Raw genomic sequence first — 144,179 nt, forward strand, 5'->3', positions numbered from 1 at the left:
TTTATATTTTAATTTTTATTTATTGTTAATTTAATTTTATTTATTGTTTTTTATACTAATATTTTATTTTTTTATTCTTATGTTCTTAGTTTATTTTTATTATTAATATCATTTTATCATTTCTTATAATTTTACATGTTATCATTTTTACTTTTACTATTATCTTTTTATTTCTTTTATATTTTAGAAATTCTTTACTTTTTATGTGTCAATTTGTTTTTATGGTCTTTTAGAATTTTCTATTTTACATATATATATATATATATATATATATATATATATATATATATATATATATATATATATATATATATATTTGTTATTCATATATATTAAATGTTGATTTAAAATTAGTAATTATTTTATTTATAATTTTTTACTATTTTATTCCTTATTATTTTATTATTTCTAATTTATTATTAAAGGTCACCTTCCGCGAAAATCCGATTTTTCTTGTTTTTTGTGGAATACAGTAGGTCTCTCCGAGTTGAATGTGTACACCTGCACATTAAACTGTTTTGCAGCCCCCATTGTCTGCAGGAGCTAAGCAAAGAAATCCCCCCTCCCCCCCCTCCGAAAAACGGGTGAATTTTGAATTATCTTTCTGCCTACATAGGCAGAAACTCACAGACCAGCCCACCTTGGCTCGAGAAACTCCCAGAGGCGGAGCTGAAGCGACGCAACATCACCGCTCATCAGTTAGGAGGTGGGAGGCAGTGAGCGGCAGAGCGGTGGAGGGGCGTCGCAGTGCTCCTAGCCAATCAGAGGAGAGATATTTGCATGCTGTTTGCATGTATGAATATTCATGAGCAAAGCTGGAATCCGGTCATTTTGGACACCCCCCTAAAACAGTCCATTAAAAAAGAGCTATACAGAGACACCTGAGCACTTTTTTTTTACAAAAACGGCTCACATGTCATTCATTCATACTAGAGACCACAACTAGACATTTTAAAATGAAAGAAAAAACGACGGAAGGTGACCTTTAAATGTTTTCAATCCCTTTGATGCTGTAAATGCTTGGCAACATTGTAAATGAGGGTCACCCTCAATGTTTTCCTGAGTAAAAATAATAGTTAATTGATTGATTGATTGATTGACTGGTTGATTGATTGAATGATTGTTGGAGATTGGAGACAAATTGGTGATCACTCAGCACTGCCTCAGTCATGCATTGTAAACTGTGATCGCTGCTAAGTCATAGAAACCTTGTAAACATCTAGCAGGTTTAACATCTAGACCAGTCAACAACTGTGAGTCAAGAGCAGGGGCGGCTACGGACAGCCAATAGAGTCACATAGGGAGAAAACCACATGTCCAACCAACATGAAAAACATGTTTTTTGAGAGCAGACAGATGAGTTGCCGATTTCTTATAGCGAAAATGTATGTAATCGGTGATCTGTGTTGCCGATCAGTCTTGTAATGTGAAAACCACAACAACTAAAAAATTTGCTATTACAGCACAACCAGTCATGTAATGTGAACCAGGCATTAGATAGCTGCACCACCCAGAAGCCCTATAATTAAGATAAAAATGGCTCAAATAGAAACACTAGAAAATTGAAAATTAAATTTAAATTTAATTTAATTTGAGATTTATGTTACAAAATCAGACATTGACTGTGGTCAAAGAAGATACACTACACAGCATTTCATCTTAATCTGAATAATAAACATGAAGTTTTAGAAAAGCATTAGATATAAGACAGTACAGATTCTGCATCAAGCACAAAGCAATAGTAAGCAAACTATTTCACACAGCGATACTAATTAATACTATTTATTACTTGTTAATATACTGATTAATGTAATAATCCTGATAAAAGTATTAAAAGATGAAAGCTGAGTACACTGGAACTTACCAGGATGAATAATTAAAGTCTGATTTGGTGAAAAACAGCTCAATCCTCAAAAAAAAATCAACACTGATTAACAGCTAATATAGAAAAGAAAACAGCTGAGACTCTCATCAACCTGTTGTTGAGGTTGTATCTGGTGTATTGTGTCAGAATCCTCATTATTTCCTTTTAACATCTGAATACACATCTGCATTACGAGTTCCCGGAGTCAATTCCTGCAAAACAACGGATTCCAAAAGAAATTACATATAAAATTACACACTGGCCACTTTATTAGAAACTACTACTACTATTATCTTGTGCTTCCACTCACTGGCCACTGAACCTCTATGAACCTGTACTGAATTTAAACAGTTTACCTGGTAAGTGGTGTCAGATGTTTGAGCAGTGCCTGGTGTGAGCTGGCGTCTCTGTGCTGTAAAGACAGACAATATATATTTTTATATACAGTAAATGATTTTTTGAGTTTTTTTTTTACAATATACTTTCAGAATATACAGGTGCATTAAAAAAAAAAAAAAAAAATATATATATATATATATATATATATATATATATATATCATTGAAAAGTTACTTTTTTTGCAGTAATTCAGTTGAAAATGTGAAACTCATATATTATATAGGTGTATTAAACACAGAGAGATCTATTTTTAGTGTCTATTTTTTATGTTGTTGATTATGGCTTACAGACAATGAAAACCCAAAAATCAGTGTCTCAGAAAATTTGAATATTATATAAGACCAATTGGTACTTTTGGCAGTGTGGGCCGTGTAACAAGTCCTGCTGGAAAATGAAATACTAAACTTACTTTTTTTAGTTTTTAGTTCATTTGTTTTCCTTAAAGGCCCTGGCAGTTTACTGCACAATTTTGTTATAATATATACAATTTCCGGTTATAAAAGTAAAAAAATAAGGGCAAGTTCTTAAACTTTTGACAGGTAGTGTATGTATAAAAAAAAGTTTTTTTTAATTCATCAAAATATTCTGAACAATTCAAGAATGTCTAAATATTCTAATTACTTTTATTATAAAAAACTTTTCCTTGTTTTTAATTAAAAAAATTGCCTATTCCTGAAAAATAAAGTATTTCTAAATATTTTTGAATCTTAAAAAATACATTTTGACAAACTATACACATAAAATGTAATAAAAATAAAAATAAAATCTATATATATGGAAGCTGGTGATTGGTCAGATGGTGGATGATTGATGGAGAACTGTGTAGCAGATTCCCTGAAACGAGCTGCATCAGTTCAGCTGCAGTTTTAGAACTGAATTATACAAAGCCAACCACAAAGTCCTACGTACCCCCCATAACCTCTTAATTTCCTTCCCTACAGTACTGCAGCAAGTGTAGTGTGTGTGTGTGTGTGTGTGTGTTTTACCTCTCTGAGGAGGTGCACTGGTGTTCTTGCTGGCACAGAGATAGACAATGAGGATGACCCCGAGCGTCACCATGACGTCCCCAAGCACGATACCCCACGCCACAACGGTTTTCATCTCCATACAGCCTTCACACACTGATTGAGAGAGAGAGTAACAATAATAAAACGATTAAAATAACACAGTATTTTACACAGTACCATCATAAATCTAGATACACCTTAAATTCTGTTTTCCATTATATTGCAGATTAATACTAAACTCATCCCAACTATGAATGAAAACGTATGGAATTATTTAGTATTTTAAAAAAATGTTAAACAAACCAGAATATGTTTTATATTTTACTTTATTCAAATGTAGCTCCTCTTGCTAAGATACAGACAGTTTTGCACATCTTGGCTGGATTTTCTCAGTCAGCTTTATGAGGTAGAGTCACCTGGAATTCAGGCTTTCAGTTAACAGCTGTGCTGAACCCGTCAAGAGTTGGTAACTAGCATTTCTTGCTCCTCTTAATGTGTTTGAGAGCATCAGTTGTAAAGTAGTGAAGAGGTAGAGTTACAGGTATACAGTGAATAGTGAATATTTGAGTAATGTTCTAATCCAGATTATGGAAAGCAAAAACTACTCAACTAAGTAAAGAAAATAAATTATATAGAAATAAAGGTCAGTCCGTCTGAAACATTTCAAGAAGTTTGAAAATATCCTCGAGTGCAGTCCCTGCAAAGACCATCAAAAATGTAATGGTGAAACTGGCACTCATCGGGGCCGCCCCAGGAAAGGAAGAGCAAGAGTTGTACAGGATAAGTTCATCAGAGTTACCAGCTTCAGAAACCACAAGTTAACAGCTCCCCAGATAAAAGCACCTAAATACTCCTTCACAGAGTATTTTGGTTTTAAGTTACTACATGATTCCTTATGTGTTCCTTCATCATACTGTACATTGCATTTTTTGTATTGTTTTGTAGTTTTTCAGTTAGCATTCTATTACTTTTTATTATTACTATTGTTAGTATTAATATTTTTGATGATTATTTCTCTTAGTACTTTTGTCATTGAGAAAGAGAGAGAGAGAAAGAGAGAGTAATTAGTAGTAATTAGTAATTCATTACTAATTAGTAATTAGTTAGTAATTAGAGAGTAGTAATTAGTGGTAATGTAAATTTTACTTACCGTACAGTCTGGTGTAAAAGTAGTAGGATCGATTGCCTTCTTTGCATTCATACAGACCGTTGTCGCCTTCCGTGTAATTATTTATGGTATAAGTAAATTCATTACCCAATTCTTCGTTGCCTTTATACCAGGTCCCTTTTTCTGGACTCGTCAGTGTAACTTTAGTCCCAGAAATCTCTATATTCCCTGTATGTGAACAACAAACAATGTTTCCATTAGTTTACAGCAGTTTTATTAACAACACTTTTTAGAAAATATGTTTTACTCACTAGTAAAAACAGATCACCCTTCCAAAGTCTTAAGTTCTTTCAGCCTAAACAAAATTCATTTTTATTAAAATGTCTAAAATCCATCTCCCAAAAGTCTCAAAAATGCATCTCTCAAAAGTCTCAAAAATGCAAAATGTTTTTTAAACTTTCCAAAATTAAATATATAATGAAAACATATTTGTTCTGAAGAAATGAAGAATGGCAACTATTAGAACTATTGGTTTATATTATTGCTAAAGTGGTCTTAATTCTGTCTCTGATTGATATCAAAAAGGGCTCTATTTTAATAATCTTTAGGCACTATGTCTTTGCTATTGTAATGACAGGAAAAGGACACCTTGTGCAATTTGAAATCTGCGAAAGACGTTTATTAATTCTCTTAATTAATCATCGGTGTGTTTGGGGCGTAACATGAAATAAACCAATCAGAGTGTCACTTGCCATTCCCTTTAAGAGCCAGGGGTGCTCTGACTTTAGCGGATTGCTATTTTAACAGTGCAGCTACCTGCACATGTCCAACATTCTAAGCAGAGGAAACGGACCTGCTCGTTTAAGCTGTGAAGGTGCGTCAGAAGGTCATTTACAGAAATATCAATGTTATGGTATTTTGTATTCTGTTTATAATTGATGTACAAGTTGGATTTGTCCATGTATGTGTAATAAACTGGGGTGTATGTGCGGCACGACTGTGTTGCCAAGATAGTAATGAACATCTGACTGTTAATGTCTATCTTGTTTTCAGCCTAGACAGAGGTCAATCAGAGTAGATATATTCACAAGCACTGTTGCTATTTAAACGAAAAAGGAGGAAGGTGTCAAAATAGACTTTTGGTGGGGTGTTGGATAGGGCCCCTAGATTTAAATTCCAAAAACTCTTAGACCTTAAAAAAAATACTAAGACTTTAACGAACAAATGATGACATCAGTGATACGGAATTACACTTTTTTTTTTTAAAATGCAAGAAATGTCTAAACCCTTTCCAAATCTCAATGAAATTCTGAATGTTTGCAAGTTTAAATCTGAATTAGTTATTGAACCACTAACTGTTTCTGCTATAATTAATGTTTGCACTCTAACCACCATGCCTCCTCACCTTCTGCACCCTCTGCACCCCCACACCCACACACCCTCCTCACCACTGAACTACACTGAGCTGAATTAGTTTTCCGTGCTTTGTCTCGTTTCTGCTCTGATCTCTTTGTTTAAATGTGTGTGTGTGTTTGTCTGTGTGTGTGTTTGTGTGTGTAAACATCTGTGTGTAAATGTATTCTTTTGATGCTGCAGTGTCTGGAAAATCAACAAAGTTGATCTATTATCCATCTACAGAAGACCATATATATCTATTTATATACAGCTCTGGAAAAAAATTAAGAGAGCACTTCAGTTTCTGAATCAGTTTCTCTGATTTTGCTATTTATAGGTTTATGTTTAAGTAAAATGAACAATAGTGTTTTATTCTATAAACTACAGACAACATTTCTCCTAAATTCCAAATAAAAATATTCTCATTTAGAGCATTTATTTGCAGAAAATGAGAAATGGCTGAAATAACAAAGAAGTTGCAGAGCTTTCAGACCTCAAATAATGGAAAGAAAATAAGTTCATATGCATAAAGTTTTAAGAGTTCAGAAATCAATATTTGGTGGAATAACCCTGTTTTTTAATCACAGTTTTCATGCATCTTGGCATCATGTTCTCCTCCACCAGTCTTACACACTGCTTTTGGATAACTTTATGCTGCTTTACTCTTGGTGCAAAAATTCAAGCAGTTCAGTTTGGTTTGATGGCTTGTGGTCATCCATCTTCCTCTTGATTATATTGCAGAGGTTTCAATTTGATCAAATCAAAGAAACGCATAATTTCTAAGTGGTCTCTTAAAATCTTTTTAAGGTTTTTCACATTGTAATTGTAATATTGAAAAAAAAAAATAAAACTACATTAAAGCTATACAGGAACACATGCTGAAATATTTAGTAAAAAAAAAAGAGAATATGTTTTATACTCATCCCAAATGACAATTTTAGTTGATCAGGTTTAGATCAGGGGATTAATGTGGAGGACTAACACTTTTTTACTGGTTACTACATAATTCCATATGTGTCCCATAATTGTTTTTATGTTTTTAATATTAATCTATAATGTAGAAAATCAATTAAATAAAGACAAAGAAAACCACTGAATGAGAAAGTGTGTCCCCAACTATATATATATATATATATATATATATATATATATATATATATATATATATATATATATATACAGCAAACAAGTGTTTAAAAAAATAAAAAAAAGGAATTTCATCAAGTGGTTGAGCAACAATACATCTACAACAATACAAGTTTATTCCGGAAGAGAACAATTACTGAGACGTAGTAACAAGTTTTTTGTTATGGAAGCTAAATACTTTATAGATGTTTTATGTGATTTCTATAAATTTACAATATTTACAAAATATAACACATTTAAAATACATTAGCAAATCAATTGAATGTACACTTTCTCTGTGTAATTGTAAACATTTAATTACATGCTGAAAGCATAAAAACACACAGAACAGAGGATATTTATTATATTACTAAATGTAAGTTGTTTTTTTATTTCTTCTGCCAAATTACAGGATTACATATAAAAGATTTGGTTCTGACTGCAACATTCCTCTGAAAAAAAAAAAAAAAAACTTTTTTTGTTGTGTAAAATAGTGAGCTAAAAAAATACTAACAATAAAAAATAACAATTATGAAAGGCAAAATTGTATAATAATTATTTTAATAATCTTTTTTTTACTAAGTTCTATTAAAATATTCAATTTTACACAATAAAGGCTTTTTACACCAAAATGACAGAATATGAGCAACAATAAGGAATAAAAAAAACTGAGGCTTTATAGATTTTCAAAAATCGTTTTTTACCCGGGTTTGCGACGGCCAGAGGAAATGCGATGAGCACAAAGAGACAGGTCAGCTCGCATCCATTCATCTTTTCTTTTTCTCTTCTTCTTCTTCTTCTTGATTTTATCTTTTATTTTCTTACGAAATAAATTCTTCTCTGTAAAGTTCAGCGTTCTTCACAAACGTGGAGCGTCCGGACCATTCGGTGGAGTTTGGATTGCAGAGATTTTGTGTTCCTCTGTTTGTCCTCCTGAGTACCTCTCTCTCTCTCTCTCTCTCTCTCTCTCTCTCTCTCTCTCTCTCTCTCTATCTATCTATCTTCTTCTCTTCCTGCTTCACACCATTCAGGGGTCTTACTCATAGCTTAACCCCAGCCCATTCCTGGTGGTGATGTTGGCCTAGTTTTGCCGTTGCAGTGAAGTCGGCTGTCTTGCAGTCGTGGTCTTGCAACATTTTAAAGGACATAAAGTCTTAAAGTGTTTCATCATGCTGCAGGTTGAGCTACCGACACAGAGGAACAAAGGAGCACAGCGGCTAAATCTGCTCTGTTGACATTTCAGCTCTTTCTCTTTTGGAAAGTCTTCTGGAAAGTTTTTTAAGCAAATCACACAAAGCATTGGGTCATATTTTAATGTCATTGTAACTGAAGTGAACATGTCCTGAACACACTGTAAGCCCGGATAAGTTGAATTTATTCAAAAAAATTGAGGAAACCAGTTGCCTTAAAAAAAGTTAAGTAATGGGTAATGAAAACTTAAGTTATCATAACTTAGAACATCAAGTTGATTTAACTTTTTTATTTTTGTTATACTGTAAGACCAGATAAGTTGAGTTTACTTAACTTTTTAAGGCAGCTGGTTTGCTCAATGTTGTTAAGTAATGGGGAATGAAAAACATCAAGTTATAACAACTAAAGGGGAACTTGATTTATTTCTAAGGTAGCCCAGGAGGAATCACTACACACTGATGGTGAATGTTAATCAGAAACTGTCGGACACACCCAGTATGCAAATAGATTGTTACAGAAGCCAATGGAAAAGAAGCTGCTAATGGCAACAGACTAAACTCAGTTATTATTATTAAGTTGGTTCAACTCAAAGATCTCAGGTTGAATGTATATATGTGCTCACAATTGTTCAATTAACTCAAAATAGTTGAATATTGTTTAGAAATATCCAATTTTATTTAAAACAGACTTGGAGTAATGGAGTACAAATACATAATTTCCTCACTGAAGCAGTAGAAGAAGTAGAAATGTTGGTTACCTACAGTATTGTGCAATTTTTTTAGGCAGATGTGGAAATTTTAAGTAAAGACAAAAAATCTTATCTGTGCAGTAGGTGTTTATTATCTCAGTAAAACACATTACAGCTTTACAATAAATACAAACAGCAATTTTACAAAAAGCTGATCTTTAACAGCCCTGAGTTATTTCTAGTTCTAATCAGATTAATCAACACCTGGTTTGGTAAATTAGTGGTAAATATGTTAAATCAGGTGAGCTGCTGACGGAACTGAACATAATATACACATGCTGGCTGAGGAGCATCCAGGAGAAATCTGAAATCTCTACACTTTGTTCTTCAGCTCGGCTCACAGGATATAACTTACTTACCTAAAATGAGAATTCCTTGTTACTTTTTACTGTATTTATTTTTAGTTTATTTGCATCTGTTTAAATCATATGTGGTGCTTTTTTCAAGTAAAAACACTCATATTACCGAGATAAATGGATTAGTGTAATTTGCTTTGTTGCCTAAAACTTTTGCACAGTACTGTACATCTCCCTACTGAAGCTGTAGAAATGTTAGTTATCTATACTTTACTGGAGTAATTATTTACATTCTACTAAAATACATTTATTTTTAATGGGCATATATGCAGCTGAAATTTGTACCATAAGCGCCTGTGGCGTAGTCTAAGCTTTTGTTCCTAACTATATTTTCCCCCTTACATTACTTTTACTTTTATACTATAAGTAGTTTTGAAACCAGTACATTTACACTTTTACCTAAAGAGTACTTTAACTTCTACAGAAGTATTTTAAACCGAAGTATCTATACTTCTACCTACAGGTAAAATGAATGGGAAAACTTTTCACACCTTTGGTTCTGGACTGATTGGTGGACTGGACTGATCTTAAGGTGAGCTGTCAACCGTGTAGCTTGATTTAGAGCATTTCAGTGTGTCTTGGGAAAAGTACACCTCGCACAGCTCGAAACTTGGAAAAGGCATGTACTAATTACCTTAATTTATCACATTTTTAAGTTATAACTGATTACTCTAAGCCACACTGTAATAAAACAAATAATGAAATATATCACTTTAAATAATACTTTTTTTTCCTGATTATTTCATTTTCACACCATTTTACTTGACTTACTATCTTTATCTTTGACAATGTTGTGTCAACTAAGATTTTTCAAATTGATGTTTAATTTCATGATGTCTCTTAATATAAAACTCCTTAATTACGGCAACTTTTAGACTCTTTGGCCCGTTTTTCTGTGCTAGAACTGTGCACCCTCTCCGCTTTTAGACTCTTTCTATAAAAACCTGCTTAACAGTGGGCCAACTTTCATTCTATTTCTAAAATACCTCGCGGGCCACTCCAAAAAAGGAAACGGGCCGCAAAGGGCCCGCGGGCCGTAGTTTGGTCACCCCTGGTCTAAGGCAAGGTAGCCCTGGTTCACAGGACTGCACTGACGAATACACTGACTAGACTGATGGTGAGTTAGCAGCAGGGGAAAATGCCCATTATGCAAACAAATGAATGATGCCAGGAGCTAATAGGAACATGCTGGAAATCAACATAGGGTAAAATACTGTTAAGGTGAGTTACAGTAGATACACCGTAACAGTAAAATGTATTTATGTTATCTTATTATTGTAATTTTTACAGGATTTATTTCCAACAATCAAATCTGGGCTCATAGAGGTTGTTTCGATGAACTCTGGGGGCTGGAGATGTTTTCCTTAATTGCCCACCGGCTATGGAAAGGAATTACTACCAAATTGAAAAGCAATCCAAAAGATGCATTGCTTTTCCTCACTAACATGCAGAATATGTGCCGAAATGAACTGCAAAACCACTATTACATCCCATTTCACTGCACTTGATCTCTTTATTGAAAAACAAAATTATACATTTTCAAAACCAAACGCTAAATTAATGTCAGAATTAAATACAATACACCTCGAAAATGTAATCAAGGCACATCTGTATTACTTTTCATCATGAACTACTTTAAACATAAACTCCTCCTCCTTTGAAACACTGATGTGAGGAAAACATGCCACATATTTTGCTGTAATGTATTTTGCTATAATGGAGATAGTTCTCAAGCCCCCCCCCCCACCCCTGTAGCTAAGGTGAGTGATAAAGATAAGAGTGGTGATGGGATGGTTGTGGGTGCAGGGGCGATAGGCACAAAAGTGAGGAGTGACTGGGAGGTGTATATAGGAGCTCAGGTAAGGAGGTACGGTCTATATATCAACATTTTAGGTACCACTCTAAAATAAGACTACCTATATAAAGGGTTAATAAATGGTTTACAATTAGTTTATTAATGGTTACTAATTAGGTTGTAAATGCCTTAAAAATCAGTTATATGCGTTAATAATCAGTTATAGCACATACGTAGAAAAGTACGTAGACCTGTTGTTTGCCAAATAGTGAACCCACAGCCATCTTTATTGTTGCCCTTTCTACGTATATGTTATAACTGATTATTAATCATTGTCAAGGCATTTACAACCTACTTAGTAGCCATTAATAAACTAATTGTTAACCATTTATAAACTCTTTAGTAGTCTTATTTTAAAGTAGTACCAGTTTTTTTTTAATCTTAACAACACTTAAAATAAGAAAAGCAGAAAACAGAATTGCACACAAACCTCATTAAAATGCAATCAGCTTAAAGACATTGTTTTCCACTGTGTGTCCCGAAATACTATTTCTATTGTTTAACGTACATCAATCCTGCTTTTGACAATTTTCTGCCACTCTTGTTGTCGTGACCAGGAACTTTCTCAGTTTAGTAATCTCTAGCAAAGCTTTATTTGACCTGTTTGAACTGGATGCATGAAAATAAGCCCTCTGCTGCCATCAGGTGGAAATTCATGGTGGCTTTTAAAACAACTATATACAGCTCTGGAAAAAAAATTAGGGACTACTTAAAAATGAAGAGTTTCTTTGATTTTATCAAATTGAAAACCTTTAAAATATAATCAAGATGGATGATCACAAGCCAATAAGACAAGCTGAACTGGTTGAATTTTTGCACCAGGAGTAAGGCATAAAGTTATCCAAAAGCAGTGTGTAAGACTGGTGGAGGAGGACATGCCAAGATGCATGAAAACTTTAAAAACTTGATTAAAAACAGGGTTATTCTATCAAATATTGATTTCTGAACTATTAAAACTTTATAAATATGAACTTGTTTTCTTTGCTTGTTTATATGTTTGAGTAAAATGAACATTGCTGTTTTAATCTATGAACTACAGACAACATTTATCCCAAATTCCAAATAAAAATATAGTCATTTAGAGCGTTTATTTGCAAAAAATGAGAAATGGCTGAAATAACATAAAAGATGCAGAGCTTTCAGACCTTAAATAATACCAAGAAAACAAGTTCATATTCATAAAGTTCAGAAATTACAATTTGGTGGAATAACCCTGGTTTTTAATCACAGTTTTCATACATCTTGGCATCATGTTCTCCTCCACCAGTCTTACACACTGCTTTTGGATAACGTTATGCCTTTACTCCTTGTGCAAAAAAAGTCAAGCAGTTCAGTTTGGTGGTTTGATGGTTTGTGATCATCCATCTTCCTCTTAATTATAATTCAGAGGTTTTCTATTTGATAAAATCAAAGAAACTCATTTAATTTTAAGTGGTCTCTTATTTTTTTCAAAAGATGTATAATATTATAATAATTATATCCTGTAACAATAATAATATCAATAGTTTATACTGTGCCTGCACTAGGAAGCAGTAGCCATTCATAGAATTGGATTGTGTGCCCATGGGCAGCTGATCCCAGATCAGGAGGCGGGGCTTAAGTCCAGCTCAGGTGGGGGCGGTCCCGGAGGAGGGGCGTGTGTCCAGTTCCCCAGTCTGGAGTTTTGCTTACAGAAAGCCTGGCCATAACCAGCGGGATGTGTGTGACCCCGGCTCTCCTGCATCTCCTGCAGCTCCTGCTCAGCCTGCACATGTCAGGTGAGATAAAACAGAGAATTACACCACCTTTACACACTTTTACACCACCTTTACACCACCACCTTCAGCTCAGATCAGACTGCAGAACTGTGTTTACACTGGGTGCTGTTTTACCTGACTGTTACCAGTGATATAAATACTGTAGTAATAAATGCTTATTTATATCAGTGCTGAAATAATAATTAAATAAGAATTCACCATTATCATGTCAAACATGAAGAAAGTATTGAGTGTGTTGTCAGAACTGCTGTGGTAATAATTAAATAATTATGCTTTATTATCTATAGCGTAGTAATAATTGAGCATTATTATCTATAGTGTATTACTTAATGTATTAATAATTTATGTATTAATAATACAGTATAATTAGGCGTTATTATCTAAAGTGTAGTAATAGTTTGATGTTATTGTTTATACTGTAGTAATAATTGAGCTTTATTATTTATACTCTAGTAATAATTGAGTTTTATTATCTATAGTGTAGTAATAATTGAATGTTATTATGTATACTGTAGTAATAATGGAGTGTTGTTATTTATACTGTAGAAATAATTAAGCTTTATTATCTATAGTGAAGTAATAATGGAATGTTATTATCTATACTGTAGTAATCATTGGGATTTATTATCTATACTGTAGTAAGAATGTAATAATTGGGATTTATTATCTATACTATAGTAATAATTGGATTATATTATGTCTAGTATATACATATATTATGTGTTGTAATAATGGACTGTTTTTGCTTTTAGTATAGAAATAGTACTTGTTAGTTGGCGCAGTTAGTTATGCAGTAATAATTGAGTGTATTGTGGTGTATCAGTAATAATTGAGCAGTAAATGTAAGCAATATTATCAATGGATTATAAATTGAGGGCCATTATCAATGTATTGTAACTGAGCTATGTTTTTAATAGTTTGTATAAATGAAATAGTAATTGAGTGTTATCAATGAATTAGCAATTAAGTATTTTAATCAGTGGTGTAGTAATTGATAAGTGTTGTTATGAATGGATTGGTAATTCAGTGTTGTTATAGATGGATTAGAGTTTGATGGTTGTTATCAGTAGATTAGTAATTGAGCATTGCTATCAATGGATTACAAACTAAATTTTGTTATCAATGAATTAGTAATTAATTTTTGTTATCAATGAATATTTTTAAATCACTCAGATTTAAATTCGGAAAACCACATATAATTTCTATTCCAAATCATGATTATGTGCTACTTTATGTTGGTTGTATCGCACGGATCACTGCAGCCAATAGGGCCAACGCTCACAGGTGCTGCCAATCAGGTGCCAATCAGGTGCTGCACCTGGGGGAACCAGAAGCTCCAAACGAGTATCAATAGCAGCAGCAGAAACACCTGTTTGGTGGTGGCAGAGAATATTTGGCCAAATTTTCATATGTGCAACCCTCATACTCAGCTCTACTGCTCATCCCACAAATGCATGTACCTTTACAACAATAGCGATATAGGATTTACTGCCAAAAAGCATTATTACAACAAAGAGTTATTCTACCAAAATCAATTTTATCACTTTTTGTGCTATGTTTACACAGTAAAAAAGGAAATCTACAAACAGTTTCATTACCTAAAAAAATGTATTATTTTCCAATTTGTTTTAGTTTACAATAAAAAAATCTGTACATTTTTTCTGTAAATTTACTTCTAAATACTGTGTAAATTCAGAATACCTCATAGGTTGAAAAGTCTGTAAAAAACATTATTTTCCAATAAATGTTCTGTTATTTCACAATCAGGATTTTTTTTTTTAAATATTAAATGTATTTGCAGATATATGGAAAAATATACCTCTTTAAAAAAGAGCATCACAAAATGAGGAAATTATGTTAAAAAGACAACATTTTGTATTATGCCACTGGGCAAAGGAATAAACATATAAAATTCTGTCTAAAAACAAAACAACACTTTTTTTTAAATAAATTGAAAATAGTTCCATTTTAGTACACTTAGCACAATTTAAGTAGGACTTGTGTGCTATTTTTATACTATAATTAAAGTATAATAAGTACAAAAAAAAAGGTTGTTCCATTTTATCACTCTTTAAATATACTGATTAATAATAATGTGGCTATAAGAAGACTTTAGTGTACTATAGCATAATAATGCTTAGTATACTTTAATCTACTTTTTTCACTAGGTTTGGTCAGTGATGATTTATAAATGTGTTGTAAATATATGTATTGATAGGAATCACAGCTTATGGATTATAGTTCCAGTTCTTCACTGCAGTTCATATGAATTATGTTAAATTGTTCGTACAGGGAGTTCTGAGCCTCTGTGGACTCTGACGGCACAGCTCAGGGAATTTTAATGACTTTCCAGTGTTTGTGGTTGTTGAGCCAACAGTGCATTGTCTTCAGCTTCCAGTCGTCTAATGCTTTTCCTGCATGCGTGCCATCTGTGCTCTTTTCTTTCACCACCCTTTTCCCAAAGTTGGTTGCTGGCTGACCTGCAGCAGCAGCAGGTCAGTTTATTTAAAGCTATACTTGAACAAAACCTCCACAGTATCAACACTTAAACAGCTTCCAGTGGTTGTTGGTTTTACATACAGAAAATGTGCTGGTAGGATCAATTACGCTTTGTTTTCTCAACCCAAACAAAACTAATTATTATGTGTGGGTGGGGCAAATTCTCTACTACTTCCTCCCACAAACACAATATGAATAAAATATATATGTAAAAAATCTATAGAAATTTTTAAAAGACCATAAAAAATTGACAACTAAAAAATAAAGAATTTATAAAATATAAAATTAAGAAAAATAAAATAATAATAGTAAAAGTAAGGTAAAATGATAAGAATGATTAATAATACCTATCTAAGAACACGGGAATCAAAATAAAATTTTAATAAATAAATAAATAAAAATAAACAAAAACAAATAAAAAATTAAAATAATAAAAAAGAAACATATATAAAAAAATCACAGGCTTTTTGATGGTGGCCAGAATAACTTTTCAGTTTCAGTTTCAAATCATTGAAACAGCTCACCAAAATCTCAGCCTGTCCTTTATATTTGACAATATTTGATCTTTGAACTTTACAGGAACTGAGTTTTATATTATTTACAGCCTGGCTCTGAATTCAGCTTCGTGCTGCAACAGAGAGAGTAAGAGAGAGAGAGAGAAAGAGAGAGCGAGAGAGAGAGAGGAAGAGAGAGAGAGAGAGAGAGAGAGAGAGAGAGAGAAAGGGGCGCAGCGCATTTTGCCTGATTTCTCTCGGTTAAATAACAGTAAAGATGGTGGTTATAGTGAGTTTTATACCATTGCTTTGCTGTTTAAACTACACTTGATTCAACCTTATTTATTAAACCTATTTTTTCATAACAAAACATACACGGGGCATTTTAGAGGGCTGGACAAGATTTTAATGAATTAATTATTTATATATTAATTCGAAACGAACGCTAACATATAGCCTTATAGATCTGTGTAATTCACATTTTTTACATTTTAAAATGTTGACGGGTAGCACGAGACACAAAAGCACGGTGGCATTGTGCTATGATGTTTCGCAAATATAAATAAATAAATAAATAAAATATATGGTATTTTGTTTAGGGTGCACATGGTGATTCAGACACGATAGTGTGGCTGACTGTTGACTGTTGTTGTGGTTTAACTTGGTCAGTCACGCAGCTCTATTTTCCGCCGCCAAGATAGAAGCACACCAGACATTTACTTGAACGCACGTCACTTCCAGACCACCACACCCATCGGCGTTAATATGTTTCTATGGTCAAACGCTATTTTAATGATGTGTGCGCAATGCGTGAAAATAGACTGTTGACGGGGTGCAAGATAGCAAAAAGCATCACGATGCATCTTGCGCAGGGTGTACGATAGGGCCCAATATTTTATCCCTTCTTCACTCAGGAAAGCTTCTGCTTTTAAGTTTAGAAACAAGATAATACAGACTGCAACTTTAAGTAAATTCAACATACCAAAGATTACAGAGCACATGTCTTAGGCTGATTGAATACACTACACAAGCTCATTATTTTAAACTGTGTAAAGTTGATTTTTGGCCCAATGATTCATTTAATCATGGCGTTTCCAGCTCCGAGCGATCCCCCTCCAAACCAGCATCCTGACAGTGGTGGGCGGTGACCTTGGCTCAGAGTGGAAAATTGGATTAGTGATGATAGTGCTAGCAGAGCAGATCACGTTGGGAGTAATCGCGGTAGGAGTGGCTTACGCTCTACACTGACTGGCCACTTTATCAGAAACCCCTCTGCTGTAGAGTTAGAGACAGTAGCTCGTCTGTAGGTGAATGTGTTGGGTTAAGGAGGGCCTGTTTTCATGCCTGTGAGGCAGCATGCCCTCACACTGCAGGTGAGGAATGTGAACAGGTTCTGGCCTGTTTCTCTGTGTGGGATCTGAAGCTTTGTTTAGAGAGTTGTGTATTCATGCATTTATGTGTATGTTATTTAAGTATTAAAATATACTTATGTTTATTATATAAGTATACTAAGCATCATTATGCTATAGTGCACTAAAGTGTTCTTGTAGACACTTTATTAATCAGTATATTTAAAGAGTGCTAAAATTGAACAACTTTTTTTTGTGCTTATTATACTTTAATTGTATAAAATAGTACAAAAGTCTTACTTAAATTGTGTTAAGTGTACGAAATTGTAGTAAGTCACAGTGCTTTTAAATACGATCACAGGTTGAAAAAAAGTGCTGGGTCATTTCTGGACACACTGCAGGTCCAGATGTGGTGTTAATCTGCAGATTAATCCTTGATCTGTTCACAGAATTCGGTTAGTTACACCACCGGGTTCCTGGGCTAAAGAGGGAATATATTGGCCCTATTTTAGCCATCTACAGCTGAGCCTATAGCTGTGCACTGTCTAGCTATATTTAGGGTGTGTCAGTGTGACTTTGTTATCGTAACGGCAGGAAAAGTACACCTTATGCTGCTCAAAACATGCAAAAGGCATGTAAGAATTCTCTTAACCCCTTTACAGGCCAGGATTTTTGTCAATTGTCTGCCTGACAATACACACAAAATCTTGAGGATTTCTATTCAAGCATTACATAAAAAGCTTTCATGTTTGATAAGAAACTAAAAGAAAGCATGATTGTAATTTTAAGAGAAAATATAAAAAAAATATTTAATTAAACTAATGACAAAATGATAATGAATAATGAAAAAAAATAAAAATAATTTGGCTTTTTCCTGAACTTCATTTTAAAATTAATGTTTTCCTGAATACAAATCAAACAGTTCATGTCCTCCAAACCTTTAGTTTCGTTATATTTGTCTAGTTTTTACGTCTATTTTCGAACATGCTGAATTTGGGTTGATTCCTGTTACTGATCTGGAATTATCAATTGGAGTAGAGAGAAAATAGGCAGCTTCTCCAAGTGTCCTGTAGTAGATTTCAATGTAAATAACTTATTTTACTGCGATTTTTTTTTTTCACCCACACCTGTAGCCTGTACACAGGACAAGGCATTTTTTTAATGGGTCAATTAATCATGTTTGTGTTTTGTGCGTAACATGAAATAACTATGGTGCTACTGTGTTGCCAATATAGCAATGAACTTCTGACTGTTCACATTTGTATAGGTTGTATTCAGTCAGTGGTGCACCTGTGTTTTTCTTTGCTAAGATAGCAATACACCAATACAAAATTTACTTGATGACACCTCATTTCCAGACATCCATGTCCATCAGCATAGCTATATTCACAAGCACTGTTGCTATTTAAATGACACAGATGGAAGGTGTGAAAATAGACTGTTGTTGGGGTTTAAGATAGCAATGAGCATTACAACATGCCTTGTGCAGGGTGTAAGATAGGGCCTTTTTTTAATAGTTTGTTTTACTAACCATTCATACACATCATGGAAACATAGTAGGCTACATAATATTTGTAACACTACTGTCTAGAATGAAAATACAATAAAAAAATACTAGAATGAAGAAGGAAGTTAATAATAACATTAATATCCAGAATTTTATGTTTAGATAACATTAATATCTGGAATAAAGTGCCCCCAGTGACCTAAGCTGAATGAATTTTGGGTAAAGGTTATGTGAGGTGTGTCAGGATGAAGCGTGTGTTAGAACGTTCTGGTAGAACAATAGAAAAGCTATTAGACCTTCATTCTCTCTTACCGAAAACTATTTTAGACCATCTACAGGAAACACTTACTGTACTCTACAAACCACTACTACACTCTCAACTCACTGGCCACTTTATTAGAAACACCTACTACTATCTTGTACTTTCACTCACTGGCCACTTTATTAGAAACATCTACTACTACTATCTTGTACGTTCACTCACTGGCCACTTTATTGGAAACACCTATTACTATCTTGTACTTTCACTCTCTGGCCACTTTATTGGAAACACCTACTAATACTATCTTGTACTTTCACTCACTGGCCACTTTATTGGAAACACCTACCACTACTATATTGTACTTTTACTCACTGGCCATTTTATTAGAAACCCCTATTACTATCTTTGTGCTTCCACTCACTGGCCACTTTATTAGAAACACCTACTACTATCTTTGTGCTTCCACGTACTGGCCACTTTATTAGAAACACCTACTACTACTATCTTGTACTTTCACTTACTGGCCACTTTATTAGAAACACCTACTACTACTATCTTGTACTTTCACTTACTGGCCACTTTATTAGAAACACCTACTACTATCTTGTACTTTCACTCTATGGCCACTTTATTAGAAACACCTACTACTACTATCTCGTACTTTCAATCACTGGCCACTTTATTAGAAACACCTACTACTATCTTGTACTTTCACTCACTGGCCACTTTATTAGAAACACCTACTACTACTATCTTGTTCTTTCACTCACTGGCCACTTTATTGGAAACACCTACTACTATCTTGTACTTTCACTCACTGGCCACTTTATTGGAAACACCTACTACTATCTTTGTGCTTCTACTTACTGGCCACTTTATTGGAAACCTAATATTATGGGATTATTTTCAGGGTTGTTTGAGTCTCTCCCCAGGGAATTATTAGGAGGATCTGGACTCTTGCCTAAAAACAAATGTTCATATTTCATTCTTGAGATAATACACACACACACACACACACACACACACACACACACACACACACACACACACACACACACACACACACACACACACAAACTGTGTAAGTGGGAGTGTTCGCTGGTGAGTGTGTAGGGTGTGTGATGGATGAGGTGGTGTTTTTCTCCTGCTCTCAGCGAAACACTGTGTCAGTGCTCTGTGTGTTGGTATATATATGTATAAAGAAAACATATAGAGTTATATAGTACACAAAAATGTGTTTAACAAACCAGAATATGTTTTATATTTTAGATATTTCAACCTTTTGCTTAGAGGACAGATTTGCACATCTTGCCATTTTCTGAAATCATTCCAGACTATGAAGGAACACATAAGGAATCATGTAGTGACTTAAAAGTGTTAAACAAAACAAAATACTGATTTTATCTGGGGAGCTGTTAACTTGTGGTTTCTAAGTCTGGTAACTCTGATGAACTTAACCTGTGCAACAGAGGAAGCTCTTGCTCTTCCTTTTCTGGGGAGGTCCTGATGAGTGCCAGTTCCGTCATAACATTTTTGATGGTCTTTGCGACTGAACTTGAAGATTCTTTCAAATTTCTTGAAATGTTTCGGATTGACTGACCTTAAGTAAATCTTAAAGTCATTTTTTTTAGTAGTAGTAATTTAGTAGTTCTTGTCACAATATGAATTTGAACATTACTCAAATAGAGCTATTCACTGTAAACCTGTAACTCTACCTCTTCACTACTTTCCAACTGATGCTCTCAAACACATTAAGAGGAGCAAGAAATGCAAGTAATTAACTCTTGATGAGTTCAGCACAGCTGTTAACTAAAGCCTGAATTCCAGGTGACTCTACCTCATAAAGCTGACTGAGGAAATCCAGCCAAGATGTGCGAAACTGTCTAATCTAAGCAAGAGGAGCTACTTTGAAGAAAGTAAAATATAAAACATATTGTGGTTAGTTTAACACTTTTTTTGTTTACTAAATAATTCTGCATGTTTTTCTTTATAGTTTATAGTTAAGCATTAATCTAGAATGCAAAACATTTTTTATAATTTAAAAACTCTTAATAATATTGCATAAACGTTGACAGCACTAATGTATATATTTGAGACATTTTACACTTCTGTATATTGAGACTGCTTAGTGACTTCTTAACTCCACTGATCCCCATGTTCTTTCCTCTGAAGTGTGCTGAGATATGAACGTCATTATCACTCACGTTGGCTTTTTATCATAGATTTGATTCATCAGCAGCTCAACTCCCCCAGTCATATCCCATAATCCTCTTTAACATGGGAGATTATCTGCGGTCAGTCCAGCTACTTTACAAACACGTCCTTCACACGCCACCACCAACACTACTGTCATCAGCAGGGTTTCCAATAAAGTGGCCAGTGGGTGGAAGCACCAGGTAGTAAGTAATAGGTCTTTCAAATAAAGTGGCCAGTGAGTGGAAGCACAATATAGAGGTAGTGTTTATAATAAAGTGGCCAGTGAGTGGAGGCACAATGTAGAAAGTAGTAGGTGTTTCTAATAAAGTGTCCAGTAATTGGAGGCACAAGATATTAGTTGGTGTTTCTAATAAAGTGGCCAGTGAGTGAAAGTACAAGTTATTAACAGGTGTTTCTAATAAAGTGGCCAGTGAGTGAAAGGACAAGGTATCGGTAGGTGTTTCTAAAAAGTGGCCAGTGAGTGGAAGCACAACATATTAGTATGTGTTTCTAATAAAGTGGCCATTGAGTGGAGGCACAATGTAGTAAGTAGTAGGTGTTTCTAATAAAGTGGCCATTGAGTGGAGGCACAAGGTAGTAAGTAGTAGGTGTTTCTAATAAAGTGGCCAGTGAGTGGAAGCACAATATATTAGTATGTGTTTCTAATAAAGTGGCCAGTGAGTGGATAAAGCACAAGATGTTAGTAGGTGTTTCTAATAAAGTGGCCAGTGAGTGGATAAAGCACAAGATGTTAGTAGGTGTTTCTAATAAAGTGGCCAATGAGTGGATAAAGCCCAATATATTAGTATGTGTTTCTAATAAAGTGGCCAGTGAGTGGAAGCACAAGGTAGTGAGTAGTAGGTGCTTCTAATAAAGTGGCCAGGGAATGGAAGCACAGGGTAGGACTGGTTCTCATCACTCGTTAAACTCTTTCATATCTTACACAAATTTCCATATTTTCTATAAATTTCTATCTATCTCTCACACACACACAGACACACACTTCAGTTACACACACACACCCTGTATAGAGAAGAATGATTTAGTGTGTGCTGATGTTCAGAAGTTAAAGTGAGTGCTGTCATTATTTAGACTCTAAAAAAGGATCATGATATATGATATATATTAACATTGCTGTTTTGTATTTTCTGCTGCTGCAGTTTCTCTGACTACCGTTGCCACTATTGAAGCTCCACAGTTGACATGGCGAAACACTAACCACAATTATTTCCTATAACCCTCCTCTTGCGATGATACCAGCAGGCTAATTGGCTCTATGTTAAAGGGCAGGTCCCCTAACTAGTAAATTGTGCTAATTTTATCATCTCTTTTTTAATCGGAATAGTGGAATGATGTTAGTCTGGAGCCTCGGACAATACTTCATAAAGTGACAAACAGGAATGTAGGAACTGTCTCTGATTGGCTGGGGGAGAACATGTGACAGAATTTTAATTGGAAGGTGGATTGAGGGAAATTAAGTGAAACAGGAAGGATACAGAAGTATTCAGGAACCATCAACCTTTAACAATTTAATTTTCTGAAGTAATTTATTTCATGATCAGGATGAATCATTAGATATTTAGGAAACTTGCGCTTGTTTAGTACTGATTGTAAATAAAAACAAAAACATACCCTTTAGTGCTCTATAGGACCCAGAGTGTGACTGAATGCAGTTTATGTACAGTACCAGTCAAAAGTTTGAACACACCTTCTCATTAAGTGTTTTTCTTTATTTATTTAATATATTTTCAACATTGCAGATTAATATTAAGACATAAAAACAAATAAGGGACACATATGGAGTTACATAGTAAACAGTAAAATTGTGGTTTGTCCTCCACGTTAATCCCCTGATCTAAACCTGATGAACTGAGATGGTGATTTGAGGTGATTTAATTGGGATGAGCTGGAGCTTCACAAAGTGAAGAAAAAGCAGCAACTATTTGTTCAGCACCTCCAGGAACTCCTTCAAAACCTCCTTCAAAACGCTGAGAAAACTATTCCAGGTGACTCTCCCTCATGAAGACACTGAGATTAAAATCTCACCAAGAGTCTGCAGATCTGTCCTCAAAAATCAATGTGATACTTGATAATTTAGCATGTGTTCCTGAATAGCTTTTATATAGTCTTCAATATTAAATTTACAATGTAGAAAATCATAATAATAAAAAAAAAAACACACTGATTGAGGAGAGGTGTTTCCAAACTTTTGACTGGTACTCTATGTGTGTGTCTGTGTGTGTGTTACACTGGATTTTAAGGAATGTAAAATGTTTCCTGATAAGAATAAAAAAACTAAAAAAACAGGCGCTTCTGTTTAAAGTCTGTCAATGGAAGGAGAGAGGAGATAGCCACACACACACACACACACACACACACACACAAACACACAGAGTCATAACATACTTAATGAGAACTTGGCTGAAGAACCAATTCAGAATAATAATATCAGTACAGCTCCACCCACAGTGTAAATAGTATGGATTAAAGGGGTCATATCCTGCATTTCCCTGTGTTTTATTTCTCTCATTAGCTTTACTTCTAACACCTCAAAAATGAGCACATCATATTACATCAATTGATACAGTCATGTATTAAATTTGCTTGGTTATGATTTACATTTACAGTTACAGTTACAGTACTTTCTCAGAACATTCGAACTGTAACAGTTTCTGGATGTTCTTAAGGCATATTTATTCATTTCTGATAATGTTGTTGCAACCTCATTTGTCTAGAAGAGAGCAGAACTCTCCTATATACACAAATTTCATCCAGTCTCTTTCCTATTATTGAAAAATTAAAGCTGACCTTAACTGAGGTGGATATGGCCTGCAATTCTTCAGATGTTTCAATGGATTTTTTTGGATAATTGCTTTGTTTTCTCATCTATTTTTGAATTTCTTTAGATCGCAGCGTAATGTGTTGGCTCTTTTAATCAGGCCTGGTTGTGGCTAGTAGTGAAATTGAACTCAGCTTTTCAGCAAATGTGATTAATAACAGGTAATTCTTAGGGGGGTGGGGAGTGGGGTTGGCTTGAGTCCCTTTTTTTAACCTTTATAAATAAAATCACCTGCTTTTTGTTTTTACACAGGTTATCTTTGTCTAATATAAAAGAATGTTTGTTAATCTGAAAAATGAAAGTGTGACAAAAAAGCAAGAACAATAAGTCTCTAAGTAATTTTTCACACCATTGTATATATATATATATATATAGATACATATCTTGATTTTGTGACATCACGGCAATAATGATCTTAAAACAGGTTTTGAAGAAAAGCCTGTTTTAAATAAGCTCTCTTTATTATGTCACTTACTGTACACACATCTATCAAACTACTTACAAGCCATTTAGCCCCGCCCACCCATGCTGGAGTTTTAAGGAGTGTTTCAGATGACAATGTTTTAAGGATGAGGCAGCCAATCAAAGCAAATCTTGTTTAAATATGTATCTCCCCCTCTCCCTCTCTGTCTCTTTGTTTCTCTCTCTCTCTCTCTCTCTCTCTCTCTCTGCAGGCTGGCTGGGTGTAGATGCTATTCGAGTGTATACTTCAGGATATGCAGAGGCGGTGAATGGGACGGACGTTCGACTTAAGTGCTCCTTCTCAAGCTCCGCCCCCATAAGACGCTCCGCCCTTACCATTTCCTGGAGCTTCAGGCCCCTGGGCCCCGGAAACGAGGAGACAGTAGGTTCTAACAAAATATACAAAGGAATGTTTTGGATGTTGACTGGTCTATATATTAAACCTGCTAGATATTTACAGGTTGTCTGTGATTGGTTGGCGATCTAAGTGACTGCTGGATATAAGATCTTTCAGCCCAGGGCTCCAGACTAACTTTTTGCACAACCAACCCAGATGCGTCCCAAAGCTTTCTATCAGTCGTCTCAAATTGAAAATCGTCTGTCCAAATTAAATCATTTGTGTTGCAAAATGTACAAATTGTAGTTGACTCTAGTTGAGGCCAAGCCAACAACTCTGCTCTACTGCACATGCTCAGATTGACCTTTTAGTTGAACTGAATGTTGGTCATTCTATTTACATGTTGGGCGTGTCCTCCCACCTCTCACTTACCATCAGTGTGTAGTCATTCCCCACAGACTGCCTTCTCATGGAATTTGCAAATGTATTCAACACTATTAAAGGCCTGGCCTCAGTGTTAAAGTCTATATGCCAACTGGTAACATTTCCATTATTTATCTTATATGATTGACCATAAGGCAGGTATGAAATAGACCAAATAAATTCCAAGTCCCCAGTTAAATTAACCAAAATATAGTGTTGTACCCAGATGATTAAATTAATGTACACCTTTTTATTGGCAAAACTTATTTTTTTTAGTTGATCCTAAAGGATAGTCCGCAAAACTTATACAAAGCACATTTCGTAAACCTTAAATCAGGCCAACTAAAACACAAATTAAATGTTTAAGTTGGTGAGAGTTAATATTTGAAGTTTCAATACATATAAAAAATAATTATCTGGGCTAAGGATTTCTAGTTGGCCTCAAAAATCGAAAAATCTAGTGCAGTAAGTTGCCTTGAAATTTTTAGTTTTCTCAACTTTTTTATTTTTTACAGTGTACTGTAAGCGTTCTGATGTTCTTCTACAGGTGTTCTACTACCATGAGAAGCCCTTCCCCCCGTCGGAGGGCCGTTTCATGAAGAAGATAATATGGTCGGGGGATATTTCTTCGCGGGACGCCTCCATTGTGGTGCGAAACGTGAAGTTCAGTTACAATGGAACCTTCAGCTGTCATGTGAAGAACCCACCGGACGTTCACGGAAACGTGGGAGAGGTGCGGCTACGAGTCGTCACTTCAGGTGAGTTATGAGGTTAAATAGTAGGTGTTTCCAGTGAAGAACAAGATGGTACTGTTGGTGTTTCCAATAAAGTGGCCAGTAAGAGTGAGAATTAAGCCATTTGTGTTCTTCTTTCCCTTTTTTCAGCCTCTTTCTCAGAGATCGTAATTCTTGCGGTGGCCATTGGAGGCGCTGTCCTTCTGATTATAATCATCCTCATTGGGATAGTGTCTATAAGGAGATGTCGGAAGAAGGAGAGAATGGAGAGGGAAGAGGTTGTTCCCAGGAGATACAAAGATCCTGACCTGTGGTAAAAGAGAGAGAGAGAGAGAGAGAGAGAGAGAGAGAGAGGGATGAAATATTACTCAGCCAACTGAAAAACAGGTTTCATATTTCATGAAATGCCCTCTTGATCTTTCCCATATAAACACACATAAAGCCTTCCAGCACTCACTGTGAATGTAATTCTCATCAATCTCCTGAAAATACCAGCAAACTGCTGCCAAACTGGCCACTTTAATGGAAACATACTTTCTACTACATTGTACAGACCCAAATCATCATTTTCTTTGGCTTTTGTTTGATTGCAGACAGTATGAACCAAATGTACCAGTCAAATACCAGTCAAAAATATATAGAAAAACATATGGAATATTTAGTGAGCAAAAAAGTGTTAAACAAACCAGAATATGCTTTATATTTTACTTTCTTCAAAGTAGCACTTCTTGATTAAATTAGAGAGTTTTGCACATCTTGGCTGCATTTTCTCAGTCAGCTTTATGAGGTAGAGTCACTTGGAATTCAGGCTTCCAGTTAACAGCTGTGCTGAACTCGTCAAGAGTTAATAACTTGAATTTCTTGCCTCTTAATTTGTTTGAGAGCATCAGTTGTAAAGTTGTGAAGAGGTAGAGTTACAGGTATACAGTGAATAGCTCTATTTGAGTAATGCTCTAATACATATTATGAGAAGAAAAAACTACTTAACTAAGTAAAGAATTACTGTAAGAAATGAAGGTCAGTTAATTTGAAACATTTCAAGAGCTTTGAAAGTATCCTCAAGTGCAGTCACGTATAAGACCATCAAAAATGTTATGATGGAACTGGCACTCATCAGGACCACCCCAGGAAAGGAAGAGCAAGAGTTCCAGCCTCAGAAACCACAAGTTAACAGCTCCCCAGATAAGAGCACCTAAATGCTTCTTTACAGAGTATTTTGGTTTGTTTAACACTTTTAACTTACTACATGATTCCTTATGTGTTCCTTCATAGTCTGGATCACTTTAATATTCATTTACAATCAATGTAAAACTTAAATATTACTAAAATATTTTAAATGAGAAGGTGTTTCCTGCAACACAAAAGACACGTTATAACTGGTAGTGAAACAGCTACTACCTTGTAAATCAACTCACTGGCCACTTTATTAGAAACACTGGTAACTCTTTCTATGAATCAGGTATCTACAAAGCATTATAAATGCATTCATAAAGCTTCATTAAATATTCATAAGGCTTTATAACACTTGACATAAGACTTTCTAAATATACATACATGTTTATAATCTCAAACATAAAATGTTATAACACCACAGTATAAAGCTTTATATCACATATTTGCATTTGCTGTTCTTTATTGGTTAGAATTAGTCAGGCTTATGTCAAGTGCTATAAAGTATTAAGAATGGTTTATGAAGCTTTATGAATGCCTTTATAATGCTTTATAGATACCCGATTCATAGCAAGTGTTACCGAAACACTTACTATCTTCACCTTCCCCTTATTGGCCACTTTATTAAAAACACAAACTTTGCACATAACACCAGCAAAAGGTAATTATATGTAAGATGTTTCTGATAAAGTGGCCAGGACATTTTTAAACAGTGTTGTTTATCAGTGCCTTAACAGTACATGCTGTACATAATCTAATGTATTATAACTTTGTAAACAGATGCTTTTTAGATGTGTTAGGAATATTATGGTAATATGTAATGTTTTAATTTTTATAGCTGTTGTGTAGAGACAATGTGTATTGATTATATGATGCTTTAAATGTTTTAAACAAGTATATATAATATATTAAATTGTGTTTATGTAATAAATTGAGCTCTCTTTTTCATTGTGTAAACATTTCTTTATGAATGGGCCAATAGAAATGAGCCATGATTTATGGTCAGTAAAAAAGTGTTACATTAACCTGTATTAATGTAATGTAGTAATCTGTAAAATTACCATTTTGGTGACTTGACTTTTTTAAATTTTAAGTTTTTCTTTTATGTATTTATTGATTTATTTTGCCTCCCACACCTCCCCTCTTTGGAGGACCATTTCAACCTTTTTTAAAGTTCTAAAGTTCTTGTAACTGTGATCATTGAACACAGGTACATATACAGTCTCCACTGTGTACTGCACGCCTTCCAGCAACAACCTACGCCAGGCATTTCCTGTAGCTGTGGATCAGATCTGCACATCATTCACAAGAAATTTTAGCTCATTCTTCTTGCAGAACTGCATTAGCTATGTTGTATTCCCTGGACTTCTTAAGTGTGCATTCTCTTAAAGTCAGTCAATATCCTCTGAAATCTGGGCTCTAATTGGCCACTTCAAAACCCGGATTTTGATTTGGGTCATTGTCCTGTTGCACGACCCAACTTCTACAGAGTTTTAGCTGATGTAATGTGAGAGACATTATCTTATAGAAAAGCTTGAGACATTTGGGATTTTTTTCTTTCCCATTACAAATGTAAGCTAGCCAGGCCCTGGTGCAGCAAAGCAGGCCCAAATCATTATGTTGCCTCCACCATACTTTACAGTTGGGATGATAATTTTATGGTGTTTATTACAGATGTAGGGCAGCAATAAATCAGTCTTAGTATAATCTCTCCACAAAGCATTGTGTCAGTACCATTGTGTTTTTATAATAATTATAGTACTAATGATGAAAGGAAAAAAGATCAGTGAGAGTATATATATTTATATATATATATATATATGATTTTTATTTACTTATTTTCTACACTGATCTGATGCTGGTTGATTATAAGTATGTATTTGGGAAGAAATTATGATATGTGAACTGAACTGAAAAATCAGGGGGATAAAAGGCCAAAAATTAATCTAACTGTTGGTTAACACTGCCCCCCTGTGGGGAGAGTTCAGGCACTACAAGAAATCTGGTATCAACCCCAGCTTGAGGATCAAAATCTTTTAAAATACTTTAATTCTGGAATTTGAAGTAAATTATATATTATACAAATTATATAGATAGATAGATTTGTCCAACAATTTGTCCTCTTTTGAACTCTGGTATGTCACCCATAATGTTGTGTGCATTGCAATATTTTGAGCAGAACTGTGCTCTTACACTGCTAATTGAACCTTCACACTCTGCTCTTACTGGTGCAATGTGCAATTAATGAAGACCCCTGCATCTCACACTTACAATTCCAATGAGGCACAATTATTTTGTAAATTAATGAATGAATAACTATACATTATAATATATTTACTATAAATTATACTGTCAACTATAGATAAAATATCTCACTTAATACAAAGAGTGCAAGAATCTATACGTCTATAAGTTTTAAAAATGTGCTACAGGTGCAGGTATCAGCAGATAATGACAATGCTAAATCAACATGTACATATATTTGTATTTAATAAAGAGGCCAGGCATGTCAGTTGAATATACTTATAATTAAGCACTTCATACTAAAGGGCCATTAAGCATTATATTTTCTGTAGTAACTGTGTGGATCATATGAACATTATAGAGCATTATAGAGTGCCTTCCACGCTTCCTGTAGTGTATTACAGGCTGTCAGAATGAAAGTGTGGATCTCATGAACATTATAGTGCGAAAATATACATTTTTGCAATGTTTGAGTCACTCGGTTGTTGCTATTAATGTTTTTTTTTTTTTTAAAGTGGCTTTAATATTACCCAAATACTTTAAATTCTGTATTTATTATTTTATATATAATCTTATTTAAAATTTTTATCCCATTTTCTCCCAATTTATACAGCTTATTACCCACCCCACTTATTAGGACTCCCCCTATTACTAGTGATGTCCCAACACAAGGAGGGTGAAGACTAGCACATGCTTCCTCCGATACATGTGAAGTCAGACGTAGCATTGCAGAGTGGCTTCACAGGAGAAAAAGCGCTCGGAGGAAAGCGCAGCGACTCAATTCTTATATATCAGCTCACAGGTGCCTTGTGCTGATCAACATCACCCTAGGACAGCAAGGCCAATTGTGCTCTTTCGGGGCTCCGGCAGCTGTGGCAAGCTGCATGAACAGGATTTGAACCGCCAGTCTCCTGATCAAAGACGCAGCACCTTAGTCTGCTGGATGTATTTATTATTTTATGAATACATTTTTCTTTAAGAACTTTTTCGGAGCTCAGGTGTGCAACGTCCTGTGACAGGTGCTGAATTAGAACTGTGTTTAAGCTGAGCAGGGTGATGAATCTGGGGCTGAAATAGCTGAAAGTAGGCCTTCTGTTTCTGGACCGGCTCTATTTTGAACCACTCTCTGACCAGCCAGCAGAAATTCTGACCCCAGATTAGTGTGCTAGCTCTGAAACATGCTGCGTATAGAGACTGCGACTGTGACTGAGTGCTGAGTCTGCATGCTGGCCCTCACTGTGATTTGTTTCCTGCTCTGCGGTTTTCAAATGTATATTTTAATAAATCCATAAGGCTGTAAACGTCCACTCTGAGCAGAGGGGATCAATTTATTATGCAGAAAGGCAAAACAATCACTGAAATAGAATCAGAAGTTCAGTTCTTAATGTAAATGCAGATTAAGTTATTGCTAAAAAAACACCCTTAAAAAAAAACCATATCAATCAGCCTTTATTTCACAGTCATATACATTGAGGTTAACCCTCATGTTTAATTCAGCCAAACATTTACAAATTAAAGTGACTGAAAAAATTTAAATAAAATAATAAAAAAAAAATTTAAACATGTTAAGCTAAAATACGGATTTCATAAACAAAACAATAAAAATTAAATGACAAAGGCAACAAGCAAACAATTAATATTTAATTAAGAAGAAATAAAATAATTCAGAATAAAAAGATAAGTGGATAAAATTTAAAGCAGTCAAATAAAGAGATAAATAATTAGAATTGTAAAAAAATAACAAACACAAATAAAAATAACAGAAGACTATAAAATTAAGTAGCTAAAAAAACACTAAGATCATAGGTAAAGTAAATGATCGAGATAAAATCAAAAGGTAAAACGAGAATAAAATAAATGAAATGACGAAATAAATGAAATTAATAAAAAGTTGAAAGAAAAAAACACAACTAAAACAGTTACAGGCTTCTTGTGTCTTTGAAAGTACCCTATAGTTCACTATTATATATTTCTTATAATATATCTTATATATCCTATAATTCATATTCCCATTATGACAGACTGTAATACACTATAGGGAGTGCAGGGGGCACTCTATAATACTATATAACGTCCATATAATCCACACTCTAATTCTGACAGAGTGTAATACAGTACAGAAGGTGAAGGGGTGCTTTATAATGCTCTATAATGTTCATATGATCCACACTCTCATTCTGCTATATACTGTAATGTCCGTATAATCCACACTCTAATTCTAATTCTGACAGACTGTAATACAGTACAGAAGGTGAAGGGGTGCTTTATAATGCTCTATAATGTTCATATGATCCACACTCTCATTCTGCTATATACTGTAACGTCCATATGACGTGAAGGGGTGCTTTATAATGCTCTATAATGTTCATATGATCCACACTCTCATTCTGCTATATACTGTAACGTCCATATAATCCACACTCTAACTCTAATTCTGACAGACTGTAATACACTATAGGAAGTGTAGGGGGCACTCCACCTAATCCACCTAATGTGCACCTAATCCAACCTAATCCACAGGTTATATGAACATTATAAAGCTTTATGGATCGCCAGGGGGCTTATGCTTATGCTACTTATGCTTTCTGCAGCGTATTACAGTCTGTCAGATGTTGTGCTTTGTTTCTACAAGCCCAAAATTGGAATTTGTGATTCAATACCAGACCCTGCTGCTCATAAATTGAGTGGTTCTTGGTTTTGATGGAGGTAAGTGCAGAAAATGTTGCTTTATAGAACCAAAAATTGGCAAAAGTACATCAATTGCCAGGTTCACCTTGACTGACTGACAAAACTACCTTCAACAATTGGTCACTTGAAAGTTCCAAAAGAGCACTCTGCCAGCCTGACAACAGCTGGCTCCCTGCACTGGTGTTGATCCTGTCTTTCAAGATCAAGGAAAATAGCTTGGAGATGGAGAGATGTTTCATTTTGCATCTCAAAAAGATTCCCAATGTGTTGAAATGTAAAAAAGTTTGAAATGTGAAACTGACCATCAGTAAATTTTACATTTCGTTTAAAAATCAAGGGAGCAGAGTCTGGAGGAAGAGTGGAGACACACACAGTCCAAACTGCTTGAGGTCTAGTGTGAAGTTTCCACCAATCAGTGATGGTATGGAGAGACATGTCATCTGCTGGTGTTGATCCACTGTGTTTTATTATCAAGTCTAAAGTCAGTGCAGTTTTGTTTTCCCAGAAAATCTTCCCTCTGCTGACCATCTTAATGAAGATGCAGATTTCATTTTTCAGCAGGACTTGGCACATTGCCCACACTGCCAAAAGCATTGAAATATTTGGTCAAATGAGATCCTGGTTTATGTTATCTGGTGTGATACAACATAAGCAAAAATGACACCAAATCCATATATAGCTTTGCCAGTTCAGTTGAAGAATCTTCTTGACAAAACAGGGTTCTCAGGGCTCTGGCAGCTGATGGCAAGCTGCATGACCAGGATTTGAACCAACGATTGCACCCCATGACCAGACCATTGAACCACTCTGCACCCCACAACTGATTAATTATTTATTCAAAAATAATACAATATATTATAGGACAAATTCCTTGATATTCTTTCAGCACCAACTGGTCTTCTATATAATATTCTGACTTTTGTGTTTTCAATAGCTGTAAGCCATAATCCTCAACAGTTGAAATAGATCAGTCTTTGTGTAATACATCTACATAATATATGACTTTCACTTTTGGCACTGAATTACTGAAATGAATTCACTTTTCGTTAATGTTCTAATGTTTTTAGATGCACCTGTATGTAATGTATTTTGTGGTTTAAATGTTATTTCGCAAGTCCAACATTTAGTTATGGTTACCAACAGTCCTTCAACCAATGAATCGATGAATCCACTATTCTACTCAGCATGTTTTCTTCCATACCCGGCTACTTCAGTGTAGGCTACTTGGTTTAAGGCTTCAGAGCGGGATGTAAAGGAGTCGTTTGTGATCCAGCCCTCGACATCCCCCCGCGTTTGAAGTGGGAAACTGGACGTATTTGGTGAGTTTCCTTTTTTGGGTATTTCAAAGGCAGCTTTGTTCCGGAGAGCGGTGTTCATTTTCCTCCAGAACAAGGCCGTCCCCTCTTCCTCTCTTCTTCTTTCCCATCCCTCCCTTCTTTTTTTTCGGTGAGAACAGGCAATCACACAAAGTCATCGCTGTTGCCATGCCAACGGACCGCCACTTCAACGGATTCCAGTCACAGAGAGAGAGAGAGAGAGAGAGAGAGAGGGAAAGAGGGAATCACTTCAATCTTCAGTCCTTCTTCATTTCGAGCAGGGAGGTCTACTCAAAGTCCTCCTCCAAACCTCTGTGGGCCTGTAAAAATGCTGTGGCGAAAGTGTGAACTTATTTATTGCTATATATTTATATTTCAGTGACAGTCCACATTAATCAAGTCAAAGGTAAATATATCTCAGTGTTAGCCAGTTGAAGCTACAGGAAGATTGAGGCCTAAAGCTAGAAACACTGAAGGAACAAAAGAACAACTGACTAACAGCAGCCCCGTTGCAACAAGGCAAGCAAACCAATCAACTGCCAATCAAGGGCCCAGAGCTGACCTGGTGAATACAGACAACGAGTGGTTATGAATTGAATGCAACGAAAAACTGTATAAACGGCCCTTTAAATTCTTTGACGGTCGATACAGGAAAAAGTACAACAATACTGATATAAGATTCCACCCCCAAGGAACTCCTCTCACTAGTTACTGACTGCAGGCAGCCAGCCAGGTTCGTCATTCCTGCAGCCAGCAAAATATGAAACTTCAGAAATAATGAAGCCAGAAAAGAAAGAAGGGAACAGAAGAGGAGCAGTTGGATATATATTTTATATTCACTCGAGGGAATCCTCTAGCAATTTAGTATCTGAAAATTATGACCTAGTATCTCAAAATGACTTCTAATCTCAAAACAATGAGACAGCATCTCAAAACATTATGAAAATATTATAAAAAAAAAAATAGGGCAAAAGTCATTTTAAAAAGCTTTGATTGGTTAAAACTGCCGTCAGTCAGATAAGAGTCCTGTAGCAACTAAAAAAACACAGACTAATGCTTTGAATTAGTTGCTGTTTTTTTTTTTTTAGTTAATTTATAAAATAAATAAATAAATAAATTACACTTACAATAGCTTTGATATATATTTCCTGAATAAAAAATATGTAATTATTTACATGCATTTATTGTCACCCTTTCTCTGAAGAGTTAGAAGGGCCTCACTGCACACCACTGCAAAATAATGACCTGGTATCTCACAATAATAAGATAGCATCTCAAAATAGTGATTTAGTATCTCAAAATAAGGACTCAGTATCTCAAAATAATGACAGAGTATCTCAAAATAATTACTTATTATCTCAAAATAACAACCTATTATCACAGAAAAATGAGAAGGCATCTCAAAATAATGATTTACTATCTCAAAAATAACCACTTAGTACCTTAAAATAAAGAGATAGCATCTCAACATAGCCATTTAGTCTATCAAACTAAGAACTTAGTATCTCCATATAATGACTTAGTATCTCAGAATTATGTAAAAAAATATGTTATTATTTACATGCATTTATTGTCACCCCTTCTCTGAAGGGATAGAAGGGCCTCACTGCACACCACTGCAAAATAATGACCTGGTATCTCAAAATAATGAGATAACATCTCAAAATAGTGATTTAGTATCTCAAAACAATGACAGAGTATCTCAAAAGAATTATTTATTATCTCAAAATAACAACTTATTATCACTGAAAAATGAGAAAGCATCTCAAAATAATGATTTACTATAATAACCACTTAGTATCTTAAAATAATGACACGACTTAGTACCTCAAAATAACTGCTTAATATCACAAAATTACCACTTAGTATCACAAAATAAGGACTTTGTATTTCAAAATAATCTCTTAGTATATTAAAATATTGACTTAGTATCTCAAATTAATGGCTTAGTATGTCAAAACAATGACTTAGTGTCTCAAAGTTATCATTTATTATCTCAAAATAATATATTAGTATCTCAAGATGATCACTTTAGTATCTCAAAGTAATCACATCTTAAAATAACGACTTATTATGTCAAAATAATGATAGTTTATCAAAATAACATCGTGGTGTGAACGGGCTTCTATAGTGAATTAACGCTGCGGACTTTGACTCCGCCCACCTCCAGACCGAGACACCTGTGAGACAGGTGTGGGCAGTGCGCAGGCGCAGTTGCAGCGGAGCAGGAAGGCTGGAATGTGTGAGGCAGGAACTCTGTACACCTGAGCTCGTGACCGGGCTGTATTATGGGTTTAACCCGGCGCTGGAGAGCAGCTGAGGGGGCAGGAGTGTGTGTGGAGCTGCTGGTGGTCTGTGTGGGTGAGTATGGTCGGTGTGAGAGTTTGTGAGAGTTGGTGAAAGTTTGTGAGAGCTGTTTGTTTTGTAACTTTCCCAACCTGGACGACTGGAGTTCTTAAAATGGCGCCGCTGTGCTGTGTGGTAGTGTAGTATTGTGTTTTGTTGTGAAAGTGGGACTGAGATTTTGATTGTTTTATAAACACAGCTCGGTGTATATGACTGATTTTACACCTTCAGTGGCTGTAAAAGACTCTTATACACCCCTCTGAGAGGATCCTGAAGGGGAATATAGACCAAGCGACTCTGTTCCTCCTAAGACTAAAGTGAAACTACAGTTATGTAAGATACGAAACAATTTAATCTTACTCAAAACACCTGAAAACACATATAAAACTAGGTAAAACGGATTTAAAACGACTTTACAGCTGAACCATGTCAAAGACAAGTTGAAAAGAAATCTACAAAAAGCTAGAACAAGCCTAAACAGCTACACCATGCCTACAAAAAGTTGAAACTTTATCTAAAAAGAACTGAAACGGGTCAAAATTTAGCTGTGATTTATTTACAAGCCTGTAAAAGTTTAAACAGGTATAAAAACACCTGAAACTGTTATAAAACAGCTTAAACTAGCATAAACAGCTAGACCGTGTGTCTAAAACAAGTTGAAACCTTATCTAAAAAGAGATAAAACTAGGACAACAAAGTTTACAGCTGGAACATGTCAACAATACATTAAAACATTATCTAAAATGACTTAAAACAAGTCAAAAACTAGCTGTGATAGTTGTTAACTTAAAAAAAAAAACCTGGAACATGTCTGTGAAAGTTTTTAACAGATATAAAAGCATCTGAAACGGGTCTAAAACAACTAGCATAAACAACTATACCATGTCTGAAACAAGTTAAACATTATCTAAAAAGAGCTAAAATTGGTCTAGAAAAATGTAAAACTTGGAAAAATGTTTACAGCTGAAATATGTCAAAACTAAGGTGAAGCATTATCTATAAGAAGATAAAACCGGTCTAAAATGAGTACAGAGTAGCTTAAAACAGCTGGTGGACCATAAAACATAGAACAAGTTGAAACTTTATATAAAAAGAACTAAAACAGGTCACAAACCAGCTGTGATAGATGTAATCTTTAAAACTTAAGAAAAACAACTAGGACATGTCTGTAAAAGTTTTTAACAGGGGTAAAATTACCTGAAATGCTTTTAAAACGGCTTAAACTAGTATAAACAGCTGGGCTGTGTCTGAACCAAGTTTAAATGTTATCTAAATATAACAAAAACAGGTCAAAATCCATCTGTAATAGATGTAAGCTTTAAAAAAAGCTGGAACAAGTCAAAACCAAGTTGAATCATTATCTACAAGGAGCTGGAACAGGTCAACAATGAGTTCAAAGTAGCCTAAAACAGCTGGACCATGTCAACAATAAGTTGAAACATTATCTAAAAAGAGTTAAAACAGGTCTATAATCAGCTGGAATAAATGTAGAATCTGACATAAGAAATAAAAGTATAACCGGCTGGTCTTAAAGTGAAACTGAAACATGACTACAATGAGCTAGAACAGGTGGGCCCAAATTTATGCATCTGTCTAATTTTGTTTAAAGTATTACTGCAGGCTTTCTGTGAAACCTATAAACTTCATTTCACTTATCAAATATCCCTGTGTTCATCTGCTGTATTATATATTTAACCAAAATTGCTGATTTGGGAAATCAACGATTTATAAAGAAAAATCATGCTCAGTCTTTTTTCATACCTCTGTATGGGCATTAAAACAGCTGGAGAATGTGTAATGTGATCAGGACCAGTTCTAAAATAAACTAAAACAGGTTTTACAACAGTTGAAGCCTGTATAATATGTTTGAAGTTATTAGAAACAGATCTGGAAATTGGTGTAACAGATTTTAAAAGATCAGAAATGTGTGTAATACATTTAGGTTAGTTGGGTGTCCTTTGGGTCCATGTTGACACCGTGGGACTGTATATTGATCAGCTGCACTGGCAGAGCCTCACTTTAACCCTTTCCACAGCCGTATGAGTTATGTCTGGAATCGTCGTTATAGTTCCTGGCAATTTTTTTCACTGAAAAGCTTAAAAAAGCTGCCCTGATCTGCAGAGTTGCTTCTCTGTTTACATGAACAATTGTAACCATTATTGCCCCTTAGTGCACTACTGTCTACTGTGGGTGATTATGTTGTCTTTGGTGAATGGATGCATTAATATGCTTCGCATGGACTGTGATTAGCAGAAATAGTTGAGGTTGTGCTTATTGTATTGTGTGATAAGTTAGTAATTTGAAGAACAGTGAAGTAGTAGTTTTTCTGCACAATGCACAATCCCACACTTAATATAAATTAGGGTATAAATGAACATCCCACTCTTTAATGTAGTGAGTAAAGGGTAATAGTAATGAAATTGTGATATAAATGAGCTGTTTCTGTCACCTCTTTGTTTTAATGATGTAGATCAGGTTACCTCATTTTAAATAAGAAAACAGCGAGTAGAATTGTAACTGTAATTGAGTGTTTTGAACCAGTGTGTGGGATATAGGGGTGGGCGATATGGCCCTAAAATAATATCACAATATTTCATGGTATTTTCACGATAACATGATACACTGAATTATAAAAAAACATTTCGAGAATAAACTACTGCAACAAAATTAAAAATGTAATTTTATTGTTGCATAGAATATGATATGGCACACCCTTAACTGAATTATTAAAAATTAAAAGAATTTTATCAGATTTGTAACAGAAGTCAATGATCCAGAAAGTCATGATACTAATAATGCACTCCAGATATCTCCATATATCGAGGATTAAAGTAAAATAAATGATGCCGGACAGATATAACCTGTCTCTAGTAAATATATAATGGGAAATGCGAAAAGTGTGGATTTCCCTTTTGCTAAAAACAGCAAAAAAAAAAGTAGTACCCTCATTTGATATTTAGAGATGGGTGATATGGAACGATATTTTAGAGTATAATATCGTTCATGATATTCAAAATTGTTTGCGATATTATTGTGTACATTAATATTAACATGAGGTAATCGTATGGCCTCCATCCACATGGTTGGGCACGTGCTTGTAAAAGTGGGCACGTGTTGAAAGCTGTGCACCTCAGTCCAGCACAGTTTTGAAGTGCAGATATTTCCAGTTACAGCTGAATTCACACTTTTTATCCCAGAAAAACAAACACTCTTATTTACCTTTTAAAAAGCCATTTAAATTCCTGATTAAAGGGTTGATTACTGTTGTTTTGCTGTTTTCGAGTTTTGAGTTGAGCTCGACTCTGACTCAGCTGTTGATTGGTCTGGACTCGAGAGTGTGGGCGGGGGCGGGGCTGGTGATGTCATGGGCCCTGCATTGTTTAATATTGCTATATATATATATATATATATATATATAGTAAAAAAAAAAGAACATCTGCAATGAAATTTTTCAATATGATGCAGCCCTAGTATAATACAATACGGCACACCTCTAGTATCAATTAACGGTCCACTCAATTGTGAAACAAATTATCTGTTTCTGTCAGCTCTTTGTTTTAATGGTGTAGATCAGGTAACCTCATTTTGACTAAGTGTGAGTGTGAGTGGAATTGTAGCTCAGAGTGTTGTGAGCCAGTGTATAGGATAGAAGTGTAAGTGTGTAAAATAGTGAAAGCAGAGAGACGACCTCTAAAATAAGCTTCCCGAATAAACCCCTCCGTTCCCGGTGTTCGGATGCTGAGCAGAGCGGCGGAGTCGGTGTGATTGAGGGGTCTATTTTTAACACTTTTCAGTCGTTTGCTGGAGAGTTGTTGGTCTTTCCCTGTTGACGTGAATGTTTGACAGTAGCGAGTGAACAAACGCCGAGCTGGAGGACGAGCTGTCACTCTTCCGGCCTGGCCTACATTTCCCACAACGAGCCTCGCCTGATTTTCCAGCTATTATCCCTGTGTTTATTAAAGCAGCAGTATATACGAATATTTGTTTTGAATTAAAATGCTTGTGTTTCTGAGAAGGGAGTGCTATCATTCCTTCAAAGCCAAATTCAGCTGTGGACAAAAATGAACAAACCACTTCAAAATGATCAAATTCTCTGAATTTACTATTTCTAGGTATATGTTTAAGTAAAACTAACATGATTATTTTAGTCTATAAACTACTAAACTTTCTTCCAAATTCATAGTAATTTAATTGAGGGTAATTTTGTGAGAAATGGTCAAAATAATGAGAAAGCTGCAGAGTTTTTAGACCTCAAATAAAACAAGTTCACAATCCTTTAGAAGCACCACTAAACATTAGGTCTAAAGCTACTACAACCTTCATGCATCTTGACATGCTCTCCACCAGTCTTACACACTGCTTTTGTGGGACCTTGTGCCACAGCTTAGTTTGATGGCTTTTGACCATCCCTCTTTCTCTTGATTACATTCCAGATGTTTTCAAAGGGGTTCTCAAACCTCTGATGCTCTCAGACACAATAAGAGGGAGGGAATTCAAGTAATTAACTCTTGATGAGTTCAGCACAGCTGTTAACTGAAAGCCTGAATTCCAGCTGACTGAAAAATCGAGCCAAGATGTTCAAAATCTAAGTAAGAGCTGCTACTTTAAAGGAAGTAAAATATCAAACATATTCTGGTTTATTTAACACCCTTTTGCTCACTAAATAATTCCATATGTTTTTCTTCATAATAATGAAAAATAAAATCAAATCAAATTTAAGGTTCTTCAAATTTTTGGCGGGTACTGTGCATCACGATTCCATGCGATTCGATACAGTTCCAATATCGACATAAACAGTATAAAAGCCACCACCCTTGGCGTACTTAGCCACTCGTATATCACAATATTTTAAGAAATTTTCAAAATGTTGTACAATACATTACATTATATTAATTATCATATTTTGACATGCAGACAAAATGTATCAGTGCTGGCAGATTCTGCTTTTCTAATGCCCTTTCATGCAGAGTAGAGTGATTCTTATTTATTTTTTGCTGCATATTATTACTCTGAAATATGGTGCCATATCATCCACCCCAAATGATCACATCAGGGTACTACTTTTTTTGCAGTTTTAAGCTAAAATTCTAATTTCCCTTTATATATCTACTAGAGACAGATAATATCTGTCCAGTATCATTTATTTTAATTTAATCCTGGATATATGGAGATATTTTCATATCAAGACATTCTGGATCATTGACTTCTGTTACAAATCTGATACAATTCTTGTATTTTCTTTTCATAATTCAGTGATATGGCACACTCAGTGGTGTGCCATATCATATTGTATACAATAATACAATTTAATTTCTATTTTGTTGCAGTAGTGTATTATAGATTTTTTTTTTTCCCTCAATAATACCTATAGTGTTTTGTCATATCGCCAAGAGTATCGTTATCACAAAAATACCGTAAAAGATCGTGATATTATTTTAGGGCCATATCGCCCACCCCTAGTTGCGTCAGTGTTCTTTAAAGCAGCACTAGGTAGGATTTCCTTGATTATTGATCTTTTTAAAGAAGTAAAATTACAGCTTGAAACTCACTGCAGCGCTCCATTGAGGTGTAATAAGAAGAATAGCGGTGCTCTCGTGTCTGTGCCGGAGCTCCTCTGAGCTCAAACCAGACTCTGTAAGTTTTCCAAGGCGGCCGCGACCAACGCTCGCGAGAACTGCGACCTGCTTTCCGACCTTTAGTTCTAACAGTTCTACAGGGACTAGTGGTTCATTCTTTACAAACTAACATACAGACACTCTGACAGAAGCTGGAAAGAGACCGAATATGTCTGTGAAAGCCAGAAAACGAGAAAGAGAAACTAATCCGCCTGAAACATTTATTACACTCTACAACTGTAGGGGGAGCCCACGAGCACAAAATCTCAATCCTACCTAGTGGAGCTTTAAGAACTGATGAGATCCTTAATGTGCTTACTGTTGATACGATAAAATATTAATATATTATCCAGCTGTAGCTTGGTGTAATTACACAGTCTCACTGGAAACTTATGAACTGTCACTTTAAGGCATGGTAAGGTGATCCGGTTTCATGTGACGGGGTGATGTATATTCCGCAGCATTCCTGCGTACGTTTTCTGCCATCTGGCTGCCTTTGGGAAAACCATGAGGAATTCCCAGTACATTTTTGTGTTTTCTCTGGAGCTCGCTCATCCCTTAATTACTCCCACGAGCCTTTGCTGGTGGTGTGTAACTCGATCATGCTGTTAAAATCAGTTGTCTGGTCTATGGCTGGCGAGGAATTGACAAGGCCCAATCTCATTTCTCTTTTGTTCCCTTGTTTTCGAGTGTGACATCCTCGTTTTGGAACAGAGTTGCAACAAGGGAAAGGGGTGAAATTCTCCCTCTTGGGACAGTCCTTCAAGCACCCGATACAGATATAGATATATATCAGTGGAGCGCTAAAGTTCAGCAACCTAGCTGCTGCTGCTTAACTAGTTAACTTCAGGGCTTTATCATATGTCTTCAGAAAGGGGGCAGGGGAGCAACAATTAATGTTTATTAATATTTTTGTCCATTCCTTAATTCCTCTGTGATGTGGAGCAGTAATTAATGTATAGCTGTATGTCAACTAAGTTTTGAGAGATATTTATTCCATTTGATTTAAATTTTAAATAAAATTTAGGTCTGCTTGTGATGATAATTACATAAATGACAAATCATAGAATATATGGAGCAATGTTTGCTGACTTTTGCATGAATATCAGCTTTGTTTAAAAACATAGGAGTTTTATTTTATTTAATATTATTACTGTTAGGATGTTTTATAAATGTAGAACGCCTGAATATTCTTAAAAAAGTAAATGATCACTACTCTGTGCTTTGTTAAACTATGGAATTTTGATTATCGCAACACATTCTGGGACAATATATCGTACACTCAAAAATAGTTCTTTTGACAGGCCTAGCTTTTATTAACTTTTATTTTCTGTAATTTTTCCTTTCCACCTTAAATGCTGCAGTCTCTGCCGTCTGTTGCACCATTTAAGGTGGAATGTAATCAGTTTTATTCATTCTACCTGGCATCGATTTTAACGTTATCTCTAATTGTTTGCTGCAAGAGTAAGGTAGAGTACCAATCAAAAGTTTTGACATGACTTAAATTCTTATTATTATCTTTTTATTATCTTATCTTTTTATTATTAAAAATGTTTTGCATTGTAGATGATTGCTAAAGTTAAGAAACAAAGTGTTAAACAAACCACTACATGTTTTTATATTTTATATTGCTTAAATGACTTTTTACTTTTTATTACTTAAATGAGCTTTGCACATCTTGGCTGGATTTTCTCAGTCAGCTTTATGATGTAAAGTCACCTGGAATTCAGGCTTTCAGTTAACAGCTGTGCTGAACTTATCAAGAGTTAATCACTTGAATTTCTTGCCTTTTAATGTGTTTGAGAGCATTACCTTTCAACTTTCAAGAGCTTTAAAAGTATATTCAAGTGCAGTTGCCAAGACCATCAAAAAAAAATTATGATGAAACTGGCTCTCATCAGGACCGCTCCAGGAAAGGAAGAGCAAGAGTTTCCTCTGTTGTACAGGATAGTTTGATCAGAGTTACCAGCGATGATCAAAGTATTTTGTTTGTTTAACACTTTGAACACATAAGGAATCATGTAGTAACTTTATAGTCTGGATGGTATTCATTTACAATGTATTTATAGAACTATTATTTAACGGTTTATAAGCCGTTCCTCTGGGTCTCTATGATGACTGCAGTGAGGAAGCCTCGGCCTACACCCCGTCCTTCATCAGTGCTGATATTGGCTGTGTGTTTACACAGTGCTTTGTGGACTCAAGTGTTCGTATGAACTCATTTCTCTCCTGTGCTGAAGAATCCAGTGAGGATCCGTGTCCTCTCCAGCTCCTACCTCATCTACCGCCGCGGCGCCGCCTCTCTCTCAGTCTGCGTGTCATCAGAGTGTCTGATTAGTCTTTATCTTCCCTACAGACTTCTGAAGCCGTCTGAGTCTGACATGTTCGCTGGAGCGCTGCCGCCGTGAACTCACTTTTAAATTAGTCTTGAAGTGTGTGTGTGTGTGTGTGTTTGTTAGGGTTTGGTATTACCTAGGGCTTCACGATACCAGAAAGTAGAAACTAACATGGCGATATTTCGCTGTGGCATCATTTTCTCAAGCTTCTGTAATGTCACAACATTTATTTCTGTCAAAAGAAGATTTCTCCCCAAGATTTTCTTATGTTGATGATGGTAGAGTCTGACCACTGCACAAAGTCTTCTCCAGCACATCCCAAAGATTCTCAATGAGGTTAAGATCTGGACTCCGTGGTGAACTCTCTCAATCCATGTTTGCAAATGATGATCTCATGCTCCCTGAACTCTTTCACAATTCCAGCCCATTTTGGACCATATAGCCCACCCTTATTAATACGTAGGTCTGATGAAGCTGCTGAATCAGTGCTTGTTGTCATTGATGCTTGTGGAAAGGGCAGGACCTATGAGTGTGCACCATGTAGGGTGGGCGATATGACCCTAAAATAATATCACAATATGTTATGGTATTTTTGTGATAATGATACTCTTGGCAATATGACAAAACACTGCATTTTAAGAAATATTTTAAAAATACACTTTTGCAACAAAATTATATATTATATTATATTATTGCATTCACCATGATATGGCACACCCCTTACTGAGATATTAAAAAATACAATCATTTTATCAGATTTGTAACAGAAGTCAATGATCCAGAATGTCATGATACTAATAATAATGCACTCCAAATATCTACATATATGCAGGAATTAAGTAAAATAAATGATACTGGACAGGTATAATCTGTCTCTAGTAGATATATAAACACAAGGTAACCGCATGGCCTCCATCCACATGGTTGGGCACTTGTTGTTGAACGCACGTGTTGAAAGCTGTGCACCTCAGTCCAGCACAGTTTTGCAGCACAGATATTTCCAGTTCCAGCTAAATTTCATTCTTTTAATCACAGTAAAACGCTCTTATTTACCTTTTTTAAAAAGCCATTTAAATGCCTGATTAAAGGTACTGTTGTTTTGCTGTTTTCCTCGGGTGTTGATTGGTCCGGATGCGAGACAGCGCACGGGTGGGGGCGGGGCTGGTGACGTCATGGGCCCTGCAGTGTTTAATATCGCCAAAATGATGACGATACATATGGTATCCAATATCGTGCAGCATTAGTTTATATGAATCCATATGGGATCATTTAAATGAAGATAGATTTTTTTTTAATTTAACATTTTTAAACACACCCCTAGACTTACAGTACACTTGCATTGCAGGCGCAAAATTACCCAATCCTCTATGTTCTATGGGCGTGGTAAGGTGATTTTGGGTGTTTAGATAAAAGTGGTACTGTGAAGCGTTTTAATTGGGTTTAATTGAAGATTTAATGTGGGTTTAATATTCTTTTCCATGCTGTTGAACCTGTTTCCTGTGGTCTGTGTGATAATTATCTGAACTGATGTTCCTTGTGAGAACAGGGAAAACTAGAATAGCCTATCCTTGGAGAAGGATTACATGAAATCCCCAAGCTGAGAGAGGATCAGATACAATGTGGGGAAAAACATCGACACACTTGAAAAAGCTGTTTTATGCTGGTAGTGGTTTGATCTATGGCGAAAGAGAAGTAATAAGTAAAGGCATGACTCAAAGTCTTGAGGAAGAACTACTGATTAAGCTTTTCCTTATGTTCCTTTCACGCTTATAAGAACCTTAGTACCACTAAAACTGGTGGAACATGGGCTGGTTCTCAGAAAAGAGTACATGTCACAAAATTCGAAAAAATTCAACAGAGGGAGTTGACTGCTCTCAGTTCACACTGAAGAATAAACCTACTATTCTTTTGTTCCAACTGGAAAGCTGGAAAACATTGTCAGGTTTTAGACAATTTAAAATTAGCTGTTTGTACCAAAACATAGCCCATTCCACATTGGTTTAAAAAATGCTACATGAACAACCAATACTCAAAAGAAGAAACTCCCTAAAGTTTACAGGGAAATGGCCCCACAACTGGTCTAGCAGACTATGGTGATGCCACTATGGTCGAGAGATCGCTGGTTCGAATCCCGTTTATCTAGCTTGCCATCAGCTGCCAGAGCCCTGCCAGAGCACATTTGGCCTTGCTTTCTCTCTGGGTGGGTAGATGGAACTTTCTCCCCTCATCATTTCGAAGGGTGATGTAGATCAGCACAAGGCGTCGGTGAGCTGATGTATCAGAACCGAGTCGCTGCGCTGTCCTCCGAGTGTGCTGTGATGCTACTTGTTCGAAAAGAGGGGGAGTCTGGACCTCACATGTATCGGATGAGGCATGTGTTAGTCTTCACCCTCCCGGTGTTGGTGCATTACTAGTGATAGAGGGAGTCCTAATGAGTGAATTGGGTAGTTGACCTTGTAAATTGAGATGAAAATGGGATTAAAAATTAGAAATGAAATTACAGGTGGACTCTGGTCCAGGTCTAGACCCAGACATTCTCTATGCAGACCTAGACCTAAATATTTGGAAGTATATCATTTTGATGGAGGCTTAACTTTTCCAGCCTCTACAGTACAGGATTTGTGCTCCAGGCACCCTGATCATACAGATAATAAAGATCATGAAGATGAAAGATCTGGGAAATACACCAGTGAGTGATGGGAACATCTGTCAGATCTAGAAAGATCTAGCGGTTGTTAGTCCTGTAGAACATGGTGGAATGTATCAGTGTATCATCCTCCACATGTCCTGAAATCTGCTGAGTATTGTAGTTCATGGCAGCCCGTCAGATAATGCTCCTCTTTATACCAGTTTAAAATGTGCTGCAACATCACTGTGGAAATCACAGCGGTGGAATTGGCGGCCGTTCAATCTCTGCTCTGGGTTTTTTCAGCATAATGGGTTTTTAAAGCCACACAGACTAATAGCTTATCCTGACCCCACCTACTGAGTCAATATATTAAAATGGTAGTGACAGAGATTATTGTGAGAATTAATGGCTGCACATACGAGCTTCAGAAACAAGAGGAAGGAACGAGATGACTTCATTACTTTCACTGTTGGGGCCTGTTTTTGTCTGCTTACTGCCCTCTCCTTCAACAGGGCCTCTCAAGCCAAGCAAAAAAGCAACTACGCAAAACCAAGGTTAAGAATGCTGGATTGTTGCAGTTTTATTAAATACAATAAACAGTGAATCTGGAGCAGATCTGTGTTTTCTTTATACTTTTAATATAAATTTACAGTGTATAGCCATATTATCAGCTCATTGGGGACAATAGCGCTCATCCCTATTATAAAGTTGTTAAAGCTTAAAAAAATATTTTCTAGACTTTAGATTTTCTATATCAGATAAAACATAACTTATTTGTTCTACCTCTACCGTTTGCCTGTTTTATGAGGTAGAGTCACCTGGAATTCAGGCTTTCAGTTAACAGCTGTGCTGAACTCATAAAGAGTTAATTACTTGAATTTTTTGTCTCTTAATGTGTTTGAGAGCATCAGTTGTAAAGTTATGAAGAGGTAGAGTTACAGGTGTACAGTCAATAGCTCTATTTGAGTAATGTTATAATCCATATTAAGAGAAGCTAGGTACTCAACTAGGTAAAGAAAAAAAATAGAAATCAGGTCAGAACTAATTCTATAGAACGTAAAACATTGATTAAAGCATTTGAATTGTTAAAAGGTTGGAACAGATCTGATAAAACAAATAATACACATTTAAAAGAAGCTAGTTTAGTTTTATATCCAGAACTAACCCAACACATCTACATTTACACAGCTTTGAAGGGGCTCTTTTAAGATAAGAATATGGGAGGATGTGTTCCTCCTGGTGAGAGCTCTGGCAGCTGCATTGTGAATCAGCTGAAGCTGTTTAAAGACCTAATCTTGCTGTAAATAAAGGTGTTGGATGAGTTTTTTTCAGGTCTGATTATACAGAAAATATTCTTCAGGCTTTCACCTGACTGTGCATCAACAAACCAATGATCTCAGTTTTTTTATTTTTACATTTTGTGAATATGAAATTCAGATTGAAGCTTGTGCTGTTTATTATGCACAGTTTACTCTTGCTATCTAATTAAACTTCTGCAGATCAAATTGCAGCTGATTGCAGTTGTGGAAGCGTACTGACTGGGTTTGACATGGTCACTCTCGTACGCAGTGTGATGTAACTCTGTGAAACTGTTGGCAGCGTGTGCTGGAGTGCTGCTAGTTTGCATCGTTCCGTCGGCTGTATTGTGAGGTGATGACTGTGCTAGAGATATGAATACGCTGTAACAGTTGCTGTGGGGACAGCTGGCTCGTCAAAAGGGCTTCAAGGACGTTTTGGACGTAGGTGATTCTGCTGCTGTTCTTTCAGGCTGCTTAACTTTTCAAAAAGCCTTGAGTTCAACTTCTCTCTTCTCTTTAGCAGTGTTTTTTTATTTTTCTCAGATCTGAAATGTATCAGAAAGTGGATTTAATGAGAATTTTTCCTATATTTTAAAAAGTGTTAAACCAAAATACTCTGTGAAGAAGCATTTAGGTGCTCTTATCTGGGTTTTTGTTAATTTGCGGTTTCTGAGGCTGGTAATTCTGATGAACTTATTCTGTTCTTATTCAACAGAGGTAACTCTTGCTCTTCCTTTCCTGGAGCAGTCCTGATGGGTGCCAGTTTCATCATAACGTTTTCAGTGGTCTTCGCGGTGACTGAGCTTGAGGATAATTTCAAATTTCTTGATATGTTTCAGGATTGACTGACCTTAATTTTTTTTAAGTATTTTTTTTTCTCTTTACTTAGTTGAGTAGTGGAACATTACTCAAATAGAGCTATTCACTGCATACCAACTCTACCTCTTCACAACTTTACAACCGATGCCCTTAAACGGTTCCAATACATCAGCTCACGGATGCCCTGTTCTGCAGACATCAATCTAGGTTTGATGTGAGGAGAGAGCGCCATCTACCCACCCGGAGGGAGCAGGGTCAATTGTGCTCCCTCTGAGCGCCGGCAGCTTGATGGTAACGCTGCATGAGCTGGGGTTTGAACCCCCAGCGACCTCCTGCTCATAGTGGCAGCGCTTTAAACCGCTGGACCACTCGGCGCCCCCGTGTGTCTGTGTCTAAAGTTTTGACTGGTACTGTATGTATTTGTGTTCTGCTCTGAGTAAGACCACACCACAATGCACATTTTAAAAGTGCTTTTCTGCAGGCTTGGTGTAATTAGAAATTCTCTCCACAGAGACCTGCAGACTGTCAATTTAATAGTTTATATTAAAATACTGTGTTGTTATAAGTCCTCTGGTCTTTTTTGTCTCTCTACAGTGCTGAATTTGAGTCCAGTATGTTGTATAAAAGTGAGCGCTCCAGAGGAGATTCACGCGGTACGTGGAGAGACGGTCATCCTCTCCTGCTCCTTTTCCTCCACCACTCGGGTCACCAGCCTCCTGTCCATCGACTGGAACTTCAGACCCCAGAGTGGAGGCCTGGCCCACACTGTGAGTTCATTTATTATTATTTTTTTTATAGATACACTACACTGCCAAAAATATTCGCTCACCCATTTAAATAATTGAACTCAGGTTCCAATCACTTCCATGTCCACAGGTGTATGAATAAAAGTAGCAGCTAAGCATGCAAACTGCTTCTACAAACTTTAGTGAAAAATGGGTCTCAGGAGCTCAGTGAACTCCAGCACTGTAGAACAGTGATAGGATGCAGCACCTGTGCAGCAACAAGTCCAGTCGTGAAATGTCATGACTTACTACTAAATATTCCACAGCCAACTGTCAGTGACATTATTATAACAGAGTGGAAGAGACTGGATATATTTGGCTATATTGTGTGTGTGTATAAACTACCCTTAGTTTTAGAACACACCCTTTTTTTCCCCTTTATTTTTACAATTTAAGCTCTTCAGGTCTAATCACAAATGGTACACAAAATGTAGTTTCGCATTGTAGTTTGTAGCCTTTCTCTGTAGTAAATCAGTGCTGGAGTAGATGGGGGGGGGGGGGTTATTGCACTCTCTACTGCAGCATTTACACACACTTACACATTCACAGCACATTCACACTTTCATCATAATAACTAGAAAAAAGACCCAGAAACAAAGAGAACTCTGTATCTATTAAAAGTAGAAGTCTTTTCTTTAGATTACAAATTACAGATGAAGCCAGAGAGCAGTGAGTACCGTTTCCTACACCTTCAAAAGACTCTGAAGACGTCTGGCTGACCCATATGGCAACAGCTTTAGCCTTTAGCTCAGATTAACATGATTGGATTCTCAGGTTTAGCAGTGAGGAGAAGAATTAAAGCTCTGACAGGTGAAGAAGAACTGCAGTAATAATGGCATTAATAAGATAAAGAGTAAATAATAAAACGGTTTGTCTGGGGCATACAGTACTGCAGCTACTGGACTACTAAACAACAGAGGTGTTCTAAAAGAAATTGATCAAAGCTAGCACTGCTTATAAAAATAAGTACATGTGTCCGCTTGTGTTTGCTTTTACTTAAAAGATGGTTTTCCATCCATTTGGTCGTGCAGTTTGGCGATTCCCAGCTCAATGGTCAGCACCCTGGCATCCACTATACACATTAACTGCACTGACTGACATCAGAGTAGCTAATTTCTTTATGTCTCTGTTAAAACTTCAGAATTTCGTGCCCCGGGCCGGCTAGAGCACAGCTTATCAGCTTTTTATCTTTATTATAATTAAACTCACCATGAGTGCAGTGCAGTGTGCTGCAGGCCGAGGGTCTGTTGTGAAAGTGTGTGAAAGTGTGTAAATGTGTGTTTGTGTGCTGCGAGTTCTGTTGAAAGCGTGTTGAGAGCTCTCGGCCGAACGGAAGGGGCAGACCTGACCACATCCTGAGAGAGCCATCTCTTTCAGACCGCTTACCTCACGTGAATTATTCACTGTAGAGATATGACTCCATACAAAACCGTACGAGGAGCGATTCTCCACAGGATGACTCAGCTCTTCTCAGAAAAAAAAACTCAGTGCTGGAATCAAATGTTTAGGTAATCTCTAAATATGGGGTTTGCTGTCATCACTACAGTGATTATTAATGACGTTATTTGTTAGGGGGGGTTTAATTAAGCAATAGAACACGAGAGGGAGTGTGTTATCACAAATAACATCACGGCTGTGATCCGGTCGCAGGCATGAGCCTAAATCAAAAACTTTAAGAATTTCAGTTTGAATATGGTTTAATATGGACTGTGTCTTCTGCCAAAAAGTAGTTCCACCCCAGCTTAACTACAAAAACGGTGTATGGTTCATACAGACTAACACCACGAAAGTTAGCTTGAAAGCAAACTTGGGAATAAGTGAAGATGGTAACGTTAGGAGCGTGAAATAACGCTAATACTCTCCTCTCCTGCTCCGTGGAGTCGTCTTCAGGTGAACGCTGTGCATTTTTTGAGCATTTCTGTTTGTTTTGCTGGGTGGTGTTGGTTAGCTTGCCAGTGTGGCTGGACTGTGGGTAGGTGACCGGAGTCAAGCTATCTGCGCTTCGGAAATTCCCAGTCAGCGTAGCTTGCTTTAGCTCAGCATTAACTTAGTTTAGCCTAGCCTGGCTGGTTAAGTTATCGTTCTGGCTGTCAGACGGCATTAGCCAAGCGATTTTCCTTCCCTTTTTTCCACGAGTCAGCGCTGCGGGCAAGCCTGTGCTAAGCTAACGCTGCTGTTGGTGTCAGTGGAGGCGATGATTCAAAACTGTCCTGTGTATATACTCCGTTACTCGGCAACGCGTCGGCGGAGTGATACAAGTTTAGTGTGAGAAGGCCTCATACTCATTATGACAGACTGTAACACACTACGGTAAGTGTAGGTCGCGCTCTATAATGCTCTATATCAGTAGTTCTTAAACTTTTTAGGCCATGTACCACCAATGACCAAACGAAAACCTCCAAGTACCACCTAAAAACAAGCCATTTTACAGAAACACATGTAGCTACCACACACACAGTTATTTATAAACAGTAAGCTAGACATGTAATCCCCGCATATACATGTCATCATATCTTTAGCCAATTGTTCTTCACCTGTTGTGTGGAGCTTGCTCACTTTTGTTGTTTGAAAGGTTAGCATAGCTAGGTTAGCTAATTGATTGGTTATTGTTTTGGTTAATACAGTATTCCTACCTTTTTACCTTTTAAGCTATTAACTGTAATGCAAGAACTGTAGTTGTAACTGTTGGTGACTGGCTGATTGATGTAGGTTATCGTATCTTGTGGCGTTCCACAGGGTTTTACTGTAGGACCAATGAAACTGCTGTTAATAATGATAAAACTGTAGCTCTGAGAGTGAGGGACTGAAGTGTAGCTTACATACAGGTTCTTTTGGGTAAAGCACTAAACACTAACTAATGAAATTTTAGGAAAATTACAGGTGGAAACTTTATACATACTAGTTCTTAATATTTTAATGCAAACTGATGTTTTTCTGAGTTCATCTAGTTACTGTACCACCTTGGGATGCGTCAGGCACCACCAGTGGGACCCATACCACAGTTTGAGAACCACTGCTTTATACTGTTCATATGATCCATGCATTCATTTTGTCACACTTTGATACAATAATACATACTAGGGCCTCAGCTTTTTGAAAATATGTGTACTGTGTTCAAAAGCAGGTTGCTTAATTAACCCATAATTTCACCAAAAGCATGTTAAAAGGCTCCTAAGGAAGCACCTGGTGATCTCAGCAACTTGCTAATGATAATATACCAGAAACCAATTCAACAGTAAAATTGATGTTAGTCAGCAGTAGCTTTGCTGATTTGAAGCTTTTATTTATCTGCCTTTGCAAACGTTTTACTTCTTCCTCTTTGAATCATTTCAGTCTAATCATTTTCAGTCGGGATTTGGAACGCCCTTCTGCGTTTCTGCTCCGTCGCATAAATCCACAGCAGCGCCGGAGTGGCCGGCCGGCACAGAGCGACCACTGCTTTAAATATTCATCAGACTGTATTGATCAGGAGGGAGCTGAGGGCTGCGAGGTGTGAGTGACGGAGCTCAATAGAATCACATTTAAAACAGAGAGAGAGAGAGAGAGAGAGAGAGAGAGGACAGAGAGGGACAGAAAGAGAGAGATGCAAAGAAAGAGAGAGAGAGAAGCAAAGAAAAGAGAGAGAGAGCTCTCTTTCTTCGCGTCTCTCTTTCGCAAAGAAAGGGAAATGAGAGAGAGAGAGAGAGAGAGAGAGAGAGAGAGGACAAAGAACTAAGAGGGACAGGACAGAAACAGAGAGAGAGAGAGAGACACAAAGGAAGGGAAATGAGAAAGAGAGAGGACAGAGGGACAGGACAGAAACAGAGAGAGAGATGCTAAGAAAGAGAGAGAGAGAGACGCAAAGAAAGGGAAATGACAGAGAGGGACAAGACAGAAACAGAGAGGGAGAGAAAGAGACGTAAGGAAAGGGATACAAAGAAAGGGCGAGAGTCTCAAAGATAGGGAGAGAGAGACTCAAAGAAAGGGAGAGAGCCACAACGAAAGAGAAAGACGCAATGAAGGAGAGAGAGATGGAGAGAGGCAAAGAATGGGAGAGACGCAAAAAATTGGGAGAGATGCAAATAAAGTGGGAGAGACACAAAGAGAGCGAGAGACACACTCACAGAGACAGAGAGATGCAGAGACGCAGACAGAGAGAGAGACAGACATTGACACGTAGAAACAGAGCGACAAAGGGATTCTGTCTGTCTGTCTCTCTTTCTGTCTGTCTGGTGAAGGTCTGTTAAGAGTGTGTGAGGTCGAGTGAGTTTGAGAGAGAGAGGTCAGTGAGTTTAAAACTGTGTTTGTGTAAGTACATTTAACTGTGTGTGTGTGTGTGTGTGTGAGAGAGCGAGTGTTTGAGTGAAGTCATCTCACTTTCTCAAAAGCCACTCTCCATAATTAGCTCTCAGTGGAATGATGATGTCATAGTGTGACGGTATTAGAAGGACATTTGTTTCTCTCTCTCTCTATTTTACTGTTTCTTTTTTTCTTGTTTATACACTTACTGTGTCTCTATCAGTACCTTTTACCTGTATTGTTTAAATAGCAACAGTGATTGTAAATAGATCTACACTGATGGGTGTGGTGGTCTGGAAATGAGGTGTGTTTAGGTACATTTCTGCTGTATTGCTCTCTTGGCAACAGAAAACACAGGTGCTCCGCTGACTGAATACAACCTAGACAGACGTCAACACCCCTGCTTATTAGTCACATATGGAGTGCACAAACCCAACTTTTACATCAACAGTAAACAGAATACAAGGCACAGTGTGAATGAGCAGGCCAGTTTCCTTTGCTGAGATCTGGGTATCTGCGCCGTTAACATAGCAATCTCTCAGAGTCAGAGTGCACGTGGCTCATAAACGAAATGGCAAGGGACACACTGATTGGTTTAGTACACACTACGCCCAAAACACACCCATGTTTAATTCAAATAAATAGTATGTGCATTTTGCACATTTGAGCCGCACTATTCATACTTTTCCTGACGTTACGACAGCAAAGACCTTGAATCAAGCTGCTTGTTGGGCGGTTGGCAGAATAAAATAATTGATAACAAATAAAGTGGCAGAGGCTGCATGACAGCTTGCATTTATCACTTCCTTTTAGTACAAAACGACTTAATACATCATATTAACTATTACAATATCGACAATATATAATATACCTATTACAAAATCAAACCATCTCTGTTCATTCTTATTCTTGTTACCTTTAAAGCCACTGTATGAGCAGCTTTTGCCATAAGTTGTATGTACTGTATTTTTTTTTTATATGTATGTTGTGATTATTGCACGTTTTACTTTTGCATGGTCTTATTTCTTGTAAATCGCTTGCATTATTTCCTTTGTTGTGTTGTTTAAGCTTTAATAGTATAAATAAACATTTATGTAAGGCCACCTGTATTCCACAAAATCCATCAAAACTCAGAGCCTCAATCTAAATGTTACATATACAGTATATGAACTTGTCCTTTATACTAAAGATGAGCATGTTAATTCAGCTTTTACATGCCGAGACATTTAGGGTAAATACAACTTTTTAAATCTAACTGATTTAAAAGATTCAATATATATATATATATATATATGACCTTTTCTTAGATGATTTGAGAGTGAATTATAAATGTCTGTCTCGGGAGCTTCTGGGGATTGAAACCTGCTTGATCTTGATTTAATTTCCTTTGATTTATTTAACTCATTATCTTTCTTCTCTCTGTTGGCCATTTTTAATAGATGGTTATGAAAGTGAGGGACTCTGTTCAGTTTGTTTTTGATTAAGCTCTTACTGAGTGAACGAGTGAAAAGGGTTTTTTTTTAAGTAAAGGTCCTTCTTAAATTTGAGGTGGTTTATGTACAGTGGCTTGCAAAAGTATTCATACCCTTTGAATATTTCCACATTTTGTCACCTTACAACCGTAAACTTAAATGTATTTTACTAAAATCTTAAGTGATAGACTTCTAGGCATTATCCCATACTTCCCATATAGCTCTTTACATTTAGGCCAGAAAGTTCAACATTGGTCTCATCTTACCACAGAACCTTTATCCACATGTTTGCCAAAACAGCAATCCATATGTTTCTTTTAACAGTGGATTTTTTCTTGACACTCTTCCTTAAAAGCCATGAGTTGAGGATTTCTGCAGTTCGTCCAGAGTGACCATGGGCCTTTTGGCTGAATCTCTTAAACACAGCTGGACTCTATTAACTAATTAAGTGACTTCAGAGGGTAATTGATTACAGTGGATTTTATTTAGGGGTTTTAGAGAAACTTTTGCACGTAACACTTTTCAGATTTGTTTTTTTGATAAAAATGATTGAAAACCATGTATCACTTTTATTCCACTTCACACTCATGCAGTAATTTGTGTTGGTCTGTCACTTAAAATAAATAAATAAAAAAAATACATGTAAGGTTGTGGTTGTAAGGTAACAAAATGTGGATAAGTTCAAGGGGTATGAATACTTTTGCAAGCCACTGTACTTGGCACTGTAGAATTTTAATCATATCTAGTTTTATTAAATATTATACCTTTTTCTCTTTCTTTAGACAGAAAGATATAGAAACAGACTGGTGTATATATTTGTATGTTTTATGTTCATGACCGGTCATGATAATTACAATTACATCATAAACTTACCGTCAAATAAACGGATTAAAATAAATATTTGATAATGGTAAATATTTTCTATTGTGTTTCTTTGTAAGTTTAGTTTAGTTTCAACAGTGAACAGTATTTGACAGTCACACAGTGACCAGTGTTTCAATACCTGCAACTCCATACACACAGTGTAGACTGCAGTACAGCTTGCAAAAGTATTCATACCCCTTGAATTTTCTTTTTCCCCCACATTTTGTCACCTTAAAATGACAAACGCAAACGTATTTTATTGAGATTTTAGGTGATGGACAAACACAAAGTAGCACATAATTGTTGAGTGGAACAAAAGTCATACATGGTTTTCAAAAGTTTAACCAAATAAAAATCTAAGAAGTGTGACATGCAAAAGTATTCAGCCCCCTATATCAATACTTAATAGAGCCACCTTTCGCTGCAATTACAGCTGCAAGTTTTTGGGGCTGCAAGTCTACCAGCTTTGCACATCTAAAGACTGAGATTTCTGCCCATCTTCATCACAAAACACGTAAAGCTAAACCAGGTTGGATGAAGAACGTCTGTGAACGTCAGTGTCCATTCTAACACATGAATATTCTTTAATCTAATCATTCCATTCAATCTCTGGATGTATGTTTAGGGTCATTGTCTTGCTGGAAGGTGAAGCTCCTTCCCACTTTTAAGTCTATTGCAGCCTTTTTACAGGTTTTCTTCCAGTATTACCCTGTATTCAGCTCTATCCAATATAAGATAAGATAAGGTGACAAAATTTGAATAATTGTTAGGGGTCTGAATACTTTTGCAAGCCACTGTAGGTGAAGGAAAAAAAGAAAAAAAAAACAATATATGATTAATTACAAACATGTTGTCTTTAAAATGATATAATTGCTTTGCTGTGGTATTCTATTATCATTATCTCAGTGGCATTTAAAAGGTATTAAAATTACAATAATTTTGTTTATCGCACTAATTTCTGGGACGATATATTGCTCAAAAAAATGTATATTGTGACAGGCCTAATTAAAGCTGTTTAAATTCACGGTGAGACACAATTTCCCCTTCACTTCTATTCAAACTGAGCACAATGTTTTCCCCCACAGCACATTTATATATTAATATTATTAAAAGCTAGGCTAATTTGTCTCCAGGAACTTTGAGCATGGGGGTGGTAGTGTCGTGGTCTAGGGCTGCAGAACAAAGAGCCAGAGCTAGGCTTTCTGGAAAGCTTATCTATGGATAGGTAAGTTCCTAGAATATGCCTTTCAAGGTTTCACAGCATCTTCAATGACATCATCTGCGACATCATCCATGACCTTTTTCCATTGAGCTCATTATTGACGACTGCGCAAGATTTGCTGAGAGTGTGTAGTACAAGTGACTCTCTTTCTCACACACACACACACACACACACACAAAACAGGCTTTAAGCCAAGGGTGTGGCCTTTTCTCGGTTGTCCTGTATTTCTCCTCTTAGTTTCCGGTATGTTGTAGCTTTGGAGGAACTACAGTAGTTCATCTGTAATTTACTGTCATACAGTACCAGTCAATAGTCAGTGTATTTCCACTATTTATGTTCTGCATTGTAGATTAATACTAAAATCATCCAAACTATGAAGAAAAACATTTTGTTTGGGAACAAAAAAAGTGTTTACCAAACCAGAATATGTTTCCTATAATGCATTTTCTCAATCAGCTTTATGAAGTAGATTCTTCTGGAATTCAGACTTTCAGTTAACAGCTGTGCTGAACTCGTCAAGAGTTAATTACTTGAATTTCTTGTCTCTTAATGTGTTTGAGAGCATCTGTTGTAAAGTAGTGAAGAGGTAGAGTTGGTACACAGTGAATAGCTCTATTTGAGTAATGTTCTAATCCAGATTATGAGAAGCAAGAACTACTCAACTAAAAAAAAATACTTTACAAAATGAAGGTCAGTTAATCCGATGGTTTGTTAATGGTTAATGGTTTGTTTTACACTTTTAAGTTACTACATGATTCCTCATGTGTTCCTTCATAGTCTGGATCACTACAGTATTCATTTACTATGTAGAAAATAATTAAAACATAAAAACATTTAATTAAAATGCCTTAAAGCCTTAACTACCTGAGTATGGCAGAATAACATGCACTTTTTATAAAGAGCTTAAACGCATTGTCTTTAATAAGCCTAGTTGCAGTCTCAATTCAAAAAATCATAGTTCCCGTGATTCTGGCAAAGATGAAACCGAAACTTCACATGAAGCTGAGCTGCTTTGTGCATGCACATCAGTTATCCAAAAAGATTGTGTGATCAGCTGTTTTGTGGTCAAAAATGTGATTTGGGCCACTTTTACCTGCTTTATGTGAAGGTAGCCTCTGAAACAGTTAAACAAATGTAAATATCTCACTGGTTAGGCTGTGGCTGTGTGAAAATGTCAGGTTTAGACCTTTGATATAGCGCCCCCCGGTGTATAAGTTAGTGATATATTTGGCATGCCAGTCAATATTTAAAGCCCTTTTGTGAAAATGCAAATTAAACCCATCACTTCAGGCTGTTAAATGTCAAACCAGCGATTCGTTCTTTAGACCTCAGATGTAAATAAGGCTGAACTCCCACTAGTGGTCAAGTGGGGAACTGCAGTGTCTGCTGAAGTCATTCACTAGAGACAGTTTAGTCCTGCCTCGCCCCTGGCCTTTCTCTCTCTCTCTCTCTCTCTCTCTCTCTCTCTCTCAGTCTCTCTCTCTATCTGTCTCTCTCTCTCTGTCTCTCTCTTTCTCTCAGTCAGTCCCCAGTGTGCAGGTAGTCCATCAGATAAGCGCTCACACAGCCGTAAAGCTCTGGCCCACCGTCCGTCTCCGACTCCCCCTGCAAGCATTTCACTTCAGCTGTTATTAAATGTCATCGAGCAATTACTGAACGGTTCAATTGTTTCCCACTGGCTATATCTCCGTCTGTCCGTCTGTCCACATCATTCACTGTCTCTCTTTATGACCGTCCATCTGACTCTTAATCCACAAGAGCCCAGACCCATTGCTGAATATTGATACCAAATTTAAAATTATTTTTTTTTTTTGTAACTGTGGGCTGGTTAATATAAATTATATTAAGATTTAAATATTGATTTAAACTTTGTAACGACCCGTTTAGGGGGAGACCGCAACTTGAAAACTTTGCCTCAATCCTTGACCCACCAGACCCAATCGTAGACTAGTCTCAGCTGTTTTATTTTTCCTTTGTGGAAGAAAGCACAGGCTTCAAGGATGACCTCAGCCCAAAATAATACAAAACAAAAAAATCCTCCCAAAGCTAACTTAACCATAAGAACACAAAGAGAAGAATATATAATTAATATAACATACTAACGTTTAGTCAATTAACTATTATTTTCACTCACGAATACACAGGTTATTTTCAGTGTAGTATTCACAACTTAAAGGGACTAAAAAATAAAAATAAATAAGTCTTTAATCAGGTTAAGCTTAAATAAGGAATTTCATAAGCAGAACAATACGAATAAAATGGCAAAAGCAATTTGATTTTATCAAAAATAAATAGGAAATAAAATAATTAAGAATAAAAGTATAAATGGAGAGGCTAAAATATAAATCAGTCAAATAAAGAGAATTAATTTGAATATAAAAATCTTTCAGCTTTCTAGCTCACAAATGTAGAAAGGTGAGAGAAAACACAAATTAAAACAAACAGCCTCTGCATATAACAAACAAATGAAATATTAACTTTAAACTCTTAAAGTTTTTTTCCCACTAGAAATCATGTCTGAACTAGTTGTATGGAATGTAGAACACTTTATTAAAGTATTTAAATTGTTGAAATGGTTAGAACAGAGCTATAGACGCTAAAAATACACTTTTAAACAAAACTAACTTTTATCTCAAGGTCTTACCAAGCACTCCTACATTCTGTAAATTAGGTCAGATGAATAAAAAACGATTCACACAGTGTCCTGTGTCACTTGAGTTAAAGTGAAGGACAGAGCGCTGTAAGGAACTTTTACACAGGTTTGAAAAGCTCTGTGACGCATATGGAACGTGACTGGGGGCTCTTTTTGGTTAAAACACTTTAACCAAAGGATGAAAATGTTGTAGGATTAAACATTGAATATAACACACCTATAAAGTGCCCAAAATCATGGAAATCAAAGATAGTAAGCACTTGCACTTGTTTACGTGGAATGTTTTTTTCCTGTTTGTTTGGTTTGTTTTCACACAGGCACAATGCTAAAATGTGCCCCAACAAACCACGCAAGTATGTTGTGTCCTCTGATTGGTCAGAGCTGTCTGTGTCTCCACAGTTTTTTCACTTCTCGTCTGTGGCGTATCACCCGGAGGACGGGTATTTTAAAGGGCGTGTGAAATGGGCGGGAAGCCTCTCGGCGGGCGACGCTTCCATTCAGCTCCTCAACGCCTCCCTCAGCGACAACGGCACCTACAGCTGCAGCGTCCGCAATCCCCCCTATGACGTCCACGGCCAGCCCTCCCAGACCCAACTCACCGTCACACCCAAGAGTGAGACACACTGCACCAACCTGTTATCACACTTACACACTATCAGTTACAGCCAAATCTGCTTTAGCTGTTTACAAATTTATATATATATATACTTTAATAATATAATGAAGTAAGTCTGTTATTATCCTCCCATTATATGTTTTACATATAATGTGGTTTATTATGTTTGCATTGTTGTTTTCTCAAAGGCATCAGAAGTAACTTAATAATAATTTATAGTAGTTACTGAATAATTAATGGTGGATATTAAATATATTATTGGGGATACTGAATAATTTATAGTGCATACCGAATAGTGAATACTGAACAGTTCATTGTAGATACTAATTAAATCATAGTGGATTCAGAATAATTCATAGTAGATTCTGAATTACGCATAGTTTGTACTGAATAATTCAAAGTTGATACTGAACAATTCATTGTAGATACTGAACAAATCATAGTGGATTCAGAATAATTCATAGTGCATATTGAATAGTTCATAGTACTTAAAGAATATTTAAAAGTGGATACTGAATAATTCATAGTAGTTACAAAATATTTAAAAGTGGATACTGAATTCTTCATAGGAGATTCTGAAATACTCATAGTGGATACTGAGTAATTCATAGTGCATTCTTACTAACTCATAGTGGACACTGAATAATGCATAGTGGACACTGAATAATGCACAGTGGACACTGAATAATGCACAGTGGACACTGAATAATGCACAGTGGACACTGAATAATGCACAGTGGACACTGAATAATGCACAGTGGACACTGAATAATGCACAGTGGACACTGAATAATGCACAGTGGACACTGAATAATGCACAGTGGACACTGAATAATGCACAGTGGACACTGAATAATGCACAGTGGACACTGAATAATGCACAGTGGACACTGAATAATGCACAGTGGACACTGAATAATGCATTGTAGATACTGAATAAATCATTGTGTATTCAGAATAATTCATAATGCATACTGAATAGTTCATAGTAGTTACAGAATATAAGTGGATACTGAATTCTTCATAGTAGATTCTGAAATACTCATAGTGGATACTGAATAATTCATAGTGGACACTGAATAACGCATAGTGTATACTGAATAATTCATAGGTGATACTGAATAATCCATAGTAGATACTGAGTAAATCAGTGGATTCGGAATAATTCATAGTGCATTCTTACTTACTCAGTGGATACTGAATAATGCATAGTGGATACTGAATAATGCATAGTGGATACTGAATAATTCATAGCTGACATTGAATATTTCATAGGTGATACTGAATAATTCATAGTAGATACTGAGTAAATCAGTGGATTTGGAATAATTCATAGTTGATACTGAATAATTCAAAGTAGATTTTGAATTACTCATAGTGGATATTGAATAATTCATAGTAGTTACTTATTTTTCTCTGTCTCTCTCTGTCTCTCTCTCTCTCTCTCTCTCTCTCAGAGCTGAGTCTGCGTTTGTCGGATGTGGCTCTGTTGTTGGTGTTTATTCTCGTGCCGTCCGGGCTGACAGCGCTGGTGCTGATGTCACGGATACTGTGCCCGTGCTGCTCACCTGTACAGAAAAGCTACAACCTTACCCACCACTCACCTATAGAGGTCACTGATGGGTAAGACGCATCTAGAAATTTTGTATTTTTGGACAAACCTTATATTTCTATTCCTTTTTTGTTTGCACTTTTACAATAATTATGTAGCTTAATAATCAGCTAGTGTTCTTAATTAGAATGAATATGCAGTACCAGTCAAAAGTTTGGATACTCCTTTTCGTGCAATGTTTAATTCTTTTTTCCTACATTGTAAATGAATATTGAAGCCATCCAGACTGTAAGGGAACACAGAAAAAATCATGTAGTAACTGAAAAGTGTTAAACAAACCACAATCTTATCTGGGGAGCTGTTAACTTGTGGGTGTTTTTTGATGAGCTTTGCACTTTTTTTCTTTACTTAGTTGAGTAGTTCTGGATTAGAACATTACTCAAATAGAGCTATTCACTGTATACCTGTAACTCTACCTCTTCACACCTTTACAACTGATGCTCTCAAACACATTAAGAGGAGCAAGAAATTCAAGTAATTATTAACTCTTGATGAGTTCAGCACAGCTGTGAACTGAAAGCCTGAATTCCAGGTCACCCTACCTCATAAAGCTGACTGATAAAATATAGGGGTGTGACGAGACACTAATATCACGAGACGGGACACGATACTGGGTTCACAAGAACGAGACGAGATTTAAAAATTAAATTTTAAAGAAAATGTCAAAAATGAAAGGTCTTATATAGTGCAAACAATAAGTGCAAACCACAACCAGTCATATTATGGTTTGTGTTTTTTCTCCTAAATCTCTTGTAATTTAACTATGTATAACCATAGTTAGATAGTTAGATAGATAGACAGATATATAGATAGATGACTTTAGTTTCTGCCCGTTCTCGTTTTTCCGCCTGTTCTCGGGCTCTCTCTCCTTATAAAGGCGCTTTTTTTACGGCCGCGTCCCAATTCAACAGCCGGAGCAGCGGCAACACAGGTTTGATCCCGCGTGAGGAGCGGTGTGTTTATTTATTTATTTTTTCCTTACCTCGTCTGCACAGATCTGATTGACTGAAGAGAGTGTTTGGTGATCTTACCCCACACGTGATTGGTCTGTGATTTACTGCGCCGTAAAGCGTGTATACAACTAAATCCTTCTCAGTAGGTTTAGGTCCGCATTGGACAACGTTTGGGTCCGGACCCGGACCGCGGTCCGCCCATTAGTGACCTCTGTTCTATGCAAATACCCGAATTTGCTGAGAGCTGCTCTCTGCTCAGCGACCACACTCGCTGTATAGCTACTGTGTTGCCAGATCCCTCTTAAAAGGTCCACACTAAACTGTTTTTTCTTCCTGCGAGACAGGTTTAAGCTTGACGAGAAATATTGTCACATTTTAATCTCGCGAGATCTCGTGCCACAAGATCTCGTCACACCCCTAATAAAATACCAAAGCTGTCATCTAAACAAGATGTGCTACTGTGAAAATATAAAACATATTCTGGTTTGCTTAACACTATCATTTAAGGTGTGTCTAAATTTTTGACTTGTACTGTATATAATATTCATGCCTTTTGGAACAGTGGGACTGGAAGACATATTTCAAGATTGTCTTTTAGTATAGAAAGTTAATATTTATTGCTGGCTGTACTGAGAGTAATGTACAGTGGTTTTGGGTTTTCTTGCTGTATGTTTGTTTTAATAGCTGCTGTGTTCATTCTCTGCAGGGAAGACTACGGATACAAGCAGCCTCCGGCCAAGCAGAGAACTTTCACATGCTATGAACTCTATTGCCTGGTGAAGTATCTCACATTCTGTGTGAATTTCTGCAAGTCATGAGCAAATGTCCCTCACTGTTGGGTTCACAGTATTGAGCTCAGTTTAGTAAGAACTTTCAGTGGAGATCATCCATTTAATATATCATAGGAGACATGAATTTTGGCATGTCTGATGCTTATGGCCTTTCCTTAACAAACCATCATAGTGGGAAAGTAAATACAGAAAGAAGGTCCTGTGTTCTGGACTAGTGTATACTTCTGTACAGATTAATGTGGAGTAACAGCAGATATTACTTTTCTTTTTTAATTATTATACAATTTAAACACAAAACAACTCTGTCTTTCACTTGTTTTTTAGCAAGGCATGTTTGCTTGCTTGCTTTTTGAATTAAAATATATATAATTAATATACAGCTTTGGCAAAGATTAAGAGACCACTTCAGTTTCTGAATCAGTTTCTCTGATTTTGCTATTTATAGGTATATGTTTGAGTAAAATGAACATTGTTGTTTTATTCTATAAACTACTGACAACATTTCTCCCAAATTACAAAAAAGTTTTCAGACTTAAGAAATCAATATTTAGTGGAATAACCCTGGTTGGTTTTTAATCACAGTTTTCATGCATCTTGGCATCATGTTCTCCTCCACCAGTCTTACACACTGCTTTTGGATAACTTTATGCCTTTACTCCTGTTGCAAAAATTGAGGCAGTTCAGTTTGGTTTGATGGCTTGTGATCATCCATCTTCCTCTTGATTTATATTCCAGAGGTTTTCAATTTGGTAAAATCAAAGAAACTCATAATTTTTAAGTGGTCTCTATTTAGACATTTCTGCCCATTATCTAGAACTCCCTTTCTTGCATGATGCTTACAGGGCTAGGAGGGTGAAGCTTAAGCATGGTCTTTCCTGAGACATGCCAAGAAGCTCCACCACACATTTTTAAACACTGGGGCTCAACACGCTTGGAGGAGAGCACTAACTGCTAGTTCTTTAACTGCGGTTCTAAAGGCCAATTGCCCACAAGTTAAAGTGTTTCCCTGATTCCAACACGCCTGATCAGCTAATCCAATTAACCAGCTGATTAACAACTTCTGGTAAAATAAAGTTGGTTAAAGTTGGTGTATTAAAGCAGGAAAAGCACTAAAATGTACATGGCAGTAAAATGTGCGAGCCTCAAGGGCCAGGGTTGAAAACACTGCTCTAAATAGGACTTCTGGCCATGTATGGTTGTGGCATCACGTACCTCCTGATTATACAACCAATGCTCAGACCTCCTCTAACATGCAAACATGTTTTAAACCAGGGGTTGGTAATTAAGTTTGGCCGCGGGCCAGATATTTTCCAAGCCAATCTGTTTGTAAAATGAAGTGTAATGGGATGGAGTGCTACAGACAAGTAGCTCTCCAGCCCAGAGGGTTGTTGAACCCAATTACAGAACAGTTTCTCTCAAAGCAGTTAAACCCAAGAAGAAGGGAAAAAATTTGAGATCAAACCCGTGTCTTCAGGGTCACAGTTAATACACTACCGCTGCCCTGGCTAGTGAATTGGGACACAGCCAGGGAAAAAATGCCCTTATACGGAAATAGGGAGCCCAAGAACGGGAACGGGTGGAAATTAAAGTCACGCCAAGCACAGCAGAGAGACAGGGGAGGAGTGTAAACAAAAGCTCACCAGAGAAGCATTTTATTTATTTATTTTTGTTAATTATCGATCATTATAGTTCAAACAACCTTCTGGGCCAGATGTTTCGTGCTTGCAGGCCGCAATTGCCGACCCCTCTTTTAAACCAGGGATTAAAGAAAAAGAAAGTACTAAGTGCTTATAAAACGATGACCAATCAATTTTAAGGAAATCTACTTTTTAGCAGTTTAGATTTACATTTTGTTTATTCACATGGTGCTCAGTGTGTGGAACCAACTAACTTCTTTCTGTTTTCTCTGTTTTTTCACTTTAGGACCATGAAGATGATTATTACTTTCAGCATCACAAACACCATGTAGAACCCGTGGCTGAGTCCCAGTGTTAGCTCCTGCTGGACCCCAGCTCGTCCCTTGATATGATGTCTGGATAGAAGCCTGGAAAAAAAACAGAAACTGAACCTCACTTGCCTGTTTTGGGTTTGAGTTTGGTTTTCTACACTATTGTTTCAAAATCCTGTTTCTGGAGGCACCCTGTCCTGCACATTTCCCTGCTTTAACACACCCACTATAGCTATGAAGGGTGATTGTTAATGATCTGATTGGTTGAATTAGGTGTATTAAGAGCAAGGAAAGTACTAAAATGTGCAGGGCAGGGTGCCTTTAAGGACCAGGGTTGAGAAACAGTGTTCTACACCCATTCTTTAAAGTTGAGTTCATTCCATTCTTGAGAGAACCACTATTGATTCCCAATCCTTAAAGACTTCCATTACTTGTTCGCTATATTAGCCTTAAGAGAGGAGCTGGAGTAATTTAAAAAAATGACTTAAAAATTCTGTGCATGAGATAAGAAACCCTAATATAAATGACTGAGATGGGAGCAGCTACTTGATTTATGCTCACTCGTCACCATATCTCATAACCCAGTTATAGTAATAATGATTTCTTTGTTTTTGTTAGTTTAAAAATAAGCATCTACATTTCCATAACTTCTATAACCAACTATAGGCTATGGAACTCGCTATGCAATTTTCCAAGGTTTTTACCTTTTCTGAGCAGTTCTTTGCCTTGTCCGTCTTCATGTGCGGTTTAAGTGTTGAAGTTTGTCACAGACTTAAAGTATCTTTGCTCTGTACAATATAACCTTGTATTTGAGAAAAAAATATGAAAAAAAAACTTTTTGGCAGGATATGAGGGGATGTTTACCGTGTTTAGTTGATTCTTACAGGATAAATATAACTTGATTTATTTTTCACCATGTTTTTCCACAAGATTAAAGGCATCGTTACTGAACTAAATAAAAAAAAAAAAGAAACTCGAGGAAACCTTAGAAAGCAAGAAACAAACCTGCCAGTGGCTCTGTTAACTATAAGCAAGCCTGTTTGCTTGCTTACTAAGAAAAACAAGTTAATATATCTTATTTATTTGTTCAGATAATTGTACCAACATGTTTAACCAATTCCATGACCCACCCACTATCTAAAATTCCTTTAAAATTCCTTTAAGAAGCTTTAAGATGATCTTTCCCTGAGTCATGCCGAGAAGCTCCACCACATGCTTTTAAACACTGGGTTTCAACACGCTTGGAGGAGAGCACTAGTCCCTGTTATAAATGTTGTTGTGTTAGCCAACAGCCCACACTGACTAACATCACTTATGCTAAGGAAGTGTTTTCCTGTTCCCAGCACACCTGCTTCGACTAATCAGCTGATTAAAACCCCCTGATTAAGGTAAAGTTAGTGTGTTAAAGCAGGAAAAGCACTAAAATGTTCATTGCAGCGAGCCTCCAGGACCAGCATTAAAAAAACACTGCTCTATATAAGATTCCTGGCCACAGATGGCTGTGGCATCGCTAAGGATCAAACCCACAACCTCTTGATTAAATTCAATCAATATTAAGACCTCCTCTAGCATGCAAACATGTTTGTTTAATAGCTAAACTAGAGAAGCACCGATGAGCTCATATTTGACATAGTGTCTAGAGTCAGTGTAGCACAAATACTAAAAATACTAAACACGTCAAAACCCCACACTGCAGCCTATTAGCATCATCTCCTTTAGAAAACTCCGTTTCACACATCCCTTAGAGGGGATACGAATGTAAAGAGATAAATTTAGGTCTGGTTATTTCTACAATAGGGACATTGCGTCGGTTATGGCCTGACAGGCACAGTTGCATCATATTTTCTTTGTCTCGTACTGCGGACCACTTTCATTAAGGCAGAATGAGCCGACTGCTGGAGTAATTACTGTCTTAATGGAAATTCCCTGTTGAAAATGTCGTTAGCGCTGCTTATGCCAGATCTGGCTTCCTCTGCTGCTGAACTGCCAGTGTCTGCCTCAGTTGATAAACTAAGTTAGCGGATTAGCTGATTAGCTATGTTAGCGGTTTACAAATGGAAAATACACTAGATGGACAAAAGTATTGGGACAGCTAATCTTTAATTTTATATATATATATATATATATATATATATATATATATATATATATATATATATATATTTTGCACTTTTGTTTGAGGAACTAGTGTTTAATGGTCAGTGTAATGTTTATTAATTAAATTTTCTGACCGTTTGAGACTAAATGCGAAAAAAGAAAATTGGATGTAAAAACTCATTATTTAATGTTTTAGTGTAGTGCCAAGTATAAGAAATAAGTTTTCATTTATTTTTCCAATTTTAGTTTTTTCATCTCTGCCCCTCACAATCATAATTTCAAGAAAATTTCATGAAAAAAATTAAACAAAAAAAAAAATTGTATCTTTTATTTTCTGATTTTTACATTTTTGCATTTTGCATGTTGGACTATACCCTCAGATTTGTGTTACAAGATACAAAAATGGAAAAATCTAAAAAAACTAATTTTTTTCTTAAAATTCTGTTTGCAAAAGGCTGAAATGAAAACTAGCTAATTGTCAAATTGAATAAAAACCCAATTTCTTATTCACTGTACTGTATGAGCTTTACTGTTTAGGAAAGCCTTTTAGTTTTTTGAACATTCCTGTGCGGATTTGATTGCATTCAGAGTGACAAGAGCATGAATTAAGTATTAGAAGTATTGGATGGAGCTTTATCACAGCTTAATACTGGGGGCATATGTTTTGATATGTTAAATTATCTGCTCTAGAGAGTCCTATTCTATTGGCTGTACTTCTCTTCTATATGGACTAGACCAGCTGTGCGTGTGCATTTACACCCTGTGTCAAAACACAGTGCAGGCATTTTCACACCTGAAAGCCCGGACCAGAGTTCGCACCAAGCTTTGTATGTTTGTTACATTGTAAATACAGTATTTAATCCGGTTAGTTTCGGTTTCACACTGCAGTTTAGTGAGCGGTCTAAAGAACTTTACTACATCCTGTCCTCAACAGCTACCCAATTTTAACCGATTTTCACACTGTTTGATGATACAGGATGCTGTCATACATTACAAATACGTGCTTTCATACTGAAATACTTTGTGTTATGCTCTTTAACAAAGACAGACATGGTATGGCATATATATCAGGTGTGCAAGCTCCATTATACACTAGAGTTCTCCTTTAAAGAATCCATTTTACTGGGAAAACAACACATGCTAATGATTAGCGAGCCTCCTCCATCATGGTGCTACCCTCAGATGCTAATCGAGCACACGTCCCGTTATTCATTGTCTTCATTCTTTAGAAGAGCTGAACTGAGTGGCTGGGTTAGGGTCACTGCTGTGTGCATTCATGCCTTTGAATACAAAAAGAGATTAAAAGTAACACTTTCTATGAATGTTGTGTCTATTAGACTCTAAAAACATACTATAACACATAACACATTATAATGCATTCATAAAGCATTATAAACATGATCATAAATATTTAAAAATATAACAAATTATACTCATGTTTATCATGCATTATGAATTGTGATAATAATGCATCATCAGCTGTGTTATAAGATGTTATGTTAATACCAAGAACCTAAACAAAGCTGCCTTAATAAAACATGCTTTAGTTACTTTAAACCACTCATTAATTATACATTATAATATAATGTGTTCATAGGAGTCAATCATAGAAATATATATAGTATATATAGTGACAGATATACAGTATGATAATTCAACCCAGATGTTAAACATATATTACATAAGAACAGCTCATGATGATAAATCACAATTCATAATGAACATAGCTGTCATATCATATATATTTTTAGAAATATTTATAGCCATGTTTATAATGCCTTATGAATGCATTAAAATGTGTTATGAGTCTGTTTATATAGCCCAATAGACATGACATTTACAGAAAGTGTTATCACATTAATGTAGTAGTGACTGTAGTAGGGGTGGGAGAAAACATAAAACGCAGATATTGCGATATATATATTATTGTTTTCAATAATTTTTGCGATCTTTAGATCTAAAGATTTTTTAAACATTTTTCTATCGGTTCAGTTCTGTTTCTTTACTATGTTTTCTAAACCAGGCATCACCAGGAGTCATTAGAAGGATCTGTTGTTGCATTTATGTCTGTTGTGAATTTAAGTTATTTCTGTTTATTTGTTGTTTATGAATATATTTGTACAGATGTTTGTGAAGGCCTGCTGTGGTCTGACACTTTGTTTCTTGCAATACCGTTGGGTTGTTTTAAGTTAGGAAATGAGGTTCGAAATTAGATTTCATTTATCTTTTTTTCTTTTCATTTCTGTCAATCACAGAGAATTGCATTTAATGTAATGATTCAATTGTTGCGCTTGGAAAAGAAAATCTAGTATCTTTAAAATGGCAACTTTACAAGAGAAATTAATTTGAAATGATGTATTTTCCACTGTTGGACCATTTCTGCTGGTCCTTGCATGTTGGAATTTCTGCAAAATTAAAAAAAAAAAAAAAAATTCAATTATTTGGAAAGGTAAAAGTTGGTTAAAAATGTTCTTTGTGTAGCCAGCAAGCTCATATAATTAATTTATAGTTATAGGCAAATTTTACTCACTGTGACAAAGGAACAACAGTATGTGGGTGTTTCTTTTACACTTTCAAAGTAGATGTAATTTTCCTTTCAGTCGTTTGTCGCCTAGAATGAAGTTTATTACGTTTATTGAAAATTTGCTCTAACCTTTGACCATATTTTTTTTAAAAATGGTGTAATGTAATGAGCCTATTTTTTTGAACTATGTAATATAGAGAAAACTAAATAAAATGTGTATATACCTCTAAGCTTGTATTTGTGATTTATATTTATTAATGTGATAATGTTAAGATAGCATATTAAAATCAGTGTTTTTCCTGGACTTGACCAATCTATCCAGAACCTTTGGCTGGGTACAGCTGTCAAACATGGTGGAGGTAGTCTCAACAAGAATTCACAGTGAGAGTTAGCCAGCCTAATGTACAGCTTCCAAACATGGTGGAGGTAGTTTTATCATCTACAACTCACAGTGAGAGCTAGCCAAGCTAATGTGCAGCTTCCAAACATGGTGGTGTTAGTTTCATCATCTACTACTTACAGTGAGAGTTGGCCAGGCTAAGTTACAGCTTTCAAACATGGTGGAGGTAGTTTTTACACGCTGTCAGTGGAAAGACTCCTAAAATAAAAAGTAAGAGAACTTAGAATCAAACCTGGTTTTATCAATATGTCCATTAGCTTGTTGGGATATTGCGTATAATGGTGTCATCAGTTACCCATGTTTGGCCATTCTTTTCCTCCGCTGTGCATGTGTGGTATCTTGTTCCCTCCAGTTGTATCTATTTGTTCACTCCTTAGGGATGGGATGGTAATGCCTTTATCTATGGATGCTGCGGTTTACCTCTGCTAATGGCTCTCTACGGTAAAGCCTCCAACAGCATCTGATACCAGACAGAGATGCACACAGGTACAGTCTCACTGTTTTTCTCACAAACTGAATAAAAAAAAAAAGTGGAATTCTATTATTTTACATAGTTTGTGCCCAGTATCACATAGGCAATAAAAATGCTTATTTTTTAATTAAGAGTTATAATCTGATGGAAAATAAGAGTTTAATAAATCACACCAAAAGGTAAGACTATAGCCTTATGGAATTTGGCGATTTTGGTGAAAATTAAAAAGTGTTATTTATTGCATATGTGAATGAACAAAGGCATAATACACAATTCCCACACAATTTCCAGCACATTTGAGTTATAATCTGATGGAAAATAACAGTTTTAGAAATGGTCCAAAATCACACCAAAAGGTAAGACTATATAGCCTTATGGAATTTGGTGATTTTGGTGAAAAATAAAAAGTGGTTTTATTGCATATGTGAATGAAACTGGGCAAAATACACCATTCCAATATGATTTCCAGCACATTTGAGTTATAATCTGATGGAAAATATGAGTTTCTTGAATGGTCCAAAATCACACCAAAGGTAAGACTATATAGCCTTAGGTAATTTTGGTGAAATCATGTGAATGAACAAAGGCATAATACACTATTCCCACACAATTTCCAGCACATTTGAGTTATATTCTGATGGAAAATATGAGTTTCATGAATGGTCCAAAATCACACCAAAAGGTAAGACTATATAGCTTTAGGTAATTTGGTGATTTTGGTGAAAAATAAAAAGTGTTTTTATTGCATATGTGAATGAAACTGGACACAATACACCATTCCAATATGATTTCCAGCACATTTGAGTTATAATCTGATGGAAAATATGAGTTTCTTGAATGTTCCAAAATCACACCAAAAGGTAAGACTATATAGCCTTACCTAATTTGGCGATTTTGGTGAAAATTAAAAAGTGTTTTTATTGCATATGTGAATGAAACTGGGCACAATACACCCTTCCAATATGATTTCCAGCACATTTGAGTTATAATCTGATGGAAAATATGAGTTTCTTGAATGTTCCAAAATCACACCAAAAGTCTTATGGAATTTGGCGATTTTGGTCAAATTAAAAAACGTTTTTTTATTGCGTATGTCAATGAAACTGGGCACAATACACCATTCCAATCTGATTTCCAGCTCATTTGAGTTATATTCTGATGGAAAAAAAATTATAAATTTAGTTTTATAAATGGTACAAAATCACTCCAAAAGGTATAACTACAGCCTTATGGAATTTGGTGATTTTGGTGAGAAAAAAAAAAAAAAAGTGTTTTTTATTGAATATGTGAATGAAACTGGCCACAATACACCATTCCAATGCAATTCCAGCTCATTTGAGTTATAATCTGATGAAAACTATGAGTTTCATGAATGTTCTATAGCTTTACTTAATTTGCCAATTTTGGTGAAAAATAAAGTGTTTTTTAATTGCATATGTGAATGAAACTGGGCACAAAAGTCCATTCGTGTGTAATTTCCAGCACATTCGAGTTATATTTTGATGGAAAATAAAAGTTTTATAAATGGTCCCAAATCACACCAAAGGGTAAGATTATTGCCTTATAGAAATTTGGCGATTTTGGTGGAAAAATAAAAAGTGTTTTTTATTGCATATGTGAATGAACAAAGGCATAATACACTATTCCCACACAATTTCCAGCACATTTGAGTTATAATCTGATGGAAAATATGAGTTTCAAGAACGTTCCAAAATCACACCAAAAGGTAAGACTGGAAATTTCCTGGGAATGGTTGATTGTGCCTCGTTTCATACAAAAATGCAAAAAAAAAAAAGAAAAAAAAAATCACCATACTATCAGTGAGATCTGTCACACAGAGATCTGTGATGAGTGATTCAGGCTGCTGGGAAGGAGATGAGTGTGAGTAGTGTTTTCCTGCATTAGCTGCAGTGATAGAGAATCACGACCTGAAACTCAGAATAGCTGCAGTATTGATAGATGAATTAGTCATCAATGGGAGAGTACGGTTTACCTGTATCTTACTCTGCTGACAGTGATGCATACAGATTTATTATTCCTTTTAATGTATTGTTAAGTCCTTACCTACTGAATGTCATCAATTCAGCCTTTTTTTTTATATTTTTGTAATACTATTATAACTACTAACAATAATAATAATAATATCAAAGTAATAACAATTCTAAATTATTATTATTATTATTAAATTTGTATTTTATTTGGTGTAAACAATTTCTCATTTGTTGATTCTTCTTGGCTAGTATTTATTTATTTATTTAGCTAGTTAGTTAGACAGTCAGTTAGTTAGCAAGCTAGCTAGTTAATTAATTAGCTAGTCAGTCAGTCAGTTAGTTAGTTAGCTTGCTATTCAGTCAGTTAGTTAGTTAATGTAACTTGTAACTTAATAAGCTAGTTGGTTAGGCAGTCAGTCAGCTAGTTAGTTAATTAGTTAGCAAGCTAGCTCGTTTGTTAGTTAGCTAGTCAGTTTGTTAGTTAGTTAATTGGCTAGTTAGCCAGTCAGTCAGATAGCTAGCAAGCTAGTTAGTTAGTTAGCTAGTAAGTCAGTCAGTTAGTCAAACGTGATGAGTTCATGGCCTTAGTCAACTTACTATAGCTGATGAGTCTTCAAGCCCAAACACACCTCAAAAAAGTATTTATTTATTGAGCTAGTCAGTCATTTAATTAGTTAGCTATCTAGTTATTTTTTATTTAAGTAGGTAGTGAGCTAGTTAGTTAGTTACTTAGTTAAGTGGGTAGTGAGCTAGCTAGTTATTTTTTTATTCAAGTAGGTAGTGAGCTAGCTAGTTATTTTTGTATTTAATTAGGTAGTGAGCTAGTTAGTTAGTTACTTAGTTAAGTGGGTAGTGAGCTAGCTAGTTATTTTTTTATTCAAGTAGGTAGTGAGCTAGCTAGTTATTTTTTTATTTAATTAGGTAGTGAGCTAGTTAGTTAGTTACTTAGTTAAGTAGGTAGTGAGCTAGCTAGTTATTTTTTATTTAAGTAGGTAGTGAGCTAGCTAGTTAGTTATTTAGTTAAGTAGGTAGTGAGCTAGCTAGTTATTTTTTTATTTAAGTAGGTAGTGAGCTAGCTAGTTATTTTTTTATTTAAGTAGGTAGTGAGCTAGCTAGTTAGTTATTTAGTTAAGTAGGTAGTGAGCTAGCTAGTTATTTTTTCATTTAAGTAGGTAGTGAGCTAGCTAGTTATTTTTTTATTTAAGTAGGTAGTGAGCTAGCTAGTTATTTTTTTATTTAAGTAGGTAGTGAGCTAGCTAGTTAGTTATTTAGTTAAGTAGGTAGTGAGCTAGCTAGTTATTTTTTCATTTAAGTAGGTAGTGAGCTAGCTAGTTATTTTTTTATTTACATAGGTAGTGAGCTAGCTAGTTAGTTATTTAGTTAAGTAGGTAGTGAGCTAGCTAGTTATTTTTTCATTTAAGTAGGTAGTGAGCTAGCTAGTTAGTTATTTAGTTAAGTAGGTAGTGAGCTAGCTAGTTATTTTTTCATTTAAGTAGGTAGTGAGCTAGCTAGTTATTTTTTATTTAAGTAGGTAGTGAGCTAGCTAGTTAGTTATTTAGTTAAGTAGGTAGTGAGCTAGCTAGTTATTTTTTCATTTAAGTAGGTAGTGAGCTAGCTAGTTATTTTTTATTTACATAGGTAGTGAGCTAGCTAGTTAGTTATTTAGTTAAGTAGGTAGTGAGCTAGCTAGTTATTTTTTATTTAAGTAGGTAGTGAGCTAGCTAGTTAGTTATTTATTTAAGTAGGTAGTGCGCTAGCTAGTTAGTTATTTAGTTAATTAGTTAGCCAGTTAGTCAGTCAGCATCCTGAAGTGAAAATTGGAAGACAGCAAGGTGTCTAACATCCACCAGCTCCTTGATTTTATGTGAGGCGTGTACTCACATTCATCCATCCATCTCCCTATTCTCCCTAGTTTTACCCAACAATAAAACTAGTTACAGGTTTAATTTTTGCATAAATCCTCACTCTGCTGATTCAACCCTTTCAGAGACGATTGTGTGTGCATGTGTGTGTGTGCGCGAGTGTGATCAAGCAGATGCCTTCAGCCTGCCTCGCTCTCCCTAAAAGGACCGGCACTCCTCCGCTCCCCGACCGCGGCCCAGGCAACCGTTGCCACGGCAACCACGCTGAGACGGCATCCTCTGACTCCAGCTGACTGTAACGCTCCTCCTTCCCCTCCTCCACCACCTCTCTCATTCTCACTCTCTCTCTCTCTCTCTCTCTCATTATATTTCACTCTCTTAAAATTTACATCCATCTCTCTCTTTTTCTCTCTCTCTCACTTTTTTCTTTCTCACTTCATGCATCCATCTACCTCTCACTCTTACTAGCTTTCTCTTTCTCACTTCATACATCCACCCATCTCTGTCTCTCACTATTTCTCTCTCTGTCTTTATATGTATCTCTCTTTTACACTCTCTCTCTCTTGTCTCTCTCTCTCTGTATTACGAGCGTGTTCCCAGGACCCCATGGACACCATCAAATCTGCTGCATCTTCGCCCATACTCTCTCTCCATGGCAACAGGCCAGGCCGGCATTCTCCCCGCTGCATGACTAAGACATGCAGAGAAAAGTTACCACAATCAGAGAAAGAGAGAGAGAAAAAAGAGAGAGAGAAAACTCTGAGAAAAGGAAACACAGACTGGCTGTAACACAACTGAGGGGCGTCTGGTCATGATGATAAACTGTGTGGTTTCAGGAATGGCCTTCGCCCCTCAGTAAGACTACTCTAGGCACCAAACCTCAGACAAGATATAATAAATAAATGGCTGGATGGATGGATGAATAAATATATAGATGTATGTATGATAGTATAAATTATTGGTTGGATGGAAGAATTGAAGGATTGGATGGTTAAAGGAATGGATGGATGAATGGATGGGGGGTGGATCATTTGATGGATGGATGTCTGGATTCATATTTAGAGGAATGGTTAGATGGATGGTTATTATTTCTGTGGCCTTGACTACTTCTTCTGCAGGTCTTGTACCACTTCATGTAATATAAACCCTTCTACTTCCTTCTCTCTCCTGCATGTCCTGAGCTTCACTCGACTGTCTGCTTGCTAAAGGTGTTAATACATTCATGGTTTCAGCTCCTGCTTTCCAGAATTTAGCCCATCCCACTAATCAGTAGAGTTTATCACAATGCTCCTAACCCCTCTCTCTTTTAATTCTTTTCTGTTTTTCCTTTCCTATTTCACATATTGAGATGACCCAGTACTCTGTTGTGTCCTGCTACCTTTCTGCTCTGCTACAATGCTCTGGATCTCTGCATTGATTTATTCCCACCACACTCCACATCTGTACCAGCTGCTTAACCTGCATAGACTTTTACATTAAAATTAGTTTTCTTATAATTCATAACCTGTTCCTTCATTAGCCATACGTCCTCATTATTTTTCTGACCAGTAGCTTTTGTTGTTGGGTATTTTTTAACAGTTGTGCTAAATTTGATTAAACTTGTTAAAGGAATGTATGGATGAATAGATTGACTAATGTGTAGATTAATTAATTGTTGTATGAATGGATCACTAAATGATAAATATAGTGTTGTATGGGTGGATCATTGAATGGATGGATGATTGATTAATGTGTAGATTGATGAATTGTTGTATGGATGGTTTCCTGAATGAATGAATGAATGAATGAATAGATGTATAGATGAATGAACTGTATCAATTACTAATGGAAAGACTAATTGATGCGTAGACTGACAAATTGTTGTATAAATGGATCACTGAATGGATGGATAGAAGGATAAATTGATTAATATGTAGACTGATAAGTTGTTGTATGGATGGATCACTAAATGGATGGATGGATACATGTGTAGATAATGTATAAATGGATAAAGGTGTAGATAAATTAATTGTTGGATGGATGAACTATGGGATGGATGGATGTTTAAATGAATGGATTGTTGCATGGATGGAACATTGGATAGATGGGTAGAAGAATGGTTTGACGGATAGACTAATAGTAAGAGTAATGGGTGGATGGTATGAGCAATGGAAGGATAGATGGAAGGATGTATGGAATTCAGGGTCAATTTAAGTGCCAATTTGTGGCCTACAGCATTAGGCTATGGAGTTTCATTCTATATATTAAGGGATGAACTGGAGTGGCAGAACTAATCATCCAACATCATATATATACACATATATATAAGGCCATATTCTGTAATTTTTAAAGAGAAAGAGTCCCACTCAATCTATTGTTCTGGTACTCTTAACAGTCCAGTAGGAGCTGTTCTCCTACCATTTACCAAACCCAGATTCATCCATCAGACTGCCAGAAAGTGAAACATGATTTATCACTCCAGAGAAGATGTTTCTACAGCTCCAGAGTGTCTCCAGCCGGTTTGTGTGAAACCGCTGAGCCATTAAAACCCATTTCATGCATCTTCTGATGCTCTGCTGCTATGTTGATGTTGGGCCCTTTGGGCAGTTTAAGTTGTATGAGTGATATTCCCCCTTGTTGTTGAGTTTTGTTGGCCCTGGAATGCTTCTATTTTACAATAATAGCACTTACTATTGACTGGGGCAGCTCTAACACGGAAGTAGTGAATAGACTTGTCATTCCATGAGTGCTACGTGTGAAGTCATGAAGGTCTTCAATATAACCCATTCTACCAGACTAATACACTATATAATGCTCTATTATGTTTATATAATTCCACATGCTCATTCTGACAGACTGTAATACACTACAGGAAGCATATTGGGTGCTCTATAATGCTCCATAATGTTTATATGATCCACACACTTACTCCGACAGACTGTAATATACAGTAGGATGCATATGGGGCGCTCTATAATGCTTTATAATGTTGATAAGAGCCAGACACTAAGCCTGAGACTGTAACACAATACAGGAAGTAAATTGGGTGCTCTATAATGCTCTATAATGTTCATATGATCTACATGCTCATTCTCACAGACTGTAATCCACTACAGGAAGCATAGAGGGTGTTCTAGGATCCACACGCTCATTCTGACAGACTGTCATATACTATATAAAGCATAAGGTGAAATCTATAATGCTCTATAATGTTCATATGATCCATAGGCTTACTCTAACTGACTGTAATACACTACACAAACCATATGGGGTGCTCTATAATGCTCTAATGCTCATTCTAACTGACTGTAATACAGTCTTTGTCTGGTATGGCCTTGAATAGCACATGCTCTGCTTCCGTCAGCCAAAACGCAGCAATAAATTGTCGTAATCACGCCGCTAACGTCGTCACTGGGTTTCACACTGTGAGAAGGCCTACATACGGCAACAGGCGAGGCACTTGTAGAAGCAGAAATGTGAGAGTGAAGCGCAGTGACAGGCTGGGAGATTGAGTACGCACAGAGCGATGAATCCCCCGCTGGATGGCTGCTAACTATAGACCGTGTGCTGAGTGTTGGCATGCTTTGTTCCCTGAAATGCCAGCGCTGCACTGAGGAGAATAGCAGGCCCACACGCACCGAGGCGCAGGTGAACAGCTTCACTGTGTTGGACCTTAAAGCCAGACTCGCGATCAATTCGTCAATAAGCCTTCCTTCTTGGGGATGGTAATCAGAGCGTCCAGCTCGCCAGCATCATAGCAACAGTGTAGGTCTGATACAATTGGTCAATTAGACTTGATGAAGGGATTTCATTTTATCAATGAAATGTATACTTTAGTACAAATACTTCAATATACACTGAACGACAAGCATGTAGATGAGCTTCCCTGAGACGGTTCCTGACAGTTTGTGCAGAAATTCTTTGGTTATACAAACCGACTGTTACAGCAAAAAAAGTTTGATGTGAAAAAGTATTCAGCCCCCTATATCAATACTTAGTAGAGCCACCTTACTCTGCAATTACAGCTGCAAGTCTTTTGGGGTTTGTCTCTACCAGCTTTGCGCATCTAGAGGCTGAGATTTTTGCCCCATTCTTCTTTACAAAGAAGCTCAAGCTCAGCCAGGTTGGATGGAGAGCGTCTGTGAACAGCAATTTTTATGTCTTGCCACAGAAGCTCAATGGGATTTAGGTCAACAATTCAATAAAAAAAACCTTTATCGCAATGGAAAATATTTAAATAATGGTGATATCATTTTCAGAACCCCCCGAGGCCTGCATTAATCCGGTACCCACATACAGTACATGCTGGTGTTCTGTTCTGTCAGAATGAGCGTGTGGATCATATGAACATTATAAAGCATTTTAGAGCATCCCCCTACTCTCCCTATAGTGTATTACAATCTCTCAGAATGAGTGTCTGGATTATATGAGCGTTATAGAGCATTATAGAGCACCCCCTATGCATCCTATAGTGTATTACAGTCTGTCAGAACAAGTGAACATTATAATGCGGACATAATACACAATACAATTACACTTCTCAATACGGGTTACAAATAACAGTACTTGTGACAGTAATGTTATATTGTTAAATGTTTGTAAAGTAACGTCTCAACTAACGATTATTAAATTACACAGGTTAAGACATTATTAATTGGGCTGTCAATGTTAAAGAGTTAATGCATCCGATTAATTTGTAATCAGTAACACATTATCACATTTTTAACGCAAATTAATTATGCCACCAAGTTTTTCCCTGCCCCCACCCAAAGCGTGGAATTTTTTGTGGTGAGAACCTGATCTGGTCTCGATCCGACCCAGCTATCAAATATACTTCTTTTTAATTGAGCTAAACTGCTGGGTTGGTGCAGTTTAATCTGATATATTAGCAGTGTTGGGAGTAACGGCGTTAAAACTAACTTTTTTCAGTAACGAGTAATCTAACTAATTACTATGACTGTAACTATAACGCCGTTACCATTTCCGTTACTGCACGTTACTGTAGCCGCTCTATGAACTTTTTTTTTGTTGTAACTTTGCTTTGCCCTGGTTAAACCCTCTTCTTTCCGGTGAACTTGAGCTTCTGGCCGCTGTGCCTGTGGTTTGGCGTGGTGAAGTGAGGCACAATTGTGACGATTTGCTGCTCTAATCAATTCAGTGATTGCTGTGGACAGCCCAAGTTCCGAATTAAGGACGTTAAGCTCTTTTTAGCTGCTCCGGTTTTTGTAGTGCTGCTGCTTTCTCTTTTAGAGCTTAGATTCTCTGCCCGAATCCGACCTGACCCAAAGACCGTCCCAAAATCGGGCTCCTATTTTTATTTTATATAAAGCTCTGGTGTGATAATTAGAATGTTGCTAAGTAACCAATTATTATTGTTCACTAAAGCGAACGAAATAGCGAAAACTGAAAGTGAAAAAACATTTGTGTTAACTGAATCTAATAAAAACGGTAATTAAAAGGAAAAAACATAACTATCTCGAACTGTATTTTGTGTTTATAAAACTAACTAAAACGAACTAAAACTACTGAATTTTCGTGTTTAATTTATTTACAAGCGCTGTTGTACAGCGGAGTTGTACAGCGGGCGGTGTTGCCGAGCGCGCATCACCTCGTGGTCTGTGGCGTTAGTTCTTGTGTAAAGCGCTCACGCTAGCCGCAAAATACGACAGAAAACACTGAGAAACTGCAGAATTATATATGGGATTACAATATGAGCGCCAGGCAGATGAAAGAGAAACAGGAGATTCAGTATGTGAGAACATTTACCTGTGAGTAGCTCATTCCAGAACAAGCAAATCTCTCTCTCTCTCTCTCTCTCTTCCTTCCTCTCTCACGTTTATTAGATTGTTGATCTCTCTGATGAGATGTGTGAAAACTAATAAAAACCAGCAAGCCCACCCTAAAACAAATTAAAACTTACTGAATTAAACTATAATAAAATGAAAAATGTAATCAAGTAGCTCTAGCCGCACGTGAACTCCTCCGCGTTTGACTTGCAGCACTGTGTGTAGCTGTTCTTAAAAATCGTTTTAATTAAATAATAGTTTTATGCTATGTTTCAGTGTTAATTAACATAATTCTGATTATATTTCGCTCATTCAATCAGCCCGAAAACAGACAGTTTATGGTTTGGGTTGGCTCGGGCTCATAATGACAGTTCATGGTTCGGGCTTGGGCAGAACGTGATTTTTTGGGCCCGATCTAAGCTCTATTCTCTTTTGGTGAAGCTGTTATATTAATACCATTTTAACGGGCATTAAATTGTTGTTTTTGTCCATTATTTTGTTTTGTTTATATATACATATTTCCTTTGAGTGTGGCTTGGTTTGTTTAACTCCATCCCCAGATGCGTTTTTCCGTTTTTTCCGTTTTTTTCAGTATTATATGTTTTAGTAATTTTCTTTGGTTCTGTGAAGAATTTCGTTTTTATTTTTTGTAATTCGTTAGATTATATTTTTGTCAACATTTTGGGTTTATTTTCGTTTGTTATTTTTCTAATAATAATAGTAAATACATAATACATTTCCTTTTTTTTTGACGGGCGAATAATAAAAGTAACGCGATAGTTACTTTTACTGGTAACTAGTTACTTTTATAGTGGAGTAACTCCGTTAATAACTCAGTTACTTTTTTGGAGAAGTAACGAGTAACTATAACTAATTACTTTTTCAAAGTAACGTGCCCAACACTGTATATTAGCCAGATAATATACTGCTATTAACAAATGCTGCTTCTGCTGCTCCATGTTGTTTACACACTGAGCACGGTCTGTTCTGTGTTCACTGCTCACAGCCACGCAAGTCTGTAAAACACTGTTCAAAAGCACAGTGACAAATTTTCAGCGGTCTGTGTTAAAGCAGCTTCACACTTCACAGATATACGCACTGGAACACAAAATCTTCTCGCTATATTTACTTTCTTGCTGCCATGCCAGACAGCTCTGACCAATCAGAGGAGACAATGCGCTCGCGTGGTTTATTGGTGCACATTTTAGTGCGTTTAGGTTTATGCCTGTGTGAAACCAAACCAAACAGAGGGAGAAACGCTCCAAATAAACAAACTCATCAACTGATCCAGACCATAGAAACCAACTACATGTGTAAAAACACTCTTTTATATTCAGCAAATTAAGTTCTAATTAAAAAATCCTTACAACCAAGCTGAGAATTTTACAATAAAGTAACAAAGTTTCCTCTATCCTGTATATCATGCATTCTTTATTCCAGCGCCCCACGCTGGCTTTATCTCACCTCAAACATACAAGCATATATTAGTAATTTAATTAATGCCACTAATATAAATATAATTGCATTTTACAAATTATATATATATATATATATATATATATATATATATATATATATATATATATATATATATATATATATATATATATAATTCAGATACATAATTACCAAGATTTTGAGCTTCTGAACTCAAAATTAATGAGACGAGTTTATAAACCACATCAGTGTCGGTTCCAGTAGCAAGTAGATATCCACAGTGTTCCCATTAACACCAAGCTGCCTGATACACTCACACCTGTACCACACATCATGTCCATGGCATCGCTGTGCTGAGACCAGTCCACCACCTGGTCACTGGTGGGCCTATGGTGATCCTTTTTTTCCACAGGGGGAATGATACACAGTACCAGATGGGCTACATTACACCTTTGTAGCAAATTAGTTTCAACACAACATGTGGTTTCCTTTATTTTTTATGTCCCCTAGATAGTAGAATTCTGTTTATGAGGAGGATTTGATTGCATTCAGTCTCACGAGACCATCAGTCAGGTCGGTTACTAATGCTGGATGATTAGTCCTGCCACTCCAACTCGACCCAAAGGTATCCATTACTCCAAAGACACACTTGAGCTTGACGTTGGGCATGGTGACCTTGCTCTCCAGAGTGTCATCTCTTTGTAAGAAGGGGCATTTAGGTTCATTGTCGACACTGAAACACTGCATAAACCTCAATGGTTTAGTGAAGCCTTTTTTATCGGTGGACCTTCTTAAAAAACTCTAGTTACTGAGGATTTGGGTCTACCATCTGGAGGTTTAGTATGGTTGTGGCTATTCATGATTCCAGCCAGAAAGCATAAATGTCCTCTCTTTTTCTGAATAAGTAGGATTTCCCCTTCTTCTCCCCATCAGTCAGTGTTGGAAATGCTAACCAGTACAGATGTCTGTTAGCATTCTCCTCAAAGCGTGTTGAGCTCCAGTGGTTTTGTGTCAGTGCTAGTTTGAGAAGATGTGTTAGATCTTGAAGTGACACATTCCTGGCACTGGTGGTATTGTGTGCTTAGGAGAAACTGGCAAAACATTGGGGAAAAAAACAGCTAGACATTGACTGGGCCATTTAAACGCAAGAATATTCTTAGATATTCCTAAACCATTCCACTGTTTTGCCATGTGTTTGCCAATGTTTGCTGTGTCCCCTATATGCCATGTGGCAAACTGCAAATGGCACTTCTTGTCTTTCTTTCAACAATGCTTTTCTTCTTGCCACCCTTCAATAAAGGTCAGATTTGTAGAGCGCATGACTTATAGTTTTCCTGTGAACAGATTCTTCCACCAGAGTTGTGGATTTCTGCAGCTCCTCCAGAGTGACCATGGGGCTCTTGGGTGCTTCTCTGACCAATGCTTTTCTCACTCTATCTTTTCAGTTTCCATTGTCCTGAACATGTCAGCAGCAGTCCAAAAGTGATGATTTCTTGCCGATGGACGACCTAGATTGTGGGCAATTCATTAAAACGATCATCCTGCTTCTCTAAGTTTAATGATGTGCCTCCTCTCAAAGTCTGTCAGCTGTACAAAATGTCTGAGTGCAACGTTTTGGGTGGCATTATTTTTTTTTAACAATGAATACTTATTTAATTTATATAGTCATATAATTATTGATTTATTAAGGTGTTTACAACCTTAAACTGGTCAACATTAGACATTAGCTTTATAAGTATCTGCAACCACAAAAGGTCATAGCTTCTCTACAAAACTTCCTTCCTTTTCATCTCCATTACCGTATCATTAGAAAGATTGCATCGTTTTAAACCCAGCGAGAGAGAGAGTGGTTGTTTACCTGAGCCACTGGACACCTTCCAGGTGGTGATGAATATTCATTACAATGAAATACCCACAGCCGCATGTGCATCAGGGCTGAAATACAGTAAATAATTCATCGCTAGATTACTCAAACACATTTTTGAAAAAAGAAAAGATGTTCGTTTGGCCAGACAGGGACATGTCTGCATTGTTGGAGAATCTGGACTGTGCTGCAGCTCCGGGCGATAAGTCCTCGTGTCGAGAGCTCACCGTCGAGCTGCGCTGAGAGGATTTTTAATCTTCTGTCCTCCAACCTGTTTTATCAAAGGGCCTCGCTCAGTTCTGATGGCCACTTGATCACCCTCTCTCTCGCCTGTGCTCTCTCTCTCTCTCTGTTCAAATCCATCGTATGGATAAATGACCCTCCAACGGAAGACTCTGGGCCACATGCCACGCCCTTAACCATCTTTAATTCATGACGGCAGAATTGGCACAGAGCGGTGACCTCCTGACCCCATTATTGAACCCCTGTCCCGCTGTCTCGAACGTAGACCCTCAACAGCATGTAAAGACTCAATTGTCCATGGGATCCAATATTGCAAAGGTGACCTACAGAGAAGTCCCATTCAGATCAGCTTTAAATGTTGTGTAGGTCCGGCTTACACCATAAAAAACAGCTCTGTTCAGTCAAGGCATGGTCTCTACAAGACCTCTGAAGTCCTGTGTCCTGTGGTATCTGAAACCTTACATTAGCAGAAGATCCTATATGATGTTCTGTAGGTTGTACGGTTGAACCTGCTTGAGCCACAGTTAGCACATTTTCATAAATGTGGAACTGCCACCGTTCTGGTTCATGAAACCAATTTTGAACCAGTTTGCCGAGTTTCCATCAACAAAAATATGATCCGGAACCAGGAACGTTCGTTCCCGGTGCGAACTAAAGTATACCAGGTTCTTCAGTCCAAAACTTGACGACATCTGTGGGTGTGTCTGTTGATGACGAATGATGTGACGGTTTGATAGTTCCACTAAAATGAGAGGAAATGAGGGCTGTCCCTCCCAGAAAGGTGTATAAAGATAGGTAGTAAGGGAGCTGAGAGCCAGAGCATGCTCTCATCTTTGTATCCCCTGCATTTGTCTTGCAAACTGTATGTCCTAACACTAGGCCTGGACAATATTTCGATATCGGTATTTATCGCGATAAGAAATGTTTCAATAACGGTGATATCATTTTTGTGGCATATCGATATGTATTTACAGACAGGCGTTTTTTAGGCGTGTCAGTTCACTGCAGCGTTGAATACAATCAGCCTCCGTAGCCGAGCTACGTCAGTGCGTGATGACGCAATCATAAAGGCACGTAGCCAGATAGGCTAGGCTAGGCTAGGCTAAACCTGGGTCGGCTCCGCTGCGGTCCGCACCTAAAATCTCCCGCGAGAAAGCGAAACCAACCCTAACCGAGCGGATCTCAGCTCCGTGCCGCACCTAAAATCTCCCGCGATGAAGCGAAACCCACCGAGCTGATCTCAGCTGCGCTCCGCTCCGTACCTAAAATCCACCCACGATGAAGCAAAACCGACCCTAGCCCTAGCAGAATGAGACAAGGCTGAAGTTAGCTTATGAGTGCACCTGACGCTTCCACAAGTGATTAAACAGAATAAACAGTTGAGGGAAGCAGGTCTAATTCAGTGGTTCGGCTTTCAAAGGTCTGATAAACTTCAGACTTCAGCTTGCTCCAAATTGTTCTGGAGAGTGGAGCCAACTAGCAACGGTAATACATCCGTTCCTCCACCTCAAGCAGTTTCACTACATACAATATCTTCCTTATTCTGGCTGAAACACTTTTGTAGTTTATGTTGTATCTAATCTAGTTATTTATAGTTGATAAAGCCTATAGGTTTGCTTATTTAACGGGAATATCATGTTCCTTTTATTTATATGAAGGCTTTTTGTATTTCTTATTCTGGTTGAAACACTTTTGTTTTGATCTGTTAAATATGTTTACAAAAGAATAAGAAGCTCTGCCTCTGTTGTAATGTAAAGTTATTTATATTGGAAATATGTATAAAGGTTATAGGTTTATGTTTGACAGGGATGTCATGTTTTTATTTTGCTACATGCAAATAAAAGTGAGCATTTATTTATTCTGACCATTTTTTCTTTCTAAAGTATTTCTAAAGTTTTTGTGAGAGGAGGCTTTAAAGACTCAAATTAAAATTTCAGACAGTAGTGCACAGATTTCCATTGCAGGGATTCTTAGCAGCTTTTCTGAGGCCTTCAACGTATTTATATCGATATCGAAATTATATCGTATCGACCGAAATTAAATGTTTTGGAGATGTTGTGACCCAGTCGTCAGCCAGCCATGTCAGTCCAGTTCTTGGATGAGATACAGTTAGACATTGAGGCATTCAGGTTCTGTATGGTTTCTGCGGCACATTTACCCACAGATGTTTTAGTTGTGCCTGTAGGTGGCCAATTTGGTGTCCCAACTAGTGTCATGAATGATGTATGAGGAGCCTTGGTAACCCATGACCTTGTCACCACCAGTTCACTGGTAGCGCTTTTCCACCAATGCGGAACCCAATTTTGAACCGCTCGCCTAATTCCACCAAGAAAAGTAGGTTCCAAAGCGTAAAATGTGATGGCACGTGGCTTCCCTTTACCCCGCCGCTGTGCAATTCCCTCTGTTGATGATGTATAAAATGTACTTAATGTAGACTTAATTTAAAGACTTAATTTAAGTCTTTAAAGCCTCCTCTCACAAAAACTTTAGAAATACTTTAGAAAGAAAAAACGTACTTAATGTGTGGTGGAAATGTGGACTGGTTCGCTGAAAAGCACCACGGTTCTTATAAGCCTAAATGGAACTGGTTTAAGAACCAGACTTCTTTTGGTGGAAATCCAATGGAAAAATCCACTTGCTTGTTCTTCTATAGCTTGTGCTGTAAAATGAAAGCTCAGGGTTACCAATGGACACTAATGCTTTGTCACCTACAGTACATGGGCGGTTTCCTAATTAGGGAGATCAGGCAATGCCCAACCGGTGGCCAAACGGGAAGGAAATGTTTTCGCCACTGGGCAACACCCTCTGTTAATGATGTATGATGTGACATTTTGACGGTTCCACTGAAACTGTTGGAAATGTGGGCTGGTTCGCCATGGTTCTTATAAGCCCAAACAGAACTGGTTCAAGAACCAGAGTGCTCTGTTTGTTTTGAGCACATTTTGTAGAAACACCAAACAAAATCTGCTTGATGTTTTAGAGATGTTCTCACTTACTCATCTAACAATTATAGTGCCACTGAAACCACCTGGCAGTGGTTTTAATGTTATGGCTGGGCTGATATTGATCTATCTATCTATTAGTATACACACAGAATATCTCTTTAACTGGCTGTTGAGTTGGATGCGAATTCTACAGAGTGAGCCAAGCAGTGATTTATGGTCTCATATAATCCAAATGGTAATTTGGAAAAAATGATTATGAACGCTGGCCAGTTTTCAGCAGTGGAGTTTACTAAGTGGAGTGGAAAACTGTGGTTTCCCACTTTCTTGGACACAAGCCCCCAGTTTATTTATTTTGAGTGATGAACTCAATGGCTTGCGGCATTGGCTGCAAACTAGGAGCACACTTTATATTGAGAACGGAAAAGAACCTGGCTGCTGTGGACTCTGGTAGGTAGTGCTGACTGATCAATAAGTCTTTGGCTGGATAGACTGAGGAAAAAAAAAAAAACACCCAGCGTTTACTCCGGGGCCTGTGGAGGTTTCAGGAAGATCAATTCATTTCCTAGAGAAATTGGAAATTAGAGAAATTATTTGGTAATAGAGCACCTCGAACAGAGTTAACAAATTTAAAACAACTTGTTTTACACTCTTTACTACTGTTGTTTTGTCCACAACCCCTAGTTTTGCGAATCAAATAATTTCTTATTAAGCCTTTTTAGACACTGTACAAAATGATACATTTTTTGATCCGTTGTTTTACATTATTTAATACATTATAATTTCATGAAAAATTAAATAAAATAAAATTTGTATTAAAATACATGAGCTACACTTACTGGACAATCTGGGTATCCAATAGAAAAAAAAAACTTCCTTCTTCTATAGGTTGTGGTGTAAAATGAAAGCTCAGGGCAAGTTCTCCCAACGGACATTAATGCTTTGTCACCTACATGGGCGATTTCCTAATTAGGGTGAGTGAACGATGCCCCACCAGTGGGCAACAGGGAAGAAATTGTTTTGAGCACATTCAACCAGTGTTGAACAGTCTATGGGCCCTATTTTAGCTTTATCTTTAGACGAGCCTATAACTGTTCACTGTGCAGCTTGATTTAGGGTGTCTCGGTGTGTCTTTGCTATCGTAACAACAGGGGGGCCCCCTGACTTTGACGGATTGCTATTTTATTGGCGTAGCTACCTGGACGTGTCCAACGCTTCTCAGCAGAGGAAACTGACCTGCTCCTTTACACTGTGAAGGTGATCCTGCAGGATATTTACGGGAACAGCAATGCTATTTTGTATTCTGTTTATTGTTGATATACATGTTGTGTTTGTGCACTGTGGTGCAACTGTGTTGTCAAGATCGCAATGAAGGTCTGACTGTTGTCTGTCTAGGTTGTACTCAGTAAGTGGCGTACCTGTGTTTTCAATGGCGAAGATAGCAATATGGCAGAAATTTACCTGAACACACCTCATTTCCAGACCACCACGCCCATCACCGTAGATATATTCACAAGCACTGTTGCTAGCTAAACAACGCAGGTGTAAGGTGTGAACATAGACTGTTGGGGTGATGTAAGATAGCAATGAGCATTGCAACGTACCATATGCAGGGGTAAGATAGAGTTTTGTGGCGTTTCCAAGCCACACCATGAGGCAACACTTCATGATCAATTTACATAATGCTTGCCTATGACCAGACAATGTACACTCAAATAAACACTTGTCCTACAAAATCACATATGTTTGTTTACTTTCTTTAAATGTTATTTCTATTAGACTCTATAACTACATTCATAACACATTATAATGCTTTCATAAGGCATTATAAATATGGCCATAAATATTTATAAAAACGCATAACCCATTAGAGCCATGTTTATTATGCATTATGAACTGTGATTATATACTATATATACAAGCTTACATAATATGCTTGTTAAAATAGTGTATATCTATCGTTATTAATCTAGTCCCACAACAAAAGTCTATCACTTTACTTGGAGCGCACAAAGACCTGTTATAATACATTAGAATTGACTATAACTATATTATATTCAAGAGAAAGCAATTCAAAATACTTAGTTTATTACCGAGAGTGTGTGTATGAGTTGGCAGCTTTTTTAGTCATAATGCATTCAGCATGGTATTGACACAACATGTTATAAACACAGCAATTTATGCATTATGATTACAACTCATAATGCATAAAAACATGGCTATGATGGGTTACATATGTTTATAAATATGTATAATCACGTTGCATTATAATGTGTTACGGGTATGTTTATGGAGTCTTATAGAGATTATAGACATTCATAGAAAGTGTTACCATTTGTTATTTACATCAAATGTTTTTATTTATGAACTACATGTTAATGACATGTTATTGAGGTTTTTATGCTAATGCGATTTTTCTAATCGGTTTCAGACGTGTCGTCTGTGACCTTTCGATGTGGCGGTCAAGGATTGTCGGCAAGTGGAGTGTCTTGTCACCTGCTAGAGAATTTAACACACTTCGCTTGATCAGCACAACATACTACTGTCATGTTGTCCTTGGGGCAGGATGGCGAGTGTGAGTTGTGAGAGTGCTAGTGAACGCTAATAGCCTCTGACAGACACGACCACAGCCTTCTGCTGGTCAATGCCTGATCTCCTCTGCAGCGCGGCGAGGCTGTGCTGATGCTACGCCTCGGCGGGCGGGTGCAGACAGGGAGCTTTCAACATCAGACACTGTTCAACACCCTGGATAAAGGGTGTCATCACAAACACACAAACACACACACACACACTTCTTTATGTGTGAATACTGAAGTCTGTGAAGGAACATGAAAGAAATTATGTAACATTTTTTGCACTATATGGTGCATTATCATAAAACATCCATTTTCTGGTCTATTTTCATACATAAGGCGCACTGGATTATAAGGCACATTTTAAGAGACAAGGAACTTCTAAAGGAAATTAAGTTTGTGAACATTGCACAAAGTCGAGCGGGCTTCAAGTCAAATGAATGCTGGATGTTAATCTACACAGATTTCTCTCCTAAAAAACTTCCGTCTATTTACAGTAAGCTTGGATTCCCGAATTTCTCCAGCACTAAGGTTGGAGCATTAGCATTAGCAGGTAAAGCTAATGCCAGGGTAAGCAGCAGGCTACAAGCTGATAACACTCACCTCTAAACAGGGAAATAGCAGTTAGCGTATAATGCTAATGCTACTCCAGCCCCAGTGCTGGAGAACTAAACTGAAACTCCTGTATAACGCTGTACAGTTTAAACAACGAAGGCGGCAATGTGTGGGCAGGAGCGCGATGCCCGACAGACAAACCAGAGCTGCGGCTGTCTGCATCAAATGATGCATAGTTAAAGTTCCAGGGAGGTCTGCGTCAAGCTACATTATAGGCTACAGCGTAGGGTACATAGGGTACACAGCGACGCATAGGCTATGTCCTAGGTTTGATGCTGAAGTATAAATTCGGCTTTAAAAGTGTTCAACAAACCAAAATCCTCATTTAGGTGATTCTAATCTGGGGAGCTGTTAACTTGTGGTTTCTGAGGCTGGTAACTCTGATAAAGTTATTTCCTGGAGCAGTCCTGATGAGTGCCAGTTTCATCAAAACGTTTTTTGTTTCATTTACAATGTAGGAAAACATTGAGTCAGAAGGTATGTCCAAACTTTTGTCTGGTACTGTATATATGCAGACTACAGCTCTGGAAAAAAATGCTGAATTTCTTTGATTTTACCAAATTGAAAATCTTTGGAATATAATAAAGAGTAAGATGGATGACCCCAAGCCATCAAACCAAGCTGAACTGCTTGGATTTTTGCACCAGGAATGGCATAATGTTATCCAAAAGCAGTGTGTAAGACTGGTGGAGGAGAACATGATGCCAAGATGTATGAAAACTGTGGATAAAACCAGGGATATTAAACCAAATATTGATTTTTGAACTCTTAAAACTTTATTTTGCATTATTTGAGGGTCTGAAAGCTCTGCATCTTTTTTTTGTTATTTCAGCCATTTCTCATTTTTCGCAAATAAATGCTCTAAATAACAACATTTTTATTTTTTATTTTATTTTATTTATTTATTAGCAAAATCAGAAAAACTGATTCAGAAACTGAAGTGCTCTCTTCATTTTTTCCAGAGCTGTATATTACCAATACCCTGTTATGGTAAATGTGCATACATGGCTATATATCAGATTTCCGCATGGTTAGGAAACTCCAGACAGAAGAAGGAGAGAGCAGAATTAATCAGGAGTGATTATAATATTGAACCGCAGGCAGGAACCGTGCTCATTACAAACCTAACTCTCTGATAACATCTCATAATCTCTTATTTGAGCAGCCATCATTTGTTTCTCAGTCTGTGACGAGATAATAATCAGGTCTACCAGCGCCGTCTTTCGCCTTTCCTTCATACAGAAGGGACTGAATAAAGATTTGCCATCATATCAGTGAGAAAAATGATTACAGTTTTACAGTATTATCTCTGCTAGGTGCATTACAAGGTACTTATTTGATGTTTGTGATATTTGTTTATATATAGCTATTAGGGGTGGGCAATATTATATCGTGTACAATATATCGTAACACAGAAATATCGTGATATTAAAAATCCATATCGTGATAGAGATCTTAAAAGTAGTCTATTATTTACCGTCAAGATTTAAGTGTATTTATTGTATAATTGTTTTAGTTTGCAGTTTATATGCATGCACTAAATATCCTGCAATCTTTTTTGCTGCATTAAATTATTTCATGCTATATATATTTTTTTTGCCACATTATGATTATACTGTTATACTCTTATACTATATTCCTAAAATTAATGAATTATTTTTCTGTTTTCCTATATCGCCAAGTATATCGTTATCGCAAAAATACCCTGAAATATCGTGATATTATTTTAGAGCCATATCGCCCACCCCTAATAGCTATATAAAACAATCATAATTAATTTGTACATGAGCATTTTTCAACCTTGTTTTATCACCTGGTGCTTGAAATTTGTAAACTCCAGAGAATATACAAATTTTTTTCTCTACATAGATTCTCACATGTAAAAGTAGATAAGGAGAACCTAGTTCATATGGACAAGCCAGAAGACTGTTAAAATAATGTTTTGTAATCAGAAGAGACCAAAATAAGTATATATTTCTGGTATTTTTACATGAGAAACATAATGGAGAAAAGAAAAGCAAATATATATATATATATATATATATATATATATATATATATATATATATATATATATATATATATATATATATATATATATTCTTTTACCATCTGTGAAACGTGGTGGAGGTAGTATCATGGTTTAGGCCTGTTTTTCTCTTTGCCTCAGAGCCAAAAGAGCTTGCCATCCTTGATGAAACGACATAATGAATCATGAATTAACTATACCTACAAATTCTGAAGGTACTGTTAATGTTAGGCCATTTGTCAGTGAGCTGAATCTCAAAAGAAGGTGGACCATGCACCAAGACAAATGACCCTAACTAAGCACACAAGTCAACTGACCTGCTCTAACAAAGAATATTTAAACCTTTCAGACCTGAATTATGTTCCAGTGAAAAATATAAGAATGTTGTTTTCTGTCTGCAATTCACACGAAAGAAGACTCTTAATAGTCTAAAGAGAAATAAAAATGAAATTAAATTAACTAAAATATTTAATTGCTTTTTAATGTTCATTGCATTGGATGTCTGTGTTTAACATTTTTATTTTAGATTTGATATTGACCTTTTTACTTCACAAATCATCCATAAACAGCAACATTAACATGATAAGTGTTCTAAATCATATCAAATATTATAAATCAGCTCTTACTTTGCTTTGTTGGCTCTAGTTGCTGTTTTGTTTTTTAAAGCAGTGGGTGGGTCTATGCTAGGGGTGGGCGATATGGCGATATGTAAGAGTATAACAGCATAATCATAACGTGGCAAAATAAATAATATAGCATAAAATAATATAATGCAGCAAAAAATATTGCAGAATATTTAGTGCATGCATATAAACTGCAAACTAAAACAATTATACAATAAATAAACCTAAAGCTTCACAGTAAATAATAGACTACTTTTAAGACAGAACATCTCTATTATCACAATATGGATTTTTAATATCACGATATTTCTGGGTCACGATATATTGCATACGATATAATATTGCCCACCCCTAGTCTAAGCTACTGTAAATATTTATTGGCTTGTTTAATGTTCTATTCTGATGGACAATAGACTTTAATTAGTGTTGTTTGCAAGAAACATAAAAAAAGAAAACACATGCTGTCCATTGTAATGGATGCAGGGTCTAAAAGGGTTAAAAAGGATAAAGTTTATGTTTTTCAATTTGTTTGGAGGAATGGGCGGGGCTAAAAGTCCTCCAAGCCAACATTTAATGGGTTACACCACATACTAAAAGCATTGGTTTGCTATTTGAAAGGTTTACGTCATAGGACGCTTTGTAAGTGAGCCACAATGTACAACAGCCAATAAGAATTGATCTAATTTACATATTCACTAGGCTGTAAATTAAGATGCAGTGAAAGAAAAGGTCTTTTAAGGTATTAGAGATTGGAATACGGCTAGGAAATGGTGGTGTAAAGCTGTTTTTCACAAATAAAACCCACACATCTGTTATATGTGGACCTCAGGGGAAATAATAAGACTGGAGATAAATGTAAAATCGGGGGTTCTTTCAGGGGGCACGCCTTTGAAAGTGATCCCACCTCTGTTGGAGAGCGAGAAGCCTGGAGTGAGGCGGTACTGTAAAGAAGAAGTGGTCACTAATTTATGCTGGAGAGGATGACTAAGTTGTTGCATCATACAGGTTGGGGGGTTTCTTGTGGGCAGCCGAGGCTTTGGCTGAGACGGTTCTCTCGGTTCTCTCTGTTTATGCTGCACTGATCTAGAATATATGGCAGGTTCTAGATTCTCAGATATTATGGAATGCTGAATCTGGATTGGGAAGAACAGGAATTTCCCTAAGGAGGGGCTCCAGGCCCGGGGCATCTTCTTTATTGCGACTCTGACAGCTGGTTGATGAGCCGGGGGGTGGAGGAGGGGGTCAACCATTGAGTAGACACACACACACACACACACACACACACACACAGTAAAGATCCTGGGAGTGTGTACGTGTGTGAGGAAAGACAGAGAGATACCAGAAATGACATCAGAAATGACATCCACAGTAGACCTGGACTATATATATTTGGAAAAGAATAAGACAGCACTTAAAAATGATGAGTTGCTTTGATTCGACCAAATTGAAAACCTCTGGAATATAATCAAGAGATAAGGATGGATGATCACAAGCCATCCATCCAAAGGTATAAAGTTATCCAAAAGCAGTGTGTAAGACTGGTGGAGGACAACATGCCAAGATGCATGAAAACTGTGATTATAAACCAGGGTTATTCCACTAAATATTGATTTCTGAACTTTTAAAACTTTAGGAATATGAACTTGTTTTCTTTGCATTATTTAAAGTTTGAAAGCTCTGCATCTTTTTTGTTATTTTATCCATTTCTCATTTTCTGCAAAGAAATGCACTAAATGACAATATTTTATTTGGAATATACAGTGGCGTAAAAATGCTTAGATTTTTCAGATTATCAAACACACTTTAATATTATTATATCATAAGATAACTGAAGTAAATAAAAATATATATTTTAAATGATTATTTAATTTATTAAAGGGAAAAAAGCAATCCAAACCAACCTGGCCCTATGTGAAAAAAATAATGCACATTTTTTAGGGAAAGAGTTAAACTTCACTTCTATCCACAACCAGGCCTGATTACTGCCAGACCTGTAGAATCAAGAAATCACTTAAATAGAACCTGTCTGAGAACATGAAGCAGATAAAAGATCTCAAAAAGCAACAGATTTTGCTTCGATCTGAAGAAATTCCAGAACAGGGGAGAAAGAAAACTACACACAGACATCTAAAAGTAGCAGAATCCATTTCATTTTTAGGGCTGTCAACGTTAAAGCCTTAACGCACGCGATTAATTCGGAATCAGTAACGTGTTATTGTTTTTTTTTAACCAAATGAACTCCGCCACCAAGTTTGACCTCAACTTCCGCTGTAATCTGCCCCAGAAAAAATAAATAAAAATTCTGGAGAGTTCACTTGTGGTGAGAACGTGATTTGGTCTTGATCTAACGCAGCTATGAAATATCCATCTTTTTAATTGAGCTTAACTGCTGATAAGGCACAGTTTAATCTGATATATTAGCCAGATAATATACTGCTATGAACAAACACTGTCTCTACTGAATGTGTAAACAGAATGGAGCAGCAATGTGCTGCTTTCACTGCTCACAGCCCTTTCTGCATGCCCCATTAAAAACACAGTGTTTGAGAGTGCAGCTGCAAATTTTCAGCGTCCTGTGTTAAAGCAGCTTCACACTGCACAGACACACACAGTGACACATATAATCTTCTCGCTATATTTACTTTATTGATTCCATGACAGACAGCTCTGACCAATCAGAGGAGACAGTGTGCTCATGTGGTTTATTGGTGCATATATTTCTGTGTTTAGGTTTTTGCCAGTGTGAAACCATATATATATATATATTTTAATTGACACCACTAATATAAATATAATTGCATTTTACATTTCTTTAATCTATTTTTTTATTTCCATATATTGAAATATCCACTATAACATATTGCATCATAAGAATACAAAATATTGTCGTGATCTGATAACATTTTGTTTTAATCCATTCACACCACTATTTACTTTAAATGCAGGTGGAAGCTGGACACTGGCTGGGAATTTAAGTAATGTAGCTTAGGAGTCTCCTTGTAGAACTTTCACTAAAGCATGTATTTGTAAGAATGAAAAAACGAGCTTAGAAGCACTTTTTTGGTGGGGAAGTGGCCAATCTGACAACTCATTAAGTGGAAAAAGGTGCAACAATAGAAGAAATCAGACATTTCCTTTCGGCAGTGTATTAGATATAATATAATATCATCATCACGGTGATGCATGGTGACATAATCGCAATGTGGAATCCCGTCCACTATCATGCAGGCCTAATCCACGCCCTCAGGCTTTTCACACAGTCAACGATTCAACAGCGTTACCATGTGAACAGAGCTCGGAAAAAATACAAGGGAAGGCTTTAATGCTGCTGCTGAACCCCCTCCCAACCCCTACAGGCTGTGAACCTGGTATATATATTATATATTTATATACATATATTTAGTAAATATATAGCATTATTTTTTTATATTCTAAATATAAAAATAATCTTTAAATTTAATATCTTAAACTGAGCAAGCACTTTATAGCACCTATAGCAAATTGGTACATCAGTCATTTATAAGAGGACCACAGTGAGAACCTGCTTGCAGCCGACAAGGCCACCGCCCTGGACCGGGGGAGGGAAAAAAGAATGAGCAGGATGATGGTGATAGCAGTGGCGGTGGTGATAGTGGTGGCAGGGTGTGGGGATGGGGATGGAGGGGAAGGGGGGGGGGTGTTGGTAGCTTAGTCTATGGACAGATTGGACATATTCAGTCATTCATAGCCCCTACGAAGGAAACGGCAGGGAAGGGTGGGGTTAGAGCCTTAAAGAAGCTTGTGGAAGAGGGAGACGGAGGAGGGGGGGGGACGGGTGGGCTACAATGGGTGGGTTCATGAGCGTGCGAGGGAGGTAGAGAGAAGGAGAGGCAGAGGAAAAGAGAGAGAGAGAGAGAGAGAGAGAGATAGGAGGGGTTTATAGGGTGGCTTTAGTAGTCATTGTTAGGCGGCGTGTCTCACAGCGGACTACTGGCGGAGTGTGTGTGTGTGTGTGAGAGTGTGTTTGCGCGAGAGAAAGAGAGAGATAGAGAAAGAGAAAGAGAGAAAGAGAGAGAAAGAGAGAGACAGCGCACTCGTGTGTGTGTGGGCCAAGTGGAATGAGTAAAAGCATCAGACGCCTCAGCTGTTGATACAGCCAGGAGTGTGTGAGTGAGTGTGTGAGCGAGAGAGAGAGAGAGAGGGAGAGAAGGAGTGAGAGAGAGGGAGAGAGAGAGAGAGGAGTGCAAAGAGGAAAAGAGGAAGGCAAAGAAGGCGGAAAAAGAAGGAGGAAAAGAAAAAAGAAGGGATAGTCCAAGTATGCTGTGCTGCATAAGAAGAACGAAGCCGGTAAATATCTTCCCAAATATTCCCATTCAATTTTCGCTGTAGTTTTTGTTGTTTTAATATTTTTTCCTAGAGAGCTTCTGTGATTAAGACTATCAGGATCTTATTTAGGCTTACCTGGAATGCTAGCCTTGAGGAAATTTATTCGTGATTGGTGGAGAACGTGGCACTTATAGTGGTGGAGAATGTGGTCCTGATGATGGTAGTGGTAGTGGTGGTGGTGGTGGTGCTGGTGATGGAGATGGAGGGAGGGTAGAAGGCGCCTCCTGACACGCCTTGCTAATGTAATTAAGCCTGTGACAGTACTGGGAGCCTGAGGGAGCTTAAGCTACTTTTAAACATGGGAATGGTTGCAATTCTGACAGCATCCTCCTAAAAAAGGGCATAATTCCCGGCCGGATCAAGGGTCGGCTCGGAGCGTGCACCTGAGATCCAGCGTTCCAGGTGCCATTCTGGTGGCAGCTCCTGTACGGCATCTGCACGTGTTCTTTCTTTCTTTCTTTTACCTTTGTATAGGTGATCGCACAGTTATGCGTTACATGTACATGATTTAAAATGCATGCCTGCTGTTAAATGCAATGCAAATGTGCACAAATGCATGCACTTACAAAATGCATGCACTTGGATTGCAAGTTTGTGGGAGAGAGTGAGAGAGGGGGGAAAAAAGGGTGGGGTGCTGTGGACTGGCTGCCTGCACCCAAGTGGCAATTGCACGGAGCATGCACAAGCATCTGTGATATAAATTGTGCCAAAGGATGCAAGAAAAAGCCAAAAGAGACACTTGCAAGCAGAAATTGAGATTTCTGCAAGATTTCTGCAAGACTACCCTCTACTTTTTTCTGTGCATTTCTGTGATCTTTCTGAGCTTTGCAAGTGAGCAAGGGTGGGTCCATGTGGCACCCGGCTTTAGTTCACTTTCGCGCACAAGAGAAACAAGAGAAGATGAGCTTCTTGTTTAGTTTTCATGCATGCAAAATCGAGCAAGGGAGTGTCATTTTTCCTGTCACTCTTTTTTTCTTGCTTTTGCAACCCTGCACAGAGACACGAGGTTTCTCTTTCTTTTTTCCCCTCCACACCAACACCCTAAGCAATCACATGCGAGCACTATCGCGCAGAAGCACACACACACTCGCACACACTGCATGCTGCATGCATGGAGACAAGCAGGCAGGCAGTCTCGCGCAACGCCGGCGTGACGATATTCACGCCGGAAAAGTAGAGCAACGGTGAGGTCACGAGGTGCAGGTGGCGAAAGAGGAGGAGGAAGAGGAGGATGATGAGGAGGAAGGTGGGAGGGGGGGTTCTTTTGTTCTCCGATAGATGAAGCCGGCTGCTCGGAGTGAGGCAAGGCGAGGCAAGGCGCGCTGGGCTGCACGTGACGTGAGCGTCCGGCAAAATCCAGGCGTAGAGCTTCACGAGGAGAAAAAAAAAAAGGAGAGAGAGGGAAAAAAGGGCGTGGCACGAGTACAGGAGGATTCACCGCAGAGAGACTGAGGAAGAGAGAGGTGGAAGAGAGAGAAGGAAGAGAGAGAGAGGGACACCCTTTTTCAAATAAATGCATGAAGCTCCATGCAATCTGATTTTCTAAACGCCTGAGCACGGTTCTCCCAGGGTTCTTCAATTCTTTATGCATGCCTTGTGTCTTAAGGGTCGGGTGAAGGAGTGGTGGTAGTGGTGGTAGTGGTGGTAGGGTGGTGCTGGTGGGGAAGTGGTGGGGGGCTAATGATTCCTTCCTACCCTCTTCCGCTTTCTGTCTCCCCCCGCAACCAGAAATTCCCAAAGGATCTGTGTGGGAATGGGGGAGGTGTGATTTTTTCCCCCACCCGTACATTCAGACGAGCCCCGCCGGTCAATTCCAGAGCAAGAGGCTGGATATTGCTTACTGGTTACTGCTGGGTTGCTGTGCTCTGGCTGTGGCTTGCAAATCATCTGGACATTGGCTACTGCTAGGGATCTTAGCTCAGTTAGATCCACAGGCGTGGCTATGGCTAGTTAGCCATCTTAGAGGGAATTCATGCTTAGCTAATCATCAGGAATCAGGACCATTCCTAAATCAGATTTGTCTAATTAACACCTTAAGGCAGCGCTGTAGTTAGTTAATCAACAGAATCCAAGGCTATCTCAACCTAATTATCATAAGGTAGGGCTACAGCTAACTAGCCATCTTAAAGTGGATCCACATCAAGCAAATCATCAGGAATCAGGACCATTCCTAAATCAGATTTGTCTAATTAACACCTTAAGGCAGTACTTTAGTTAGATAATCAACAGAATCCAATGCTATCATAAGCTAATTAAGATACACAAGGCAGGGCTACATCTTACTAGCCATCTTAAGGTGGGTACATGTTAAGCAAATCATAAGGAATCGGGACCGTTCATAAATCAGATTTGTCTAATTAACAAATTAAGGCAGCACTATAGTTAGTTAATCAACAGAATCCAAGGCTATCTCAAGCTAATTTTCACAAGGTAGGGCTACAGCTAACTAGCCATCTTGAGGTAGGTTTATGTCAAGCAGATAATCAGAACCATGGTTAGGTATCATCAGATATTCATCAGGACTTTAACTAGCTACTTACCTATAGATAGTCTACCTAGTTAGCTAATTATTACAAGGTGTGGCTGTAGATAGCTAATCATCTTTAGGTGGAGCCGGAGCTAGCTTATCATAATCAATTATCAAAAGCCAGAGTTGTGAATACCTAATCTCAAGGCGAGTCCTAGCCAACAACCTAACTGCCAGAAGCCATTGCTTTGGCTAATTAACATTTCAGTGCTGGGTCATAGCTAGGTAATCAACAGAATTTAATGCTATGGTAGCTAGCTAATCATCAGAAGAGAGCCAAAGAGTTATGACCAAGGTAACCATGAAAAGGTGGATCCATCTTTAGCTAATCAGTCAAAAGCCAGGCCCTTACTAGACATTGCCAAAAGACAAGGCTATGACTTATTGATAAGTTATTACAAGAGTCCATGGATACCTAATCATCTCAAGCAAGGTGGGGCCATAGCTAGCTTATCAAAAAAGCTGTGCTATTGAGCTGACACTAGCCATCTTAAGGTGAGTCAGAGTTTACTGAATCACCATCATAGCAACAGGGGCCATGGCTAGCTAATCATCAGAATCAGGTTGGCTCAGCTCATGGTAGTGCTAAGGTGTGTCCATATCCAGCTAATCATCAGGTTTTTGCTACTTAAAATAGTAAATACTGTAAAAAAAAGCAAGGCTATATAACTAGGTAATAATCACAAGAAGTTGTACTTTGAACCTATTTTAAGCCAATTTTACTTTGTAAAATTGGGTCATCAGATGGCAGAACTTTAATAAGCTACTTACCTATAGATAGTCTACCTAGTTAGCTAATTATTACAAGGCGTGGCTATATCTAGCTTATCATTCTTCATCTTATCATCAGAAGATGATCTATAATCTCAAAGTGGTACATGGTGAGCTAATTATCAGACGTCAGAGCTTTAGATACCATATCTTCTCAAGTTAGCTTCTCAAGCTACTGCTTGGAACCAGTGCTAGCAATGCATTGCTAGCTCAGAAGGTGCTCAGAAGGAACATTTGGCCATTTGATGACATTACTAGCCCCTCCCAGATAAGGAGGTGGGATCATACGAGCTAAATCTGGTGGTAGAATTCTGGCATAGCACTAGCCGGCAGCTCAGGAGGCGTGGTTTGTGAAAATACGAGCGTGGAAAGAAATTAAGGCAAGATTTAAAGCTGTATCTCCCACTGGGGTGTGGCTGTCAGTGCTATTACACCAACACAGCACCATAAAACACACGCAGCTTATTGGACACAGGCCATAAAACCTGCAGCTACGACTTCACGCATGAAAAGGCGCCGCCGAGGCGACAGCAGACACCTACACAGGCACCTGCAGTGTCCCAGATTTGCACACACTGCCTGCATGGGCTGCTGCATTTCTGACTGTGCTGTAGAAGTGATAACAGGAATGTGCGGACGTGGTGAAACAGCAAATTGCACGGATTAGTTCAAAGCCGTCTCGTTCTCAGGCGTCACGTCGTGTCGGAGAACGATGAAGCTGTGTGTCGGATCAATGGGTGTCTCTATGAGTCATCCTTTGGACCACCAGTTGATGGAGGTAGTTTGGTAGTGAAGAGAAGAATCACAGAGATGCTGGATGTGCTGGTTCTCATTTGACTGATCAATCATTTCAATCATTTTAATCTATAGCAGGACTGAAAGAGACTGCCGGAGTAGTACTATTAATTACAGAGCACCTTAATTATGAATTAATAATTAATTAATTACCTTAGTGCATGGGAGACCATAAATGTGTAGTTACACTTGATAAATTCCAAAAATAACCCTACGTTCTACTTTGATTTTTTCGTGCTGATACAGTACATTAATTATTGTAGATTTATGCTGTAATATTTTTTTATTTCTTTTTTTTTTCCATTTTCTCCCCAATTTACATGGCCAATTACCCAATAACCCACTCATTAGGACTTCCCCCTATCACTAGTGATTCCCTAACACAAGGAGGGTGAAAATTAGCACATCTCCTCTGACTCACATGCATTTTCATGTACTTCAAAGTACAAAAACCTGGAATTTGTGCTATGGCGACTGGCTGTAAGTTCTAGCTTAGCTAGCTCCTTTAGCCATGAAGGCAGGACTTGTATTATAAGAAGCTAGTCATAGCTATAGCTAAAATTTTTATCTTACCTAACAGACAAGATTTAGATGGGGTTGGCCATAGAAAGAAGTTCATTAGCTATAAAAGTATAAAACGTGTCTGCTGCTAGATGTTCTAGATCGTTAGCCATTAGCTCAGGTCGTTATTGTTGTAGTTTTTGTTACCTCACCTTGGTTTAGGAGGCAGAGCTAACGCTAACCCATTGTAAGAAGGTGTGGGTGGATGCAGCACGTAATCCTCAGGAAGTGAAGCTACTGATTGACAATACATTTGCAAATGGTCAATCAATTGTTCAATTGAATCAATTGAAGTTCTACCATTAGTAGGTGAGGCTACTACTACTAATGTAGCTACTGTAGCTACCTTAACTTGCTAGTCTACTACTAGCCCTTCAAACAAAAAATGATTTAGCGTAGCTAGCTCAAAATTCTAGCCCAACCTAGTTTAAGCAGCAGAGCTTTGTAAGAAAATGTGGATACGAAAACTAATATCTAGCAAATGGGGCTACTGCTAGATGTTTTAGCTCAGCCTATTGTAAGAAATATAGCATGTGTTTATGGTAGAAAGTCCTAGGGGAGACCAGCTAGCGACAAAAGATTTAGCCTATTTAGCTTTATTTAAATTATGAACCTTCTTTAAGGTGGGAATGCCAATGCTAGCCCATACCAATGATAGCCCAATTTATTTCTAAAGTCAAGGCTTATATAAACCATTCACAATAAGCTGTGGCTATGACAGAAAATGCACAGAAAGTCAATATACTGCTAGAAGTTGTAGCACAGCTAGCTTGAATTATGCTAATTCAGGAGGTAGAGCTAATGCTAGCCCCTTGTAAGAAGATGTAGATACGCCAACTAATCTAGAGCAAATAGGGCTACTGCTAGAAAAAAAAATCTATTTAAGTCAAGAGGCGGAGATAAAGCTAGCCCATTGTAGGAAGGCGTGGCTATGTCTGAAAATAGTCTTGAAAAGATTGTTTGCAGTTTATTCGTGATTAAATTACTTTTTCTAGTCCATCGAAGTAGCACCACCCATTTAGCTGTGTTAATTTTTATGGATCTAAAGTGGAAGTTTTGCCACTTTAAAACAGAATTATTAGTAGGTACACCTTATAATAGTATTGTTTACCATAAATTTGTCATGACAATAATATGAAACTCTTGCTCTTCCTTTTCTGAAGCGGTCCTGATGGGTGCCAGTTCAATCATCATGATTTTGTTGGTCTTTGCTGTGACAGCACTTGAGGATACTTATAAAATTATTATAACATTCTTCTTTTTGGCACTGACTGATCTTCATTTTTAAAAATATTTTATTATATTTATTATAACTAAGTATATTTTATTATATACTTATATTATTTTTTTATTATAGCACTTCTTGCCATTATCTGGATTAGAACATTACTCAAATTCTAGAGAGCTATTCACTGTATACCTGTAACTCTACCTCTTCACAACTTTACAACTGATGCTCTCAAACATTAACATTAAGAGGAGCAAGAAATTCAAGTAATTAACTCTTGACGAGTTCAGCACAGCTGTTAACTGAAAGTGTGGTTTGTTTAACACTTTTTTGTTTACTAAATACACTAATTCCATACCTATCCACATAGTGTATATACACATAATAATTTTTAATTCAAATCCTAATAAAACATCTTTTTTTATGGTAGTACGGATTTAAAATGCATGATCTGAAATTTTCCCCAGTGTCTCTGCTTGTGTAAGTGAGTCACGAGTCAGAAGTAGTTTATATAAAATTACAGCATGCTTTTCTTAGCGCAGGCGATAACTGCGACCTCTTGGGGCTAATGTCTTTATTGTGGCACTGGGAGAAGTGCTGATACAGTCAAGGCCGTGACAGAGTGCTCGAGTGGAGGATGGGAAAATATATTCAGTGTTAACCTTAAAGCCCTACCCCCACTTTAAACACCTCCGCCGTGCTCGCGTCTTATCCGTCCGGGTGAGTTATGGCCGCGCGCAGATGAAGTTGCTCTAAACGGCATGTTATCTGTCAATCATTTTGATTGGACACGCTTCCCTCTAACAGGCCCGGACTGATCGGGAGCTGGACAGTCGCTCTGTCAGTCTTCATACGCTGCTGCCTGTCTTGGCCCATTGATTTGAGGCCGGCGCCTCCATTAGGGCAAATTGGGCCTCAGTTTAAAAGTGCTCCGGTGTTCAAGTGCTACCCGGACTGACCTGTCCATGCTCCACCTCCGACTGTAGCTCCGCCTCAGTGTATAATATCACAATACCTACATTTATAGGGTTATGTATATACTATACAGTCACCCTAATGCGAGACTGTGGCCCCTCCTTGGTGTACAATACAACAGTACCTACATTTAGAGTGCTATTAATATATATTTATATATTATGAACTGCTTGATTTTTTGCACCAGGAGTAGTGTAAAGTTATCCAAAAGCAGTGTGTAAGACTGGTGGAGGAGAACATGCCAAAACTGTGATTAAAAACCAAGGTTATTCCACCAAATATTGATTTCTGAACTCTTAAAACTTTTATGAATATGAACTTTTTTCCTTTGCATTATTTGAGGTCTGAAAGCTCTGCATCTTTTTTGTTATTTCAGCCATTTCTCATTTTCTGCAAAAAATGCTCTAAATGACAATATTTTTATTTGGAATTTGGGAGGAATGTTGTCTGTGGTGTATAGAATAAAACAGCAATGTTCCTTTTACTCAAACCTCTATCTATACATAGCAAAATCTGATTTAGAGAAACTGATTCAGAAACTGAAGTGGTCTCTTAATTTTTCCCAGAGCTTTCTATTTACTCTAATAATGAAAGACTGTAGCTCCACCTTAGTGTATATTATTTAGTACATTTAGAGCCTTATTAATATATATTCACCCTATAATGAGAGACTATATCTCCACCTCTTCACTGTAGAATATCACAATATCTACTTTTAGCATTTAGAGTATTTTAAATATATATTTACCCAATAGAGAGCCTGTAGCTTTAGCCGTATTAATGAGGAGTTAGCTATGAAAGAATACATTTGTAGAACAGCTTAGATATGCTAATATCTAGATATGTAATCTTGTGCGGGTGCAGTGAGGTTGCTCCCATAAACCTCCTCAGGTCAACCAGTTCATCAGACCTGATTTCCCTCTCAAATCAAGCTCACAGTGGGGGAAGGCCATCAGAGCGTAAGACAAGAAACCTGACCCAGAATTGCAGGTCTGAAACCCTGGAACAATCTCAGATTGGTTTAAGCAGGACAAAGAGAAATAAAATCAGGTCTACACTACAGAAAACAAAACATCTCAGCCAGTAAAATGTCTAATTTCATCTCAATCTAAAATCTTATTTTTTTGTTCTTACCTTATTTTGTAGTGGCAGTCTAAGTTTTTATATACGTTTTATATTTTACATTGTTATTAGATTATGAGGTAAGCAACTGGAACGGCTTTCAGTTAACAGCTGTCCTGAACTCATCAAGATTTAATTACTTGAATTTCTTGTCTCTTAATGTGTTTGAGAGCATCCGTTGTAAAGGTGTGAAGAGGTAGAGTTACAGGTATACAGTGAATAGCTCTATTTGAGTAATGTTCTAATACATATAATAACAAAAATAAAGTCAACTAAGTAAGAAAAAATTACTTTTTCTTTAAATGGAATGAAGGTCAGTCAATTTGAAACATTTCAAGAAGTTTCTTTAAGAAAGTATATTACAGTGCTGTCACAGCAAAGACCATCAAAAACGTTAGGATGGAACTGGCACTCATCAGGACTGCCACAGAAAAGGAAGAGCAAGAGTTTCCTCTGTTGCACAGGATAAGTTTATCAGAATACCCATATAAGAGCCACTTAAATGCCTCACAGAGTTTATTATTTTGGTTTATACGTATTTGGTATGCATGTTCCTTCCTAGCCTGGTTCACTTCAGAAATAATTTTTCCACAATGTAGCCAATGCAGCTGTATCCGTATCCTTATACCGTATGTTATTCTTGCTTTTAGCTTTACAGTGTCTTACACACTGTCTGACCTTATTGTACTGGTAATATCTTCACTAATGGTGAAGATTTCATGCCTGGAATTTAGGAAGCATGTATTACTGCTCATCCCTGAGATAAATCACATTAATATCAGCTTTCAGACCGCATTACAAAGCAAAGGATAGGCTGTCAGCAGAGCGGGCTATTTTATTTAATGCCACGCCTTAATCCGAATGTGAATAAATCTCGGCTGGAATGAAAATGAATGAAATGTTGGCAGCGTTTCTCTGATGTCTGCTCTCGCTTTGTTCATTTTTTCTCATTATCCCACTGCCTTTTACCTCAGTTTGATCCTTTTTCTTTAATCTGCCGTGGAACAAAGGCTGAGAGGCTCTAATAGCGTTTACCTCAGAGACGGGGGTCCGCTGGCGTAATGCACGTATGATGTCATGGTCTCGGGTGATCAGGGACTATGATGATGATGATGTGCGTGAGTCATGAGAAATGAGTCATTCCGTAGCGGCAGCAGCTACAAGACATCACCTACTATTACTGGACGGCCGCAGCATTAGCGTGAGCACGTCTATATACTGTTAGCCATCTGCCTGAGCAACAGGTTTTATTAAAACAGGGGATTACTCCTTTTAGCCGCTTGCCACACGCAACATAATCACATTATGTTGTTACATGATCCAATTATGATCAATTTTACCTCAGCGTACCTGGCTCTGTGCGTGAAAACAGCCCTGAAACAGCACTGAAGGGATTAGCCAGTCAGTTAGCGTTGCCATCAAGATGTTGCTGCTGTGACTGAAGATGTCAGGGTGCTTTTATAGCTGAAGGGTTCAATAGTAAAAATGTTCACCACGCCCAGGAGAATACGAAAATATGATCCCATCTAACAGCCAGTGTGATGACTCCATTGATTAGCTATTGATTTACATAGCTTATAGCCTTGGGAGCAACATCTGCAAACACACAAACAGAAACAGAAGGAATACTTAAGAGTTTTTAAAACTAATATCTTGTAGAGATGTCCAATCTACTCAATTATACGCTCAATTACCATGGCCATAATTTTAAAATGCTTCCTTGTACTTGAAAAGAGAGGAAAAAAAAAGCCATTACAAGAAAAGAAATGAATTAGAACAGTGGACACTTGCTTCAGCTGCCAGCTAACATTAGGAAGGCTTTTACTATAATAAAAACATTTAGGTTGTAAATAAATGATTCTAAATATGTGCAACTTCTTATTTGAAATAATAATCATATAATATAAACTACTGGTCAAAAGTTTTAGAACACCAATTTTTGTCCTTGTATTTTTGCCATTTAAGTTCTTCAAGTCCAGTCAATACAATAAATGAAAAAGAAAAAAGTTGCACCAAACTACCAGGGCCTTTCAGGACAAATTTACAAAAACAAAATCTGAAAAAAAAAAAAAAAAAATCTGAAAAAACAATTTTAGTATTCTAAAAAAAAAAAAAAAAAAAAAAGATGAAAATAGGGGTGATAGGGGTGATTTTTACCAAACAATTCATTGGTTTGGAAACAACATATTTAAAATAAAATAAAAAAATCAATAAAAAATGGATTTAATTGTAATTGTGATGCCCAAAAGAGAGATAAAACTTAAGAAGGTTTATATAAAAAACCTCACCCAGGAAAACAGATCAAAAGACACATTTGTTACAAACAAGGATAAAAAAAAAAAATAGAAACAATTAAATTTAGGACCCTCACTGGTGAGAATGGGTAGTTGCACCGAGCATGCTGAAGAATCATTTTAAACTGGGCAGGTGTAATGCAGTCTCCTTTTCACTTCTGAAGTCTCCATTGCTCCACCAGTTGCTCACGTTCAGTAAAACTGAGCCGGATCCTCTTTTAGAGGCTGTACGTGTAGCGTAAGTATGTAAAGACGCGTAATGTGGCCAGAAGAACTCCCACAAAAAGCGACTCGACAACTCAGCTAATTGTTTTAGAATTAATATATTAGACACACTGGTACCAGTAAACACAACATTTTATCCCTTTTCCACTCAGTTTAGAAACAAAACAATACGGACTGCCACTTCATACATAATCTTTTGTGCTTATGTTGAGTTTGAATAACTTAAAATAAGGTGAAAATCTCAGTCTTCAAAGAAAAATAATCTTTCACTTAAAATAAGATTAAGATTTATTGCCTTGAAATTAGATAATTGACTTGCTAGGATTTAGTTGGTTGCAGAGTACTGACTTCTGTATTAACTGTATTTCTTTTTTAATATTTTCCATTATTTTTCTAGAAGAACTAGAAGAAATTAGAAGAGTATCAGATTTATTCCTAGTGATCTCCACCACTGCTATAGAGATGTGTTGGCTCAGGATCAGATAGAAAACGGCAGCGCTTTCCTTTAACGGTGAGAGCGCCTCTATTATCTCCTCATTGCTTTCATAAACTGCCGATGTTCAGTCACCTTATACGCCTCCTGCAGCCCATTACTGGTAAGAATCCAATAACCGGGAGGGCAACACGAGAATCTGGCCACATTTCAGAACCTGAGTCTGCATTCTGCGGGTGAACCGTTCGAGTTTAACGGTGTGTGTGTGTGTGTGGGTAAATGTGTGTGTGTGTGTGTAAATGTGTGAGTGTGTGTGATGCTCTCCTTTCTGTGGACAGAACTGGGGCCCTGTAGGGACTAGCCTAGCGTCTATTACATATAGACGTGTGAAGTGGGTCAAAGCGGTCATAACTACAGTTATAAAAGAGTCTTATTACTCACTGCTTTAACAATCCAGTTTGTGAGAATGACTGGGATTTTTTGCACCTTTGGTTTCGCTCCCAGATGGATAACAGTCCTCCAGTCCCTCTCAATAATTCATAATTAATTAGAGAATTTACACGAGGCTTAGTGTACACAGAGCATAAGCAAGAAAAGATTTGTCCCTAACAGATTTCGATTGTTTTTGTTTTTTGTCATACTTACATTTTTCAGACTATTAAATAAACTCAATATCAGACAAATATAACCTGAGCAAATAATAAAAAAACTGGTTTTAAACAACTGTTTAATTTATTAAGGGAAAAAAAGCAATCCAAACCAACCTGGCCCTATGTACAAAAAAAAAAAAAAGGAATTTAGACATAAATCACAAACTAATTGTGATTAACCACATTTTTTTTTGGAAAAGTGAGTTCAATTTTACTATAAATAATGAGGCAAGAACTAAGAAATCACTTAAATAGAACCTGTCTGACAACATGAAGCAGGTAAAAGATTTTAAACAGCGACACATTATCCCCCAAACTGAAGAAATTCAACAACAGATGAGAAAACAAAAAAAAAAGTCATTGATCATCTCTTAGTGTGGAAAATGATACAAAGTCATTATTAAAGCCATAGTGAGAGCTATTGGAACACTGGTGAACCTTCCCAGAAGTGCCCAGCCTACCAAAATTACTCCAAAAGGGCATGGACAACTCATCCAGAAGGTCACAAAATATACAACTTGATGGAACCAGGAATTCTGATGGTTCAAACTCAAGCGTACTTGGGTTCTGCTGCAAGACAATGACCCAAAGCACACAAACAAGTCCACCTCTAAATAGTTCAACAAAACCTAAATTAAGGTTTTGGAGTGGCCTAGTTAAAGTCTGATTGAGATGCTGAGGATGATCTTAGACAGAATGTTTATGCTGGAAAATCCTCCAATATGTCTGAATTAAAGCAATTCTCTAAAGAAGAGTGGAACAAAATTCCTCCACAGAGATGCGAAAGACTTATTTCCAGTTATCATAAATGCTTGATTGAAGTTGTTCCTGCCAAGGGTTGCAAATCAAAGTTATTAGGTTTAGGAGGACAATATTTTTTCACATAGGACCAGGTTGGCTTAATAAATAAAATTGATATTAAAAAATTAAATTGATATGATTGATATTAAAATCTAAAACTGAAAAAAAAAAAAAAAAAAAAACTCTAAGGGCAAATACGTTTTCACACCACTGTATATATATATATATATATATATATATATATATATATATATATATATATATATAAATATATATATATATACTTATTTGAATTTATTCATACATTAGCATAGTAGTCCCTGTGCAACACACAGTTTTTTTCCCCTCCTCATATATTCAAATATACTTTCTGTATTTCCATATATGCTTTTTTTTATTATCCTTTTATGTATGCATGATATATGTATTATATATTTTTTATTGATTAATTTAATCTTTTTTTCCCTCACCAGAAGCCCCCTCACTGTAATGTATTCTAATTTAATTCAGATTCACTTCATTATTTCAGCACGCCATCCATATGCCTAATTTCCTTCTGCACTCTGTGTGTTCTGATAATCTCCTTATTTGTATTTCTTTGCTATGGTTTGATTAACATTTCATTTCCACAGGAAAATAATGTTGCTTGGGTCATTTGTGTTTCCATTTGCATTGTTTGAGTTACGTTTGGTCTCTATTTTGTTGTTCATTTTATTTTTTTTCATTAGAGACATAAGAGTATTAAAATAACAGCGGTTTGGTGGGGAATTTGGCAGAAGATCAAAGAGCAACAAGGTAAACCCATACACCTCTCACCCCTCCACCCTTCTGCTCCATCACACCATTCAGTTTCAATTAAATTACAGTCATTTATACTACAGACACTCTTTTATATATAGTATATACTAGCCTAATATATTTCACCTTGTGGCATCAATATAGTATGAAATAGCCTTAATATAACATCTTGTGGCATCAATATAGCATGAAATAGCCTCAATATATTATCTTGTGGCATCAATATATTATGAAATAGCCTCAATATACCATCTGGTGGCATCAATATATTATGAAATAGCCTCAATATATTATCTTGTGGCATCAATATAGTATGACATAGCCTTAATATAATATCTTGTGGCATCAATATATTATGAAATAGCCTCAATATAATATCCTGTGGCATCAACATAGCATGAAATAGCCTCAATATATTATCTTGTGGCGTCAATATAGTATGAAATAGCCTCAATATATTATCTTGTGACATCAATATAGTATGAAATAGCCTTAATATAATATCTTATGGCATTAGTATAGCATGAATTTGCCTCAATATATTATCTTGTGGCGTCAATATACTATGAAATAGCCTCAATATATTATCTTGTGGCATTAATATAGCATGACATAGCCTCAATATATCAACTTGTGGCATCAATATAGCATGGCATAGCCTCAATATATTATCTTTTGGTATCAATATAATATCGAATAGCCTCAATATATCATCTGGTGGCATCAATATAGTATCGAATAGCCTCAATATATTATCTTGTGGCATCAATATAGTATCTAATAGCCTCAGTATATTATCTTATGGCCTCAATATATTACCTTGTGACCTCAATATAGTATTAAATAGCCTCAATATATTATCTTGCGATATCAATACAGTATTGAATAGCTTCATTGCATTATCTTGTGGCCTCAATATATTATCCCCAGATAAGAGCATCTAAATGAGTATTTTGGTTTGTTTAACCATTTTAAGTTACTACATGATTCCTTATGTGTTTCTATATAGTCTGGATCACTTCAGCATCATGGAGAGATCTGACCACTTGTCTTTCTGATGCATCTATGCTTTTATGTATCGATTGAGTTAGCACTGACATGATATTATCTTCTAACATGCGTTAGTGTTAGCATGTGTTACTGTGCAAAGCCCTTTCAGTGTAAGTGCTCTGAATGTGTAGTCCTCACTGTAACGGGTGGAAGGTAAATTAAAGGAGTGATTTTGGAAATAAGTGCGAGTCCTGAACTTCCTAAACCTCCTGCTCCAGTGGTTTATCCTCACACACACCTCTTCAGGCTGTAAAGCTCGTTTTATCAGGTTTGGCCCGAGTCCAGCAGTAAACGGCTCAGTTGAATTATAGAGTTTTAGAATGAACAGCTCGTCGCCCGTTTCAGACCACAGTCCCAAAATCACTGCCAGAACCGCGGCGGGGAAACAGGCCGTATATCAGGAATCCGGTTCGGCCATCGCTACGTCTGAACCGAGAGCCTGGACTCGTGGAAAAGTTCTGCTGCTGCCATTTGGCCTCTCGGTGGTTCCTGGCACGGACGAGTCGGGCCAGAAGGAGAGGTTGTATGTGTGAACGGCAGGAGCCGGGGGAATGTCCGTTAGCATCAGGCGCTAAGTAACACGTGAGCGATGGTGAAGTGAAGCTCTGTGCTCCATCAGTTTCTCCATCTTCATCAGTTTAGTAGGTGTGGATTCACTCTGATCAGCAGAATCTTCACACAACACCTAACATGAATCTTCAGTACGCCAGTGTTTTAGGGCCACGAAAAAATAAAAAAATAGAAACAGTAGACTTTAAAAATAAAGTTGTAATTTTTTGTGAATAAAGTCGTAATATTCGGGGAATAAAGTCAGAGTATTTACAACTGTATTCTTGAAAAAAATTACTTTAGTCCCAAGATATTCTGACTTTATTCTACAAATATTACAACGTTATTCTCATAAGTATTATAACTTTAATCCTGAAATATTGTAATTTTTTCTCCAAAAAAAGGTTTTCACAAGAAATCTTGAAAATATTATGAATTTAGTCCAGAAATATCACAACCTTTTCTTTGAAATATTACAACTTTATCCTCATGAAAGTTCTAGAAATATTCTACATATATATATTCTAAAAATATTGTCACTTTATTCTTTAAATACTGCTTCCTTATTCATGAAATATTGAGACTTTATGCTAAAAATATTACGACTTTATTCTACAAATATTACAACTTTATTCTCTAAATATTGCAACTTTAGTCCTAGAATATTGCAACTTTTTTTTAATATTACAAATTTATTCTCATAGAATTTCTACAAATATTCTACAAATATTGCAACATTATTCTTTGAATATTTCTACTTTATTATAGGAATATTGGGACTTTATTGTAGAAATATTACAGCTCTGTTCTTAAAAATATTATGACTGTATTCTCAAAACATTATGACTTTATTCTACAAATATTACGACTTTATTCTCTAAATATTGCAACTTTTTTTAAATAATACAACTTTATTCTCATAAAAGTTTTAAAAATATACAAATATTGGGATTTTTTCTTTAAAATATTACATTGTTGTGAACATATTGTGACCTAACTTCTGAAACAATTTGACTTAAAACCCTTAAAACTTACTTTGCAAAAAGTTACGACTTTATTCTCAAAATATTACAATTTTCTTCTTGAAATATCATAGCAGCCGATTTTTTTTCACGAAATTGTATGACTTTGTTCTCTAATATAATACTTGTTTTGTTTTTTTTTGCCGTAAAATGCTGTATATTTGAGACTGGCTAGGTTTCTGCAGCAGCTTGTTCAGGTTAAATATTGGTACAGTAGATATGAAGCGAAGCTGTAGCTGCAGATTGAGGTGTGCGGTTGGGGAGGCAGCAGTCAGGATCTCTGGCCTGGCCGTATGCTCCTGCGTGGCACTGCGCCCAACACTTCCCAGGATTTATTGATCACTGGCATGAAGAGCAACCCACGGCTCAACACCTGCACACACTGGCTTTACTCTGCTGCTACTTAGAAACAACTTTATAGATAATTCACTCATACGCTTCCATAGCGGCACCTGAGGAACATCAACAGCTGAGGTGTCCTGTTAACCACCGAGCCAACACCTCATCAACCCAGTCATCCATGAGAATCCAGCCCAGCTAATTGAGAAATCAGAAACCGGCCGCATCTGAATCTACCACCTGTTCACTATGGAGTGCACTACATACTCTACTAGTGCATCTCAAAAAATTTTAATACCATTGAAAAGCTACTTTATTTTAGTAGTTCAGTTTAAAATGTGAAATTCATATTAAAATAAATATATTATACAAGGAGAGATATATTTTCAGCGTTTTTTATTTATTCTATTGTTGATGATTAGGACTTACAGCCAATTTAAACCCAAAAATCAGTGTCTTAGAAAATGTGAATATTATACAAGACCAATTGGTACTTTTGGCAGTGTGGGCAGAGTGCCAAGTCCTGCTGGAAAATGAAATCTTCACTATTCACTAAATAGTGCACTATTTTATTGTGTGTCTGAAACCGCTTTCCTGAACCCAGAGTCATGTGTACTAGAAATGTATTACTATTCAAAAGTTTGGGCACACGTTCTGATTCAATGTTTTTATTTATTATTATTATTTTTTAAATATTATATTTCACAATACTTTGAGAATAAACGTATATCAACTTTTTCTTTGAAATATTACAACTTTATCGTCAAAACATTTACTACTTTATTCATGAAATATTTTGACTTTATTCTTCAAATATTATTACTTTATTGTACAATAATTATGACTTTATTTTTAATATTTTTAATATAATATTGCAAATTTATTTTGGAATATTACAATTTTCTACTCATAAAAGTTCTAGAAATATTATACAAACATTAGAATTTATTCCATAAATATTGTAACTTTATTTTAAGCGTTTATTATATCTTTTATTGTTGATTATTATGGCTTACAGGCAATAAAAAAATAAATAAATAATCAGTGTCTCAGAAAAGTAGAATATTATGTAAGACAAATTAGTACTTTTAGCAGTGTGGGCAGTATGCCAATGAAAAGGAAAAAAAACAAAAAAAAAAAACGCACCATTTTGCACCATTAGGAGTGCGTCTGAAAGCGCTTTCCTGAATCCACAGTGTCATGTGTACTAGAAATGTATTACTAATCAAAAGTTTGCGCACACATTCTGATTCGCTATTTTTATTTAGTATTTTCCTACATTGTAAACAAAAACTCAAGTCATTCAGAATATTAAGGAAAAGTATTGAACCAAAATACTCTGTTTAGCATTAAGGTGGCTCTTATCTAGGCTGCTGGTAACTCTGATTAACTAATTCTGTGCAACAAAAGGAACTCTTGCTCTTTCTTTTCTGGAGCAGTCCTGATAAGTGCCAGTTTCATCACAACATTTTTGATGATCTTTGCAACTGCACTTAGGGATATTTCTTAAAATTCTTTCCATAATATGGATTAGAACGTTACTCAAATAGAGCTATTCACTGTATACCTGTAACCCTACCTCTTCACAACTTTACAACTGATGCTCTCAAACACATTAAGAGACAAGAAATTCAAGTAATTAACTCTTGACGAGTTCAGCACAGCTGTTAACTGAAAGCCTGAATTCCAGGTGACTCTAGCTCATAAAGCTGACTGAGAAAATCCAGCCAAGATGTGTAAAACTGTCTAACCATCTAACCAAGAGGTACTACTTTGAAGAATGTCAAGTATAAAACAATGGTTTAACATTTTTTTGTTCATTAAATCATTTCATGTTTTCCTAAATAATTTTAAAAGTCAGGGCCTCTGAATTATACCAATAAAAAGTGTGTGCTACTTTGAGCTACTTGTGTTAATGGTGTAAAATAGCCATTTCTTTGCATGGGAAACTCTATGCCCCTATGACAAGCATTGTAAGCCTGTTGGGAGCATCGGCTAAAAGCGCTTTATTTGGGAAAGCTGGGGGAGAACGGAGGTGGGCTATTCAACAAAAGTTTGTACTCGTTATCATGTTTCACTACAACCCAAGTCCATTTCACACCAGATTTCTCCTTTAAGTCTAAACCTGCAATAAGCAATATCTGGACATGGTCCACATTAGCAAATTCTTTGTTAAAGAGCTTTTAGTAGAAAGTTTTAGTAATTTGATTCCATTCACCATCATTATACAAAATTCTGCCTGGGTTAGTTTCTCTAGTTTCTTACACCCTGCAGAAGGCGCATCCTGATGCTCATTGCTATCTTACACCCCACCAACAGTCTATTCATTCCTTCATTCATTCCTTCTATCTGTGTCATTTAAATAGCAATGATGCTTGTGAATATCTCTACACGGGTATGATTTTCTGGAAACAAGGTGTGCTCAAGTACATTTCTGCTGTATTGCTATCTTGGCAGCAGAAAACACAGGTGCTTCACTTACTGATTTTAACCCCGACAACAGTCAACTATCAGACGTTCATTGCTACCTTGAAAACGCAGATAACCGCAACCACACATGCAAACCTCCCCTTGTTACACACATGAACATGCAGCAGTGCACAAACCCAACTTTTACATCGGCAATAAATGAATAAATAGAAAACAACAAAAAATAACATGGCTGTGGCGCACCTTCACAGCATGAACGAGCGGTTTCAAAGAGGCATTGGACACCACAGAGGTAGCTGCGCTGTTGAAATAGCAATCCGCCAAAGTCAGAGCACACATGGCTCTTAAAAAAATGGCAGGTGATCAATTTAAATAATTAGTGCATTCCTTTTGTGCGTTTCGATTCGCACAAGGCGTACTTCTCCCGATGTTATGATAGCAACGACACACTGACACGCCCTAAATCAAGTTGAATGGTGCACGGTTCACGGCTTGGCTATAGATTGCTAAAAAACTGCCTGTAGTGTTTCACAACAAACCCACTGAATGACTTTATTCACATCCTAAATAACTAACTATTCCTTAATTTTGAAATGTCACAAACATTACTAGATATTATGCTAATATTTGTGCACTCTGCACTCTGTACTCAAACTTTAAGCTCATTTTTTTTTAAATTACAATCATTTTAATGCTTTTTCAACCTCACAAAGTACTAAATATTTATTATCATGGACCATAACACAGACACACAGAGCTGCTACATGGACTGCTAATCGCGGAGCTAACAGCTGCAGGTTTGCTGCCTGCTTAAAGTCTTTCAGACGAACACAGCTTCCCGCAGAGCGTGCAGCTCCGCCGCTGTGTTTACAGCACAGTGTGGGGTCTGTGCTGGAGCTGCTGCATGATTAGGGTACTTCAGTAAAGCAGCGTCGTTTTGGCTACGTCTACAGAGACTCTGCTGCGCATCTTCAGCAGTTACGACCACAGTGCTCTATAATTAGTTGAAGGTTAAATAAATGTTAGCTGAATGTTACTTGAACATTAGGTGAACTTTAATTTAACATGAGGTGAATGTTGAGGTTATAGTACTTAAATATTACGTGAATGGTATGTTAATGCTAGGTGAACATTAGCTAAAAGTTAGTTGAATGTTGGGTGAATGTTACATGAATATTAGTTAAAGGTTAGATGAATTTTAGTTGAATGTTACATGAACGTTAGGTAGACGTCAGCTAAACGTTATTTGAATGTTGGTTGAAAAGGTTAGATAAATGTTACTTGGATATTAGTTAAAGTTAGATGAATGTTAAATGTTATTTGAATGTTACGTGAACATTAAGTAAACGTTAGCTGAACATTATCTGAATGTTAGATGAGTATTACTTGAATGTTAGGTAAGCGTTCATTGAACATTTGGTGTACATTACTTGAAAGCTGGCTTAATGTGGGGTTTATGCTAGGTGAATGTTAGACAAATGTTAGTTGAACATGAACTCGAACGTTAAGTGAACGTTGGAGTAAAGCTACTTGAATGTTAGATTTATGCTAGGTGAATGTTCAACTATTGTTCAACTAACATTAATCCAACATTCAAACTGAGCATTATATGAATGTTACTTGAACGTTGGATAATCGTTAACAGAATGCTGGCGAAATGTTTTTTGAAAGTTGAATGTTACTTGAACATTAGATGACTGTTCAACTAACATTCACCAAACGTTACTTGAATGTTAGATGACTGTTTAATGAACAGTCATCTAACATTCAAGTAACATAACCTCAACATTTACCATATTTTCAAGTAATATTCATCTAACATTGAACTAACATTCACCAAACTTTCAATGAATGTTAGATGAATGTTTGGTTTATGCTAGGTGAACATTAGGTGAATGTTAATTGAATGTTAAATGAATGTTACTTGAACATTAGCTGAATGCACTTTTTTAGAAGAATCTGATATTCACAAATTTTCTTCAATGTAGAAACACTTTAGACAAGTCATAAATACCAATCGATCAGTTATAGCAGTTTTGTTCGTTATAAGTTCTAAAATTCTAATATTTTAATGACAGTTTGACAGTTATGTATTATGTTTTTTAAAAAAGTAGGTTATATATAAATTATATATATATATTTTTTTTATCAGCAATCATGGTTAATTTATGGTACTGGCATCTGGCTTTTTATCAAAATGTAGGATCTGTTACTTTTTTTTTTCTCCCCAATTTACACGGCCAATTACCCACCCCACGCACTAGGACTCCCCCTATCACTAGTAATGCCCCAACACACCAGGAGAGATCTGTTACTTTTTAAAGAAGTTGACTATGGCGTTTTGTGAAGGGAGCACATGTTTGAAGATCATTAAAATTTTTATTAGCAGACAATTATGAATACTTATGTAACACCCTGCCTACCCACCTATGTAATAATGGCAGGGCCCTGGTCCAATTGACTATTGGTACAGAATAACATATTTCAAATTTTGTATGAGCAAATTAGGTAGACTTAGTGTGCTCTATTTTAATAGATCTCTCCTTTTCACATGCTCAGTTATTTCTAATGGAGATTATTTAAAAAGAAAATAAAGAAATATAAAGAAAAAAATAACCAGTACTTAATGTACTTAACCTATACCGGAACTGTGGGCCCACACACGCACAATCGCACACACTCAGAAAAAATAAGGTAAGGTATTTTAGAAATAAAATGAAAGTTGGCCCGCAGGTTTTAATAATGTGAGATTCAAAGTTTAAACGATAGGTGTCAGAAAACGGGACAAAGAGTCTAAAAGCGTCGAGAATGCGCAGTTGTAGTGCAAAAAACGGACCAAAGAGTCTATATGCGGCGACAATGCGCAGTTGTAGCATGGGAAACGTACCAAAAAGTCTAAAAGCGGCGAGAATGCGCAGTTGTAATGCGTAAAACGGATTAAAGAGTCTATATGCGGCGAGAATGTGCAGTTGTGGCGCAGAAAACGGGCCAAAGAGTCTAAAATCGGCGGAAGTGCGCAGTCGTTGCGCAGAAAACGGGCCAAGTAGTCTAACAACTTCAAAGAAATGAAAATGGGACAGCAATTGCAAAGGCATGTTGGAAAAAATACTATTTTTTAACTGAGTTCAGAGGGAAGTTTGTATGTTTAATTTGTCAGGAACAGTACAATATTAAGAGACATTATGAAACGAAACATCAATTTGAAAAATCCTAGTTTACACAAACACTGTCAAAAATAGTACTTACGACCTCTAGAGAATGTTCTGGGTGTCTGGTAAGAGCAGGGCAACGTAGAATCAGCGCAGTAGTAGTTTAGGAATGGTGGAACAGCCAAGAAGCCAAGAAGTCATAAACAGCTCCCTCATCAGCTCTCAAGCTCTATGCAGCTCACTGGGCTCTTCAGAAACACTGTCCGTGTCCTGTATTTACACAATTAGTCTTAGCTAGGCAAAGGTTTAACCATATTTTAGGACACAACAGCAGCAACACATCACACTCAGTGTTACTGAGGTAACTAACATGGCTGATAAGCAGCCAAACACACACCGTTTTGGCTAGCTTACAAACAATAGAGTGTAAAGATTTACTAAGCTAACAAAGCTTATATATATATATATATGTGAACAAAACAATTTACCTCATCAAAGATGCCCCAAAAAAGGCACACCACTGGTTTAACTGGCCGTTAGCCACATTTTGGACTTGTTTTGTAGCACCTGTGCTTCATGACTGACTCTACTTAGCTCTCTCTTCTTCTCTCCTTCTCTCGTTCTGCCCCCTGCTGCTCGCGACGCAGCTCCAAGCCCCACCCACCCACTACTCAAGATTCTGACTGACAGGAAAAATAACCAATTATCTTGCACAAAAAAAAAAAAAATATATATATATATATATATATATATATATATATATATATATATATATATATATATATATATATATATATATATATATATATATATAATAAAGAAATATATATATATATATATATATATATATATATATATATATAATATAAAAATATACATAAAAAATATATATATATATATATATATATATATATATTTACAGTTGCACAAACACTATTAATTTAGTGAGCACAAATAAACTATTATACAAATAAAAATTAACTTCTTTTTTAGAATTCCCTAAATTTACATAACTTAAACAGTTAAACTAAACAGGGCTACACTTAATAAACTAGCACATGCTTTTAATTAAGAAGATATATATATATATATATATTTTGTTTAAGAATTTGCCATTCTTAGGATTAAAGGTGCAAATGCACTATTTTGTTGCTTAAGAACATGTTATAAATCTGACATAGACTGTTCTTACGAATTTCCTTAACAACAAATTTACGATAATTCCTAAGAAGATATTGGTGATGAGTAGGGGTGGGCGATATGGCCCTAAAATAATATCGCAATATTTCATGGTATTTTCGCGCTAATGATACTCTTGGCGATATGACAAAACATGGAATTTAAAAAATAATTTCAAGAATACACAACTGCAACAAAATGCATATTACATTTTATTATTGCATACGATATGATATGGCACACCTCTAACCTCTGAGACATTTAAAAAATAAAATATATATTTTTTTGTAACAGAAGTCAATGATCCAGAATGTCATGATACTAATAATAATGCACTCCAAATATCTCCATATATCCAGGACTGAAGTAAAATAAATGATACTGGACAGATATAATCTGTCTCTAGTAGATATATAGTATAATGGAAAATAAGAACAGTGTGAATTTTCCTTTTGCTAAAAACAGCTAAAAAAGTTGTACCCCGATGTGATAGTTAGGGGTGGGTGATAAGGAACGATATTTTATGGTATAATATTGTTCACGTTATTCAAAAATGTTGGCGATATTATCGTGTACGATACGATATGGCACATTGAGTCTGTGTTCTCTTACCTTCCACCTTCATTCTTGATCTCTCAGGTGGAGAAGAATGAAGAGGCTGACCAGGAGATCAAGCAAGATGGCACCAAACCAGAAGACAAAGCCCACAAGGCGGCCACCAAGATCCAGGCCAGCTTCCGGGGACACATAATCCGGAAAAAAATGAAGGACGACGACAAGGAGGAGGACAGTCCCGCCGCCCCGGACGAGTCAGCAGAGGCGGCTGAGGCGGCCGAGGAGGAACCCAAGGAAGGGGAGGCAGAGGAGGAGAAGAAGAAGGAGGAAGCCAATTCTCCAGCCACGGAGAAGCCAGCTGAGGAGGCAGGCGAGGAGAAGGCCAAGAGCCCCGTGGCCGATCCGCCCGCCAACTCTCCGGCAGCTGCCGACGAAGCCAAGGCTGAAGCCCCCGCTGCCACCTCCCCCTCAGAACCGCCCGCCAAGCAGGAGGTCAAGGAGGAGACCAAGGAAACGGAGAAACCTGGAGAGGCACCCGCCGCCACGGAGGCCGAGAAACCCGCCGAGAATGTAACCGCCGACAAGAAGGAGGAGGAGGAGAAGGTGGAAGCCAAACAAGCCGACGTGCCTGCCGCTGCTAACGAGACAGCTGATTGTGAGGATGCAAACCAAACACAAGACAAAAAAGGTGCGTCAATAAAGACAAGAGGACAGTAAACTAATCTAAAATATTGATTCATACAGTACCAGTCAAACGTACATCATAAATAAATAATAGTCATAATAGTATAATAATAGTAATAAGTCATCCAGATTATGAAGGAACAGATAAGGAATCATGTAGTAACTTAAAATTGTTAACTTGTGGTTTCTGAGGCTGGTAACTCTGATGAGCTTATCCTGTGCAACAGAGGAAACTCTTGCTCTTCCTTTCCTGAGTTGGCCCTTATAAGAGCCAGTTTCATCATTAATTTTTGATGGTGTTTGCAACTGCCCCTGAGGATACTTTCAAAGTTATTGAAGATTGAAGAAGTTCATGCTCCTCATAATATGGATTAGAACATTACTCAAATAGAGCTATTCACTGTATACCTATAACGCTACCTCTTCACAACTTTACAACATTTGGTCTTTTATCATTGTTGCTTATTTGGTCAGAAAGTTGTTGATGTCTACAGTTAGCAATTTTCGTAATGGGAATGTTGGTCGGTTAAAGAAGCAAAATTGGTTGGTTAATGTTCTTAATGCTGTTTGTCTTGCTAATCTGGAAAATAAATATGACTAGTAATTAAGGTAATCTGGTCAGAATATATTGAACAGAAATCTTAATGGATATTCTGGGCAGAAAATAATGCTAGTAACTTGAACACTTTATTAGCAATTTGGCTAATTTGGCCAGTCAACATTGGTCATAATCTGGTCAGATAGTGTGTTTAATGTAGTCACTTAGTTGATAAAGTTGTCAGTTATCCATTAAGCTAATTTGGCCAGTTAACAAAGTTAATTGGGGAGGTTAGTGTTGCTAATTTGGTTACTTAGCAATTTTAGTTACATTTTTGTCTAAATTAGCCAGTTCGCATAGGTAATTTGGTCCAGTTAGTGTATCTACTTTAGCCAGTTAGCATAGCTAATTTGGTCAGTGTTGGTAAATTTGTCCAGTAATGTAGGTAATTATTGTTGCCAATTTATTATTTCTTCTAATTCTACCAGTTAGCATAGAACATTACGTTAGCGTTGTCAATTTTATAATCAGTGTATCTAATTTAGTCCAAAATCAATGCACTTTTGTTTTTACTTTTTTTTACTAGTGATATATTTTTAATTTGAACACATTACCATAAGTTCCCACATGTCCACTGTCTCCTTTCTATAACTGAAAATCTACATTATCGTTTACTTTCTGTGGAGTTAGAACAGAGGAACTGCAGTGGGAGGAGCTCTGGAAATAACACCCTAAGATAAAGCTTCAACACGTCAGTGAAGCTCATGCATCGGTGGCCTCAGACCTTTAAAACGTGTGAAAATTCAGTGGGGGGAGTTTCATTAGCACTTTCTAATTGTGAGAGAAGATAGTAGCAACTTCATCAAAACCTTAATCAGCTGAACTGAATCGCTAACAAAACCCAACATAGTTAATGATGATCAGGATTATGTAAAATAGACGTATCACCCCAGCACTGTTTGGATAAAAATAGTAGTCTATAATAAAAATAATAATACATAATAGTAGAGCATTTGATTGAAAGCGTGTTACATTTTGGTTGAAAGTAAAAGTTCATTTTGAAGTGGATGAAAATATGTCTAAGACCTCACATAAGTACATTCCCCTGCAAAAGTATTCATACCCCTTGAACCTTTTCACAATTAGTCACCTTAAAACCACAAACTTAAATGTATTTTATTGAGATTTTTAAGTGAAAGAGGTATTTGCGAAGAAGAACGGAAATGATACATGATTTTCAAAAATTGAATCAAATAAAAATCTGAAAAGTGTAACGTGAAAAAGTTGTAAAAAAAAAAAAAATAATAATAAAAACAGCACCATGAAGACCAAGGATCTCAGAAGACAGGTCAGAGAAGTTTAAGGCTTAGGTTTTAAAGACAAGTCCATCATCCAAAAATTGGAAACTACAAACCTACCAAAACATGACCATCCACCCAAACTGACAGATTGAGCAAGAAGAGCACTGCTCAGAGAAGCAGCCAAGATGCCCATGGTCACTCTGAAGGAGCTGCAGAAATCCACATCTCAGAGGTTGTGCACTCCACAAATCTGGCCTTTATGTAAGAGTGTCAGGAAGAAACCAATTAATGAAACAAAGACATAAGAATTGCCATTTGCAGATTGTAGCCACAAGCCATGTAAAGAACACAATAAACATGTGGAAGAAGGTGCTTTGATCAGATGAGACCAAATTTTAACGTTTTGGCCTAAATACAAAAGCACTATGTGTGGCGGAAAAGTAACACTGCTCCTCAGCCTAGACACACCGTCCACACTGTGAAACGTGGTGGTGGCAGCATCATTCTGTGGGGATGCTTTTCTTCAGCAGGGACAGAGAAGCTGGACAGAGTAGATGAGTGGAAGATGCATGGAGCCAAATACAGGGCAATTCTTTAAGAAAACATTTTGGAGGCTGGAAACTGGGAATGAGATTCACCTTCCAGCAAGACAATGACCCTAAACATACAGCCAGAGCTATAGTCTCTAGATGCACAAAGCTGGTACAGACACATAACAAAGATGTGCAGCTGTAATTGCAGTGAAAGGTGGATCTACTAAGTATATATATATATTGATAAAGGGGGATGAATAACTTTGCACGTCACTTTTTTCAGATTTTTATTTGATTAAAATTATAAAAAAACGTATATCACTTCACAATGATCTGCTCACTTAAAATCTCAATCAAATACTTTTAAGTTTGTGCATGTAACGTGGCAAAATGTCAAAAAGTAGCCACTGTAAACATAGTTAACTGCTTAAAAAAGACATCAATTCACTTTTAACTTATAACCAAATCTATATGTCACAAATATGCCATAAACATGGAAAAAAACTTAACCTCTTCAAAAACATGTCTTTTCCCTCTTTTTTCCCTCACTTTTAACCAAAATGTAAGTCGTTTCAAAAAAAGGCTTTTTCAAATGGTCTTTTAACCATGAAATATTAGTTTTTAAGTAAGAAAGAAGCTTTTGGGATGTTTCTTTTTCAGCATGTGGAGTGTTAGAGCTGTGCTTCAGCTGGGAGGTAATTAGCTCAAGGCTTCAGAAATGGTTGTTGTTGCACATTGATGATTCCTGAAGGGAAAACAGGATGAGCTTTGGTCTAACTGAATTAGCGCATCGATTTCTCTCCTCTAGATCTTATAGTTTGTGCTTTAAGTGCGTGGCGGTTTGGTCAGAGATCTATACTGATGTGGGCTCCTCGATTCAATCTAAAGTGCACGACTCGACCACAATTAGGCTTTATAGATGTTCTCTCAGATTCTGCAAGAACACTTAGCAACCATGAAGGACGGTGTTTACTGTCGCTTCAGTGACGAATCGCTTCTTCTGCTAACGGACATCTGATCCCCACCATTAGCGAAATTCTAGCCTAGAAACTTCAGCCACTCTAATCTGTCATAAAACAGAAGTCACGTGAACTGAACCGGTCATTTAGGCTTTTAGTGATAAACGTTACAGTTATGGTTCATCCTACAGAAATGTCCACTTTTTTATATTTGTTTTAGAACGATATTACATAACTTATTGTCTACATGAGTAACTATAAATGACAGCATAGTTATTTTACACGTTTTGTGCATTTAAAAAAAATTGTAGATAGCAAAGGAAAGTATTTTATTTAAAGTTTTTATTAAAATGTTTATAAAAAAAATTATAATGGAATGACCTGATCAACAAAAGTCATTTTGTCAATTAAAACTTGTAGTTAAATAAAACAAAAAAGACATTGGGCTCTATTTTAGCAATCTTTAGGCCACTATAGAGGCCACACTATGCAGCTTGGTTTAGGGCATCAGTGTGTCTTTGCTATTATAAAGATAAAAAAATGTTATTAAAATGTATCTGTTAAATTAATTAAATAATCAACAGATAAGTACTAGGTTAACCAAAAAAAAAGCATCATTAGGTGCATTTCTAAACAGGATATTTATATAAATATAATGTTAGCAGAAAATAATTTGTTAATATTATTAGTAATATAGCAGCTTAACATTATTGATATTTTTTTCAGTCATATATCACTAATTTGGTGAGGTAACTTTATTGATAACTTGTATAATACATACAAATAGTGTGGCGGCTTAGCAATACTGCTAATTTGGCTAGGAAATGATAATCGCTAATTTGTCTGGTTAACGTTTGAATAATTTGTTAATAACGTAGGCTAAATATTATTGTAGCTTATCGTCACTAACTTGGTCTGGAAGATTAATAACAAATAATGTGGTTAGTAAGCTTTTTTGATTATTTGCTAATGTAAATAATATAGCAGCTTAGCATTACTGATGTTTTGGTACAATGAAAATCTAATATAAATAATTAATAAAAGTGCAAATATAAATAAAATTGCAATGTAGCACCACTGCTAATTTGGTCAGTCATCTTAAGCATTCATTTTGTCATCTAATGCTAAATGCTAATTGCTAGGCTATATTTTTTTATATAAATAATATGGCAGATTAGCATTACTGATAATTTAGTTAGTTTGTGCTAGCTGTTAATTTGTTCTGTTAGCATTATCTTTATTGTTAACTTGCTAATATAAATAGAGTTGTATCTTAGCAATGCTGCTAATTTGGTAAATCAGCCCATAAGCTAATTTAGTCAGTTAGCATATTTGGTAATTTGCTAATATAAATAATATACAGCTTAGCATTACTGATAACTTGGTTGATGTTAGCTGTTAACTTAGCTAGATTTACAGCTGATTTGTTTCCTATTTGGTTAAAGGTTTTACAAAGTAAACGTGTTCTAAATGTTTCTCCTGTCTTTTCCGTGTGTTTGGCAGATGCTGCAGACGAGTCCGAGGCAGCGGATGGCGCTGTTTCGGAAGCGGGGAAGGACGAGGAGAAGGACGAGAATGCTTAAGAATACGACAGAGTTGTAAAATGGTAACGAATACTTAGGAAAGGTTGCTCTTTGACCTCTGATTGTGGAGACGGTCAGTTTTTATTTGTTTGTCCTCTTTTTTTCGTGTGGCAATGATTTTTCTTACATCTTTGGGGTGGGGGGAGGCGGGGGGAGTCTGGGGTGGGGGAGTTTCCATATGCAACTTGCGGCTCAAGCTAGCAGTGAAGTGATCTGGTGCTGCTTCAACACGCGAGAGTCCGAACCCCCGTACTTTCATCAACTTCACCAAAGGACAGACGACACACTTTCTTACTCCTATAGCCGACCTGTTTGAACCTGGTTTGCATTTAGAGTTATCTCTATCACACACACACACACACACACACACACACACACACACACACACACACACACACACACACATACACACACACACACACACACACACACTCACTCACTTTCAGAGACACAAACACACACCTTTTCCATTGACCATAGTAGTAGTGCACTGCTATATTTAACAGGGAGGAGTATTATTCCCTCCCAGTGTTTCTATGTTGATGCAATTGTTTTGGCCAGCATTTCATGGATAGCTTGAACCCATCCGACTCCTTGCATGGGAATTCCTCCTGAGTGGGGAACCTTCTCGCAGTCACGGTAACCAAAACGTGTGGCTTCTTTTTTCAATGTCCTTGGTGTTGTTATGACGGTTTGATATCAAATTGGAGATTATTCCTGCGCTGAAGTTAAAAATGAAAAGAGAAAAAGTCAAAAACCAACAACTAAAAGAAAAAAAATGATTAAAAACTCAGCCTTTCCTATGTTCACGTGAGTGCAATGTCGAGTTTGAATCTGAAAAGGAGTTCAATTGTGAAAAAAAGTTTCAGTGTCTGTTTTCAAAATAAAGAAATGTGCCAATTATCATCACAACACGTGTCTTTTCTGTGTGTGTTTGTTGTCGTGATGCTCATCGCTATCTTACACCCTGCCAACAATACGCTTTCACGCCTTCTGCCTGCATCGTTTAACCCTCCTGTTATGTTACAGGTCAAATTGACCCGTTTTAAAGTTTGAAGATCTAGAAAAAAATAGTTAACAGTATTTTATCAGTATGAAAATTATTCTGCTTGCCTTAATTAGTGTAATAAACATATATTTTGACAATGGTTTATCTCACATATTTGCAATCACCCCCTGCAAAAGCTAAAACTAAAACAAAATTGCAATGCTATGTTTCAATGTTATGTAAAACTAACTGTTTTATATGTTGGTCTTTAATAGTAATAAATTAGTGAAACATAACAAACAAAAGTTTGAACATGTATTTTTTGTATAAAAAATGAGTGAATTATCCTAATTGAACTGTTACCTGTTAGAGATCAGGAACACTATTGCACTAAATATTAATATAATAATTAGCAATAGAGTTAATGATGAAATATTCACACTGCTTGTTAGGTTTTTGAGGGGGGGATTCAGACATCTTTTGGATAATTAAACATAATTAAACTATTGCTGTTTCTGACAAATGAACATAACAGGAGGGTTAAATAGCAACAGTGCTTGTGAATATATCATATAATGAGGTGTGTTCAGGTAAGTTTCTGGCGTATTGCTATCTTGGCAATAGAAAACACAGGTGCTCCACTGACTGTATATAACGTAGACAGAAGTCGACAGTCAGACGTTTGTTGCTATCTTGGCTGACAATTGTCAATTGCCAGAGAGGCGCATCCCCCAACACACGGACACCCTACTTGTTATGCACACATGGACATGCAGCAGTGTAAAAAAATTTGAAAGTTAAGCGTCGGACACGTCCAGGTAGCTGCACTGTTAAAATAGCAATCCGCAAGTCAGAGTGTACCTGGCTCTTCAAGGGAATGAGAAGTGACACACTGATTGGTTAATTTCATGTTATGCCCAAAACCTAATGACACCCATGATTAACTAAGAGAATTGGTACATGCCTTTTTCGTGTTTTGAGCCAAGCAAGGTGTACTTTTCCTGTTGTTACGATAGCAAAGACACACTGATACGCCCTAAATCAAGCTGCACAGTTGATGCCTCACCTACAGCTCGCTAAAACAGTGTCTTTGGTGTGGTTTGTTTCATCAGCTGTAATATTAATTGCAAAACAACCAAACCAACTCATTTAGGGAGTTTTCTTTCTTATTATGATTTTTTACATTTTAAATGTCATATTCAAGACAATATTAAGCTATACAGGAACACATGCAGAATTATTAGCTTTTTCGTTCAAACTGTGAAGCTCCAGCTCATCCCAAATCACCTAAAAAAACAATATATATATATATATATATATATATATATTTATTTATTTTACTTATGTATAAACTAATATATATATATATACTAACATATATATATATATGACTACTGTAGGTCCTTGGCAGCTCAGTTTCTTTGCTTTTGCTGCCATCCAGAGGTAGCTCTCTGAACTGCATAAATAGTTTAAAGTGGCAGTTATCAATTAAGTTATCTCACTAAATCAGTTTAAATTGGTAGTGGTTGTGTGTCATGTGTGATTACAGCATTCCCATAATATCCACATAAATTATACGTTCTGTTACATTTGTGGAATAAATATTTAATAGCATTTTTTATATTATTAAAGTCATACTGGGCATATTCTACATGCTAATTGCCATTGGAACATATTGGGCTCACAAACCTAACAGGCTTTGATTCACTGTAAAATTATGTTATGTGATAGTAAAGTATTTCAGTTTACTTTACTGGCAACCTTGATCATAGCAATAATAAATGATAGCTGATATTGTGGAGCTGGATGGAGCTGAATGTTGGCTTCATCCAATACTTCTGTGATGAGTTGGAGTACCAGAACTAAGCATTTAATATCAGTACCTGACCTCACTGTCAATGTCTTTATGTGTTTGGCGCCTCATGTTTTTTGAAAAGCAGGTAAGATTTTTAAAAAATCCTGTGCAAAAATCCTGTAAGTTAAAAATTAGCAAGTCAAAATAAAGGTTGATCATACGTGTTATTAGTTTAAAACTGTGGTGTACCACAAGGCTCTGTTCTAGGACCGAACCTGTTTCATTATATTCACATTTAGCAACCAAACCAAATGATGTACTTCAACTTTTTGATTGCTAAAACAAGCCTGGATGGTAAGTAGTAACAGTAACAGACATTTACGGAAAGATTGCCATCAATACTAAAACTCTCAGGAAGCATAATTTTGTAAAAACATACAAAAGTGTAAATCGATGCTTGTCCACCATGAAAGAAATCGCCCAATTTTAAAAATAGTTCTGCGCAGCACCTGAAAATGGTCCCACTATTGTGTTATATCAATAGAGCCTGCTTCAGATCCACTTACATCATCAGTCAGTGCTTAACTCAAAATAAAATATAAAATAATAGAATTTCACTGTAAAATATAGCAAACTAATCAGCAGAACTCATTAACTGTTAAGTTTCTTATTTAATGTTGGTAATGTTGGTAACTAAAAAAATCTATGTTGGCAAAATGTAAAAAAACAAAACAAAAAAAAAAAACTGTACTTTGATGCCAACCCAACTACTTTGAACTACTGCACATGCTCAGTTTGACTTTTCACTTGAATGGGGGCTACTGACCAATTCTGCACCTTTTCCATTGGCTCCTGGCAATATTGGGCGTGTCCTCCACCTTCTCACTCACCATCAGTGTGTAGTCATTCTTCACGGGCTGCTGCTGCTTTTCCTGGGATTTATATTCTGTATGTGTTATATAACAGTTAACTGCCTGGTCTCAGTGTTGTAGGCTGTAAGAACAAGTTACTATAGTTGTATTGTGTTGCTGAGTGTATATAGATTGTATATAGAGAAATGCTGGGTTCAACCTTTCGCATCTGCATTACTGCAAGCTTATATAACAGACAATAAGACAATAAGAAATTTTGTAGGAACCAAAATGGTTATTTTTTAGGTTTTGTGTATTTTTCTGAGTTTACTCCATCTAGTGGCTGCTATGGTTGGGCCATTGTCAATAAGGACAGGTGCTGCTACCTGGAGGGCGTGGCCAGAGCAGGAAGACACAGTCTTTGACATCACTTTCTCAAGTCTAGGCTGCAACAGAGCTTGCACCTTTTTTGATTTAATTAATCTTTGGTTTATCTTTGCAATACTTTTTTGGTTGTTTAAAGTTCCTGAAAACGTTTTGTTTATTATTTACAATAAATAGTTTATTTCATTTGGACAACAACTTTCTGTGGATGTTAGATTTTTTGTGGAATTTGAAGAGTCAGACATTTTTGCCCAGCCACCATAGTGGTATAGGAAATAACCACTACAAATGCAATAGTCATAAAAACTTAAAACACTATATTCACACTGTACAATGTATACATTTAAATAATGTAAAATGTGTCATTGCCACAACTTACTGTAATTTAATTTATTTGAATTGATCCTAAAGAATAGTCAGCAGAACTCAGAATATACATTAAATAGAACTTAAATTTGGTCAACTAAAAACATTAAGTGGATTTAACTTTAAGTTGGTGCGACTTCATATGTGAAATTTTTATACATATGAAAAATGAATTATCTGAACTTTTTTTTAAGTTAGCACAACTGGTAAAGGCTTCAGTCATCAACCTAAAGCATCAAGTTGCCTTGGATTTTGAGTTTTATCAACTTTTTTGTGTTTTAGAACCTCATTTGATGTACATACTGTACTTAAAAATATTGTTAAATAAATAAAAAACGAGACGAAAATTGGTGAGAATTTATTGGAATTTATCTGGAGATTTCTTGTTGGCACAACTGGTAGGCGTCTTCTTCAAAGTTCCAAAACTCAAAAATCGAGTGCAGTAAGTTGCCTTGAATTTTTGAGTTTTTTCAACTTTTTTCATTTATTTTTACAGTGTTTCAGCCTCATTTGATGAACATACTGTAATATAATATTGTTAAATAAATAACAAAAAAGAACAATATTGGTGAGAATGTACTGGAATTTATCTAAACTGATAAACTGAAAAAAAAAAAAAAAATCCTAAACTCGTTGCCTTGAAATGTTACGTTTTTACAGGGTTTCATTGTTTGAACATACTGTAGTAAAATATATTGTTAAATTAATAACAAACAAGAACAATATTGGTGAGAATTTACTGAAATTGATCTGAACTAAAGGATTCTTGCTGATACAACAAACTTAAAAGTTTAAGTTTTGAAGTTGCCTTGAAATTTTGAGTTTTCTCAACTTTTTCATTTATTTTTACAGTGTTTTAACCTCATTTGATGAACATACTGTAATAAAAAAATATTGCTGAATAAATAATAAACAAGAACAAAATTGGTGAGAATTTACTGGAATTTATCTGAACTGATAAACTGATAAAATTCCAAAACTCAAAAATGTAGTGCAGTCAGTTGCCTTGAAATTTTGAGTTTTTACAGGGTTTCAACCTCATTTTTGAACATACTGTAATTAAAAATATTGTTAAATAAATAAGAAACAAGAATGAAATTGGTGAGAATTTACTGGAATTTATCTGAACTGAAGAATTCTAGTTGGCACAACTGGAAGAGGATTTCAAAACGTAAAAATCGAGTGCAGTAAATTGCCTTTAAATTTTAGGTTTTCTCAACTTTTTCATTTTACAGTGTTTCAACCTCATTTAATGAGCATACTTTAATAAAAAAAAGTTAAATAAATAATAAACAAGAACAAAATTGGTGAGAAATTTACTGTAATTTATCTGAACTGATAAAATGTTAAAATTCCAAAACTCAAAAATGTAGTGCAGTAAGTTGCCTTGAAATGTTGAGTTTTTACAGGGTTTCAGCCTCATCTTTTGAACATATTGTGATAAAAAATACTGTTAAATAATCAAAACAAAAAAGAGTGAACACTTTCAGACACAGCACGTCAAATTCAAATGACTTTATTTCATTTTCCGAACATTTCATGGGTACTTTACAGTACATAAGATTTTTAGAAATTGATTGCAGTAATCTTAGAATAAACCAAAGCCATTATAAAATGTTCATTGCATTGAAATGAGGGTGCGGAAACGTCTCGGAATTTACTACCGGCATGAGAAGGCGACGTTCCCATATCCAGGAGCACTCTATAGCCAAATAAGGATTCACGGATACGGATGGGGAAAAAATAAAAATCTGAAAGAACTGAAAGTAGGTACTTTTGAAACCTCGGTTCACAAGAAAGTCAGAAAATAATCGAAACAGAAATAAAGGACAGGGAAATAAAGGACAGGAAGGCTACACACGTAAAGCAACTCTTGTTAGCTGGACTTCCTGGCTTGAATCCACAGCCATTGGCAGAAGCTTTTAGAAGCTCGTGTGAGTGTTTTAATGTAAAACTAAAGAATACACACACACATATATACACAGGTTTACATCGGGATTCTTCTGGGATTCGGCTACGTTACACACCGGGGTCACATTTTAGAGCAGGAGGATCTGATTGCTACTCAAGACTCAAGAGTTTAGACGATGGTTCGGACAAAACCTGGGCTTCTCCTGGACGTTGGGCCGGAGGAATGCTGAGTTAGTCTAAAGGGGAACGCTAGCCCTTCATGTTCTGACCGCTTTAGCACATTTAGCCTAGCCTACTCTAAAGTGTGACGCTCCGAGAAGCGGCCTGTTCTCATCACGCACACAGCAGGAGGTAAGTGGGAGGGTGTAAAAAAGGCATCAGGACTTTGGTGGAGAATCAGGGCGGCCAATGCCTTCGCTGGTCAGCTCGAGAGGCCTTGAATGTGGGTGGGAGGGACCAAAGCTGGCTAAGCTGCACTGAACCGCCAGCCTGAATACACAGGTTAAAAGCGTACAGCACCAAAAGTCAAAAGTCTGAATAGATCTTCTTAATTCTTCTTCTGTTTTTTTCAATAATTATTTTGTTTTTCCTACATTATAAATGACTATTGAAGTCATCCAAACTATATAGGAACACATAATGAATCATGTAGTAACTTAAAAGTGTTAAACAAACTAAAATACTCCTGATGAGTGCCAGTTCCATCATAATGTTTGATTCTTGAAATTTGTCAGATTGACTGACTTTTGTTTCTTAAAATCATGTTTTTCTTTACTTAGTTGAGTCGTTCTTGTCATAATATGGATTAAAACATTACTCTACCCATCTTTACCTCTCCACAACTTTACAACTGATGCTCTTAAACACATTGAGAGACAAGAAATCTAAGTAATTAACTCTTGATGACTTCAGTACAGCTGTTAACTGAACTGACTGAGAAAATGCCAAGATGTGCAAAGCTGTAATCTAATCAAAAGGCTCTACTTTGAAAAATCTAAAATATAAAACTTATTCTAGTTGGTTTAACACATTTTTAATTTATTAAATATTTCATATGCTTTTCCTTATAGTTTGTATGACTTAAAATACTGAAAATCCACTGTCCAAACTTTTGACTGGTGCTGTATTCTTGCATTAAAACATGATACAAAGCATTAAATTCAGGTTACACCAAAAAAAAAGAAAGAAAGAAAAGACATATTCTTCATGTTTTGGCAACAAGCATGTAGGTGTTCCCATTTCAATGCTAACATCTCCATAATGCAGGTCATTACAATCTATATATATATAAAAAAAGGACAATAGGAAGGGACTGGCGATCTATCTGTTGTCCAACAGGTCTTAATATTGTTAAATTATCAATATTAAAATCTTTAGTTTTGTAGTCTAATCATTTTTTTTTTCTCTCCTTTTTTTTGTTAACACTTACAGGGCGCCCCCGGAGGTGCCAATGATAACTACAAGTTAATCCTCAACAAATTCACTAGCCTATTAAGAAACATGGACGTAATATATTATTATAATTATTATTATTATTATTATTATTATCATTTTTAATATATATATATATATATATATTTAAGGACAATGGATTCAAGTAGATATATATATATACAACAATTAATCATAATGGAACAAAACAAATAAAGCAAAAAACTAAACCAAAAAAATATACAAAGAACAATCTGCTTTCTGAGATTTCCATCTGAACAAATACACAGGAGAGAGGAGGAAAAAAAGAAAGAAAGAAGAAGAGCGAGAATAAAAAATAACAAGCAAAGCATTCATTGGTGTCATACATTTCAGTCTAAAAGTCACACACAGATTTAGCCGTATGGTACAATAGTCCACGGATGGCGGATGATGACTGGGAGCGGGTTAAAGTAGAGGAAATAAAAATAAAAAAACGGGAGAATTTTATCACAGTTAAAAGTTAGTGACTGAAGAAACCAGCCCGCCTTGCTCGAACACCGGTTTATCTGGTGCAGGTTTTTACAGTCGGGAAGATAAAAGTTTGTTAAAAGTGAAGCGATGGTGATGAACACAACCCACTGTTTCCACTTGTGTTTTAAAAAAAAAAAAAGACAAAAAGAAGCAAAGAAAAAAAAAACACTAAAAATTCTTGTTAGCATCTCTCGGCGGTAGTGCAACAAGAGATTCCAAACACTTTTATTTTGAATGCTCGTTTTATTATACTCCTAATAAACAGTTCAAAATAGCACGACTGCCAGCTTCTTTAGCAAACCTGCACTTTAAATGGATACTTTGTCAAAAAATGCTAATTTTCCCAATTTAAACAAATTTCCCCACTTATTACAAAAATAGCTGATTAGCCAAGATGTGTTTGGGGAGTTTGCTATCGTAACGACAGGAAAAGTTCACCTGTACACCTGTACTAACTCTCTTAATTAATCAATGGTGTGTTTTGGCCGTGAGGCGAAATAAACCAATCAGTGTCGCCTGCCATTCCCTTTAAGAGCCAGGTGTGCTCTGACTTTGGCAGATTGCTATTTTAACGGCGCAGCTACCTGGACATGTCCAACGCTTTTCTGCAGAGGAAACTGACCTGCTTGTTCACGCTGTGAAGGTGCACCAGCGGCAATGTTAATTTATTTTCTATTCTGTTTATTGTTGATGTAAAAGTTGGGTTTGTGCCTTTTGTTGCCAAGATAGCAATGAACGTTGGACTGTTGACGTCTATCTTGGCTCTATTTAGTCAGTCAGTTAGTGGTGCACCTGTGTTTTCCACTGCCAAGATAGCAATACATCAGAAATTTACCTGAAAACACCTAATTCCAGACCACTACACCAATTGTGTATAGATATATTCACATGCGCTGTTGCTATTTAAATGATGCAGCTTTGCAATAGAGTCCTTGATGTTTAAACTGGGCTGTAAAATGTAAAAAAATTAGACTTATTCATATTTGTGTGAGAGTACTGTAATGAAGGAGTGTAGGTTAGCTGTATAAGCTATATTACACTGAGTGCCTTAATGTTAGCATGTTGTAAAAAGGCAGCTAGTTGTCTGAGGCTAATCAGCTATGCTTTTTGTGAGTAAAGGGGAAAATTGCACAAAAATGCAATGTTTGCACAAATTGCCTTGCAGTTTGGCTATTCCCTTCTTGACTGGTGCTTTAGCTCAAACATCACATTCAATGAAAACTCATTTTGAAGTTTTGAACCCCTAAATTAGCATTGCGAACCGAGTGAGGGAGGTACATTTAAGAAGCAACCACATGATTTGGAAAGGTTTTCTCTCTTTTGACACTTCCAGCTACAGGTTTAGCAGGTTTAGCAGGTTTAGCGGGTTAGCGCACTAATACTGATAATACTGGTTTGGCATCTGACTTGTAAATATTGAATATTGATCAGTACACTGACTCTACGCTGCTCAGAAAGTGGAACAAACTGGCTATTTTCCATTTGGTGCTGCTTAGCGCTGGTTGCTGTAGCTTATACGGTATTACATCTTCCTGCTGAGATACAGACATTTATTTATTCTTTACTTTATTTACTCACATATTTATTTTTTTCGAACTAGCTTTGCTTAAGTTACATGTTTGGCAAGTACCGAAGACACTTCGGGATTAAAATTCAGGATTACAGTATCAAAAAATTTGCGCTCAGAAGCTGTTTATCAGAATATCTGGATGATTGTTGAGTGACGCGGCCAAGAGTCAGTTTGAACTCTCGCTAAATGTGCAAGATCTCCGCTCTCTGCATGTTCTCGAGATGGCGTGAGAAAAGACGAGCGAAACGAAAGAAGGAACAAAAGAAAAGAAAAGAAAAGCAAAGAAAAAGAAAAGAAGACTCCAGAACAGTGGAAAACAAGGATCTGAGGAGTGAAGATAACAAATATCATATCATATATAAAGAGCACTGTCTTCTCCGCACTTCTTCACGGGAATTCCTTTTCTTTTCTTTTGTTTCGTACTTGTTTGACACCGACTCGCGCTAACAGCCCGTCCCGTTCCTCTGCTTTGAATTGTAAGTGTACCTAGTTTGGCGCGCCTGGAGGCACGGTTCGTTCTGCGATGGTGATGCGAACAGTCTGGGAGAGAAAGAGAGAGAGAGAGAAGGATAAAGAGACAGACAGAGAGTGGGGGGGAAAGAGAAAGAGAAATAATGCAGAAGAGACAGAAAGAGAGAGAGAGAGGTGTGGTGGTGGTGAACGAGTGCAGCGCTGAGTATTAACACTTGAGTAGAGGCAGGAGGAAGGGCAGGACAAGGAGCCACACGGACTTAGAGACGCATGCCGAGCCGTTGATGTCCCGTCCGGTTCCAGGTCCTTGAAAGAAGAGGAAAAAAAAGAGAGAGAGAAAGAGATAGAGAGAGAGAGGTAAGAATAAAGATAAGAAAAGAATTTCTTAAATTACCTTCTTTAAAGGAGATCTCCTCTGTAAAATGGACTTTTGTTGTAGTAAAACATGATAAAAAGTTCTTACCTTTGATGAATAGGACAACTCAGTTCTCCCAGAGTGTTCAGAGATGCAGAAATATTAACAGTTTGTCCAAACACCCTTCAGACTGGCAATAAATTGCAAAATACATAGACTCCACATAGCGTAGTAGCCGGTGCCAGGAGGCAGGCTATGCGGTGTATATGTATACATACATGTCTATGTTATTATCAGTACAGTGATGGCGGCGCTCGGAGCTGAAAGATAGCATTATAGGATGTAAACAGTGGTTTTTAATAAGCTTCTTGTGCACTTTTTAAGTTATTAATGCCTCGTTTTAAATGTCATGGTTCTCCAGATTCTAGCAAGGAGGTGTGGAGCTACTTTGAGCTGGATAACGGTGGAAAAAGCGATTTATCTGGGTAAATTATGCCCCGTTTTACCCAGTCTGAAGGGTTTTGGACAAACTGTTAAAATTTTGGGATCTTGGAACGCTGTGGGAGAACAGAGGTGTGCTTTTCTTCAAAGGTAAGTACGTTTTTATCATGTTTTACTACACTAAAAGTCCATTTTACACTAAAGTTCCCCTTTAAGGGCAGAACCCAGTGACAGACTAGGACTAAACAACCCCATTAACTATATGGGGTTATTGTTGATTATATCTACAATCTCATCACAGCGCACTCTGAGGAAAGTGCATTGACTCGTTTTCAAAACATCAGCTCACATCACTCATCACTCATACTTAGTTGTTGGCTTTTAGGCCTTTGGAATTTATGCTTGACAAATAGACAAATGGTCATTTCAACACCCCTGTTTTTGTTAGTTAGACTCTAAGTTTTGGTTATTGAACAGTGCTGAAGGCTGTAGACCAGGGGTGTCCAAACATTTTTTTTGTTGGGGGCCAGAAGGAGAAATATATTTGAAGTCACGGGCCACACTCTGTAATAAAACAAATAATGAAATATACCACTTTAAATAATACATTTTCCTTATTACTTTCATTTACACAACATTTTACTTGACTTACTATCTTTATCTTTGACAGTGTTGTGTAAACTAAGATTTTTCAAATGGATTGTCTCTTAATATTAAACTCCTTAATTACGGCACCTTTTAGCCCGTTTTTCTGTGCTAGAAATGCGCACTCTCTCCGCTTTTAGACTCTTTGGCCCGTTTTTCTGCGCTAGAAATGCGCACCCTCTCCGCTTTTAGACTCTTTGGCCCGTTTCTGACACCTAGTGTTCAAACTTTGAATCTCACATTATAAAAACCTGTTTAACAGCGGGCCAGCTTTCATTCTATTTCTAAAATACCTCGCGGGCCGCTCCAAAAAAAGGAAACGGGCTGCAAATGGCCTGCGGGCCGTAGTTTGGACACCCCTGCTGTAGACAAAACGGGCGTTCTGGACTTTTCCAGAACACATAGATTGCCAGTTCGCCCCTTGCAGAACCAGGAGTGCAGTGTCACATCTAGGACACTGACCTCCCATTTGTTAGATCACTCCTTTCCTTAATAGAATACCCACCACCCAATGCGTAGTACAAGTGCTGTATGTGTGTGTGTGTGTGTGTGTGTGTGTGCATGTGTGTGTGGAGTCATTCATTGGTCAATACTGACATCTGGTGGCCAAAGTGTGAAATGCACCAAAAGAATGAATGACTTTTTCTTATTGTAATTTTATGAACCATTATTATCTTTTCAATATTAATAAACCTTACAGCAAATTATCCTCATCATTATTGATCAGACGATGTTCAGTCAGTGATCTAAACATCAATCAAATTAGTTAGAGAGAAAACAGTGGGTAAGTGCAGTGTCAGAGTCTTAGAGGTAGATGAGATATTGCACAGGAGCCACTAGGCGGCGCCAAACAAGGAGCACAAAATCACATATATGAGTAAATATAGACGAGACATGTTTTGGTTCTGGTATCAATCTAACATCCTATAAATCCCTTGGACTTCTCCTACCTATCCTCAGGGTTCATACGGGTGCTTGAAACTCTGGAAAGTGCTGGAATTTTGGAGAAAGTGCTTGAAAATGCTTGAAATTCTAATTACGTTTACTTTACAATAAATATCTGACTAAATAAATTTGCTTTAAAAATATATTGCAGAGCGTAAAATTAAAAAGTCTTTAATTTCTCCTTCTGCTATTACCAAACACAATTCTGGTTGTGTTTACTTAAACATAATACCATCTCTTGCAGTGTGGCAAAAAAACAAATCAATTAATATATGTATGTATAAATTTGTATACATTTTGACATACTACAGTAACCGCTCAATTAAATGATTAGGGTAAACTTGCGAAACATGAAGAACATTGGTATTTAAATTGTGTGTAACTGACACCAATAGATCCATAATTTCTGCTATTCACTTATTCAGTTTTGAGATATCACCATTATCATTCATTTACCACAGCTGAAAGTTGCTGGAAAAACTTACACATGGGCCTTGAAAGTGCTTAAATTTTACCTTGTAAAAGGTGTATGAACCTGAACTCCAACCCAAAGTATTCTGCCATAAGCTTACTGCATGTTTCAAACTAGCAAAACAGTATTTATAGTAATAGTTATTTAAATAACCTGTATAATATTCATAACACAGACCACCGCTGATCAAAAACAACTGAACAAATCAGTTATAATAATTTATGCTTACTTTATTCTGAACCTAACCTTTCCTTTGTGTGTTTTTGTGTATGTGTGTGTGTGTGTGTGTTCATGATTACTCACTGTAAAGAAAGACGCTAGCGTTGTGTGTTCCCAGTCGGTTGGTGGCCATGCAGGTGTAGTTTCCATAATCTTCTTCTGTAACGTTCGCCACCAGCAAGAGAGTACGAGTGCCGATGATCTGAATACTGACGCCCTGCATATTAGACAGCCTAGAGAGAGAGAGAGAGAGAGAGAGAGAGAAAGAGAGAGAGAGACAGAGAGAGAGAAAGAGAGAGAGAGAGAGAGAGAGAAAACATTATTGTTCATTTTATTTCTATTATTCATATTCATTATTTATTTAGAGTACATGTCTGTTCCTGTTGTCCACTGTATAACGATCATAAAACATTCATCCCATCTGTGAAACATGGTGGTGGTAGTATCATGGTTCAGGCTGTTTTGCTGCTTCCGGTCTAGGATGGTTTGCCATCACCGATGGAACAATGAATTCAATTAATGAATTACAAGAGAACATGGGTCATGTACCAAGACAATGACCATAAGAAGATAAAGAACTTCTAATAAAGAACAGTTAAGAAGAATAAGGTTAATGTTTTTTTGAAATTGCTATCTTGCTATCTACACACTGTGAGCAATCTATTTTCATGACTTGCGCCTACGCTGATAAAATAGCATCAGAGTTTAGGAATAAATCTACACTGATGGTTTGGTGTGGTGGTCTGGAAGTGAGGTGTGTTCAGGTAAATATCTGGCGTGTGCCTATCTTGGCTGTGGGAAAAACAGGTACGCCACTGACTGATTAAAACCCTGTCAACAGTTAACAGTCAGCTGCACAATTTTATTTTAGCTATGCAGATGCGCTTATTTTTGCTATGCAAAGACACAGGACACACCCTAAATCCAGCAGCACAATAGATTGTGCAGACTTGTCCTCAAAAATACATGTGCTTTTTAGAAGAATCTAAAGTATAAAACATACAGCTCTGGAAAAAAAGAGAGCACTTAAAAATAAGTCTCTTTGATTTGACCAAATTGAAAAACTCTGGAATATAATAAAGAGGAAGATGGATGGAGCCAAGATGTATGAAAACTGTGATTAGAAACCAGGGTTATTCCACCAAATGTTGATTTTTGAACTCTTAAAACTTTATGAGTATGAACTTGTTTTCTTTGCATTATTTGAGGTCTGAAAGACTGGTGGAGGAGAACATGCCAAGATGCACAAAACTGTGATTAGAAACCAGGGTTATTCCACCAAATATTAATTTCTGAACTCCTTTGAGGTCTTTTTTGTATTTGTTTTCTTTGCATTATTTGAGTTTTTTTTTATTTCAGCAATTTCTAATTTTCTGCAAAAAATGCTCTAAATTACAATATTTTTATTTGGAATTTGGGAGAAATGTTGTCTGTAGTTTATAGAATAAAACAACAAATGTTCATTTTAATCACATTTACCTATAAATAGCAAAATCAGAGAAACTGATTCAGAAACTGAAGTGCTTTCTTAATTTTTTGTTCACTAAATAATTCTTCATGTGTTGCTGTATAGCTTTAATATTAAAAGTCTTTAATATTAAATAAAGAGGGGTCTATGAGTTTTTTTTCAGATCAACAGGTCACTCTCCTGGCTGTAAAGCTGGAGAACATAAAGGAACAGGTCTGAAAACTACAGCTCTGTTTATAAGCGGCAGAACCGACAGCGAAAAGAACCGTCGCTAGGAAAACACATTTGTACGATGTGTGTTAAAAACATCACTGTAATTAAGATGTGAACGGTAATTAAGAGACAGACAGAGAAGAAGATTATCTATGATGAGCGCATTCATCTCTTTATGTTCTGTAAGTGTGTTTCTCTCTGTGGTGAGGGTATTTATCTCTATGCTAAGTGCACTTGAATGGTAAGTGTCTTCGTTTCAATGGTAAGCCTATATACTTCCTCCTCGTTTTTACATTCACAGCCCGTTTTTTTTCATTTCTCATTTCTCATTAGTCATTCCGATTATCAAACAAACTTTAGTATCAGACAAAGATTACCTGAGTGAATATACAGTAAAAAGCTCTTTTTAAACAATAATTTTATTTATTAAAGGAAAAAAAAAATATCCAAACCAATCTAGCCCTGTGTGAAAAAAGTGTTATTGCCCCCTAAACCTAATGACTCGTTTGTGCCACTCTTGGTTTTAACAACTGCAAACAAGCTTTACTGATAACTGGCAACAAGTGTTTTACATCTCTGTGGAGGAATTTTGTTACACTCTTTGTTACCATCCATCCATCCATCCATCCATCCATCCATCCATCCACCCACCCACCCATCCATCCATCCATCCATCCATCCATCCACCCTCCCTCCCATCCATCCATCCATCCATCCATCCATCCATCCATCCATCCATCCATCCATCCATCCATCTATCAATCTGAACAGCTTGTTTAAGATCATCCACAGCCTCTCAATCAGACTTTGACTAGGCCACTCCAAAGCCATTCAGAGGTGGACTTGCTTGTGTGCTCTGGGTCATTGTCCTGCTGCAGAACCCAAGTACCCCTGAGCTTGAGGTCACTAACAGATGGCCGGATATTCTGCTTCAGGATTGTCTGGTAAACAGCAGAATTCCTGCTTCCATCTATTACAGCAAGTGAGACCTGCAGTTCTTTAGATTGGATGTTGTTCTGGGTTCATTTGTGACCTCCTGGATGAGTTGTCCATGCCCTTTTGGAGTAATTTCGGTCGGCTGGTCACTCCTGGGAAGGTTCACCAGTGTTTCATGTTTTCTCCATTAGTGAATAATAGCCCCACAAGCTTTGGAGTCCCAAAGCTTTAGAAATGACCTTGTAACCTTTTTCACACTGATAGATGATCGATTAGTTTGTTTTCTCATCTGTTTTAGAGGACATTTTTTTTACCCAGGTTATCTTTGTCTGATATTAAAGTTTGTTTTTAATATAATACTTTCAGTATTTACAGCAAGTGTATGTACTTACTTAGTAACTGTAAAAACTAAACTTCCACTGAAGTCTATGAACATCTGTGGTAAGTATATATTGATGACATGGTAAATACTGTATATACAGTATAATTCTGTGGTATTGGTATTTATCAGCAGTACCTCTTGTCGTCTCGGTACCACTCGAACTCTGGTTTGGGCACAGCAGTGGCATCACACTGTAGAACACCCATCCGCCCCACCTGCGTCTCCGAGCTTTTAGCACCCTTAATGAAAGGTGGATCTGTGAAGGAGAGAGGATGAGAAAAAGAGAGATAGTTAGAACGAAAAATTCAGCAAAGCTAAAACGCATATTATAAAATCAAATTGTTTTTTTTCATACAGTAATTTAACCCTCCTGATATGTTCATTTGTCAGCAACAGCAAGAGTGTTGTTTAAGAGTGAATGTTTAATTATCCAAAAGATGTCTAAAACCAGGGGAACAAATCCTAACAAACAGTGTACAAATTTCATTACTAACTCCACTACTAATTATTTTAGCAATATATAGTGTATTGGTGTTCCTTATCTCTAACAGCTAATGGTTAAATTAAGATAATTCATTTGTTTTTTTTATAAAAAAAAACAAACATATTTAACCTTTTTTTAATGTTTCGCTACTTTTCGCTACTTTTGATAGACCGACATACAAAACACATAACATAACAGTTTTACATAACATTTGAATATAACATTGCAATTTAGTTTCAGTTTTAGTTTTTGCAGGGGGTGGTTACAAATATGTAAGATTAACCATTTTCATATTATATGTTAATTACATTAATTAAGGAAAGTAGAAGAAGTTTCATACAAAAAAATACTTAATAGATCTTCAAACTTTAAAACGGGTCAATTTCACCCATAACATAACAGGAGGGCTAACACTGTTACCAAGTGCATAAACGGACTGTTTCAAACACGTAACATGTCTTCTACATTGTAAATTAATACATATGTAATCCAGACTATTAAGAAACACATAAGGAATCATGTCACAATTAAAAGTGTTAAAAAATAAACAACATTTAGGTGCTCTTATCTGCGGTTAAGCTGTTTATCTGTGGTTTCTGAGGCTGGTAACTCTGATGAACTTATCCTGTACAACAGTGTTAACTCTTGCTCTTTTTTACTGCGGCGGTCCTGATGAGTGCCAGTTCCATCATAATGTTTTTAATTCTATTTTTGACTGCACTAGAGGATACCTTCAAAGTTCTTGAAATGTCTCAGATTGACTGACCTTCATTTCTTAAAATATTTTTTTCTTTACTTGGTTGAGTAGTTCTTGCTTCTCTCATAATATGGATTAGAACTCAAATACTCAAATAGAGCTATTCACTGTATACCTGTAACTCTACCTCTTCACATCTGTACAACTGATGCTCTCAAACATTAACA

The 144,179-nt window shown here is 36.6% G+C and overlaps 5 protein-coding genes and 2 long non-coding RNA genes across 9 annotated transcripts in view; 4 read left to right on the forward strand and 3 right to left on the reverse strand.

Annotated features, from left to right (window-relative positions):
• Positions 1 to 1,569: 1,569 nt before the first annotated feature.
• Positions 1,570 to 7,986, reverse strand: LOC103039709 (T-cell surface glycoprotein CD3 epsilon chain). The gene is made up of 5 exons (XM_049467009.1): positions 7,603 to 7,986; positions 4,421 to 4,606; positions 3,250 to 3,384; positions 2,221 to 2,276; positions 1,570 to 2,076 (listed from the first exon to the last, which is right to left on the reverse strand). The coding sequence occupies exons 1-5, from the start codon at positions 7,667 to 7,669 to the stop codon at positions 2,020 to 2,022; spliced, it is 501 nt and encodes a 166-aa protein (XP_049322966.1). The 5' UTR covers positions 7,670 to 7,986; the 3' UTR covers positions 1,570 to 2,019.
• Positions 7,987 to 12,720: 4,734 nt separating this feature from the next.
• On the forward strand, positions 12,721 to 28,182 carry LOC103040336 (myelin protein zero-like protein 2). Its single transcript, XM_007229571.4, has 4 exons — positions 12,721 to 12,805; positions 24,626 to 24,795; positions 25,721 to 25,931; positions 26,058 to 28,182. Exons 1-4 carry the CDS (start codon positions 12,745 to 12,747, stop codon positions 26,222 to 26,224), a joined length of 609 nt encoding a protein of 202 aa, XP_007229633.3. The 5' UTR covers positions 12,721 to 12,744; the 3' UTR covers positions 26,225 to 28,182.
• A 7,358-nt stretch (positions 28,183 to 35,540) lies between these two features.
• On the forward strand, positions 35,541 to 68,180 carry mpzl3 (myelin protein zero-like 3). Its single transcript, XM_022669079.2, has 6 exons — positions 35,541 to 35,686; positions 48,963 to 49,135; positions 60,042 to 60,255; positions 61,716 to 61,881; positions 63,530 to 63,599; positions 65,538 to 68,180. The coding sequence occupies exons 1-6, from the start codon at positions 35,614 to 35,616 to the stop codon at positions 65,607 to 65,609; spliced, it is 768 nt and encodes a 255-aa protein (XP_022524800.2). The 5' UTR covers positions 35,541 to 35,613; the 3' UTR covers positions 65,610 to 68,180.
• A 1,731-nt stretch (positions 68,181 to 69,911) lies between these two features.
• LOC111192366 (uncharacterized) lies at positions 69,912 to 71,238 on the reverse strand. Its single transcript, XR_007425291.1, has 4 exons — positions 70,879 to 71,238; positions 70,704 to 70,781; positions 70,190 to 70,270; positions 69,912 to 70,064 (listed from the first exon to the last, which is right to left on the reverse strand). It is a non-coding gene; the product is annotated as an uncharacterized LOC111192366 (long non-coding RNA).
• Positions 71,239 to 73,430: 2,192 nt separating this feature from the next.
• On the forward strand, positions 73,431 to 74,600 carry LOC125782582 (uncharacterized). The gene is made up of 3 exons (XR_007425290.1): positions 73,431 to 73,787; positions 74,075 to 74,254; positions 74,399 to 74,600. It is a non-coding gene; the product is annotated as an uncharacterized LOC125782582 (long non-coding RNA).
• A 22,294-nt stretch (positions 74,601 to 96,894) lies between these two features.
• gap43 (growth associated protein 43) lies at positions 96,895 to 127,327 on the forward strand. Its single transcript, XM_007229574.4, has 3 exons — positions 96,895 to 97,325; positions 120,902 to 121,505; positions 126,336 to 127,327. The coding sequence occupies exons 1-3, from the start codon at positions 97,296 to 97,298 to the stop codon at positions 126,413 to 126,415; spliced, it is 714 nt and encodes a 237-aa protein (XP_007229636.1). The 5' UTR covers positions 96,895 to 97,295; the 3' UTR covers positions 126,416 to 127,327.
• A 4,972-nt stretch (positions 127,328 to 132,299) lies between these two features.
• Positions 132,300 to 144,179, reverse strand: part of LOC103041663 (limbic system associated membrane protein) — a 1,356,419-nt gene continuing 1,344,539 nt past the window's right edge. For all 3 annotated transcript variants that reach the window (XM_049467007.1, XM_022669057.2, XM_022669050.2), the window contains 3 exons: positions 142,907 to 143,027; positions 139,857 to 140,005; positions 132,300 to 137,001 (listed from right to left, as the gene is read on the reverse strand). In XM_049467007.1, the coding sequence (XP_049322964.1) occupies positions 136,904 to 137,001; positions 139,857 to 140,005; positions 142,907 to 143,027 (368 nt within the window). In that variant the 3' untranslated portion in view covers positions 132,300 to 136,903. The remainder of the gene's footprint in view (positions 137,002 to 139,856; positions 140,006 to 142,906; positions 143,028 to 144,179) is intronic.

Source organism: Astyanax mexicanus, chromosome 18, assembly GCF_023375975.1.
Source record: "Astyanax mexicanus isolate ESR-SI-001 chromosome 18, AstMex3_surface, whole genome shotgun sequence".
NCBI lineage: Eukaryota > Metazoa > Chordata > Actinopteri > Characiformes > Acestrorhamphidae > Astyanax > Astyanax mexicanus.

Bases quoted from the DNA above. Each gene is read 5' to 3' on its own strand.
- LOC103040336 (XM_007229571.4), top strand. From the start codon at position 12,745: ATGTGTGTGACCCCGGCTCTCCTGCATCTCCTGCAGCTCCTGCTCAGC. The intron at 12,806-24,625 runs GTGAGATAAAAC...CTCTCTCTGCAG, and splicing joins GCTCAGCCTGCACATGTCAG to GCTGGCTGGGTGTAGATGCT. The intron at 25,932-26,057 runs GTGAGTTATGAG...CCCTTTTTTCAG, and splicing joins GCTACGAGTCGTCACTTCAG to CCTCTTTCTCAGAGATCGTA.
- gap43 (XM_007229574.4), top strand. From the start codon at position 97,296: ATGCTGTGCTGCATAAGAAGAACGAAGCCG. The intron at 97,326-120,901 runs GTAAATATCTTC...TTGATCTCTCAG, and splicing joins GCATAAGAAGAACGAAGCCG to GTGGAGAAGAATGAAGAGGC. The intron at 121,506-126,335 runs GTGCGTCAATAA...TGTGTTTGGCAG, and splicing joins CCAAACACAAGACAAAAAAG to ATGCTGCAGACGAGTCCGAG.
- LOC103039709 (XM_049467009.1), bottom strand. From the start codon at position 7,669: ATGAATGGATGCGAGCTGACCTGTCTCTTTGTGCTCATCGCATTTCCT. The intron at 4,607-7,602 runs GTAAAAAACGAT...GTTCACATACAG, and splicing joins TCTGGCCGTCGCAAACCCGG to GGAATATAGAGATTTCTGGG. The intron at 2,277-3,249 runs GTAAAACACACA...CTGTCTTTACAG, and splicing joins CAGTGCACCTCCTCAGAGAG to CACAGAGACGCCAGCTCACA.
- mpzl3 (XM_022669079.2), top strand. From the start codon at position 35,614: ATGGGTTTAACCCGGCGCTGGAGAGCAGCTGAGGGGGCAGGAGTGTGT. The intron at 49,136-60,041 runs GTGAGTTCATTT...GTGTCTCCACAG, and splicing joins GTGGAGGCCTGGCCCACACT to TTTTTTCACTTCTCGTCTGT. The intron at 60,256-61,715 runs GTGAGACACACT...TCTCTCTCTCAG, and splicing joins ACTCACCGTCACACCCAAGA to AGCTGAGTCTGCGTTTGTCG.